General features: G+C 40.0%; 6 protein-coding genes across 11 annotated transcripts in view; 3 read left to right on the forward strand and 3 right to left on the reverse strand.

Moving 5' to 3' along the window:
* Positions 1–6341: 6341 nt before the first annotated feature.
* Positions 6342–52802, reverse strand: LOC137255788 (E3 ubiquitin-protein ligase UBR3-like). The gene is made up of 37 exons (XM_067793321.1): positions 52396–52802; positions 49336–49549; positions 46469–46605; positions 45534–45680; positions 44191–44289; positions 42740–42873; positions 41615–41843; positions 40540–40725; positions 39176–39309; positions 38050–38142; positions 36809–36964; positions 35189–35317; positions 29205–29257; positions 28731–28870; positions 28354–28502; positions 28060–28129; positions 27663–27759; positions 26977–27124; positions 26197–26298; positions 25544–25760; positions 23942–24395; positions 23291–23388; positions 22906–23040; positions 22267–22397; positions 21600–21710; positions 20782–20982; positions 18900–19033; positions 18480–18565; positions 18109–18223; positions 17888–17985; positions 16365–16483; positions 15546–15644; positions 14331–14456; positions 13805–13993; positions 12749–12958; positions 10778–10917; positions 6342–10076 (listed from the first exon to the last, which is right to left on the reverse strand). Exons 1-37 carry the CDS (start codon positions 52622–52624, stop codon positions 9959–9961), a joined length of 5427 nt encoding a protein of 1808 aa, XP_067649422.1. The 5' UTR covers positions 52625–52802; the 3' UTR covers positions 6342–9958.
* Positions 52803–53671: 869 nt separating this feature from the next.
* Positions 53672–95202, forward strand: LOC137256045 (transmembrane ascorbate-dependent reductase CYB561-like). Of its 3 annotated transcripts, XM_067793716.1 has the most exons (6): positions 77651–78005; positions 79216–79283; positions 85491–85723; positions 86226–86434; positions 87517–87671; positions 88545–95202. In XM_067793716.1, exons 2-6 carry the CDS (start codon positions 79225–79227, stop codon positions 88699–88701), a joined length of 813 nt encoding a protein of 270 aa, XP_067649817.1. In that variant the 5' UTR covers positions 77651–78005; positions 79216–79224; the 3' UTR covers positions 88702–95202. The 3 variants fall into 3 exon arrangements, with proteins under 3 accessions (XP_067649819.1, XP_067649818.1, XP_067649817.1); XM_067793718.1 differs by lacking the exons at positions 77651–78005; positions 79216–79283 and adding an exon at positions 53672–53743; XM_067793717.1 differs by lacking the exons at positions 77651–78005; positions 79216–79283 and adding an exon at positions 71907–72476.
* Positions 95203–97914: 2712 nt separating this feature from the next.
* On the forward strand, positions 97915–114486 carry LOC137256040 (uncharacterized). Its single transcript, XM_067793702.1, has 9 exons — positions 97915–98105; positions 98792–98916; positions 99434–99736; positions 100689–100711; positions 101912–102016; positions 103260–103351; positions 105537–105675; positions 112654–112887; positions 114220–114486. The coding sequence occupies exons 1-9, from the start codon at positions 97915–97917 to the stop codon at positions 114322–114324; spliced, it is 1317 nt and encodes a 438-aa protein (XP_067649803.1). The 3' UTR covers positions 114325–114486.
* A 3275-nt stretch (positions 114487–117761) lies between these two features.
* Positions 117762–122544, reverse strand: LOC137255855 (uncharacterized). Of its 4 annotated transcripts, none has more exons than XM_067793432.1 (4): positions 122460–122544; positions 121140–121459; positions 119752–119871; positions 117762–118832 (listed from the first exon to the last, which is right to left on the reverse strand). In XM_067793432.1, exons 2-4 carry the CDS (start codon positions 121457–121459, stop codon positions 118691–118693), a joined length of 582 nt encoding a protein of 193 aa, XP_067649533.1. In that variant the 5' UTR covers positions 122460–122544; the 3' UTR covers positions 117762–118690. The 4 variants fall into 4 exon arrangements, with proteins under 4 accessions (XP_067649533.1, XP_067649532.1, XP_067649530.1 ...); XM_067793431.1 differs by having other exon boundaries at positions 122345–122531; XM_067793429.1 differs by having other exon boundaries at positions 122341–122530.
* A 4862-nt stretch (positions 122545–127406) lies between these two features.
* Positions 127407–129488, reverse strand: LOC137255464 (filaggrin-2-like). The gene has a single exon (XM_067792899.1). It carries the CDS (start codon positions 129486–129488, stop codon positions 127407–127409), a length of 2082 nt encoding a protein of 693 aa, XP_067649000.1.
* A 2170-nt stretch (positions 129489–131658) lies between these two features.
* The window catches only part of LOC137255465 (uncharacterized), a 15098-nt gene continuing 2577 nt past the window's right edge, over positions 131659–144179 (forward strand). Inside the window, exons 1-2 of the mRNA XM_067792900.1 lie at positions 131659–131962; positions 140176–140367. Coding sequence (XP_067649001.1) covers positions 131659–131962; positions 140176–140367 — 496 coding nt within the window. The remainder of the gene's footprint in view (positions 131963–140175; positions 140368–144179) is intronic.

Raw genomic sequence — 144179 nt, forward strand, 5'->3', positions numbered from 1 at the left:
AATGCAAAACGCAAAATACAGAGAGTACCATATTCGTTCATTTTGATTTTGATTTAGTTACCCGCCACTGTTACCTCTTGAAGAAACTTGACTGGGTTTCAAATGTCTTGTCAGTTATTAAAACAGACTGAAACTACTTCATCTTGTTTTATTACATGTAAACTATACATTCATCGGGGAAATGACTTAAACCGAGACAATTTGAGAGAGAGAGAGAGAGAGAGAGAGATGATGTCCTGACCGTGTCGTTGTTGGAATATTGCTAAAAGCGGCGTAAAACTAAACTCGCTCACCCACTGAAACTTTCAGGTGTAGGGTGAGTGAGGTGACGCAGCTTTCAACAGTATTTCAGTTATATCTTGGAGAAACACCCCAGCAAGAACTGTGCGAGATAGGTACCCCGGGAATATCCGGGTAGAATAGGTCTTCAGCAACTCATGAGGTGACTACATTGAACGGGTGATCACGATGACTTGGTTGAGACATGTCATCGTATCCCAGATGTATTGAGCGATGCTCATGATGTTGATCACTGGAATGTGGGTAAGTATTTTACATTTTTATTTTCCATATCCATACCACCTGCTCAAAGGCGCTTTGTTTTCCCTCGATAATCGGATGTCAGTCTCAAACGACACCTTTATAATCTCAGCTCCCTGGGGATCATGCACGGCTCTCCCCTCTTCCAGCAATGTCCAATCAGAACAGCTTCAGACCTTGCTGGGAATCAAAACCGCTAGTCGCCTCTTTCGACAAGCATTGGTTGTTGAAGATCAGTTCTAACACAGGTCTTCGCGAGTACTTGGACAGTAAAAGGGACTCTTGGATGTACTTTATGGTCACTGTGTGGCGTTGAACAGTTACCACACTTTTGCTTTTAAGTCTATTTTCATTTTTATTTATTTTTTTTCATGGTTACACAAACCCCGGCCTGGGGGTCCAAGAGATGATACCGGCTTGCATCTCGCGCCTTGACTGACAACCTGGATGTTCGAAGCGATAGAACGTATAAGGTTTCCTCGACAAGAATGATTGACAGGTATCTGCTTCATCTCGTTCACGGTAGGTTTTGAGACATGGCTTTACGAGGTCTCGGAGGAAGGGTGGAAATTGGTCTCGACAAGAGGTTATTGTTGTAAGATACCACTAACTATCATTAAAATTAAAAAGAATAAGTAACTAATTATTAGTTCAAATAATAATTTCTAGATAATGAGAAGTTTTCCCTAGAATAGAATGGTATCCCCAAAGCGCCGGCTTATCCAGTCTTGCCTGCAGAAGAATAGCGTTACCGTAAACCGTTAGTTCTGCAACGATTCGCTTCGATTCATCGAAAATTGAATCTGACACATAGTTTCGATTGTCACTATTTCGATTCGATATTTGAATAACTATTTTAATACATTATTTCCACATAGCCAGAACGTTATTTTGATGTCAACTCGAGCAGTTTCGAGCGCTCAAGTAAGGTGAAACGTGATTGGTTGACGCCGGGCGAATTAGAATCGTTGAATTTAGTAGCCATCGCCAAGTTGACGATGGATTTCTCGCTAAAAACAGCAAAATCTGATGTTTATGCCAGTATGAAGAATCGATTCGTACTTATTATTGAGCAAACCCTTGGTGCTAACAATCCTACTCACTGCTGTAACATCGAGGAGTATCCGACTGTAGTCAAACGTCGTGAATATTGTCATACCGGACTGCAGATCAAGCTCACGACGTCAGTCACGGATGGTCTGGCCCAGACTCGATTATTTACAGACCACCGTCATGTAACGCTGGAATTATTGAGAGTAACTTTAAAACCAAACACACTGACAGAAAGCTACTCCAGCCAGTAAGTATACTGAGTCAAAAAGGAAACTTCACATTCTTTCTTTAGGGCAATGTAATAGAACAAGAGATGGTAAGATGGTTAAATTGTAATTATTGCATTGCTGAGATCTGTGTGATGTACTCGATACACTGACAGTGGCACAATCAGTTCCATTAGGCTGCACCAACATTCCAAAACATGGGTACACAGACGTTCAAGTCACAAGAATAAAAATTCGAATGGAGATTGGCAGTCCGCAACCGATTTCGAATGGTCTGTGAGGACAGTCGACCTCTAAGTATCTCAGCCGTGAGCCGGCAGAAATCTGCCATGTAGGTGACGTAAACGAGTTGATGGTCTTCTGCACGTGGACGACACAGAAGTGGTGCCAGTTTGTTGTAGACGAACTCGCAAGTCATACACAGTACGACGGCTGCATCCGCATTGTCAATAACTGATCTTCCCGTTTGCAACATGCCAACGTCACCTTCACGTTGCACATTTGACAATCGTAGCATTTAAAGTACCGTTAGAACTGTGGTTTAAAGTGTGTTTTTTTAACAATTTTTGAGATCAATGCAAACAAGTGCAAATGAAGAAAACGTCGATGCGAAGATTACGTGATCGACTGCAGGTGCAAAACCTGAGGTATTGCTAACATTTTCCTGGAGTCGGAATATAGGGATCCCATTTCGGATACATAGATGTATCATCAGTGAAAAGTTAATTTTTAAAAATTACATTTTTGAAGTTTCATATTTGACTCAGTATATTATCTTATTCGCGATCAAATAAAATAACATTAAAATGGTTTGAATAAAGCTGAAATAGTTAATGAGTTTTAATTGCAGTCCTATTTAAATATGTAAACAACCATAAGCCGGACATTGGGGGTTAGTGGCTAAGCGTTTGCTCGTCACGCCGAAGAACCGAGTTTGATTCCTTACAAGGCTACAAGGTGTGAAGTCCATTTCTGGTGTTTCTGCCATGGTGTTGATGGAATATTGATTAAAGGGACATAAAACTAAACTCACTCACTCACTTTACAGCAGAAACAGGTATTGTATTTACAATTTTGATAGAAATCTCTTGTGGGGATCATCGCATTGTTTCGTTTTACTCAAATGTGAACTGCCTCCGTGGTGTTAGTATCGACCTGGAGAGCAAAGGTCGCGGGTTCAATCCCCGGTCGCTTCACCCCCAAAAGACGTTAAAATATAGTACTTGTTGTTCCCTGCCTGGCTCTCGGGATTAAGTGTACAACAAGGACTGGTCGGTTTGGAGTCAGTGTGTGTCTGAATGGAGTATTCATGCTTAACTGCCGCATGGTATCTCAATGAGCTAGCACTATAAAACCGGCTTAACTCTGTGTACAAGCAGCCACACGCACACACACATGCAACTTGTCATATCAGCGAAATATTCTAAAGGACGACTTTAAACCCCATATGACCTCATCTCACCTCACTTGAATGTGAGCATATGTAATAGCCATGCCTTAAAAGTAAATGATTAGTCTCAAACTAATTGCATTCGACCACTGAGTATCGAGATAACATTTGCTTTGTTTGGAACGCGATTTTCGGTCCGTGAAAATAACCTTTCAGATGTATGTATCCTTGGTGATGCAAAGGACATACAGGGAAAATAAAAAACAAAAAATAAACAAAAAAGCATATACCTCTACCAAAGATGATTAAAACAGCGTGATGCGTCTCTTTTGGAATAGTGAATGAATTTAGTTTAACACCGCACTCAGCAATATTCCAGCAATATATATGGCGGCATTCTGTAAATAATCGTGTATGGACCAGACAATCCTGTGATTAACAGCATGAGCTCGTCACCCAGAAGACCTAAGTCGTGCACAGTTTGAGAAGCCTATTACTGGCGTCCCCCGCCGTGACGTTGCCATGATATTGCTAAAAGCAGCGTAAAATCATGGTCAGTCTGTAAAACAGACTGACAGACACCCTATTACATAACCAATATTTAACCATAACCAATAACCATAATTTTTACATACTTATCCATTCTGAGTAATGAACTTGTATGGCGTAAGTTCCAGATCCATTGACTAGAAGTGCTCTGGATTCATCATCCCTCGTGAGAAGTTACTGTTTTGGGGCAAACCCATTTTCTTGAGAGTTTTGTAACCAGTATCACCACTATCTGCCACAGACTAAACAACAGTCAAAGCAGTGGAAATTTCTGACATCTTCTCCACCGAGGAAGGAATGGTCTGTTACAACACATGGCAAGACGAAGGCTTCATTTTTCCAGCATCACCCCCCATCCCCTTCTGCCAAAAATACCCCCAAAAACATACTGGTTCACAGCCGTCTACGACACCAGACCAGTTTGGTCATACTCTGTGCTTGTTGTCTGTCGATCTGATTCTGCAGCTACATAAGAATAGCATGGCTAACTCACTAAAGGTGACCCGCATTTGAATTAGTCTTCAAAACCCATGCTTGTCCGAACAGGCAACTAACTGGAATGGGTGGTCAGGCTCCGATTGACGAATTGGTTGACACGTCATCAAATCCTGATTGCCTAAATTAATGCCCTTACTGTTGATCACTGGATTGTCTTGTCCAGACTGGATTATTTACTGACTGCCGCCATACAGCTGGATCATTGCTGAGTGCTGTGTTAAATAACAACCCACACCAAGCCACTAAAAGGTGTTGACATTGTTATCATGGCTAATGGGTGACTCTTTCTGAGAACCAATTCTATTTCACCATATTTGGCACACTTTATTAGAAGAGTGATGTCAGAGATGTTTGAAAATAACCAGCCACCATCATCAGTTCATCATGGCTTGAGGCAGAATGGTTCTGCCATGCCTCAGATTTCATGAAAACACTTGAAGTGTTGACGATCCTTCATGTTTAAGGTTTTGGTGAAATCCACCAACCTGTGTTTTTCCAACAAACCAAGTCAAGGCAAAATGGGATTCGTACCCATCCACTTGAACATCAAAGGACAAGACACCTTCCTGGGTAGCCACTGAGTAGCTGAGACCATGAAGATCTTTTGTTTGTTGTGAAACTGCACTCAATAATATTCCAGCTATATGGCAGCAGACCAGACAATCCAATGATTGGCAGAATGAGCACTGTGAGGATCTAGACTAGTGTACAGAATCACTTCAGAGGAGGCATTGGGATTATGGTATAATGGCAAAAAGTGTTCTGGCTCTCAGAAATGTGGCAGTATCTCTAATATATCCATGCTTATGATCATATGACTACATGAATGCTCATAGGGTGGTCTTCAAGACCTGTGCTTGTTGTAAGAGGCAACTAATTAGTCCCAGGTCAAATGCTCCGAAAGTCCCTATCTCTTAGGATCTCTCAGCAGCACTAAGTGTGTTATCCAGTAATTAGTATGATACCTCCCATCCTCCAAAAATTCTAGTCGATATGGAACTATAGCCACAGGATGTATCATGTTACTAAAAACTAACAAGGGTTACCCACTACTGAAACATTATCTACATGTTCACAGACCAACTGTATGTGTATTGATCGCATGGTCTAATGGACGGTGACAAACTCTGGTGTTCAACATTGTCAGGATATGCAGTATGGGTGATAAGGCTGGGTGTATCATATTACCTGGTTTCGATGCTATTAATTTGGCCTAGGAGTATAACAGGATTGGGAGGTCAGGTTCACCGACTTGATTGTAGTGTTGGGAATCCGAAGTCAAATCCACTATCGATTCTCAGAGGACTTGTGGTGAACGATTACTGATTATAATCGCAACATATACAGTTTTAATGTAATCCTCAATTTTAATATTTTTTTCTTATTAATGTTAACATAATGATTGTGTTTATATATTCAGGAAATATTTATCAGTATAACCCATTACGTTCACAATGGATGTAAAATTTGTTCATAGACTTTTTACAGTAATATGATGAATATGAAATTTTGAATACAAAGCACATAGCTTTAGGCTGTGGAGTGTCATTTTGTTCCTGAATATTCCTCAATTGGTTTACTTCACTCAAGTGTGCTACTCTAAAACAATACTACAACTAATCAGAAATATCAAACTAAAAGTGCTTTATGGTTCAACTTCTTTATTCTACAAGGTCACAACGTTTCAAGACAGATTCTAGTCTCTTCTTCAGGTGAAGTGAAAAGTGAAGTGAAGAAGAGACTAGAATCTGTCTCGAAACGTTGTGACCTTGTAGAATAAAGAAGTTGAACCATAAAGCACTTTTAGTTTGATTCCTCCAACTTCTAAATGCCTTTGAAACAACTAATCAGAAATATGTGTATTTACAATCGATAATTATATTTAATCCTTCTTTTGATCGATGTTTGATCATCAAACCACTGATTGGTTGATACATGTCATCATATCACTGCTTATACTGCTGATCACTGGATTGTCTGGTTGAGACTTGGTTATTTTCAGAATGATGCTGGAAGATATTGAGCTGTGTTGAAACTCTTACAAAAACAATGCCCCAAAACAAACTAGTGAAACACTGTAGAAACATGTACCCATATATTTATTCATTTAAAGCTGCTTTAGCAACATTTAGTACAATACACAATTTACAGATTGAAAATTCAGATAAATTCAGAACAAGCCATATTTACACTATCTACAAGTTCAGTCAAAGCAAGTGCAACTCATACTGCTTGTCTTGCAAACTTAAACAGTCATACTATTGTTTTCATACATGAAAATCCAGCTGCTATGCAAGACAAACAAATATAACATCATAAAAACTCACCAAGAATTAAAGGCAACATTTGCCATTTGGTGTGAGTTTGGTTTAATGTCATTTTAAACAGTATGTCAATCATATCACAGTCAGTTGAAATCATACATGATAACAGTCACTACTGGGGAAACCTGTGATGCCAGCAAATGCTCATCATTTCAGTCCAGATTTGTTCACTTGACAGCAGATCCTGAGATCTAAGGGAGGGAACTATGCACAAAGTCCTCTATATACCAGTGGGAAACACTGTGGAACAGTTTTTTCATGTACAAAAATGAGATGGGACAAATTTGAGGCATCAACTTCAGTGGTGAGGCTTGGAGCAGTAAAACCAACAGCCCCTTAACCTGTTCGTGCAAGTCATACAATGGCAAACTGTCAGGAAATTCTCTTTTCATTTTCTGCTCGAACCAGTACCAGTGAGGTAACTGTGGTAAAACACAATTCTATGAAAAACACTTCAAACATTTAAGTTACTTTGGGGAAAAGAACATACAAAATCCCAACTAGTATGAGAAAAACTGTAATATACTAAAACATTTATCTACTTGTCCTGTGGAGGCATGTTTTTGAAACTCTGTCAGGAAATAAATACCAGTGTGTATATTATGCATATCAAGAAAGAATTATGAGCTGCAAATAAACATTTACACCGCAGCTACATAGGTCAGTAACCATATGAAATGGGTGATATCATGAACACTCACTTTCACATAAATAACATTGTATACATTTGAGTGACTGATAAAAAATATGGAAAACTTTTCCTTGTTCATATCAAAGATAACTAAAGTAGAAAACACACACATAGTGAGATGTAGGGAGTCAAAATCATGCAGTGCAGCTATTCAAGGGAGATAACTCCCATGCACCATGCCCTTGAAAGAATGAACAATGAGATGCATCGTTTGATCACAAGTGTTTTATCCATTTAAATCAGCAACAAGTTATTATGTAACATATGTAATATAACCAATGTACTATGCATATTGTAATATAACCATCATTCCTAAGAAGGGATGGGTCACTGACCCCTGGAAAAGCTGAAGGAAGAAAGGGGAGAGAGGTGTGGTGTAATACAGTCAGTTTGGTTCAAAAGTGATGAATTGCAATATACGGCAATTCAAAAACTAATGAAAATATTATTCTCAATGAAAAGCTGATCATAATCAAAACATCAGACAAAGTTTGTGATTTTTTTTCAAATTTTATGTCCTTATGTTAAAAAAGTTGTTGTGAAAATATTGACACAGTTCACTATTAGTTATGAGGAAGGAGTGCAAAGGGTGCAACAGAAGGCATATGAGAAGCATGAACACAAATGCCAACAAATTTATTGATTCATTAACCTCTGTTGTGCCATCTTCATCCTTTCTCGCTAATGTTCTCTTTGCACTCATCCCTCATAACAAATATGGAATTGTGTCAATATTTAAAGGATAGTTAATTAAAGAACTTTCTTATTTTAAAGCAATCATGGCATTGGTGGGGCATTAGTGCACAGGAGGTGGTACACTTGTAAACTCACACAAAGAAAGACAAGACAAAGACAAAGAACCCCAGACTTTCACAGACTGAATTCTAAAAACTGAAGGTGGATCACCCTGATGTGGAAGGAACATGGATGAAGTTCATAGATGTTTACAACTGTGTAAAACCTACAAATATATTACGTTATGGGATCATAGCACACCAAAGGGATGTAACTCCAAGACACCTTCACTGTCCAAAATAATATCTGTAGAGAAAGTGAGTGAGTCAGTACTGTACTAGACACATTAGCAATATTCCACCAATGTGATGGTGGTGGGGGTGGGGAGAAAGGGAGGGAGAAAACACCAGAAATTGTTCCCATGTAAGGAATCGACCCTGGGTCATCAGCAAGCCGAGCCAACACTTTAACCATTAGGCTACCACACCACCCCTGGTAGTTCAACTTTAAGGACACCATACACATCTACATATCATATTTAGCATTGCTGATCGCAAAAAAATGTATTAGTTGTTATCCACTTAGGCCAATCAAACAGATAATCTGAAAAAGTGGCTGTGTGACATGAGTGATCATGCACTCCTCAGAAACAAACAGGAATATAGTCAACACATGCTGGTTTGTCTATTATGGCTAAAATAACAACAGCATAAAATACCACTGGTGATATCAGTTTCTCTTTATGTTAAGTAGACAAATCATTTCTGAAAGTCATTTCCAATGCTTCAAAGACACAAGTAAACAAGCCTGTGATTTTCCGGCAAATGAATATGTTAAACAGAACTTAAGTAGACTAAGTAGAACTTCAGCTTCTTGCTCTGTGAAGTCTGATTCAGAATAATAAATAAATCTGAAAACCAAAACAAATGAGAGCATAACTCACAACAAAAACAGAACTGGGCATGAAAACATCCAATGTCAATCCATGGATAATTTGTCAGATGAAACTGTATCCAAATTTGGACAACGAAATAATTCTTAGCACTTACTTATCAGTAAAGAAAGAATAAAAAAGCACCACACAGAAACCTCTTCATCTCAAAAAATCCCAGGAAGATTAACAAACTTCTCTATCAGAAAAACAAAACACAAAACTTAAAAAGGGAGATAATGCACAAATAAGAAAGAAAACATTCCAGAAACAGAAATTCTCCCTTCAGCAAAATAAAAACAATCATCAACAGAGTGAATGTGTGGGTAATGTTATTCGTCGCTTTTAGAAACATTCCAGCAATATCATGGTGGGGGACACCAGAAATGGGCATCACAGTTGCACCCATGTGGGGAACTAAACCCGGCTCTTTGATCTGAGAGGCAAACACTTTAACCATAGTGCAGAAAAGTCAAAATGATATCAGATCTTTGCTATTCACCACTTTGTGAAACCCACAACATGGTAATGTGACCAACTAAGATTATAATCACGGTGAATCTGGAATCCACCATGATCTTAGATTCCTTGCACAAACAATCACCACTATTTTTATGACACCTTACTGTATTCATTTCAGACATTTTTTCCGACAGCAGTTATCAGAAAATGAATACGAAATTATGGTTTCCAAATTGTACCCTGTCAGATACGAAACTAAAATGTTCACTCCTGCTTTTGTCTTTCCTACTGATTCAGCCATTGTTGAATTAGCATACAAACAAAGGAAAGAATATTCCAACATTGTGTAAAATAATTCAGATTTTAAAAGAAAGTAGAGGATCTTGTGGAATACAGTAGCATGTAGGCAATGATATTACCATCAACAAATAAAGGAAAGCATTAAGTATTAGTTCCCAGAAAGGGTGAGTTGCCCTCTGTGTGGATGCAGGTTGAATGTATGGAACTCTCGAGACAGATGAATGGACATGACAAAAAGGTGTAGAGACTGGAATCTGATTAGAGTCTGTCTCGATGCCAGATCCACTTCTTGCACACTCGATCAAAGCTGTGAGACAGCCACTGTTCCTGGAGCAGTTCATATCTTTCCTTGCTGAGGTACAGCGGTTTGCCTCGTCTGAAACAGACATAACTGATTGAATGTGCATCCTCCCAAGGCAAGGGAGATAAATGACAAAGTCCACTCCAATCTTTGGACTTCGCTGGATCTTCAGTTTTGGATGGATTAATGTGCTAATGTACAAAAACATATAACATAGATCATGTTGGATTCTGAAACACGTGGTCAAAGCAGGGACATTGGGAAAAAATAGTATTTTGTGAAAGATTGGAAAATTTAGACAATTTTGTCACTGCATGCAAAACACTACTTGAAAAATATGCCTCCACCATCCTATTATCAGTGACAATTAACCTTCTTACTGTAATAAAATCAGTTTAAATGTCACAAGATATTTGCTGTAAACATCAGGCTGAATACTGGTCTCAAATGTCCAAAGTGTGGATGAGATTTATCTCAATTAGAGCCAAAGAACATAGCCATGGTGATGGGAAAATGATTATCTGGATGATATCTTGGTTAGAACCTATGACCAGCAAATCCTGGTTTATCTAAGGGTGTTAACTCTTCCAAAGGACTTAGGCTATGGAGTCAGCTGTGAGCCAGGACCAGTTCCTTAAAGCAATTTAATGTATTGACAGTCGCAAGTGTACGTTAAAGTATGGGGGTTACGGTCATCTTAGTGTTACGATCACTTTGAGGAATGGGGCCCTGGAATAAAGCAACAAGATAAACAACTGGAATGTAGATCCACTTACTTGAGATCCCTGTCCTCTTCCCCGTGCTCGTCCAGGAACACAGACCCCCACAACGTAGCACGTGGACCTCGGATGACGATGATGACGCTGGAGTTGATCAACAGGAAGATGCCGATTCCCCCTCCACAAGTAATGGAATGCTGTAGAGATAAGAAGCATAGAGATAATGTGACTGTGAGGGAGGGGTGTCATGAGAGAGGAGAGTCAACAGAGAAGGATGCCATGAGGGACAGGTGTCTTGAGGGAAGGGTGTTTTGAGACAGGTGTCATAAGGGAGTGGTGTTGAGAGGTGTCATGAGAGAGGGTGTCATGAAAGTGATGTCATGAGGAGGCGTGTCTTGAGAAGGTTGTCATAAGGTGTCATGAGAGAGGGTGTCATGAGGGAGGGTGTCTTGGCACTACAAAAATAAGCTGGTTTCTGGAACACTGAAACTGAGAAGAAACGTCACAGAAACCAACATTTCCAGTTGGTATCCAGGGAGTTTCCTATAGTTTCATTGTGGTTTCCAAGACACTGAAACCGCACCATTTCAGGATGGTTTCCAGTTCATTCAATTACCCGCTCCTCCAAGTGGGATCCAGTTGGTTTCCATGTTTTAACTTACTGTAGGTTTCCATGACAACTGAAACTGCAGTCTAAGTAAACTTAGTCTCAGTGTATTTCATTACACTCCACCACCGAGTCTAACAAAACCTAGTAGAAGGTCGCGTCAGGTAACCTTTCAGCGACCAATGACCATCCAATCAAACGTGATACGGTTAAACAGACTTAACCAATCAGACAACGGCTACTATTTAGGGATCGGAGAGACTTTCAAATAATCAGGTCACTGACACAGATCTCTCCACACACTCCACAATCTGCATATAACAATTATTTGACCTGCAGTATATACGCTTAGGGGTTTCTGTTGACATGGTTACCATCAGCTAATATTTCCGCAAGATGACATCCTTGAATATTGCCAAAAACACCATTTTCAGCGACTGTTTACTCATCGTTGTCATGGTTGTACGTAAGCCGTGTGCATCACCCGAAAGCGAATGTAAGCTAAGTAGCATTCGGAATTGTTCGGCTACGAACCTTTTCAACATAAGAAGTTCAAAAGGTATGTGCGAATGTCCACTTTCGCGATTTGGTAAGCTGTGTTTTGATTGGTTAATCTCAAACTTTACCTGACGCAACCTCCCATAAGGTTTTGTTAGACTCAGTGGTGGAGTGTAACGAAAAGTACTTAGACTAAGTTTACTTAGACTGACTGAAACTGAATTTTACACCATTGAGAGGTGTTATGAGGGAGATGTGTCTTCATGGAGAAGGATGTCTTGAAGGAGAAGGGTGTCTTAAGAGATGGAATGTCTTGAAAGGGGTGTCATGAGGGAGGACCTGGTGATTCTTCAGGGTGGTATGTGATGAGGGAGGGCATCATAAGAAGGGGGATGTTGGTGAGTGTGGTGGTATCAGGCATGTCATGAGGGAGGGGTGTCTTGAAAGAGGTGCCTTCATTGAGAGATGTCATGAGAGAGGGGTGCCTTGCGGAAGGGATATCATGAGGGAGAGATGTCTGGAGAGGGGAGTAGTGAGGAAGTGATGTCTTGAAAGGGGTGTCTTCAGGGAGGTGTATTGAGAGGGGTGTTATGAGGGTAGGATGTCATGAAATCAGCATGTCTTGAGAGGGTTGTTTTCAGGAATGGATGTCTTGAGACAGATGTCTTCAGGGAGGGATGTCTTGAAAGGGGTGTCTTGGGGAGGAATGTCCTTAAAGAGGATGGATTCCATGAGCGGGCTGACTTGAGAGAAGGGTGTCTTAAGATGGGTGTTGTCATAAGGAAGTGTTGGCTTGACAGAGAGGACCATAATAGAAACTTATCACACAATGCACGTCTTCATGAAACCATGGCATCACAGAAGGATGTCATGTAAAGGGCATGATGAGTGACAGAGGGATGACAATAGGAAGTTTAACCAACCTGAACACATTCATACACCATGCCTTCTTTACAGCATTTGTCACGGAAACAAAGGAAGTGTCCACACATGAGGCAGATGGTAGGGTCGCTGGGCACCTTGTTGCACACCGCACACTGTTTGTTGCGATATGTCTGGAATATCTTGTAGTACTGGCCTGGTAGCTCCACCAGACGTGGTGTGAACCATGTCGGCTGCATCACCAGGAAGAACTGGACACAAAAATCACAAACAGCCATATTAGCACACATTCCATACACATCATATATTGGTTACATAGTGTAAAGTATTTACGCCACATATTCAGTCTTAGTTATCACTCAGTGATTCCTAACTCAACACCAGAACAAGTTGAATGCAGCTGCCATATTTTAATAGTATAAAAGTCAGTGAGTTTAGTTCTATGCTATTTTTTTAGCAATATTCCAGCAACATCACGGCAGGGGACACCTAAAATGGGTTTCACATTTTGTACCAATGTGGGGAATCGCCCCCATGTTTTTGGTGTGAAAAGTGAACACATTACCCACTAGGCTACCTGAATGCCCTTTACACTGTAGGAATGGTGCTGACAAATCTCAAAACATAACTAGAGCAAACCAGGATTCACTCCCACCTTCAGATTGGTTATTGGCCCTCTAAGGGACACAACTCTGTCAATCAAATCAAAAGAAGGCACCTAACAACTTGGCCACTTCAATTCCACTCTTTAACTCCTGAGGCTCCTTCATCTTCTAGGATGTCAAACCCAAGTGAAAATTTGAAACATTCTTATCATACTGACCACTGAAGCCGTACAACAAATTTTGCCTGTCTGAACATACCCTTAAATATAAAGTCAATTATGAACATGCAATAACTCCCATGTTTACGTATATGTGATATTTAATCCACATCGCATCTGCACTACCCTCCTGGGCTTTTAATTAACATACTTTTTTCTAATAGTCAGTAAAGCAGTCACTTGTTAATTTACACTTTCACCGAACTCATCGTCAGTGACAGATACAAGCAGTGCATGATGTTCACTTGGACCAGTGAACGTAAATGTCACTCGCCTTTCCTTCCACAGGTCTCATGCCGATGAAGTTGAGGAGGTCAGTGCACCAGGCTCTGGTCAGTTTCAGGGGCTCACTGACCGCCCAACTCACACAGGCTGTTGTGTCCACCTCCCTGGCTCCTGCTGCCTTGCCTGGGTTCTTGTATAGGCCAAGGTAGGAACTCAAGAACTGGAACTCCCACTGGTCCTGGGGTAAATAGATAATGTCAGTCAGTAGGGAAATAGTAGGTGTTAGACTAGTCAGTTGGAAAATAGTAGATGTCACTGTAGTCAGTAGGGAAACTGTAGCTGTTGGACTATTCAGTAGGAAAAAGTAGATGTTTGACTGGTAAATAGGAACAGTAGATATTAGACCAGTCAGTAGGAAAACAGTATCCATAGACGTTCCAGTCGTGAACAGTACATCCACATTACAATCAAAAGCCATAGGTATCAATACTAATTATAGATGTATTGCAAATATATTAAAATTAAAGAACTTAGATACACTATTTAATGATTACAATTTAATAAATCACACATACCTGTGTTGAGTTGATCTCCAGATCAAACAGATTGTGTTTGAGGAGAGCAGCCATCCTGAGGAAGGGGAGACAGAACTCCTGTAGTGAGTCCTCCACGCTGTGAGGTGACCACACACTCTGACAGATCTGTAACACATTGTTTCCACACTCAACAGAGACACAGTGAATTTAGTTTTATGCAATGGCAGGGGACAGAAATGGGCTTCACACATTATACCTGTGAGGGGAATTGAACCCGAGCTTCACCCACTAGGCTACCCTCTGCCTTCCACACTGAATGACTACCCTCCTTCTGTGGAATCAAAGTAAAGTTATTCTGAAACCTCACTAGCAACAGTTTAGAGGTTACAGAGTTCCCTCATTCAGTTTTGTTTTACGTTGCTTTTTGCAATATTTCACCAATATCATGGTGGAAACATCAGAAATATCAATCACACATTGTACCCATGTAGGGAATCAAATCCAGGTGGAAACACTGGTATCTCTCCCAACCAAACCCTTGTGTGACACGTAAGTGCTTGGACAGCCTCCATCAAATCTCTTGCCCATACTGCAGCCTCCATCAAATCCCCTTGCCTATACTACAGCCTCCATCAAATCCCCTTGCCTATACTACAGTCTCCATCAAATCCCCTTGCCTATACTACAGCCTCCATCAAATTCCCTTGCCCATACTGCAGCCTCCATCAAATCCCCTTGCCCATACTGCAGCCTCCATCAAATCCCCTTGCCCATCCTACAATCTCCATCAAATCTCTTGCCCATACTGCAGCCTCCATCAAATCCCCTTGCCTATACTATAGTCTCCATCAAATCCCCTTGCCTATACTACAGTCTCCATCAAATTCCCTTGCCCATACTGCAGCCTCCATCAAATCCCCTTGCCCATACTGCAGCCTCCATCAAATCCCCTTGCCTATACTACAGTCTCCATCAAATCCCCTTGCCTATACTACAGTCTCCATCAAATTCCCTTGCCCATACAGCAGCCTCCATCAAATCCCCTTGCCCATACTGCAGCCTCCATCAAATCCCCTTGCCCATCCTACAATCTCCATCAAATCTCTTGCCCATACTGCAGCCTCCATCAAATCCCATTGCCTATACTGCAGCCTCCATCAAATCCCCTTGACTACACAACTGCTGGTACACATTTCACAGTGTGAAATATACCAGCATATTTCAGCCTCCAGTAACACCCCTGTCTCTACTTACCGCTGGTATTCTCTGTTTGTCATCATCCTCGAACAGTCTACTGAGACTCAGCCTGGTTACGATATGACTCAGCATGCCCTCCATAGTTTCAACAGGCAACTGCAACACATGTGAATCGGGATTTACATAATGTTAATTTACTCTGAACTGGAATGCAAATCTGATCATGATTTCCCCTATTTTTGTCTCTTCAGAAACTTATATCCAAGTACCACTTTGATACTGATTGAGGGGTCAGCTTATCTATTGGACAGTCTAATCTACAGTGCTATATGGTTTGAAACATATTTCTTTGAATATCAAAACAATTGTCACAATTTGATATTGTGATGTCAGTTTCATGTTAGTTCATGATGATAAAAATAATAAAATGTCTCTCTCCCTCCTTCTCTCTCTCTTGTCTCCCTCTCGTCACTCTGCCTCTCTCTCGTCTCTCTCTTCCTCCTCTCTCTCGTCTCCCTCTCTCCCTCCTTCTCTCTCTCTTGTCTCCCTCTCGTCGCTCTGCCTCTCTCTCGTCTCGCTCTCCCTCCTCTCTCTTGTCTCCCTCTCGTCGCTCTGCCTCTCTCTCGTCTCTCTCTCTCCCTCCTTCTCTCTCTCGTCTCCCTCTCGTCGCTCTGCCTCTCTCGTCTCTCTCCCTCCTTCTCTCTCTCTCGTCTCCCTCTCGTCGCTCTGCCTCTCTCTCGTCTCTCTCTCTCTCCCTCCCTCTCTCATCTCTCTCTCACCCTCTCTGGCTGTGTGTGTGGTTTTAGCTGTATGTATGTGTATGTGTTCATTTGTGTGTGACTGTGCATGAAATGTGCATCACTGATGACAACTCACATGCTGCCCCTTTTTACGCCACGCCTCCCTCTCCTCAGGGGTAAACTTACAGCTGATCACAGACATAGCTTGGATATATACAACATTGTACAACATTTGCACTAGGAAGTCAAAGTGGTCTGTAATGGAAAACAATATAACAATCACAAAAAAACATCTCTTGAGCAAAGGTTACCACAATTCTCATTGTTCAACATCACGGCCCTGATTCACAGCTCTTGTGTGCCTAAGATGTCATAACTTTTCTCGTAGCAATCGTACCTCCTACACAGTAACAGAGATATACGACAGTCGTAGAGCTACAAAACCTTTGTGAAATGAGGCACAGGCAGACAAAGGCTTAGAAATGATAGTGTTCTTCCTAAATAAAACCTAGTGGGCTCATCATATCTTGGGCAGCAGTTTCAGTTCTGTGTGGTATTATAAATTATCTGAATCATGTTTGATTTACATTTTTGTTTCTTTGTTGTTTACCATTTCATTCAGGAACATTCCACCTATATATCAGTATAAAATCAAGTCTTTAACAGACAATCCAGAGATTGATAACATGAGCAGCAATGTCTGTTATGACATGTATCAACCAAATCAACAAGCCATAATATAGAATTACTGATTTCAGTCTCTTGCAATGTGACGAGGTTGACATCGCTTAGCGTCAAAGCTGTCATATGACCAAGTGGGCCAATCAGAATTGCGGAAATTTACCCATCAAATAACAATGACTAGTGGTATGACGATGCATGGGCAGCCGATACCATGTTTGACATTGTTGCATATCCCAATATGCTACTTCAAATAGTCCATGATACAGTGATGTTTAGCTTCGAATATTGACGAAGCACGATATCTGTCAAGAAGAATGACTTGTTGTATCACAATGATAAAGACATGCTTACTTATTTTCTCTTCATAAGTACGTGTATACCTTTTCTCGGAAATTCTTGTGTCAGGAATGGTATCTGACATAGCCCTCACATTAACATTCACAAAGTCTGTGTTTAAACTTAATTATCTTGTTTCTAAATGAACACTGAACAATGATTGATGAAATACTTTAGAACTGGTTTTATTAAGATTGCAGCTTTATGGATAACAAGTTCTTATGAATTGCAGAAAGCAATGTCATTACTCCAAGTAAGGATATTGTCCGCCCCAAAATATTTCTCTATGCAACGAGTTTCATCTATAAGACTGCAGTCTTAATCATTGCAACTTGACTTCAAATTCAACTAACAGCAACTTTGAGAATCTTATTGCATCCACCTACAGTGTTCAGAATACCTGCCTGATATGACAGGTTATTTTCAACACAGACTGCCAGATTCAGGTTAAGATTTAGACATATATATGAAAATATTTGTGGGCAGGTAAGTTTTCTTCAGGGCCGGCAAGTTTTACTTCTGACCAGTTTAATACTCTGCCATAAGATGAATATTGTTTACATATATACATATCAACCCAGAACAAACGTTACCATCATGACATTTCTCCATGCAAGACCTCCCACATCTGATGCATACCTTCTTTGATTGTTGCAGGTAGTGTGAGAATTAACTGAATAAGTAGAGACGTCGCATCCTTCAGCAGGAGTGGTACCTCTTTGTGGAACACAGATATACTGGAAAACACAGCAGTCACGACTTTGAGTCAAGAATTAAAACAATGTGCCAGAAATAACTTGAACCAAAAGTAACAAGCCTGTCTATAAGTGTCTACTGACGTGTAACATAAACATGATTACCTTGTAGATTCTTCAGACAACGTGACCCCGGTGATGTGAGCCCAGAGGTCGGTATAGGGGGTGGGGCGCATGGTGAGAATCTTACTGTGTAGACTCAGAACGTGCATCATGGGTACTGGAAGTAGCAAACACAGACGTAAAGTACACAAGCTTCCATGAACTGACTGTTTTTTCATGACACAAACATGTTCATGGATGGCACTTACGACAATCTTAGCGCTAAGAGAGCAAAGAACATTTGGCCCCAGTAGTGTATGAGTTGAAGTTTGATAGCTTGTTTAATGTCACATGATATTGCTGGAATATTGCTAAAAGCAGCATGAAACTATTTCACTATTTTCTACTGACAAGGAAAATGTGTAGATACTCACAGAAACAGTTCTTTTTGGTATAACCCTTGCCCTGCTGATTTTCCAAGGATCCACCTCGTTGAAGGAGCTCAATTTCCAAATTGGTTCTGAAAACAAGAGGGGTTATAATGTAAACCAACATGGCAGGTAAGAATTCTACAAGCACATCCTCACTAACCTTGTGGCAAAATCTTAGCGCTAAGGTGACTCCATACCATAACATAGACTTATGATCAGTAAAGCACTGAGGCTGTTTTGTATAACGGCATCCTGGTGACAGAGAACATAAAATTCTTCATACTGACCTGGTGCCGTTCAACATAGCGATCTTAGCGTAAAGGTAACTCCCATACCTTAATATAGAAATGAATCACGAAGCACTAATGTTGCTTTGTATGACGGCACCCGGGTTATAGAGCACACTGAATTCCTCTGACTTACCTGGCAACAGAGCAGACAAACAGCAGAACACTCTCTGATGTCTGCGAGTGTGAGAAGACCTTGAATACTGAGTGTGTGGCATTAGTCAAGTCCTCCATCACATTGCCCATTACCCGCGTCAAGTTGGCGGAGCCCTGAAACAACACTTTACAACTGAACACTTGGCTGCACCTGGGTATAAGGATGATTGTGATGTTCATTGAAAGTATCACTGCCACTTGTTTTGTCTGTTGTTGAATGCTGCAGTCAGCAATATTTGTACAAACCTGTAGAGGTTATGAATTCTTTGAAGAAAGTCCTCCTTGGGGTACATATAAGCATTTTTATGCCCATTAAAAATTTCTGGGACAGTTGTAACTATATTTTGGAACAAAATATTTACAAAACGAAAACTCCTTATAACAGGCACAGCACTTTTCATGATGAACGTATCAGACAGAATGAGGGGAGGAGGGTGGCCATACCCCAAGGAGCACTTTCTTCAAAGAATTCATAACCTCTACAGGTTTGTATAATTCTTTTTCACAAAAAGTCCTCCTTGGGGTACATATAAGCATTAAACAGACTCTCAAAGACAAAACGATTAGGGAGTGGCATTTTGTCTGAAAACGTGGTCCATTCTGTACAGAAATAGAAATAGAAAAAGACACCTACCTTGGCACCTCACCGCTGATGGAGGCATGGGGCGTAACTAAGGCACCTACCTTGGCACCTCACCGCTGATGGAGGCATGGGGCGTAACTAAGGCGAGGACCCAGCTGTCATAACTTATAAGCCCACTGGCTGAATTGAGGACATATCCCAAATAAAACCTGCTCTCCCAACCCAAGGTTTGGAGGTGTGGACATACAGGGAACTCACCAAAACAAACCTTAACCATAGGGCATTAGTGAGCTAGGCGGGGAAAATGGAAAGGAAAGTAACACACTGAGAGCCAAGGGAAAGTGGGACTAAAAACCACCAGCAAATACCACCACTGATAAAAGGGGCAATTGATAGATACCCGACACCAAGTGTGAACAGAAGTAGTCATCTGGAAAACTCAATCAGCTTGAGCAGCACTACTCTGTCAACTGTGGAGAACTGATTAACCAAACCAAGCATGCTAATGTATATGTTTGTTAAGTGGGTAATGACAGATGAATGTGCGCGGTAGGTTCCAAATAGCCGCTGAGCAGATCTCCTCAATGGGCAGAGCAGTAGCACTTCGAAGTGGCTACTGCTTGCACCAAATGAACTTTCAACCCCTTAGGTGGTAATAAGCCTTTATGTATGTAAGACATACAGATTGCCAATGCAATCCTCTACAATACAGTTTGCGTTTCCCAAGTACCCGTCCTTGCCGCCATTGTTTAACAACATAATATCTATTAGACAATGTCTTTTCAATGTATGCTATAATTTTTTTCCTAAGGTCTAACACATGAGCCTTATGGCATGCATTACCAAACGACGCAGGAGGCTTTAAAGCAGGGAGTGGATAGGTACCATAATATGGAATGTGTGACCGATCTTAGGGCGATAGGAATCCGGTATGCTTATATGTACCCCAAAGAGGACTTCTTCTGAAAAAGAATCCATCTTGGGATGCAACGATTTGCCCTGACCTCGATTTAATTTGATTTTCATTATTGAGCCTACGGTTTGATTATTTTCAATTTGATTCTTCATACAAGTAAAAAAAAAAAAGATTTCACTTAACTCCCTGAGTTGGCAATTTTAGCATAGAATCCATCATTAAGTTAGCAGTGTCTACTAACAAGTCTCATTGAATAATTAGCCCAGAGTCAACCAATCACATTTCACCCTCTAAACTGTCAGATTCGAACCAAATCGTTGCAACTCTAATTCCAACTATATCAAAATGTCTCAAATGACTTACTGGAGTTATGGGCCTTGTAACCATCATGTCTGCCAAGTCTCTGACCATGACCTCTGGATCATGTGACACAGGTTTGACCAATGCCAGTTGGTTCTCATCTGGCACTATGGGTACAACAGAGTTCGACAGCTGGCGACACAGGGGGCACCAGTACTCCCCCTTGCTGACCGCTAGGGGCTCAGGATGGCTCATGCTTTGTGACTACAGGAAAAAAGACAAATTTTTATGTGAGAGAAGCAGGGTGGTTTAATTCTGTTTATAACATCATACCAGTTGTTGGTTCAAAACCAGCACTGTAGGTGTTTGGCTTTCCAAAGGGAGGTCACCCTGAACATTAAATTGTTATGTCTTAGATCAGTGGGTTCCCATCAAGTTTCAGGTCCATTTCTTAAAATGGTTCAGGGAAGAAATTAAACGTTACCAGACAATGCTGAACAAAATTTATAGATTATGACTTCTTTTATTCATGAAGCTGTTTTCCATAAATTTTGTTCAATCTTGCAATTCCATGCTTCCTCAATGCCATTCAAAGCAGATAAACATTAGCAGATAACAAGGGATATACAATGCACTTGTGCCACTCTGTCAGCTCATGTTCCTTACGTAGGAATTGTGATGCCACAGATGAATAGGCCAACAGGATAAAGTTGAGTTTCTGGTTCATTTCTTCTGATTGTTGAACTATAGAATAATGTAGTTATGAGGTATGCATTGCATAATTTCAATGAAAACAAGTGTAGGTATCCAGAATCATTGTCATCGCCTTATAGAAGTCTTAAGAATATATGAAGGGAGTAAGTATGGTGTTGTGTACGTACGTGAAGAGATTGTATGTAGGAGCTGTGGCAATCAAGGTGGAGGTAGTGACCACATGTTTGTACACATACACCTCCCTCCCAACCAATGTTCACCGACATCTGACACGACGTCTGAAAGACATTGTCAAGAAATCATCAATACATTATCCTCAAGACTTCATTATCATCATTACCATCATTATCATCAATATCATCATTATCATTATCACGACTATAATCCTAACAACCATATTGTCTTTAACACCTTCACAACTACATCATTGTCATAACTATATCATCACAACAACCATTTCTTCTTCTTCATCTTCCTTCTCCTCCTCATCATCACGACTATAATCCTAAACCATATCGTCATCAACATCAATAAAACTACATCATTATCATCGCCATCATCATTTTCATCATCACCACCACCACCACCACAACGACAGTTGACACAACCATATTATCACCATCATCATCATCATCATCATCATCATCATCATGAGCATATGATGATGGCCTTGGCCTGTAAACAATCAAGTCAGATCAGACAATCTGGTGATGGATGTAATGCACAACAATACATGTAAGGGTAGAACAATACACAATCATCCAACCCACTCAACTTTCCCACTAATCTATTAAGTCACCATCTGTGTACAGCACAGAGGACCAGTCAACTTACCTCCTCAAAGTACTTCATGAGTGTCTCAAGACGCTTCTTCTGGAAGTTGGCACAGCTAGAAAAGTGAGGGCTGTACGAAGCATCAACAGACAGTACGTGAGGGTGGTCCACCTGCCTCCTGTGGCCCAACACTGCAACAAACACCAGAAGAGGCATTAACGTGTGCCACTGATTAGTAGTGAGCTTCATAACATATGTACGGAGTACCATGGTTTCCTCTTCTGAGAGCAGTTCAAAGACACTGATGTGCATGTTCAAATGTCAATATTATTTTTCAGCTGGAGAGACACAGGGGGCCTAGGTGATGTGCTCACAGTGGTTAGGTCCCTTTCTTGAAGCATACAACATGTGTGTTTCACTAAAGTGTTCTTTGTTTGAGATGTGAATCATCTATGGCTTTGTTCTCACATTCAGCAGACACAAACTGGGAAGACTACCAGCCCTTCGGGTCCCTCTTCTGCAGAAATGGTCACCCAGCCCTACACTGGCAGCCCTTGAGGTCCATCTTCTGCAGAAATGGTTATCCAGCCCCACACTACCAGACCTTGGTCTGTCTCCTGCAGAAATGGTCACCCAGCCCTATACTACCAGCCTTTGGGGTCTGTCTTCTGCAGACAGGGTCACCCAGCCTACACTTACCACTAGATGCTTGAAGGAACACCACCAGTCCTATGGGTCTGTCTCCCGTTGACGGTGTCAACTGACCACATATCACACAGTCATACGTCGTCTCTTTAGGTTTCATCACATCTTCATCTTCCTCTGGCTCATCGTCTATGGGGACAAAGAAACATTTACTAACAACAACAGCATTGCAAAGGCAGACAGTAAGTGACATCTTTGTATTCCCTCTGTTTCAATTGTTAGGACACCCAATGATCTAGTCTGGGAAAGGCAAATTTGCAACTTAAAACAAGAGCAATGACTGACAGAAAGTTAATTTTTTTTACTTTCAACCTTTTCAGAAATTCCTGATTTATTTTTCATTCTATTTCAATAGAAATTCTTCATCTCCATTTCTTACCATTTATATCGTCCTCCATTGTCTGTTCGATGAAGGCCCTCTGCTTAGAGGCAAACTCTGCCATCAATTTCTGTTGTCTCTGCCAGGCTTTTTTACGTCTGAAACACAACCATCATCATCAAATCTTATCCATTCACACAAAATGTGACTGTTGTCAGATCTTGTCTGTCAGAAACAAAATGGACACCACTTTTGTTTTTGAAAATCATGAATAGTCACTCAGCAATATTTCAGATAAATGACAACAGTCTGTAAATAATCGAGTCTGAACCAGTCAATCCAGTGATTGTCATCAAGGACATTAATCTGTGCAGCATGGAAGTGATAACAATCATCAACCAAACAATGACGCCTGATCACCTCATCCAATTAGTTAAACCTAGATTTTGGCACATACGGTATGCAACTCTGCAAAGTGAATCACAGCAGGACCACATGTGACCTCCTGCAACACAGTATCTACCTGGAGTGTGGCCTAAACAGAGCTATACGATTGAATGAGTGAGCGAGCGACCATACCCATGTGGTGAATTGAACCCAAATTTTCTGCAAGACGAGGGAACACTTTAACCACCAGCCAACCCCACTGCCTCGAGAGCTACAAGACCTGTCAGTACTTCACCAAAGCATGAAGTCACTCTGAACACTCACTTGGTTTCTTTGTCCACGTTTTGTCCCTGTGTCTTCTTGTCTGTCTCATCAGGCCACAGAGCTCTGTAGGTGTCATGTACAATTCTACCACACTCTGTACTCATCTCACATAGTCTATCCAACAGTTTCCCCACAAACACTGGTCCGTCCCCAATCAGGGTCTTCACAGGCTCCCTCTTCTTTACTGACATCGGCACATACGACCCTGACTTTCCTGACAGTTTGCAGTGCAGCTTCAGCAACAGTGACAGAAGACTTTCGTTGATGCTGACACGTGACAGGTGTACTTGTTCCGTTGACATCCCTCGGCTTTCATATTTGGGTTTTACTTTTAGGGCTGTGCTGGTGCCTGTTGCCTTGGTGATGGTGCATGCTGCCGTCCCTGATGAAGGTCCAGGAATTGAGATCATGGAGGGGAGGTTGATCTGAGCTGCCGTGATAGGACCTCCCATAGCTGTGGAAATGAATTAACAACATCTCCGATCAATAGGATCTCCGTATGATTGGAGGAACATGACGCATGCTTGAGTGAGCGAGTGATTAAGTGAGTAAGTGAGTTTAGTTTTACGCCACTTCAAGCAATATTTCAGCAATATCACAGGGCGACCACAGAAATGGGCTTCACACATTGTACCCATGTGGGGAATCTAACCCAGGTCTTAATCAAGTCTTGATGAGTCATGCTTTAATTGCCGTCCCTGTGAGTTTTAGAGCTTCACTTCTTTGATCATGATGACAAAACACACTAGTGTTAGAATAATTTCAAATACAGTTGCATGAACATCGTCCCCTTTCAAGTTCCTTGTTAAGTGTGTGACAGAAATACAGCTTCAGATCTGTATGACATAGATGGAGCACCATCAACCTTCATGAAGCTGCACACATTTACTTGAGTGAGTGAGTGAGTGAGCAAGCTTGTTTTTATGCCGCACTCAGCAATATTCCAGCTATATGGCGGTGGTCTGTAAATAATCGTGTGTGGACCAGACAATGCAGTGATCAGCAACATGAGCATCTATCTGCGCAATTGGGAACCGATGACATGTGCCAACCAAGCCTGACCACCTGATCCCATTAGTCACCTCTTACAATAAGCATAGTTGTCTTTTATGGCAAGCATGAGTTGCTGAAGGCCTATTCTACCCCGGGACCTTCATGGATATTTACACAAAGTCCTACTGACTTACGAGTTGAGACTTATGAAACTCCATCAATTTGCATGAAACTCCACCCATTTACATGAAACACAGCGAACTTGCAAGAAACCACCCACTTGCATGAAACTCCTCCCACTTACATGAAACTTAAGGCACTTACATGAAGCTCCACCTACTTACATGAAATTCTCCTCACTTATATGAAGATATATCTGCCTACATAAAGCTAAGCTCCTCCCATTTGCGTGACACTTCATCCATTTACATGCTGCTGCATAAAGATAAGTCAGCCAATAGGAAACTCTGCCTTACTTACAAGAAGGTTCACTCTACATACAGAAACAGTTTTCCCAACCTACGGGATCCCACTTATATGAAACTAACTAAATAAACCTCAGTCCTCTTACATGAACCTCCTTACATTTAACCCCTACTACAAACTTACATGAAGCTGCACTTGGTGCCAGTTGGAACATCTCCTCCAGAGTGCTGGTGTCGTTGTCCATGCTGATGGTGCACATGTCGCCGCTGTCCGACTCCGGCATCATTTCAGTTTGGAAGCTCACCTCACTGATAACCTCACATGCATTCTGCTTGATATCCGACGTGGAGAACCAGCGGTGGTACTTGCCGTCCATGACGGTGCTGGCTGGGCTACAGCCCTGCAGGAGATTCAGATTCTCTCATGTGATTCATATTGAATTTTGTGCCTTTATACATGACATACTAGGTTCATAATCAGGTACTGGTCCCAGTTTGTGAAGAAGTTACAGTATTACAGCAACTATATCTCCCATACTTTAATATGGACTTACAATTGTTGTGATGCAATAGCTTTATGAAATGGGTCTTATTACTCAAATTGACTGACCTACACTGTTAATGGTACAACTACAATAGGCTGATGAAACTGTACACTCCCTAGGGAATTGAGAAAACAATAATAACACAAAAGGTCTCACAAGCCAAAGATCTCATAATGATCATCATGAGCATAGAAAGCCCATTTCTGGTGTCCCCTGCTGTGATATTGCTGGAATACTGCTAAAAGCGGTGTAAAACTAACTCCCTCACTCACTCATGAGTATAGGTGTTTACCTTGCGTGATGTCTGAGGAGGGCTGAAGGTGATGCACAGGTCAAGTAGGTGAACACAGTAGTAAAGAACACTCTCTGGAACGCAGGAATCCTTTGCCAAGGCCTGTACGCACAGATAATGGGTGAGAATACTGGTTTAAAACAATATTCTATTGATATCATGCTGAGGACACTTAAAACATTTTCAGTTATTTGTTCTCTTTTCTGACATTTCCTCACTGTCTCTAACACAAATCCAAGCTCCTGCTGTCTTATCACATGGATGAGAAGATATTCACTCGCTTATTTCAGGACCAGAGTACAAATGCAACAAATGTGATATTTAGGATTACATTTATACACTGTAGTACAAATTCCAGTACTTTTTGGGATTGAGTCCCATTCAATTTTCAAATACACACTCTCAAAGTAAGCCACAATATTGTCAGCACACAAAGTCACTTTGCCAGTGAAGTTTTGTGCACTTAGTGTACCCCAGTGACAAGTCTTTTGAGTCCAGTGGCTGAAGACTTTGAGTATTTATAATATGCAAATGATCACAAGGTTTAACGCTACTGTTGTACACAAACTACTTGACGATGGAGGGGAGGGTCCATCACCAAAAGATTCAAAATAAATAGCAAAGGACCCATACATTTACATCAGAGATACCAGTCTGTTTGGTTAATGCCACACTCAACAATATTCCAGCTGTATGGTGGAAGCCTATAAATAATTTGGACCTGTCAATCCAGTGATCAACAGCATGAGCATTGGTTTCTGTAAAGGGAGGTGTGTGTACCTTATGCAGGACAGTGAAGAGGAAGGCATGCATGGTTCGACAGTTGAGGATCCTGTACAGTCCCTTGTACTGCTGGTTCACAGGGCTGGGGCTGCGGAAAGGGGGCCACGGCGGAGTCTTGCTGGTGTACTTCCCACTCTGTCGAACTCTGAAACAGTACCATCATTGTGATGATGCTCAGAGAGTAATTAAAAATATACTTCATGGCCATTTGACTAAAATTTCATCAGTTCTGAATAATTGACAATGATCTCCTTACTCTCATCTGACTATCAGCTTTCGTTTTGTCATTTGTTTGTTGTTCAACACTGCACTCAGCAATCAATATGGTGGCGGTCTGTAAATAAGCAAGTCTGGACCAGACAATCCAGTGACCAACAGCATGCGCTACTGATCCAGGCACTTAGGATGCACTGACACGCGTCATCCAAGTCAGAGAGCCTTACCAGCAATCCCATCAGTCGTGTTTTATGACAAGCATGCATTGCTGAAGACCAATTCTAACCCCGAACTTCTTGGGTGTTCCCAGTATCTGTGATATGTTTCATATTTGCCTTAGTCTGAATTCATTGCATCTCTAATAAAGACCCAGATTCCCTGGACAGCAAGCTTAGTAACTGAGATCATTACAGTTGTGATTATTGCCCAGAGTTTCATCTCATCATTCCCTGATGAGGTCAACTCACTGTTCTGTGTATCTGTCTAGAGATGACTGCAGATCTTTCCGATAGATGGCACGGAGAGCAACGTGGACTGGGTCATAATCTTTCTCCCATACCTCAGCTGTACATAAACACAAGATGCGTATCCTTAAATATATACAGGGCATATCACAAGGAGCACACATATAGGGCATGGAGCATTTGGACCCACATAGGTATGGAACATTTGGACACATATCGGCATGGAGCATTTGGACAATACAGGGCATCTAACATCTGGACACATACGGAGCATAGGCATGGAGCATTTAAACACATACAGGGGGCATGGTGCATTTAGACAGATATAGCACATAGTGCATCTGTTCATATATGATGGAGCATCTGTACATGTACATCCAGGACGTGGAGCTCTGCTTACCTTTAGGTACATATGTACCTTGCTGCATCTTCCCTCCCATGGCAAACACTGGGGCTTTGTAGTCAGCAATCTGGATAAAATATCATATTACATTCATAGTCCATGAACAATCACCCAGGAACTATTTACACATACATGCCATTTGACATCTGTCCTCCTACATGCCGTTGGTACATCAGTGTTGTGGACATAACTGTTTTCATTCTTGGGAATTCAAAGCATGGTGGTCTCTAAGAAATGGTTACTGCTTTCTCTACTGGAAGTATCATAAAAGACAAGAAACAACTGTCAGACCTTTTTGAGAGTTGGCTCAAACAGCTCCTTGCCATGACCTGGCACCCCAGACTTCTCCGGCATCAGATCCATCAGCTGACTGTGTTGTCTGTCACTCATACACAACAGCGACGCCATCTCCAGTCTCACCAAGTCCTTCTCTCCTACACCTGGAAAAATAAACACACATTACATCATAGTGTCACTCCTAACAGCACAAACACCATCAACATTTTCCACAAAAATTGTAACAAAATTAACACCAGTCTGCTTTGAAACATCTAACCCTTAGACTGCATGTCCAGAGATTGTTTGACAAAAAATGGGAAAAAACTCCAAATTTATTAAGAGCAATACACGTGTTCTTGTATGTAACAATTTGTTACTATGCAGCTTACCTAAATATGTGCGGACCCCAAGCAGTGTGGCAAACAATGACAGAGCACCTTCAACCATGGCCATTTTATGTTCCAAACGACTGTCTTCACCTCGAGGGTTGGAATCAGGAGAGAAAGACAGCCAGTCTAGGATGTTGAACCTGTGCAAGTACAGACAAATGATGCAAGGAATATATCTGCTGCCGGTTCATATAACATGCAGGACGAACTAGGAATCAAATCTGCCGAAATGTTACACTGATTCGTGGTAAACCAAGTCTCATACTCTTTGGAAGAATAAAACAAATGGTGCCAGAAAACAAGTGCTGACCCCCTCCAAAAACAATCATGATGGCAATTAAGGTTCTCTCAGAGCAAATATTAGTTTTATTATTAACGTTAGCATCAGTCATATTAAAATAAACATAAACGTTAATTGTGATACAGAACAATTCTATGGTATCCATGGTAACAGTAACATAAGAATACACTTACCTCTGTAGTACAGTATTAACAAAGTAGTCTGGATCCAACTGTGAAGCACAAACCTTTAAAGAACACAAACAGCTGGCATGAGAAAGTTTCTTATAAAATACACAGAAAATTAGCAGGCATTTAAGGGGACAAACATATAACCATTAAAACCAAACATAGGGGATATTGGAGTCACAAAATTGATAAAATGCAAATTATGAAGTCAAGGAGGAAACAGATGATAAAGAGAAATTACAGTAAAATGTGACAATGTTTTCCAGTCCTTGAGGAATGTTTCATCTGTATGGATATATTACGTCTTCTCATATACAGTGGCACTGGCTAATGGTAAGCTTGCAAAATGAAATATCATCTACCTTTTTTAAACTTATATTTTTGTATAGTCCAATGGCATGGATCCGAAAAGCTCATGTAAAGAAATCTATCAATTTTATGAAAATGTAATTTTGTGAATGAAATTGATATCATGCTGTTTATGCTTATCGCCTCCCTCTATGCGAAGATAGTGGAACATTTGAAATCCCTTGAAGTTCCCTTGCATTTGAAGTGGATGTACAATACACTCACCCATTGGGAGCCTCCCTTTCCCGCCAATACGGTACATGACCAGCCATGCGTACCATTCCCTACAAATCTCATATGCCCGACACGAGAATTACTGTGAATTCAGCGTGCCTGAGAGGGACGGTTGGGAGGGCTTGATGAGTCAGGATAAGTATAAAATATCAATTGAATTCAGAAAATTACATATTTATCCTTATTCTGACTCATGCTTGAAATGCTTACAGAATGGTGGGTCATGCCATGCTGGATTCTGCTTACTACCATATAAGTACGTCTAGTATTTACCCTCTTCCAGGAAATATAATGGCGATGGTTCTGTTCTGTTATTCCTTATTCATCTGTGTGATGGGGGGGATCACATCCAGTCAAACTTGTCTTTTCTTGAAGTATTTGTTGACTGGCACATGATGATATACAGATCAGCAAGTGTCCTGCAACTGTGTGTGAAGATCGTCGTCGCGGTCCTTCTTTATGTATAAGTATCTTCATTACCAGTACAGTACACAATTATTAACGAGCAGTTTCCGTGTAGAGCGAGTGTTGACATCAAGGCTCTCACTTTGTGTGGCCTGGAGGCTCGCGGAGGCTTGCGTCAGGCTGCTTGGTAGACCCTCAGTATAATGGCTCTCATCCACACTGAGATAGTGTTGTGGGATACTTCCGTATGTGTCTAAGGAGCTTAGAAACTTGTCTCCTTGTCTTAGTACGAGGGGATGTCAATAAGTTTTGAGCCTTGCATAGAAAAACACAAAATATTGGTATGAACCACATTTATTTTTCAGCATAGTCCCCTTGTGAGTCAAGACACTTGTTCCATCTTTTCTGCCAGTCGTTGATGCCATCTCTGTAGAAGGCGCCATTTTGGTCCTCAAACCAAGCCTCAGTAGTAGCAATAAGCTCATTATCATCCTGAAATCTACGACCACGCAAGTGTTTCTTGAGATTTGGGAACAGATGGTAATCACTTGGTGCCAGGTCTGGAGAGTAGTGGGGATGCGGCTAGATTTCGTACCTGCATTCCTGGACAGCAGCGGCTGCAACGCGAGAGGTGTGTACTGGAGCATTGTCTTGATGTAGAAGAATACCACGTCTGATCTTGCCCCGGCGCTTCTCCTTGATTGACTGTCGTACTTGCCTCAACAAGTTAGCGTAATATTCCCCATTTATTGTTTTTCCTTTTGGTAAGTAATCTATGTGGATGACGCCTTTGCTATCCCAGAAGACTGTGGCCATTACCTTCTGCACTGATCTGGAGGCTTTGAACTTTTTGGTCTTGGGAGAAGTGACATGTTTCCATTCCATGTATTCTTGTTTGCTCTCAGGATCTTAGTGGTGGCTTATGGTGACCCTTGTTTGCTTCATTTCATCTGTAAGCATTCTTGGCACCCATCATGCGCACACCTTAGACATGACGAGATGTTCATGAAGAACTGACTCGATGGATCCGTGTGAAATGCCTGTGGTCTCCTCGTGGAGTGTGATTCAACGATTTTCAAGCACAAGTCTATGTACTCTGTCAATGTTTTCCTGACTAGTGCTTGTTGTTGGGCGACCTGGACGGGGGTCATCTTCAAGACTCTCTCTACCATGCTTAAATTCATTGACCCATCGTTTGATGGTAGCAGATGAATGGGAAGACTTCCCATAAACTGATGAAAGCCTTTCTTCAATGTTCTTCGCCGAGTTTCCTTCAAGAGCTAAAAACTTAATTACTGCTCTATACTCAATTTTATTCATTTTCACTGCTGTGAGGGGGGTCTCTTTCTGTCAATGTGAGCTGTTCAATAACTTCTGAGAGCAGGATACCAAAACTTATATATCACATCAGCTACACCCCAAGGTTCAATGTCGTACCATAGGCTGTGACACCTGGGTATGAAAAATGCTCATGGCTCAAAACTTATTGGCATCCCCTCGTACATTGGAGATATATTTTCAAAGCTCTGTGCATAATGATAAATTCTGTGCATCACTTGGCCCAAGGACTGCAGATAATGTTGGGCGAGGGCCAGTAGGAACAGTGTTTGCTGTTTTAATAATTCAAGAGATGTCAGGTCTTGTGGCTTGTAGACATCACCCATAAGGTGTTGTAGTACAACATTCAAGTCTCAAGCTGGAGTCTTAAATCTGCACTGCTGGTCTTCCAGCTTGAACGAGCGTAGTAAGGTGAATTGTTCAGGTACTTTAGTCAGAATGATCCCCATTTTCATGGTGATAACAGCTGACTGCTGCCAAGTATGTTGAGAGTGTAGAGCCTTTGAGTCGTCTGGTATGTCGTAGATGACATAAGTAGTCCACTATTTGAGGATGTGTGGACTTCATTGCAGTGAAGCCATTCTTTCTGGCGTATGTTTCAGACCGCATCCATGTACAGTTGCATAAACTGTGGGTAAACCTATGTAGAACTAGGGTGACTGTCTTCAGCGGTCTAGTAGAATATCTTCAATGTTTCAAGCAGGATTTGATACCATCCATTAATGAAGTTAGGAACAATGTTGGATTGCCATGTGCATGTTTGTTGTGTGGTTGAACGAGTAGGTTCTTCCACTCTGGTAGTTGAAGTGTTGGTTATTCCTCGATGAGTACTGGAAACCAATCTCTCACTGGCCAGTACCGCATGACCAAAATCAGTTATATCAACATTGTCTGTTCTATCTTCCTGATGACTTTTGGTAGTACGACTGGAGGGGGAAAGTGTAAGCCTTCAGTCCTTCCCACGAAATGCAGAGAGCGTCTGTTGCCCCTGCTAACAGATCTGGTACTGGCGATAATAATATTGGTATCTGCTTACTGAACCTTGCAGCAAATAGATCTATTTGCGGGGATCTGAATGTCTGACTAATGATTCAAAATGCCTTTCAATGTAGTATCCATTCCGTTGGAAATGGTTGTAGAGGGCGTGACAGCGTGTCGGCCATGACACTGTGTGCACCCAGGATGTGACAAGCCTTTATGTGGAGGTTCAAGTCATTGATGTCGAAGAGTTGAAAGGTCAGCTGCGGCAGTGTGTGAGATCATGTTGATCCTTGCTTGTTTATATAGAATGCACAGCAGAGTTGACTAGAAAGACTAGAGCCTGTTCTATCATGACTTGAATTTTGACCCACCCATCCTCTGGGACAACGATGCAGTTGAACGGAGTGATGAATGGAATCCTGAGGAACTGAAGATCTTGCTGTGGCTCTAATTCCAATTTCAGTAGATTCACAAGCCATTCAAGCTGGGTTAGCAGCCTGATGGTGAAGTCTCACTGTAGTTGACTTGTTTCGGGATGGGTTTGAACATCATTGTAAAGGTAAAAGGCACTACAAAGTCCCTGCTGATGTTGGTAGGGAACTATTGGCTTGGTGATCCGAATAAATAGCCTAAGGGCCGAAGATATTTCAAACGGTTGAACCATCTGGAGTCCAGATGTATTGGACTGAGCCGGTAGGCATCTTGTAGATCGATGCTGGCTAGATAATCTGCTAAACGGATGAGAATGCAGTTGTGGTTGATGGATCATTTTGAACTATTCTGGCTTCAGTGAGTGAGTTCAGTTTTACACTGCACTCGGCAACATTCCAGCTATATGGCAGATCAGACAATCCAGTGATCAACAACATAAGCATCAATCTGCGCAATAGGGATCCAATGATATGTGTCAACGAAGTCAGCGAGCCTGACCACCCAATCGCGTTAGTCGTTTCTTATGACAAGCATAGTCGCCTTGTATGGCAAGCATGGGTTGCTGAAGGCCTATTCCACCCCGGGACCTTCACGGGTCTCTGGCTTCAGTAGATAATCCTTGTTGAACTTCTTCATGTTGCATATAAGTTTAAACTTTTCCTTGGTGTTTTTCTTGGGTACCAGAAAAATTTGAGGAGTAGAATCCTGGTGTTAGTTGATACAGGTGTAGTTTTTTGACTGCTCCTTTCTCTAGAAGAGATGATATGGCATTGGCTAGTTTGTCTTGTTGATGCCTGACTTACACAAAGAGTGCTCGGTCTCGTGTGAGCGGTGTTGTTGCTTGTAGTGGATTCTTGTAGCCATCTCTTAGGATGCTCATGACAAAATCACTGTTGGGAAGTCCCCTCTTTCTCCAGTAGCGCTGCAGACGTCCACCCCTTTGTACAGGAACGGCTGGGGGTGGAAGGCTTCAGTCATTTCGAACCTAATCTTCAGCGCGTTCCTCCATAAGCGTTCCTGGATGGGTGTCCTGTTCCATGGGAGCGTGTTTCCTCTGGTTGACAAGATGAGCCCTTGTCATCGCAAGTGTTATACTTCTTGTCTTGTTGTAATGATGAGAAGTCTACCTGAGAGCAGTAGTCTAAGTGTCATCATTACTTGATGGAGTCCTGAGTAACGGATTTAGTGATGTCCTCAATTCTGTTGCAGAATACCATGACTGCTGACCATGGAGCTCTAAACATGGGTGCAGTAAAGCTGTCACTGAAAGATGATGTTGATAGTAGACATTGTCAGCTTCAAAAATTCAATCGTCGAAGCAGGATGTTCCAAATGAATTGCTGATCCTTCTTCTGGGTGATAAGTGCAGAAGGGATCATCCTTTCTTTTTCATTCTGTGTGTTGATGAACTTGGAGATGAAAGCCTCATTGATAGCTCTGGAAGGGCCAAGTGCGCAGAAGGTACACCAAGTGGTTGTATCCAGCTGAGGTAGTTGCTTATCCTCCACTAGGATCCATTGCAAGTCTCACAATGAGCTTGTATGATTTGTCTACTTTGGGTGCTTTCATAAAGGGCTCCATATGATGAAGTGGGAATCAACGAGTGCTGAAGGTCGGGATGTGTTGCTGCTGATACTTGGTCGCGGTTTGAAAGGCTGTAGACAGTTTCCGAGATGGTGGATATCGGCGCAATCGGCCAAGTCTAAGTTGATGAAAAAACATGGCCAAAACAAAGGAGAATTCATAACTGTTTCACAAAGACAATAGTAATTACAATCCAAAAACCAATTATGACATAATTTAGATTGGAGGACAAACTTATCAATGTATTGGGACCCAAAGTGCCTCCAACCGTTCTCATCGGGCGATGAAGGCCAGAGTGGTAAGCATGGGTGGTCACGTGACCGTTTTGGCGGGAAAGGGAGGCTCCCCATGGGCGAGTGGATTGTACGTCTGCTTCAGTCAGAAGAGAACTTCAAGTGTTCCTCTGTCTTCGCATAGGAGGATAAAGCATAATGAGCATAATAAGCATGAGTCTAGATAAGCAAAAATAATAATTATGAATGGAAATCAACACATACATATGTACATGAGATATATCAAACAAATGTACTTATAGTTTTATTTGACAAGGATCCCACTCAAGGAAAATGATCTCGAAAAGTACCTTTTACTTCAATTCACACTGACAAATTCATACAAATTCTTCTCAAAAAGCCGGATGACTTCTCACGGGAGAAGTGAATACTGACCTGAAGGAGGTAGATGTCTGCGTCTGCCATGGAGTAGCAGAAGTGACACTGTATATAGGTCATTGCCTGACCTTTGATCTGTATTCCATTCCGCACCCACATGTTGGCGAATATCTGAGCCAGGCACACCTGTAATCCAGAGTAGTCAGCAGGATACAGTGAGGGAGTAAAGTTTAGGCACTTTTACCAATATTCACCCAACTTCATGACAGGGGCACACCAGAAATGGGCTCCACACAAAGTACCTGTGTGGGGAATAGAACCCAGGTCTCTAGGATGATGAGCAAACACTTTAACCACCTGGCTACCCCATTGCCCCTCACATAACACATACCAAAGATAGACACTGTCCTGATTTAGACTCTACAGTTCCCTGAGGAACTGATCACATACTCAAATATTTGGAGACTAATATATGACATTGATGAATGTCCTCGAAAGACATAGATGGCAAGATTTCCTCAACTCCCCATATGCTGGTACAGAAGATATAAACCGCATAATTAGTTTCTTTTCCTTAAAGTTTAGATGCAATATAATTCCACATGTTTTTGAAAACATAGAAATTGTTAGAAGATGTTCACAACTGATGCATATACAGCAGTCATTAACATTATCTAAATTTGTTACATGTATGCAAACAAATGATTTTCAATCTCCATTCACAAAACTTGTTGAGTTACCTCCCTTTATCCACACAGGGCGTCAATATTTTCATTCCTATGGAGATGTTCCCTGCAAGTATCTGGAGCTATGTGTGTACATGTAAACTTCACTGTGAACTGTTGGTGTTCCAACTAATTGAAATAATCAAAGATTGTACACTGTGACCAAATGACAATGACGGTGATCATATTTTCTCAAAATCAAATGATTTTGGAACAAGTGCTTTAGTGTTCGGAACACTTTACAATGGAACCTATCTTAGATGTTGTCAGAGCTTGAAAATGTGCCTAATTCTTAGAAAACTTCAGTTTAATTACTGTAAGGATATGACTAAATATTTCTTCAGGACTCCAGGAAGTTCATATTCATGACATACTAGTCATCTCTTTACGGTAGCAAGTTGTATTATTTTACGTTGGATACGAAGTTTGAACAAACTACTTTTTTGGTACTAGAATTTGTACTTTACTAAGAAAGTGAAATCCCAAATATGACATGTTGCGTTGAAACAAACTACACCAACAGAAAACCATGTTATACTATCTGCAACAACAACCCAAATAGGAAAATCTGAAAAATGACGCTAACCAATTTGTTTTTGGATTACTGATTTAATTTCCATTATGAACCAATCATCTTTTGCGAGATTCCAACCAATACCCAACACTACTGATCTAAAGCCTGTTTTCACAGTCTTGCAATTTCTAGTTGAAATGTCTTAGATTTAATCACTAGTTTTAAATTGATATCTGTGATATGCTAGTGGTTTTACTATTCCTCGCCAACAGGGTCTTAATTTCTAATTTTATTGATTTATGACATTATTATTCATTGAGGTTATTATATTTTTTATTATTATTATTCAAAGTTCTCGTGACGATATGGCTTAAATATTGCCAATGTGACGATACACATTCATTCACCCTCCCACCCACTCATTCACTGTGTACTGACCTGAATCTGTAGAACATGGGTGACTATTTTCTTGATAAGGGCATCCTCCGGCAGGATATCAGTGAGGACCACGCCCTGATGGAGAACAGCCTGCATCATGAACACTGCCAGGTATCGATGGAGAGGTAGGTGGAATGTCAGGTGATATGGATTGGGCTGAAAGTTGAAATACGTCATTTTACAGACCAGTAAATTTTAAGAAATTCAGTGACGAAAATCAAGATTAATCTGGTACTGAGACTTGAGGTTCTAAAATGTCTGTTTCAGAAATATAGTCTGAAACATATTCTGCTGAGATGGTCCTTTGTATACTGAACACCAAAAGAAACACAACTCTGCTTTTTTGGTAAAGTTTTTAAACAGAAGACATAAACAAGAATGCTTACATTTATGAGATTTCATTTTTTCAAAACTTGTGTTTCTTTTGCTGTCAGTATAGCTTGCTAGGGTGCTAGTAGAGACCTTGGAATGATAGTAAAGCCATTAAATCACATAACAAGTGATTAAACAAGTGAAGAAGTGAGCACAGCTCACATACCCCCACTTCCCACTTTGGGACTTGGAAATGACTGATATTGATAAATAATGTGACAAGGACTACCAGCTCACAAAGTTTATATACATGTTATATAATAGTTTTGCCATGTATGAAATGAAGAAATGAACTATTTAGAATCAATAAAAACTATATTTGTACCTATGACATGAACTGAACAATCGATGTAGATACAGAAAATAAATCACATATTGATAACATCAAGGACATAAACTCATCTAGATACAGGGACTAAACCACATATCGGTACATATGACACAAAGAAAGACCATGAAAACTTAAAAGTTAACATTAGACTTTGAATAATCACATTTTGCAAATAAATAGCACATGGCATATCTGTGGGTCACGATTAACCTGTGTATTAAGTTCTGAAAAAACTTCAAAACAGCAAAAGACACATTAATGGGTAATGATTAATATGTGAGTGAAGTTTGGGGAACCTAACACGTAAAACTTTAAGAGATATGATCCGGACAAAGTTTTAAGATGGAGGTTGGATGGAGGGATGGATGGAAGGACAGATGGACGGGAAGCTACACCCCCCGTGACTTTGTAGCGAGGATATAAGTATACAAAATAAGTAAGGGACATTGCTAAATAGACCACTATTCATAATTTCAAAATTTATATACAAATTTTTGTCCAGTATATATCAACAACAGAACTAGTCAAGGGCGAATACCTTCATGTTCTCATGGCAGTTGATGGCCAGGAACCAGTCCTGGAGTGCCACTTGGGCTGCTGCGATCATTCTGAGTGAGAAGGAGGCTGTACTCTGCAACACAATAAACGACACAATGACACCTCTTTGTGCTACATACAAAATAAGTCCTACCACCAAACTGTGCACAACCGTCAATAAAGAAACAACAGATAATACTATGAACAGCAATGAAACACTTTGGGGGAAACTGGTTTGGTGTGTGCTCAGTGGTGAGAATAGTTTAAAGCTGCACTCAGCAACATTCCAGCCATATGGCCACAGTCTTTAAATAACAGGATCTGGACCAAACAATCCAATGATCAACAGCATGAGCATTGATCTATGCAATTGGGATACAATGTGTCAATCAAGTCAGCGAGTCTGATCACCTGATCCTGATCTTACGACAAGCATGGGTTACTGAAGACCAGTTCTAACCTTGATCTTCACCAGTGTGTACTGAACATAAGTGTTACTTATTAATGCAATACAGTCTGTGCACTACTAAGGTCTGGTGTGTAACTGAATACCAATGTCCTCTTATTTCTGGCTTACTTGTACAACACTAAATGCCAAGAGACAAGAATCTGTTTCCATATCTCAGAATACAGCATACTGTATTTGCGCTATAAAGAACATGATGTCAAATTTCTGACATGCAACTTTCTTAAGCATCCTGTGTTAGGCCTGAAAGTTTCTTGGTCCCATATTTTCTAGTGTTTGTTACTCATTTTTACAGGATATACACATGTGTAAGAAGGGAGTTCATATTACCAAGTCATATATGCAAGACTTGACCCTATTTCCTGAAGTGAAAACATTACCAACAGACACAAAACATCAATTTGTGAGTGCTTTAAAAGGGATTTTTACATCAACCATATGGTTGAAATTCTCTATCAGAGAAATATACAGGAGAAAGACAGAAAAGTAATTCAAGGAGATACGAATATCCGTCATATGTTTTTGTCAAATTGTGTCAGATCTTTGTTGCAATTTCTCACAAAATACAAAACAGTCACACATCTTATACTTTGAAAAAACTTTTTGTAATAACCAACAAAGTCATGTGTATTGTTGAAGACACTTTTCTCAAGTGACATACCCGTGTTTTGCAGTGAGCTGCAAGGGACCACATGAGAGAGGCTGCGATCTCGACCTCAGCGGAGAAAGCTGCGTAGTATGAGTCCGCCTCAAACTGGACGTGCTGCTGCAACTCACGCTGGTTCAAGTTCATACCTAATAACAATGAAAAAATTGTTATATGGTCTTTGTATGTTTTGTTTGTTGCTTGTTGCTTCTCTCAGCAATGTCTGCAAATAATCAAATCTGTACCAGACAATCTTGTGATCAACAGCATAGGATTCAATCTACATAATTCAGATAAGACCATGTGTATCATGCAAGTCAGCAAGCATGACCACGTGGTCCCTTCTTATGACAAACATGAGTGGCTGAAGACCAATTTTATGTCGTTATAATATGGACTACAGGAGGAAGAGTGTCACATTTCACAGTCCATGCTGTTATAGTTAATATCTAACACAATGGCATTGAGAGGTAACTTGCATTTCAATAACCATTGGACCAATCTCATAGCAGACTTTAATGCTTGGTTCTACATAACTGCATCATACCCTGTGCGGTAAAACTGGTCTTAGAGAAAGCAAACTGTAATCAGCGACTACCATAAAAAAGTTACCAGAACCAGCATATGAACAGATCTGCTGCTGTGTTCAATAGGGCTGCAATGTTTCATCCAGATCTCAGTCGGAATCGATTTTCAATACTGGGACCTGGATTCGATCATTTTCGATTTGATTCTTCATGCAAGTAAAAACATCAGATTTAGTTTAACATGCAGAGTCAGTGTTTTTAGTGAAATCCATCGTTAACTTGGTGATGTCGATAAAAACAATTCTCATTGGATAATTAGCCTGGTGTAAACCAATCACATTCTTGCCTTATTCTACTGCTCAAAACTGCTCCAGTTCAATTTGAAATTATGTTCTGACTGCATGGAAATAATTTAGATAGGTATTCAAATATCGAATTGAAATTATTATTGAAAATGGAAACCATGGAGATGTGAATTTTGTTGAATTGAACCAAATCACAGGAGCTCTTGTGCTCCAGTTAACTGTGTTGTTGGAAGCAAAACTAGCATAATTCAATACAGGTGGTAATAGAAAGGGTACAAAGTACATCCTCATATTATGGGCTTTCTCTAAATTCTGTCTACATTTGTGGAAACAAGAGCTGACGTTAAAATATCATTTTTCTATTACGCCCGATGGACTTTCTCTAAATTCCGTCCACATTGGTGGAAACAAGAGCTGTGACGTTAAAATATCATTTTTCCATTATGCCCGAAAGGGCATCTGCATTTTGAACCTGCATTCAGAGCCCCCTGAATATATATGACTCTTTGTCACAGTATATGTCAGTGTAGGAGGCTTCTAGTCTGACCTTGCAGGTAGGACAGGAGCTCCATCCACATGGTGACCAGCTCCTCGTCCTGAAGGAACTTGGAGGCCACAGACGAGTGGGTGAGGAGGTTGGTCAGGTCGCTGATGATGGGCCAGTAGCAGTGAGACTTCATCACCTCATTGCTGCAGTCCACTACATTGTGGAAGTTGTTGGCTGGATCGGGGTCTACAACATCAGGAGCGAGTTAGGAAGCAGTTTTACACTGATTTGAGTGAGTGAGTGAGTGAGTGAGCAAGCAGCTTTACACTGCTTTGAGTGAGTGAGATAGTGGTTTCACTGATTTCAGTGAGTGGTTTGCACTGATGTGAGCGAGTGGATTTATGCTGATATGAGTGAGTGAGTGAGTGAGCAAGCAAGCAAACTGGTTTTCACTGATTTGAATGAGTGAGATAGTGGTTTCACTGATTTGAGTGAGTGGTTTCACATTGATGTGAGTGAGTGGATTTATGCTGACTTTAGAGAGTGACTGAGTAAGCAAGCAGTTTTACACTGATTGGAGCAAGTGAATCATTTTACACTGATGTATTTTTACACTGATTTGCATGAGTTGTTTTACACTCATTTGAGTGAGTGAGTGGTTTTACTCTGATTTCAGTGAATAATATAGAGATTTGCACTGATGTGAGTCAGTGAATGAGAGAGTGATTTCACACTGATCTCTGCCATATTCCATCACAGCTGATGACACCATAAATGGATTTTATGCATTGTATCCATGTGGAGATTTGAATTTTGGACTTTGGCGTCACAAGCAAACGCTTTAACCACTTGGTTGTCCACCACACCTGAACCAATCAAACAAGTGGCTGACAGCATTGTGCAGTCATCAAGATACAGTGAGCTTAGTTTATGAGGCTTTTAGCAAATATTCCAGTAATATCATAAAATGGGTTTCACACATTGTACCTATGTGGGGAATCAAACCCAGGTTCTCAACATGCTGAACAAACATTTAACCACTAGGCTACTGCACCGCCCATATCAGCATACAATCATATACAATTATATGACTAAAAATTATGATTCTAAGGGTGAAAATATTACAGCTCCTTACCTTCCAGTGTGCTCTCTGTGCGTATGTCTTCGATTATGTGCGTGAGACTAAGGACAAGGACATACAGCAGGTTGCACTCTCTCATCATCTTGGATGCCAGGGACTCGTTGCTGAACAGCTGGACGCTGATATGGACCACTCTGTTAGCCACATTCAAACGGTTCAGCGCCTGCACCAACACCAGGGATATCCGGCTGTAGTGGTGCACAAATGCACGTGTGAAAGCTTCCTGGAAGGATATAGTGACAGTGAGAGATATAAATGCATAATGTAATTTTTATGATAAAATTACCCTGACTCATGTTTATTGCTTATATATCCCTTCTCTTTTCCCTGAAGCAATCGTAATATGGCGCACCCATGGGTAGCCTCTCTTCTCCCGCCAAAACAGTCCTACATTTGTGAGTGAGTGAGTTTAGTTTTATGCCGTATTCAGCAATATTTCAGCTATAGGGCAGAGGTATGTAACTTAGTGAGACTGGACCAGGCAATCCAGTAGTCAACAGCATGAGCACTGATATGTGTAATCTGAGTTTAACTCATCATTTTGTCCTTCACTGCCCACTTTCCATACCTTTCAGTGTGAAAATCAGTGTGAAAATCACAAAACACACTGAAGACACTGGTCATGGAACAGAGCATGACATTATTTAGTAGGTCAAGGGGGCAGCCTTGTAGTTAAAGCGTCCACCTGTACGAGGGTTTGACTCCCAACACGAGTACAATGCTTGAAGAACTCACTCACTCACCCCACCTCCTTCCTTCACGCACTCACTCACACCAGTAGCTCAATATATGTGCTGAGAGTACAAAGACAAAAAACATCCGTTTAACCTTTTTAAAACTCAAGGTAAGAGGAAAAGTGTTCAAATGTGGAAATTCAGAATTTAGGGAACAATTACAGTATATACCCATGGAAAAAAATAAGTGAAAACATGATGAAAATACAAGTGTTCCTTTATTTATTTCCAGAATTTCACTCACAGTGCAATACAATAAAGGAACACTTGTACATTTAGGTGTTCCCTCATTTGTTTCCATGAGTATATATTCAGATTTGACACCCCTGGATGTAAGCATTGTGGTAATCAATTGCTGACCTGGGTACACTGATCACACACACACCTTGTATGAGTCCACAGGCAGCATACTGAGAAGCAGGGTGACAATCCTCTCGGGGAACTCATACTTGACCATCCAGAACACAAGCTCATCCAGCAGGGTCACGTGGTGCAGCTTCTGACTCAGTCCTCGCTTGTCTGCAACACATGATAGCAAGAGTTTTGTTTGTTTGCTTGTTTAAGGTCAGCACTCAGCAATTTTTCCGTTTTAGGGCGGAGCAGGTATCAAAATAGTCTGGATCAGACAACTTACAGCTTGTTTAGCTTGACCTGAGCTACTCTACATATACATGACCTGGTAGGTCAGCTGGCACAAACAGCAGATTGAGTTGCTCGTCACACCAAAGACCCAGGTTCAATTCAACACATGGGTACAATTTGTCAAACCGATTCATGTTTTCCCCTGCCATGATATTGCTGAAACACTGCTGAAAGCTGCGTAAAGCTGAACTCAATCTTATGACAAGCATGGGTTGTTGAAGACAAATTTTAACCCGCATCTCCATGGGTTGATTGCAAAGGAGGAAATCCTCAAACAATCATATATCTCATGCACTGTTGTACCCAATGTCTTCAGTTATGTCAACAGCCTGCATTAGGTGATTACACAGACAACCAGTCATTTCAGGGTGACCTTGACCTTATTTTCAAGGTGACATGACCCTATTCACATTCACACACAATAATTAATCATGTATGTGACAAAGATAAAAACTTGTAAATGTGGTACATATTTCATTCATCTTTAGCAGAAGGGGACATTGCCATGTCAGTGGCAAACACTTGTTTGGTTTGAATTTGCTGTGTTTACCGTAGGTCATATCCTCGTATATAAGTGATGTTGATGTTATTAGGGATGATGTTGTTCTGATGCGAACATAGCGTTAATAAGAGTTTGAAATTACTGACAATTGAAACTAAGATCAAGGTCAGCCGAATCCACTGATGCGTGTCTAATCCCCAAATGTAACCTGTCTACATAATTGAAGACATTGGGTACAACAGTGCATGAGACATACAGTCTTAACAGGATATTGACAAATGGTCCAAGTGTTGTGGTGACCTTGAAAATATGGCCAAAGTCACCCAAATCAAGTGATATCTGTGTAATCCCCAAGACTAACCCATCACTAAATTTGAAGACATTGGGCCAAGAGTTAATGAGATATCATGTTAATAAGAATCAGGACGAATGTATGTACATGAGCAGATACTGACGCTGCTCATCACATGCCCCCCCCTTGACTACCTCACCCAGTCTACCAGGGCCTGGATTTATGGAGGTCTTTTAGTGCCAAGATAGTTGAAAGTGCCATATATGTTTACATTAACAATCTTTGTGCTAAGAAAACTTTGAAAATCTTGCCCTGGTTCTTAAGACCACCTATAAAGGGTTGATGAGGTCCTAAGCATGCTCTGGAAATACTTTGACAGAAGAATGAGCAGATTCCTTACTCTGGTACTTCTCGAAAGTGGCAGGGTACGGCATGATCTCCCTTGCTTGTACGTAGTTCTTCTGGCTATCAACACAGTAGGGGTTGTGCGCTATTTTCTCTGAAACAAACATCAGAAGATCCATTAAACCATAGCTATAGTACAACAATTACTCTGGGATGCATACTAAGTTCCTTGATAAACCTGAAGTGACATCATCTGATTGTCACTGATCATTAGGGCTGCAACGATTCACCTAGATATCGATTCAGTCTCATTTTCGACAATGGACCCTTGATTTGATCACTTTCAATTCGATTCTTCCTACAAGTAGAAACATCTGATTTCATTTACCACTCAAAGTTGTCATTTTTAGCATGAAATCAACTGTCAACTTGGCGACTTCTGCTAACACTATTTTAGGAACAATTCTGATTGGACAATTAGAATACAGACAAATTAAAAGGATAGCCTGTCTCATAGTGCCTGAACCACCTTGTTCCTCCTCCTCCATGCCCTTTCTGCAAAAGCCCTACACAAAACAAATCTTGAGTTTGCCCCAATACAGGGTGCCATGGTACAGAAATAGTCTTAGCGCTAAGATTACCTAAAAGGTCACATGCAACACAAAACACAACTTGCAGATTCTAATTCCTATTGGTATGGACTTACAGTAACAAATTATTAAAAAAAATGCAAATCTTTAAAGTTGAAATACAGTCATCCATCGCCATAATGCAGGTCTTGGGGTCCACGGATGACCCCCCCCCACCCCACCCCCCCACCCCGAGTTATTAAACATCAGCGTTACAGTACCTATTACCTATTACCTAATGTGGAACTATTAAGGTCTAGGTCACCTTAGTGCTAATATTGCTCTGGACTTTTGCATGTATTTGGATTATTTGCGTTTACATGGTGTTATTTGTTTCTATTGAAATTATACTGACCTGAAAGAGAAACACAAATTTTGAAAAAACTGAAATCTCATTAAAGAAAGTATTCATTTTAATGTGTTCTATTTAAAAACTTAACAAACAAAAGACGGTTGCATTTTGGCTGTTCAGCATACATATATTCAAGATTGAGAGAGTTTAGTTTAATTCCGTACTCAGCAATATTCAAGTTATACGGCGGCGGTCTGTAAACAATCGCGTCTGAACCAGACAATCCAGTGATCAACAGCATGAGCACTGACCTGCACAAATTGGGAACTGACAATGTGTGTTAACCAAGTCAGCGAGCCTGCCAACCCAGTCTCGTTAGCTGCCTCTTACAACACACATGGGATACCGAAGATCAATATTCTAACCCTGATCTTTACTGGTCACATATATTCCAAGGATTTATTACAACAAATGTACCTGTAGTAAGACGTCGGTATTCTTGTTCACTGGTCAGAGTTTTGGCCATGACCAGTCTCATGGCTGCTCCCATATCAGTGAGGCTCTGCAGGAAGGACAGGAACTGTTCTGCATCATCCATTGTTACACAGTAGGAACTCTTCACATCTACAAGAGACAACTCAACTCAATAGCAATTCATTGGGCATTACAACACATACCTGAAATATTTTCCTAACCACTTGCAGGTCAATTTTTTATGGATTTCTGGACTATACTGACCCACTTAGATTTTAATGTGGCAGAGGAACAAAGTGTAATATGACACAAGAGAGTGGATAGCTAAATATGACATGGAATAACCTGATGGAGAGCTCAATGAGGACATCTACCTAATGATCCACTGATAATGCACAGCTCCAGATAAGATTCAGCTCATGTAGGTACTCTACCCACTGTATTTTTTGGAGTGGGTATTATGAATGTTGAGTGGGTATTTCATTTTCAATTACCCACTGCTTTCAAATATGTGGTTATTTCAATGATTTCAATGATTTCACTAACCTAACTACATGTCCTGGGGTTTGTATACTAAATAGGTATGTACTGCCTAATGTCATACCCAATCAAAACCAACTTAAACATAATGGAAATCATTTTATCAAAAAAAAATCATACATCCTGTACTGACAGTGCAACACTAGCCCTGTACTAACAGTCCAACTTGATAGCTAGCAATTAATGTCTTTTTCATTATGCAAGTGATAAGTATAAATACATTCTGTACGAATGTTTTTCAAACTGTTAGCGTATCAAACATAACACAAACCACAATTGGTATGCAACTTTTTCAAAGCAAAATTGTAAATGTTCTATGCATATTTTGCCCAGATACTCATCTTATCTGGATCTCTGACTGATAACAATTCAAATACAATTTACACTTTTGAACTGACCTGGTTTACAGTTGTCCCGGAGATAGTGGACGAGTCGGAGGAAGACCTGGGGCATCATTGCTTCTGCATTGACCATCATGTCTCCGGGCATGTGCACTGCATGTTTCTGTCGGTCAGGGCCATGGCGGGGGCAGAACCTAAACCATGACATTATTCATTTTAGGACGGACTCTAGTTTTAATTAGGTTTCTATTTGCATAACTTAGATGACAAAATTTGGAAATTTTAACCATAACAAGGTGTAGAGACAAGAAAGAGAATGAATCTTAGTATGCTGCACAATTATCATGATTATAGAGGTGACTGACAGGTGGTGATGTCAGGGTGGGGGCAGAGGTCGGGTCGTCAGAGGACAGCAAGATTTGATTCAACTTAGCTCATAGCACACGTTTCCACAGATGGTCATAGAGGAAGAGGAGAGCTGCATAATGTGAGATCAGATAAGTTTAAAAATATATAAGGATCAGGGATGCAATTATTCAGACTTAGTGGCAGTGGGGTAAAAGTTAGTATTTTCTGAAAGCTCACTCATCGTAGATTGAAAATATATATGTATTTACATGCTGTCATCCTGCCATGATATTGCTGGCATATTGCTGAAAGTGGCGTAAAACCAAACTCAATCTTCACAGTGAGGCAGTTCCTAAGAAACCACCGACAATGAAACTCCAAATACACAAATATGTGAAGACAATGAACAGGATCAAGGAGATGTCAATCTTCTCACAGTGACAGCATGTCCAGAGAGCTATGTCTCATCCACCAGTCACAGCTCACAGATGTGAATTGTCTCTTAGTCATTTTACGGAATGTCTGAATTCAAAATCTGACTGTAAAATATAGATATATAGATATATATACACACACACACACAACACACACAATGCAAGGTTCACACATGCACACTTGCAAGTTTGCACGCACATACACACAATGTAAGGTTAGTCGTTTTTCCATTTACAGTCATCCCTCGCAATAACACCAGTGAAATCCCGTGCGGATGGCAACTGACAGTGTTTATCATGCATATCCATTGTTTTTCAGATGCTTAAAACAAGCAGGGTTTTCTAAAAAATAATCATACCGCCAGTGAAATACAGTACTAACTTATTAAAGACAAGACATGCCATCAGCCCAGTACTTACAATGTTTGCTGTGTGCAACACACCATGCTATAGCACAGGTAAACAGAGTCATCTGAGAATGTAGGGTGTCAGAAAACATGTTTTATTTAATTAAATTCGATCATATTTTTATTCATTAAAACTGATGACAGAAACAAGGGAGACACCATGAAAGAATGGCATTACCTCATTCCATACGCATATAACTTCCGCTTGCCACATTGCTGAGGGTCCGTTTTTCGCGCTTACCGCGATAGCACCAATGGCCTCACACTCTTAGCAATCACGAACAGATTACAGCGTCGTAATCCACGAACTCAGAGACTCGTGTTACTGACTCATTGAAGTAATATTTAACAATTAAATGGCCAACATTTTGTTTTTTACAATCAAAGTTGCAAGTACCGTGGGAGGTCAGCGGTGACTTTTCAGACTGTCTCCTACGTAAAATGGAAAATGTACAGGTAACAGCCGGCGTCCATTATTATGTTAAATATGCATTATATACTAACCAGACAGCAATATATAATATATCTGTTACAATACCATGGAAAGTACGATTTTACTTGGCCTTTGTTCCACATTGTGTAATAGGTACTAGAATGTGCATGTCTAAAAAACCAGGGGGGTCATCCGTGGACCCCAAGACCCGCGTTATGGCGAGGAATGACTGTATCTTGAATTAATCTAAACAAGAGTCATCAGAAGATGACATATCCCCCCGGCCCCCAAAATGTTTGAAAGGACAAATAATCTGAGAGTTACTCATTGTTCTTTTTTGACTAAGTTTGAATTGTTTCCATGGAATTCATGAAAATTATAAATGCCATATATATGTAACCAGCAAAGGCACAATTTCATATATCTGTCAAGATCTGTTGAAAGATATGAAATGGTTTTCGAGTTGTGCTCTGGGAACGAAGCCCACCCCTCCATTTTGAGACTGAGTCCGAAACATTTCCATGGAAACCAAGAAAATATTACATCACAAAAACCTTAAAAAAACAAAAGGCACCACTTTGGGGTCTGCCACACATATCTAGAAAGTTTTACTAACAGATATTAAGAATTTTTTTAGTTCTGCTCTGGAAATGAAACACACCTCTCACTTTTCAGACTAGGTCCAAAACGTTTCCATGGAAACCAAGAAAATAAAACATCACAAAAACCTGTACATAGCACAAGGCACCACTTCAGCTTCTGACTGGTATATGTACCAAGTTTTGCAGAAAAATATTGAACGGTTTTTGAGTTCTGCTCCGGAAACGAAACACACCTCTCACATTTGAGACTATGTCTGAAACATTTCCATGGAAACCAAGAAAATAATAAATCACAAAAAACCTGTCAATACCAAAAGGCACCACTATAGGTTCAGATTGATATATCTACCAAGTTTTGCAGCAAAATATTGAATGGTTTTTGAGTTATGCTCCGGAAACGAAGCCTGCCCCACCACTAGACTAACACCAAAATGTTCCAAGGAAAAACAAAAAAATAAAAAAACTCAAAACTCTGTAAATAGCAAAAGCCACAACTATAGGTTGAGATGATTATATCTATCAAGTTTGGTCTAAAAATATTTAACAGCTTCTGAGTTATGCTCCGGAAACAAAATGATTACAAAAAAAATTCATGAGGGAAATAAGTATACGCATACTCATAGCATTGATCATTCATACCAAGGATAAAACTCAGACGACACAGACGTGACAGATGAAATGGGACATAATTGCAGCTCACCCTGAAGGATTCATGACACTAGTATCCCCACAGTCACAGGCGCCCCCTGCCTGGCTGCGGAACATGTTGTAGTCATGGCCCTCATGGTTGCCGGCCTGGAAACAGTCAGAGCATAGTGACATGCACGGAGAGATGCCGCATGTCCGACATCGGTACGCCACGAAGTGGGCTGTCCATACCAGGCCACATGTAACAGCGTTGTCATACTTTCGTACTGAAATGAGACACTATCATTAACAGCTTGCATTTGTTCGAGACTTCTCAAATCAACGGATTTTGAAAGTCAGAGTTCAGTCATCTTCTTTATTCTCCTATCATGTCCATACCACATTAGACTGGACAACATCAGCATGACTAGGATGATCAACATGTTGTGTCTTGTATTTTCCAACTTTTAAATTGCTATTGCTACAGGTTACCAATTTGCTGATCTATAACAGAGCTGAGTAATCGCTCAATAATCAATCGTAAATATAAACCACACCACAAAAAACACAAAAACTATTATTTTATCATGACAAATATATTCTATAGTTTGACCTGAAATGCATGCATTGTTTCGTCTGACAAAACATCCACTTGCAAAATTTGAGATAGATTGGATCATAAGATGAAAGAGCTATTTACAAAATATCTGAGATACAATGCCTTCAAATTTGTTGTAATTCCTTCAATTACTTAGGGGGGCCTGATATTGGCAGATACTTTTATGTGTGGAAAAATCTGACCTATCAGCTGATGTGGTTTCATAACCACAAAAAACAGCCTGTTGACATGTGACCGTCCAGTTACAACAAATATGATTTTTAGCTTAGGATGAAGCATTCATCAAATTACATTTAAGGAGTTTGATGGATCCAAACCTTTCTTCAGGTTGACAATAAATTCCACCTCACCTACACATCAAATTCAGTGTTCTGCGTCCCACTTGAAGAAACATGTTTATCTACATCAGTACAGCATGATACACATGATTTGCTTTTCGGTAGCTTTCATTTTGTCTGTCATATTAACACGATTAAATGGACTTACTTTCTCAAAAACAATTAGATCGGCTATTTGACGGGCATTTTTACAGAACTGACATGCGTAATTGCCATTTTGATTAGGTAGATGTGCCATTAAACTGTACCACTTGCACTTTCATCAGTATTTAGGGGAAAAAGATGAGTTCAGGCTAAAATGACATCACAGCAAAATGGCACCTGATGAAAAATGCTATAAAAGTCATGGCGAAAATGGCACTAAGTAATATTTTGATATTATAATATATTAAATTGACAGTCACAGTAATGTAGTAGATTGTTAATTGAGTAGTGTATTAATCGGTCTGCGTAAATGTTATGTTTTCTGCAGGTGAAGAAGGAAGCTGTTAGTATTATATATAAGTCTGGCGCCTGCATCATAGAGGAAGCTCAACAGAATCCTGGATTTTGAGCAGGCAGTATGGAGAGCTCTTAGGAAGACTTTGCCCATTATCCGCATCCATGGATGCTTGTTGCACTTGACACTGGCAGTTTGGTGAAAATGTCAAGAACTGGGAATACTGGTAATGTCAATAATTTGTATCACTCAATCATTGCTATATTATATAATAATAGTGATATGATTGAAATCTTTACAATTTCATATATTCATATGTGCATGTACCATTTCAGGTAGCTTCCATGGATGAAGTCAACATTCACAAGTCTGTGAGAAAGCCATTTCTTCTTGTGACTGATGTGAAAAGACTATTGGATAGGATATCTCAAAGTGTTCCAATTCACGGCAAGCTGCGACAGATATTAGACTGAAGGCGTACATACGCAAACCATAATAAGCTAAGCAGGAGGAGGTTTTCGAACTTTGGAATATGATAGGATAGCGACCTGTCCTTGTCACAACTACTATCAAAATGTGCTATTATCCATGGACCAATCATTTATTGAATTCATGCAATTCAGTAAGAGAATTATTGAAAAGAGTCTTAAAAGGATTTGTAATGTGTTATGATTATATGAATGTCTTATGTTGTCTATATTAGTTTATATTTGTTTATATTTCACAAAGCTACACAGTCTACATTATTAATGTAATGAACTGAAATAAAAAAATGAAAGTCAATGTCATATCTTGTTTTAAATATTGGTCTTGTTTTAGCCCATAAACCAGTAGCATGTTTCGACAATATGGTGCCGTTTTCGCCAAACAATTTTGGTGCTATTCTGCTGTGGTGCTGTTTTAGCTATAACCCCTAAAAAACTACAATAATACTGATCCCAATTTCTACAGTCAACTTTGCTCTGTTATGACCGGCATTTTAGAAGCTGATGGATAATAGAAAAGTATAATAGTTTATGGATGAGAACTTCTGTATTTCTATTACCGTTTTCACGCTCTTGCTTGAAAACAATATAAGAAGCTATACCGAAATGTTGCATCATAGAAATAAAGAAGTTGTCATCCAGAAAGTATTATACTATTCAATCAACTTTGCCTCACACTAATCCAACAACTGTCAAAATAATTTGCATTTACAAAAAACACAATACATGCATTTTGTTATGATTATATTTGGACGCTGAGCTTGAGAACAATGTAAGAAGCTATACTGAAAAGTTACTCTATGCAATAAACAAGATGTTGTTTTCCATAGTATGCTTTGCTACACGACACCACTCATTTACTACTGTAGGTTCAGTGTAAACAGTTATCATAATGCTAGAAAAAAAAACAGAAAAGAAATAACTGTAAATTCCTGTCAATTGCCGATATGACTGTGCATGACATAAATAGACATGGCTGACAGCCATCTAGTAAGACAAATATCTCCACAGTATATGGTACCTACCATTTTGCAAAATTTTAAATCTGATTAGCCTCGAGATACAGGGTCGTTATTTGGTTCGTATTTTTTGTTTTTGTAGTATGAGTCAGAGTTTGCCTGTGTAAGCAGCACGTACTCAACTAATTTTGTAAGTTCAATTTACGCCATTACATGGGAATGAAAACGAAATAAATTTAATCTTTAATTTGTGATTTACGCCAAAAAAAGTGATCATGTTGATCGAACCTTACCTGTCTTAGCAAATTCATCGAATGTTGAACCTCCTGCAATCAACCACCTACACCATTCCAAAGGTTCCAAATCGTCAATGGGTTTCTGGGGTGCCAGTAAATGTTCCAGAAAATCGTGGAATTTCTGCAGATTGGCCTGTCTCGCATTTTCCCCTTTGAAGTACGTTGCTACACTCCTTTTGCTGCGTTTCAACAGCGCTGATCCCGATGGCGTATCATTTCCAGCCATTACGAAGATGCCATATGGGCTGCTTGAGCAGATTTCACCTATTATATCTCCTGCAGAGTGCTACAAAGTGTTGTCAAAGTGGTGACTTAATTAGTCTGTATCAAATAAGGACAATCTGCATCTTCCCACTCAATGTCAAATGCAATAAGCCATAACAAGAACCAAAATAAACGCAACTTCCGGACGAGTGCGCGCCATCTGGGGAGTTTGCGGGGACAGACAACTCGTTTATTTATAAGATGGATTACAAAATTGGTATCAACAAGCGAAATATGATTGTTCAACTGATAAAAGGATAGAACAGTGTCCTTGTTTTCACCCATAAAGCCCAATATCTTGCTCCCAAATATGAATAAAGCATGAAGTTGGCATACCACAGTCTTTCTAAGTTTAAAACCTGGACTGAATTTCTGCTTAAGAAAATACGTTTTTCAATGTATGAATGATAATCACTACAAGCAACTTGTCTCTTTTATGTAGATGTAACCCACATGTTGTTCAGTTTAATTGTCTTGTTTGTTTGGGATGTGTGAAGTGGATAAAAACCAAAGCATGTCGATTTGGGTAATACTGAGTTAAAAGGTCATAGATAAAATTTTCATTGCGATCGAATCTACGAAATACACGGAACCAAATGACTGAAAGGATGGCGAACTTGTGATGATGTTCTGAAGATGTTTTGGATTAGTACTAACGCAGCAGTATGTAATGAATCTCTTCTGATCTTACTATTTTCTAAAGGTTTGGCCCATACACACATTCTCGCTATATGTTTAATCACAACTCGATTTTAATAACAAAATCTAACATTGTCATTATTAACACGAATCCGACATTTTTCATGTGTGATATATCATTTGTAAGTTATATCATTTTCTGTCTGTTATTATCATGCTTAAAATGCACCAGTCCGTTTCAGCCTGCACTCCAACGCCTCTCCTCACAAAACGAAGGTAAATGACAGGTGATGCGTGAACACGAAAACACTGAAATGTTTGGGACAGTGTGGTTTATTACTATTCATTAAATGTTTGGTTAAGACTTTCGAGAAAACTGAAAGCGGAAGTGAACAATTTTGGTGCTGCCAGCTTCGGAAGGTTTTCTGTCACCAGGGAAGCGGTGAGTGATTTTATAAAATGTTTTGCTACCGTTTTCGTTTACCGACGATCGGATTTACAGTGAATGTCTGCATCCATGTATTACACAATTTGACTTATCTATTACGACTTAGAACGTATGGCGATCAGCCTTGCTAAAGTCTGCATCTGTGATCATGATGTTGTTAATATGTAAACCAATATTGTTTGACAATATTGAATGCTGCATATTAATTCATGTATGCAGTGAATTCATCACATGAATTTTTAACAGAATTAGTATTATTCAAGCATAATTTAAAGCTATCTCAGCTTTGAGGTTAGAAATGATGAAGTTACAGCTGACAATATTGTGGTGTCTGATAGCTCATTATTATGCATGGATGGTCCGGGACCATCTGTCACGTCAAGAATCGGACACTATCAAAGAGATGACGTTTATTTCAGTCAGTTTTAATGAAGACACGTGTCACGAACTGAAAATAATTGTTATAAATATGAGATAAACGTCAGTATTCCCAGCCAATATCATAGATAATGACATTATTATTGTGATACTTCTGGTAATGGGATTGTCTTTGTCTAACAAATTCATAATCTGTTGTGATGTTATATATAACATGCCTACTGTATTCTGTGAACAATGGACAATGATGACAGATGAGATATACTATACTTTTCTTCCATTAGCTTGTAGAATAATTCAGAAGATTAAGTTCTTTGTCTTGGGCAAAAAACAGTTCCTATTATTTAACCAACTGATTTCACAAAATAGACCAAGCATTTAGACTAAGAAAACTAATCAACCTATGGAGATAGGACTAATATTTTCACCCTGTTTTATATTATTAAAATATAAGATTTAATTTAATTGTTATTGAAATTTTCAAATGATGAAGTCAAAGTCAGATTGTATTATCTGGAAGTGTACAGTGTAATTGCTTATATTTGTTGCTGTTTGACTGCATCTTAAATATAGCGACCACTCAGAGAGCACATGGTCAGTGGTTTAATCCTGGCCTTGTCATTACAAAGTGTATTTTGTTGTTTCCCTTACTTATCTCAGAATTATGGGGAGAATACAAGACCTCTGTTGCTGTCAGAAATGTATGCTTTGTCAAAATCAGAGTGGAGTATCCTTGAACTTGACATAAAACCCCATTTCTCAGACCATTGCTTTGTCACCATTTAATCTTTCTTATTGTTAGCTGTAAGAAAAAGAATATTTCTAGATGAAAGAGACAGATGCTTGGTGTCCAGTTTGATATGGGATATGGTTGTGAATTTTGTTTTGATTCTATGCAACACCCTTGTCAAATGGTAGACGTTCATCTTTCGTTTGGAGAGATATTACAGATTTTGCAAGTGAAAAACTGGTTGGAAGGTGTGAAATGAAAATGCATGAAGGGATATGTTGAATCCTCTAATAGTTTATTTGGAGAGGCAGAGCGCCAGATAAGGAGTGTAATTGCATATTTTACGCACTAAAAATCACATTTACTCAATTAATGACAAATCTGGGAGTAGTATGTATTATGTATTATGTTCTACATGGGCCGTTGGCCTTTATGCCAAATAAACTGAATCTGAATCTGGGAGTATGAAAAAGACACAATCACTGAAAACCGAATAGGTCTATGATACCTTGCGTACTTTACTCAGTTAACTAACTTGGCCTGCGTATGATTCGTCATTGCACCCAAACTCTACAACAGTATTAGCAAATGGTAGGCGATGCCTATAGAAATTATAAATATGCTGTTATAGCTGTAGCCACTGTCCACAGTTTACTATAATAGTCACATGACTTCCATGTTGACAGTTGAGTATTTGAAAATGACTGAAAACTATTGTGCAGTATAACAACTTTAGTCCATTGAGAAGCATGTATATTTATATATGTAGGAGAGTTATTTACCCAGTAAGGATAAGAAACTCTCTGTAAAAGTACTCAATTCTTTAACTTAGTGGGAGTTACTCCTCAAAAAATGCAATTACGCATACATAAACAGACATGGGAGTAAATACCAAGTTGCTTGAAGAATTATCTGGAGGTCTGGAAAAGTAATGTAGCATTACAGTTGTTACTGTCATAAATTCTTGGTTTTGACAAGAACATTTGTCATGATTTTGAATCTTGAATATGTAGTGTTCCTTGTCAATGCAGTTTTAGCATTCTTGTGTATCGTTTATTTTCACAGTTTGGGTGGTGTGCTTCAATCATGCATAAAACATACAAGCATCAGTGTATCACAATTCTATTATGATAAGTATCTCAAATGCATTTGTCTCAGTGGCCTCTATTGTTTGAGATCAGATTGAAAATGTTACAATAGTGAAATGGTCCATGGTATTTAGTAGCATAATATGGATTATACTGGCGTTTCCTATTCTCTGACTGAAAAAATAATACAAACTGTTCTTTACTTATGTATGCTTTTTGTTTTTAAATGAAGAGATTCCCCCTCTAACATCTGTATCTATCAATTGTTTGATCAGGTGTGTTATTGCTCTTGAGCTCGATGGAAAACAAGGTTGTCTGTCGCTGACTTTGCAAGGCGTCTCCCATTCTCACGGCATAACAAGAAAGTAACGTTATTAGGTGTAAGGAAGGGGAATCCTGTCGGAAAGGGTGGGGGAAAGTTTCAATTTTTCCAAATTGGTTAAAACTCACAAATATTCGTTACATTGCAACATTTTTATAATTCACAGACTTGGACCACTTCTTAGTTACTGGTCAGTGATGTAAACAACCACTAAGTATCACGCATCATTGATCTCAGCAGAAAATGTGTTTACCGCGAGAATAGGAAACCCTTGAGAACAGGAGATGGCACTATAAATGATAATTGTTTGTTTTGAAGGATGAAGCTAGGAGTGTGTTGCAAAAAAACCAATCACTTGCAAGCGATGTACAGTGATTTGCCTGACTGCTAACATTCAGCTGCTTGCCGTCACCAGTCGCTGAATGAGGTGAACAAGAATATTTTCACTTGATCAGCTGGGAAATTGTCAAAGGCAGCTTACATCCCAGCATCATCAGTTGGTTCTACTCGTTTCGTTTAATGTAGTCATCACCAATCATAATTCATCACTTGTTATCGAGACTCGTAACATGTTCTTCATCAGGGCCAAGCGAGCAAATGGTGATAGCTCCACCATTTTGAAAATGAAAAATGCTCAGAGATGTTGTTAGCCAGGTTAAGTTATTCATTTGCTTACTCTAAGCAATTCCCGGCTTGCAATGCATCCTAGCTGTTAAATGGTACAGGTTTTATTGAGTTGTGTGTTTATTCAAGTTGAGTGTTACTGTTAGTGAAACCACCTGTAAAATCACGTTATCTGTGTCCATGAGCGTTGTGTGTTATAGCCTGTAGTGTTGATGGAGGGGTATGATAATTTTAGGGGTGAAACAATATAGCATGGTATTAGTAGAATCGCAGTGTTTTGCCTTTGGTTCGGTATACCATTATGCAATCCAAATGTTTGTTGTTTCCGTTTTTTGTACCATCGCTTTATTATGACCTTTTAAAACCTATATAAACTTTTGCCAAGATGTCCTGTAATCAAATCATTTTGTCAAAATCTTTAGCGCTTTCTCTTGTTAGTTTTCTGCATTATAATCATATCTCACAGATATTGAGATGAGAATCAGATATTGTCACTGTCAGCGTGACATAAGTTTCATTATTAAGCTGCAAGTATGATGAACATTTGTATGGCCATATTTTCATGATTAGTGTGTTATAACTTAGCAAATTGGAGAAAATGATGTGTTTACATGATGACCCTATGAAAATTCATTAGCCAGTTGGGCCAGTGACTGTGGAGATTTACTGGCCCAACCAGATTTTAACTAGCCATGTGGTCCAGAGGCTAATTTGCACACTGATGCCAATCTAGTTTGAAATTATCCATATGTGAAGTGATACAAGAGTGAAATGTGAATTGATGAAGGATTTGATATTAATATATACATAAAACTGAGTCTGTATGGAATATCCTATTGCTTGAGAATTTTATCAGTGCATCGACAGTGGTGAACCATGGCCTTCAGGCTTGATAATGAATTCAGAGCAGTGGGGTAGCCTAGTGATTACATGGTTAAAGCTTTCGTTCATCAGACTGAAGATCCAGGTTCGATTCCCCACATGGGTACATTGTGTGAAGCCCATTTCTGGAGTCTCTGTCGTCATATTGCTTGAATATTCTATACTCACTCACTCAATCACCTACTGATAATATACTTGTCAGTAGCATAACCTTTAGTCATCATCACTGAAAAAAGTATAATAATTTAAAAGTTTAATGTTTTATGTAAAGGAAAACAGGGAAAACGTTCTTCGACTTAGTGCTATTATTTATCTTTTTCAAACTCAACAATATACAAGTCATAAGTGAAAATCATATTTCCCTAGCTAATATCATCAAGTTTCTGAAGACCCCATCAAGCATGACAAGACAATAAACTGCATTAGTGACTATGGTTTCAGCCCTTGCTTAGAGGTATGCCTTCACTATAATGCTTAGTAAGATTTAATCAGCTGCTTATAATACCACCTGCTGGGAATGACAGTGTGGCTCTCACCTAATGGTGGACAGTAACAGTATGGTTGAAAAGGAAAATTGGGAGCTGCACTAACATGACAAAGTTTTAACTTAATAACTTAGTCATTATTTCTAATTTTTGTTTTTTATCAAATGTGTTTGTTCGGAAGAAAAAATAAAAATATGAGGCTTTATAAAAATATTGTGTTCAAAATAATTTGAAAAATGTACCGGTGGAATGGGCTGTGGTATGTTTCTGAGATGACAGGTTTTGTTGAAATATGTCAACTGATATCTAGTCTCCGAAAGAAGAACAGTTTTAAAATATACTCATGGAAACAAAGGAGAGAACATTTGAAAAAAAGTATAAGTGTTCATATATTCTTTTCCAGGTGTCTTTCAGAAGGTATATATTGCATTGTGGATGAAACTTTAGAAACAAAGGAACACGTGTACTTTGTACTTTCCCTTGTTCCCTTATTTCTTAGCATGAGTATAATTACATGTATCAAATACTATAAAAGTAGACTCAGAGACATGCAGACTGGAGGTATACATTGTACAATGTAACAAAATAACATTTTAGTGGAAGTCGTGGTGGCTGAGTGGGCTAGATGGCTGATTTTGTGTGCTGGCGATTAGGTGCCTGACTCTGAGGGTGCGGGTTCGAATCCTGGATGGGAGTCAACCAAAGAGTACTAGAATTTGTACTTTACTAAGAAAGTGAAATCCCAAATGTGACATGGTGCATTTGACCTCTGTCTAAATGGTATTGTGTAATCACAACATTTTTCTGAACCATATTAGCAATCACTATGTATTAACTTTCAAGTTTCAAATCTGCGATAAATTCATCATCAATGTGTATTAACTTTCAACTGTAGCATAAATTCATCATCATTATGAAAGTAGCATGTCAAGTTTTTCTTTTCTTTTGCTTATGCTACACAGTGCACTTGTGCTGTACCCTTCCCTGTGATTGTGATGCCACATGCATTGTGACATTATGACACAGTTATGATATTGGGTCGAGTCATAGCATCAACTGTCAGTTCACCTGATGAAAGATTCTGAAATGAGCCCCATTGTGTTTCAAAGAGTTAAAAGGAAGACTTATCCATAAAGATCTTGGTCATATTTTTTCATTTTTGTTTGTTTCGGGTTATCTGGCTTTCAATACCCCTGAGAAGAATTTAAAACCAGATGTAACATTGTTTTTGATTTCATTTTTATAAATATTTATTAAGGAGATAATTTTATATCTGGAACATAATCTCTAGCTTAGGGTTGCAGAAATGTAAGTAAACTGAAGTTCTTCATGACTCATTGACATTTCTTTGTGTTATATAAACATGATAAGCAGTGATAACATCAACAGATACCTTGTCAGTTCAACAGTAGTGTTAAAACTATTCAACATATAGTTATTTGACCCAGACACAAGTGACATTGAGACGTGCACCTGTTGAAAAAAAAATCCCTTAATCATGTTAATTGTGTGGTGCAAAGAAATAAATTTTGTATAGATTGTCATGTTCATGACTGAGAAGAAATGTGTAAACAATTTGCCTGGGTCATCTCAGTTGTATCTCACAGTTGCGTGAGGAAATGTCAAGTGCTTTTCTATTTTTAGAACTGTATGTGTTGTGTGTGGATGCGACCTTGATTGTTTTGTATGTGTTGACAATGAGATGATTATTTACATCATGTTTTGTTTATAGTCTCTTTTGTTTACAAATTGTACAGATATATCCATGACAGGGGCTCTTTAAACAATGGCAGGATTGCTGAGAGCATGATGTGTTAGTTACACGAAAGGACAGTGCTTGTACAAAAGAGATTTCTTAGTTTGTGGTGTGAATTGGTTGTGTGTGATGGTCATTAATGTGTGAGAACATGTCTTTGCACGACCCATACTTGGGACAGTAGGAGAAAGTTGTTTGGATGTCACGTGCCTGGTGAATGAGATTCGGTTTAGATGGTGCTTGACATCAGGAGAGTATGATTTGACTGATTTCAGTCTGGGCCCTTCTGAGGGTTTTGCTTTTCCTTAATTCACCTATTCTTTTAAAGGTAGCTTTGTTCAGTATAATTCACCATGTGTCTGACATGAGCATATAAAAAATGGGCAGCACTAGGAACAAGCTGTCAAACATATGACACGGAGATTCAGATAGGCTCTGTAGTTGCTGAAAAATACACTAGGTACAAGCTGTCAAACATATGATACAGAGATTCAGATAGGCTCTGTAGTTGCTGAAAAATACACTAGGTACAAGCTGTCAAACACATGACACGGAGATTCAGATAGGCTCTGTAGTTGCTGAAAAATACACTAGGTACAAGCTGTCAAACACATGACACGGAGATTCAGATAGGCTCTGTAGTTGCTGAAAAATACACTAGGTACAAGCTGTCAAACACATGACACGGAGATTCAGATAGGCTCTGTAGTTGTTGAAGAGTAAATAACAGAATAAATTTTTAGTTGTTTAAGTTTTTAAACAATGAAAAATTGCAGGCTGCCATCAACTGCTTTTAGGACTTTTCCAGCAATATGACATATCATACAGGACACGAGACAGCAGAAATGGGTTCACACATTGTACCCTTGCCCACGACAGGCAAACAAGGCCACCACAAATTCTTAAAGCTGCAGGACCTGACTAAACTTATTAATACAGTGAGACCCTGGATACCCAGACACATCTGTGTTTGCGCAAATCATCCGGATAACTGAATGTCAGGATATCTGGATTTTTTTGTCTTGAAAGAGTCTTACATTGAGGACTGCTTACAGTTGGTGCTGCTGCTATGCAACATGATGGATAACATTTTGTCAAGGTTGTCACAATGGCTGATGTTTCTAATGTAGCTGAGTAGGCCTTCATAATGTTTCTTTGCATCAGCAAACATGCAGGGTAATGGAAGCATCTAGGAGTGTTCAAGAGTTATTTACGTCCTATTTAAACCATTGCCAAACATGAACTTTGTGAGACAGGTTATGTACTTTCGTAATATAACAGGTGTAACTAAAACTTATTGCACAAACTGTGAGCCTTCATCTTTGTAATCAGTGATTTCAAGCTTTGACAGACACCTGAAATCAAGAAACTATGGTGTATCTCTGTACGATGACGCTGCATTTTCTAAGCTGGCTGGCCTTGTGAAAAGAAAACAGAAGGTTCTCATTTGTGAGGGAAAAGGTAACTTTTGTAAGTGTTCAGAAGCCCTGTTGGATGAAGATGTGGACAAACTTTGGCAAACTGGATATCTTGAAGTGAGCAATCCAGAAGCCTTTTTGAATTCACTTTGTTGTTTCAATACTAAGACTCTTTGGAGTCTGTAGTGTGAAGCTGCACATTGACGTGTGGAGTGGTGATGTCTCCTTGAAGACTGACCATGATGAAACTGAATTTCTTGAATTTCAGGAAAGACAGTCCAAAACTTACCACTGCAGTGTAAGTCCTGAAGCTTTGGCTACTGACGATGAACGTTGTCTGGTTGCACTGTTCAGACGATATATAGTGAACTCCGACCAGCTGGATATTCACTCCCTGACTCGCGATTCTATCTTGCCACCAACACCAAACAAGTGTCTGTCATACAGTGATCGAAATAATGGCCTGCCCGACTGCCTGTGGCCGGTAAATGAGTTTGCTGCCTGGAAATTCTCTCAACCAGCCCGATTGTCTGGCTGAAATTGTTAAGGTTGACCTACTTTCAGTTCGCTCTCAGGACGATCATTCCATTTTAAGTGTCAAGTCATATTTTCATTTAAGAAAGATGAATGAAAGCTATATTCCGTAATTATACATAGACAACTCTTCAGCCACTGAAGATAGCAATAAGATACTAAAACTAACTGGCTTAGTAATCTACGCTATGATTAGATATCTGTAGTCACATGGTTCAATAAGAACCAATCAAAGAGAGTGTTACTTACTCGTTTGTACTTGTTACAAATGGCGGCAGTTTTGTAAGTTATTGCTAAAAAGTAAGTTAAAAAGATGGGCAGGCAACTTTCAAGATGGGCAGGCAACATTTATGGGTCACAAGCCCGGCTGTCAGGTTGAGTTGAAAAATTATTTCAATCACTGTGTCATACATCCTTTCTTTAAACGACAAACAGTTGAGTTAACCAGCTCGGCTCCATCATGAGATGAATGGCCCAAAATGGCAGTTGAAAACCAGTGGTTCACTAATCACTCAGCTAGAAAGTATCTAGTTCAAAAACTCGCTGATGCTAACATACCCCCAACTAAAATTATGCAGGGCACAGGAACATCCAGAGTATCAACAATTACAGTTTGTTGTCCATGAACCTCCACAAGGACTTGAGGCACATGTTGAGCCATCAATCCACTTCTCAATGTTCTCTTGCACTTAGCGGGTCACATCAAAATGAGAGTAGTCTCCCCTCCACCACTGTTGTGAACTTGTCTACTCAGAGCAAACAGACGAGCTACAGGAGTAATGACTTAATGCAGTCCATCGACTCCGCACCTATCTACAGGGGTACCATCAATGTAAGCTTCTTTGGGCCAGAAAAGAAAATGTGACTTCATGACAATTAACTTCTTAAATCAAGGTTGATTATTGTGGATCTGAGTCGGTGTTATTTTGTTCACAGCAAGTTGTTCTGGTTTAGTGGTGTTTGACTGAGAGAGCTCAGTGTCCAGTGACTGAGAAATGTAAATTCGTTGGGATCTATTTTGTACACCAATCTGTTTGAAAATACAAATTTAAATTATGCTCATTATGGACTTTTCTATTGCTTTCGCAAGTAGACATTCTGATTCATGAGACAAATGGGACAAAGTACGCCTCTGCTTTCTTGTATTATTACGCTATGCCTGGTATCATTGCGCTGCCATGTCACTCAACGTTTTTTGTTGGGTTCTTTGAATACACTGTTTTCCCACCCTGCATGTAATAAATAGATCACAAAACTCGTGGGTATTGAATATTGGAAATATTCCAACTCATTATTTTTAAACATTTTGATTTATTCACTTGTTTCCGCTTGTGAATAAATCAGAATGTTTAAAATTATTTCCTTGTAATATTTTCAATATTTAACACCCACTTGTTTCATAATCTCTGTGTATACCCAGGAGATTATTGGGGATGGCTTGCAGAGTGCCTCTGAAGACCAAAGTCTCCAGGACTAGCTGTCATTATAGATCATTGAGACTTATATTTGTTAGCTAAATAATAGGTGTATGTATTGATTGATTCTTGACAAATATTTGACAGTAAACTGGAGGTAAAATGAGGAAAATTAACATGTTTCCTGTTACCATACCTACTTGGAAGTGGTGTGAATATATGTGAATACATGTAACAACAAAAGTGGTGTTTTAGATATTAATTAGATGTGAGTGAGTGAAGTTTTATGCTGCTTTTAGCTATAATCCAGCAATATCACTCCGGGGACACCAGAAAAGGGCTTCACGCAATTTACTCATATGGGGAATCGAACTTGGGTCTCTAGTGTGATGTAACACTCCACTACCCTGAATATAAATTGGAAGAGTCACGTGAGTTTAGATGTCACTTTGTGTATTGTGTGTGTACTTTTTGTCTTTATTTCATCTTAGTAGTTCACACAACTCACACAAGTACTTGCATATCAATAACTGTTAACAATGCTTGCCATCAGTGTTTTTTCCAGTTATTGATCTTTTTAGAGTCACATGACTTTAGTTTATGCATAAGGGTGTATGTTAAAGGGGTATTTTGATGAACAAAATTGATGAACAGATGATGAAAGCACTGTTTCACAAAATATCAATTTTGAATGGAAATACTATTTTGTTCAAATATCATAAAAGATGCCATTTAAGAAAATGTCAACAAAGTGAACATGCATGCGATGTAAATGGTTTCACTAAATTATCTCTAATTAATGCTCTGTTATGCTCGCAAAGAATTCCTTACAGGTCAAAGAACAGAAATACAAAAATTTTGCTGTAATTGGAATTCTATTTTAGCTGACGATGCTCATTAAGCCAATAATACTCACAGTGTAAATTGGGATAATTAAGTGTTAGAAAATAGTTTACATGGTGATATATTTCATATTGTGGTAATACCATTAACTGTATCTTTTGTATAAAAATAAAATAATCTGATTAGAGGTGGGGTAGCCTTGTGGTTATACTTGACACATTTCCTTGTCATGCCAAAACCCAGGTTCACTTCACCTGGGTACACCCTTGTGAAGCCAATTTCCGATGTGCCTCACTGTAATATTGCTGGAATATTGCTAAAAGCAGCGTAAATCCATGCAAACTAATTTGATGTTCAGAATGATATCATTACACTAAAAAAATCTCATTGCCTTTGGATGAGGGAAGATTTTTCTATAATAAGGCCAGACCAATTTTATTTCTTGTTTTTAGGATCTGCCTGCCGTATTTTTTCAAGAATGAGAAAAAAAATAAAAATTAATTTCCCCCGCGCAAAAAATAAAATCCCAATGTTTTTAAACTCACAAGAAAATACTTTTTGGGTTGTATTTTTTAACCATATTCATTTCATAAATTGCCAAAAGTAAAATATTTTGAGTATTTATATGGAATATTACTTTGAATGGAAATTTTCTTTTTATTTTTTTTTTTGGCCTGCCTTTAGAATTTCAGAGGACAAAAGTCCGTAAAACAAGAAATAGAATTGGTCTGGCCAAAGTAAAAATTGTTGGTCGATATCCATGAAGAAATCAAAACTATCAAGTCAAATGCTGTGATGCAAAGTTGATATAATTTCAAATAATACGTTTAATGTTTCTGACTTCCTAATATGTTAGCTTGATGTTACCAGTGAATTCCAGGAAACAAAGTATACGTTGAGGCTGGCTTGACATTATACATAATGTGTAAAATGTCACTGATGAGTGATTACTGAATTTAGGTAATTGTGTAGACATACTTTGGCACTTGGATCTATTACCATAGTATGGCCTTGAGCAAATTGCCTGCTCTTTATTGCCTTTCTCTGCACATGCTGTTAACATGGCTAATTGATCAGTAATTAAACTTGATCATCATTATGGAGATTGTAACATGTCATATCTGGGATTACGCTTTCTTAGTAAAGTACAAATTCTAGTACGTCTTTGGTTAAGTGCTGTCTGGTATTCAAACCCACACCCTAATCGCCAGCATGCAAAGTCAGCTACCTAGCCCGCTCAGCAAACGTGACTTCCTCAAAAATTGTGTACTTTATGTACCCGTCTGATTTTGGAGATTAGAGATCTGTAAGTGACCAGTTTGCACGTCACTGGTGAGCGGTGCCAATGGCGACCCATTGCTGATGCATGCAGCAATTGTAGGGATATAAAAAGGAAAACAAACACAGGTTTCCACAATATACTGGTAATCTTTATTATGTATGGCAATGCTTTCACTACTTACGTTTTATGTCCAAGATTTCGCAGCTCTGGTCTCTGTTGATGCAAGCAGTGATCGTAGGGATTGTTGACATATGAAGAAAAACAAACACAGGTTTTCAATTTTTATTCCTCACCAAACATACTTACCGGGTACGTCCAAGATGTCTCTTGTCTGGTCTCTGGCCACGACCCATAGTGAGGGGTCGATTTATCTATGAGAGATACGATATGGGCACTGATTTTGAGGGTGGAGTTGGGGGGTCGGCTTATCTACGGGGTTTATACACAGTAATATACGGTACTGGCAAATGCAGCACCATAAGTCAGCCCATGAATCGAGATCTAGCTCTGTGTATTGTCTGAATAAATTAAACTATTTTATATTCAATTGATTTGAAGTACATTCTCTACATATTAGAGAACCTTATTGTTATTAACAATTGAATATTCTATGAGGATTTATTGTATTTAATCCTACTGTATTCAATATACAGGCTGAATGAATGTTTGTACTGTGTAATATGGCAATTTTCTGCGCATTTTCACACGGTCCATAACACCCATACCTCATTTTCATCTTTTTTTCACTCACATTCATTCTTATCCTTGGTAATATGAGAACTGATGCATCTCATTGAATATTTTAATGAAAATATATATTGTTCTTGATTAGTACGATATTTCCGTACAGAAGTTTCCCAGTGCAGTATGTCACACGTGTTTGACATGAAAACTAACGAACATGTGTTTCTGCCATTATTATTAACACAGTTGCAGGTTATACCATCATTGTCAGAATGGTAGTACATGTATAGCATCCACAGATTAGGTTACTTTCACAAAGCAACCTTTACTAAGGCTAATCTTAAGTCCCATTCTTGAAAATTACACTAAGGTTACATTGGTGACTTACAGCTGCCTTGGTGCTTCATGAAAGGTGGCTTAGCTGTCCAGATAATCATTTTGTTTGAGGGGTATTTACAGACACACACACAGACACACACAGACACACACACACACACACACACACACACAGACAGAGACACACACACAGACACAGACACACACACAGACACACACACAGACACACACACACACACACACTTTTTATATTTTCAATCTCAACTCCCTGGGGAGTTCACTCTTCAAAATTAAAATTGAGGAGTAAGACACTAAATGGAAATAAAAGCTGACACATAAGTCTGGGTAGCTTCTTTTAGCTTTATTGGTCAGTATTGACATATAACTGCAGGCAACATCAGGAAATTTGACTTTTATTTTGTCAGTACTGTTTACTTTGTGTTTATTCTTAGTACAAATTTTAGCTATATTGTCAGTTAAATCATTGATAATATCAGACACAAACCTTTCCTTGCTAACTGAAACAATTAATTAATAAATATTTATACCTGTCTATGAAGTGATCAACAGCACCCCATGGTTGTCTCCAATGTCTAATAAAACATAACTTAGTAATAAATTGAACATCCTAAACAAGCGATAAAGCTTTCTGCACCCACAAACCTAATTTAACTAAATACCTGTGAAGATCATGGTTAGAACTGATCTTCAGAAACCCATGCTTGTCGTAAAAGGCAGCTAACGGGAGCAGGTGGTCAAACTCGCTGACTTGGTTCACACGTCACTGGTTCCCAGTTGCGCAAATTGATGCTCATGCTCTTGATTCCTGGATTGTTCAGATTCAAGACAGACTGTCTTGAATATTGCTCAGCGCAGTGTAAAACTAAACGCACAAACTCCTTTCACTACTATACTGTAGTTCAGGGCAAAACTGTATTCAGGTACACATGGGAGAAAGTAAACTATATTGCTAAACTAAGAATCTGAACTGATATTGTATAACAGTCAGACATGGCAGTTTTAATATCAGGCCTTGATTTCTCGGAACATTTTAACTTCAGTGTTTACTTCAATCTCAAACTGAGTTTCACAATTTGAAAAAGCTGAATTATTAACTCAACTGCATTTTTTAAATATGAAAGCCCAAACAACTTATGTAGTCTATCCATCAAACTCAAATTGTCTCCTATAGTTTGAGTTTTATGCGAGTTTAGTCAAAATTCAGACTAAAGGTTTTTTTGAGAAATCGGGGCCTGATGTGTCTCAAAGTGAATCTTTGTCCCTGCATATTACTTATTTTGCCTTCATGTTGTGTTTGCAGTTGAACCTCAGATCAGATAACTCCAAAGATACCTTCAAGTTTCCTTGGACCAGTGTTCGCAGTAGGTTTTTTATGAGTACATGCAGAAAAAGAATTATAAATATGTAGTCCAAATCTTCTGTGCGTGAAATGTTCATTACAGTCCTGAATGATTTCAAAATGTTTTTCTTTTTATATGTTTTGTTGTTTTAAGGTACTTTTTAAAAATAAGTAGATCAGAATCTATCTGTTTACATGTTTTTTGCGTGAAAAACTCAGGTTTCTGCATTAGTGCGAACACTGTCGTTAAATTGTAACCTAATAATATCAGTGCTGTATTCAAACTATCAATATCAGTGCTGTATTCAAACTATCAATATCAGTGCTGTATTCAAACTATCAATATCAGTGCTGTATTCAAACTATCAATATCAGTGCTGTATTCAAACTATCAATATCAGTGCTGTATTCAAACTGTCAATATCAGTGCTGTATTCAAACTGTCAATATCAGTGCTGTATTCAAACTATCAATATCAGTGCTGTATTCAAACTATCAATATCAGTGCTGTATTCAAACTGTCAATATCAGTGCTGTATTCAAACTATCAATATCAGTGCTGTATTCAAACTATCAATATCAGTGCTGTATTCAAACTATCAATATCAGTGCTGTATTCAAACTGTCAATATCAGTGCTGTATTCAAACTATCAATATCAGTGCTGTATTCAAACTATCAGAAACGATTTGAGAGTGTTGAGAAGAAAGATGTGGGAAGCAAATGATCAATGTTCTTCTTAATCCTGTATGATGTCTGCTAGATCATGTAGATGTTTGTCTGTGTCATGGATAATTTACTAGTATGTGGGTCTCCACCTTGAGTTTCTCAACCAAGGTTAGTGTCCAATAAAACTGTCTTAAGTTGTCAGAAATGATTGGAAATGATTCCGATAATCAAGGTTATCTGGGTCTTTGGTTTCTCATGAATTTGGCTTTTGGTTGAATTTAATGCTGCTCTCAGCAATATTCCAGCTGTATGGCGTCATTCTGTATGTGGTTGAGTCTGGACCATGCAGACGATCCAGTGATCAACATCATGAACATCAATCTGCAGAACTGGGATACGATAAGTTGTCAATCAAGTCAGTGAGCCTGACCACCCATTTCCGTCAGTCATCTCTTGTGACAAACATGGGTTGTCAAAGACCAGGTTGTCATTATCTCAAGTCTGACGCTACTTAAGATTTTCTCAGATAATGACTGGCGTGATAAAAATCAAAATGATATAAACCATAAATGACTCATAAACTAAGATGCAGTGAAACTGATGGGAGTGTGCTGCAATCTCATTAGTACAAAATCTTGACTGAAAGGTAAGAAATCCTTTGGCGTGTTTCCTGTGAAATCTAAGAAACGCTTTCTCTTCTTTATTGCACATAGATGCAAAACCAAGGAAAGTTTCTGACTAAAAACCACACACTGTTCTTTGATGTTATGATTGACAGTAGACATGCAGATGGCAAAATATTCATTAGATACCGGTACTAACTTCAGTTTTACTTTTAAGTTAACTTTCTGGGCATTTAGCCTAACATTTGATATGATATATGATATATGATATATGATATATGATATATGATATATGATATATGATATTTACATAGCGCACATATCCACGCACTAGTGCATGTTTAAGGTGCTGGATGTCAATATCAACAGCACAATGTATTTCAGTGTCATCTCCTTGGGGAGTATACAACTCTTGCTGCCACTTGGCGCCCTGAGTTTATTGAGGCTCTCTCATCCTAACATGGTACTCATTGACAGTTGGGTGGACTGGGACGCATAGTCACAGTGCTTGTCCAAGTTCACTGCAGGTTGCTGTACCCGCAACTAGGTGTTTGCATGTATTCATGTGGCCACCATCTGGTCATATACCAACGGATTCTTGGATTCTTTTAAGTGCACTGGGTTGTGTACTGTACACTAGGGGTTGTGACAACACTGAAAGAGTCCGCACACAAAGTTGACTCCAAGGTTTTTACACCTGGTCCCAGGTGGGCTCGATCACTAGCCTGGCGCTTTAGCCAGCTCGCCCACCACTCCCCCCAGCTCGCCCACCATGCTCCCATTATTTATTATTTTCTCAAGCTGGAAGGGGAAATTTTAAAAGTAGAAGACAGAAAAATTGCTTTCTAGGAACTTGTCTGGTAATTTTCATTATATTTAATAGTTTCACAATGATGACAAAGTTTCACTTTGCTTTAGATTACTTAATTAAATTTGGGGGATTTCCCATCGCTTACAGTGTGACATAGTTGTCAGGAGTCATTTACTTCCTTATGATATATATATCAACATATTTCATCCTGGAACTTAATGAATGGGGAAACATTAATATGATATAGGCCCTGTATCAAATATACTCCATACAGCCCATGCAAGTCTATAATAGTTGACAATAAGTGGAGATCCATGACAGACAGACTCAAGATCTTTTATGGATAAACCTTCATCAATCTTTTACACACAACATTTTGGGGTCATTTGAGATCCCTTTCAATCTTGAATGACCTCGAAATAACCAAAAGATCTTGGTCATCTATGACAACTTCTAAATACCGCTAATAGACACAAAGTCAGACAGAACCTAAATCAAATATACCTAATACAGCCCATACAAGTCTATAATAGTTGACCATTAGTGTAGATCAATATCAGACAGATCCTAAATCAAATATAACCTAATACAGCCCATACAAGTCTATAATAGTTGACCATTAGTGTAGACCAATATCAGACAGATCTTGAATCAAACCTATATACCTAATACAGCCCATACAAGTCTATAATAGTTGACCATTAGTGTAGACCAATATCAGACAGATCTTGAATCAAACCTATATACCTAATACAGCCCATACAAGTCTATAATAGTTGACCATTAGTTTAGACCAATATCAGACAGATATTGAATCAAACCTATATACCTAATACAGTCCATACAAGTCTATAATAGTTGACCATTAGTGTAGACCAATATCAGACAGATCTTGAATCAAACCTATATACCTAATACAGTCCATACAAGTCTATAATAGTTGACCATTAGTGTAGACCAATATCAGACAGATCCTGAATCAAACCTATATATAAAAATACCTAATACATTCCACACAAGTCTATAATAGGTGCAAATAAGTGTAGAGTGGCAAATGTACTAATATAGTTGGACCCAGCGTTCTGAACGTACCCAACACAGCCCATGCAAATCTACAGCTGTTGACAAATGTAGTGTCAGACTGACCATGAAACCAGGAGTAAACATGCAGTCGTTTAAGTTGAAAGAAGAAATATTGCGTAGCCTAAGGGATCACACTGTATCAAGATGATTTATAAACTCTGTGCCACCGAAACCTATTTCAATATCATAAACTAGCCGTTATCTAGATCAACGCTTAGTCTCTGAATATATATAATTTTGATTATAACAACACATTTAACTTGAAATTGAGCCCCAGGAAGACCAGACATTCAGATGTTAACAGTCTCCCTGAACCTGGGGTAATCTAGACTTGCTTCATTTAGAACCCAGTCTTGCCTAGAGGGATAAGCTGTAGGACAAATAATATGGTTCAGGGACTGTGAGACAGACTTGATGTTAGTCTACACAACTGGGAGAAGTGAAGTATTGAAAGAAAAACCTGATAAATCATCAGACACAGCAAGAACTATTTAATAGTTCAAACATTGTAAATGTCTTTGACTTTCTACTAGCCCCTTTGACTAAAAATAGTAGCTGTAATGATAATTTCATGGTTATGAAAATAAACAGAAAGAGAATTTCAAGATCATATAAGTAGGAGATAAATCCAAAGTTGTTCAAGTAAAAGACAGCATCAATTTTTACTGTCCACTTCACTTAGGGTTACTGTACATCAATGGCTATCTTCCGTCAGTATTGCTGTCAGTATATCCAGGCCATTATTTAAAAAATGTCATATAGTTTTGACTCACTTGAATCGTATGAACACCATACTTCCTGATTGTGATAAACTGTATTTGCTGTTACGCCTGCTGTTTATATTTAGCAGTTGGTCACATGAGGGGGAAAACAGCCCTCATGTGAGCTGGAACTCACAAGATTAACCATTTCCACTGTGTTTTTGCTTCAGCTGTGGTTGACCCACTTGTACTTGCAGCAGATGGTGAGAGCTGTCATATGCAAATCCAGACAAGTTGATGTTGTAGCAGGCTAGTTTCCTAGAGACTGATCCTGTCAAGGAGGTTGTTGGGATTCGTTGTTGGGACGGGACTCGTGCTGGGTGAAATTTCTCTGTTCTGTGGAAACCTGTCTGTGTGTCTAATTCTTGTTACTGTTGCAAGGGTTGATAGCTTCTGGTGTAGCAACTCAGTGTGTCGGGACTCACGTTTGTTCCCCTGAAGTCCTAATTTATCAAGTTTGTTATACCTGCAGCTGACAGTGGAGACAGTCAGAGAAATAAATCAAGGATAAACTTTTTATATCTAGGGAGAATTGAAGGCTAGTGTACTTAGTGAGGATTGAGATAAAGTTCAAACAGTGTAACATCTGTGCAACAAGTTTCCAACATGTCGTCCACCGAGCCTACAGAGAAATCTACGATACGGTAAGTGTGATGTTGATGATACCCTCTGCAGAAACGTTAATAATACTGTATGATCTATATATCTGTTACAAGTATACAAAACCCCAGTGATGTCATAAATATTGTGTTTTATGTTTTATGTTACATAATGTCTGAGAACTGAAATGGAATAATAAAAACTGAAAAAAAAAATGAAAAGGAAAAGTATGTTGTTGAGTTGTTTTGGTCGCTTTACGCACTTTAGAAATCAGTCGAGTTCTTGAAATTTTGAGAATCAACAAACCCTGTTTGGCCGCGATGATTTTAGATGATTCATGGATCAACTGATCTCCTATACTTCCGCCATGTTGACAATTCTTTTGTATGGGTTTTAAAATTGCTTAGAAAGGCACAATGTTCGGGATTTGAATCCACACATGCAATTTTGCATGATGACCCTTGATGCTTCTTGTTGAAATGTACATTTGAAATGTCCAGTGGATTCCTGTCTCAGTAACCATTGAACATCTAGGTTAGAACTGGCCGTCAGACCATGCTTAATGTAATAGTCCAGCTACATTGCTGTTGTCTGTAAATAATTGAGTCTGGGCCAGACAACCCAGTGATCAGCATTTGCTGTGATCCAGTGATCAGGATCAAGAAAGATCCTGTTAGTTACACCTTATAGCATGGGTTGCTGAAGACCAGTTATAATACAGATGTCGGCTTTACTTTTAAAAATGTGAGCATGATAGATGAAAGCTTTGAAAAGGTTGTGATACTTAGTGTTCCATATCTATATTTATCTGTGTGATATGTGTTGTTCAACACCAAAGTCAGCAATAGTTCAGCTATTCCTTGATAGCATATGGTATTGATGTGGTTGTACTAGGCCAGTCAAACAAAAGGTCGAGATCATGAACAACATTCCACAGTTTTCAAGGTTTTGCCAGTGAGTTACTGTCTAAGACAGAGCTTCAGATAATATTTCACGCAACTGGGTATTTACTGTCATGTCTGTTTATGTATGAGTAGTTGCACATTAGGAGGAGTAACTAACATTCTGAACTCCTGCTAGTTTAAGAATTGAGTACTTTTACACAGTTTCTTATTATTCTTAATCTTCTTTTTATTCAGGGGTAATTAGCTGTTTTGAGTATATAAATATAAATGCTTCTCAACAGACCCAAGCTTTTAGTGATTCTCATATTGCCAAATAGATGGCAGCCATTTTTAAACACACGACATTGAAGTCATGTGGCTAGTAAATTCCTGAGAGCAGTAATCGCACATGTATATAATAGGCATTGCATAACAGTTGCTAATGCTATTTGGCAGTTCGGGCGGGGCAATGAATTATCATAGGCAAGCCAATTTAATTTATTGTGTACAGTACAGAAGTTATTATAGATCTGTTGGGTTTTAAGTGATTCTTGTCTGTTTTGTTACTTTCAGATTTGTAATTAATCGAGTAAATGTGATTTTTATTGAGTAAAATGCATAAATACTTGCCATGTCTGAAGCTCTGGAGACAGTGTCTCCTTGTCCAAGACAAGCAAAACTGCATTCAGCAAAGTAGCACCTTGTATTATAATACAACTAGTATCAATGTAAGTATCAGTACTAACATCACCAGATTCTCTGAAAATTATGCAAAGTACCGTTTTCAGACTTGTGGTCCTAGGTATGGGCAGGAATTTATTTTCTGTATTGACCAATTTGTGGACTATGTACAAGGGGTAATGGATAAAAACATGTGTTAATGTATATGATAACAAGTCATCAGTATGTTATATTCAGTGGAACAAAAAACCGAAACAAAATAGGTTACTAAACCCGCCTGTTTGTGGGAGGAGATGTAAGCCCATCCTGCCATCTGTCCAAGATAATGGAGAAAGATTTTGTAGAAAAACTATTTTAGACATGAGAACCAAATTTGGTATGTGTAAATTTCTGGACATAAATGCCTTGATTGAGATTAAGTACAGAAACTGTGTTAGAATTGGTTATGACCCTTGCCATGTGTTTCTGGACTTAGTGCTTAGAACCGGCCTCCAGCAACCCATGCTTGCCATAAAAGGCGACCATGCTTGTCATAAGAGTCGAATAATGGGCTCGGGTGGTCAGGCTCTCTGACTTGGTTGACACTTGTCATCAGTTCCCAATTGCGTACATCGATGCTGATGTTGTTGAGCACTGGATTGTCTGGTCCAGACTCGATTATTTACAGACCGCTGCCATATTGTTGGAATATTGCTGAGTGCGGTATTAAACTTAACTCATTCACTCACTCACTCACTGGACTTAGTGCACAGTCTCCCCAAAGGGAACTGATTTTCTCATTTAACAGCTTATAGATGGCTATTTGTAGCAAGAATGGATAGTTGTCAAAATAGGAACTTTGGGCAGGGACATTGATGACCATGTCTTCTTTTTCTTTGTCATATTTAGTCCATATTGACAAAAATCACAAAATTGATAGACCACTCTAATGTCTTTGCAAATGCATGAGAATACTGATCATGTGCATAATCTATTAATATTTATCATGCTTTGATAATAATTTGATAAGTCATGAAGGTATACAGTTGGTTTCACTGAATACATGGTGAATTGTAACACCCCTTCCACTCAACATGTTCAAAATGATGAGTCAGATCTACACTGATGCATGCATTCACATCCTCAGCAGATCACATGTATCCAGTTACAGGAACTCTTCCTTTAACACAATGAAGACACCATGTGCCTGATCCTTCAGTACATGGACGTGTTCCTCAACAAATCCATTTATCTTGCATCATGATAGACCTGTCATACTCATGACTGACTGAACTGTCATTTAGTTTGTTTAGCCCCAGAAATATAACTGCCTTGTTTAAAGATTTAAACATGTTTTCATGTTCAAAAGCATATCTATATACATATGATTAATCCAAAATATTTGTAAATTAAGTCCCAAATTAGCCATGAATCATTATTGATTTTGGGGTATTCCCGCCAGTTTTGTAATTTTTTCTCTGGAGTCTGAGAGACTGGCTGTCCTGACTGATGCATGATGGGATTGCAGTGGATCAGGAAGATTGGTACACATGGATGGAAATTAACTACAACGTTTGATTTGTTTGTTGATTGCACTGCAGCAAGCCATATTCCAGCTATATGGCAGAAGAATGTATTTAATTATGTCTAGACCAGGCAATCCAGTGATCAATGCCATGAGCATCGATCACCGCAATTGGGTTACAACAGTCATCAAAGTCAGCGAACCTGACCACCCGATCCAGTTAGTCACTCTAACTAAAGCACACAAGCCCCAAATTTTGAAAGCCTACCCAATCCCTCTAACTCTACGTACTGACACCTAATACTGCAACAGTACAAAACTGGTTTTATTTCAATTCCCATTCTAGGTAGTGGGTGAGGGTCGGTTCCCGGTCATCAAGGTTCTGCTTTCATCCATGTGTTTTCAATGCAAATATGTTTACTTGTCATTGCAAATAAACCCATATATTGATGCTTGCAGTGTCAACTATCTATCTACAGGTCATTTCCTGGCCATAGCTGTAGTAATAATTCTTATTTTTTATTAGTTAGCTATACATGCTCAAGTTCATTGTGAGTGCTCGGGCAACACCATGCATTTCTTGCCATGTAGATTTGCATTCATATTGAATCTGGTAACAATGTATCACAGGTTATCAAAATGCAAATCAGTTTGTGGAACATATGGTGTTTCTATGGAAAACGGGAATGTTATGGATGAGTCATGAAAAATAAGCTATTAGCTGATAGAAGGCATCAGCTGTTTTGTAAATGTTTTAGGGACATGAAATTATGAAATAGACAAGCAGTATATAACTGACATCAGTTAACATGTCATATTTGGGGCAGTAGGGTTACCTAAGTAGTTAGTGCATTCAGCAAAGACTCTAGTTTGATTCCCTTTGTGAAGTTTGTTTGTGGTGTTCTCTGCAGTAATATTGCTGGAATATTGCTGAAGCGGCGTAAAACAATCCTCACTCACTCACTCACTCACTCACTCACTCTTCATGTTTATGTAAGACATGCTAAAACATTGGCCCCACTCTAAAATGTTAAACTGAAAGTTTAAATGACATATACTGAATAAAGTCCTCAATGCTTTACTGTATGGATGATGATGATGATGATGATGATGACGGTGGTGGTTGTACTGCTGCTGTTGATGATGATGGTGGTGGTGATGATGATGATGATGATGATGATGATGATGACGGCGACGATTATGGTGATGATGATGTGGTGGTGGTGGCGGTGGTGTTGGTTGTTCTGCTGCTATTGATGATGCTGATGGTTGTGATGATGATGATGATGATGATGATGATGATGTGGAAGACAACAATGATTATATATATAGCAACTAACAACCATCATTTTTTCGTTACTGAATGATGTTTACATATATATCTGTACAGTTTTGATAAAATGGACACATGGATACAATTGTTGTGGTTCAAAAAGTATATGACATTTTTAAGCCTAGTTTTCTGTAACACTGAGATGCTCTCGCGTGGAGCTTGACGATGCACGTTTATCAACCACCAAGGTTTGTTTTTTTGGCAAACCAAGAAAAAGTTATCGCCATATAGCACCTCAGACTGTTTACTTAGCAGAACCTATGTACCTCACAGATGCTGTTGTCATAAAGCAAGGAACAAAAATGTCAGACATGCAAAATATACACACGGAATTAGTCCTGTGTAACCATGGTAGCCCCATTACTGATCTGTCTTTTCATGTCAGTGTTGTTCCCGGCCTTTTGGATTTTGACAAAAGTGCAGATGTTAATATTTTATTTTTAAAACAATGGAATTATTGTCAATGCAGCTCAACATGTCATTGTTGGTAGTTTTTTGGCTTTTGTCACAAGTGCATATGTTAAAAACAAAGAAATTATTGTCAATTCAGCTCTGCATGTCAATGGTAGTTAAGCCTTTTGAATTTCGACAAAAGTGCAGATGTTAAAAACAATGAAACTATTGTCAATGTGGCACTGCGTGTCATTGTTGTACAGTACACACAGTGGTGACAATGAAATTATTATCAATGCAGCTCTACATGTCACTGTTGGTAGCAGTCCAAGTTTTGGCACAGCTACACACAATAAAGATAAAGGAATTGTCATCAATGAAGATGTGTAGATACAGATAAGCACTATCAGTATTTCTCGTGATGTACTTTATCCCTTTGTCATGCCTTCTGTCATTGTTGCCCATTGCCTGGGTTTGATCCTGTCACACAGAATGAACTGATCATCCTTCACAACCGTCTTTTCTCACCACTGTGACCAGTCAGCTGCTAGTTACTATTCAGAAACTGTGCAGCCTCCATCACTCTGAGAGGACATGCAACAAGACCTTTAATACTGCCTGATAAGGTCATGCATAAGCTGTAACCGACACACTTTCATCATCGAATACAGTTTCACTGCGATCACTGATCAAGATCTGAAGGATTCATACACATATAACCTTACAGGTTACAGACAGTAGGACATAGGATTGGATTTCTGTGTTGTTGGTATCCCAGGTTAGTAAATGATGATGAAGATGTTCTTTTGAATAATGACCTTGCTTGTATATAATGATCAGGTCTGCAAAACATTTTCTGTTAGTTTTGCAGAGGTGGTTTCCTGAGCCAAGCCAAAAGTTTCTGTTCAAAACCTTGATAATTTAGATTTGTCAGTGTGATGCCTATGTCACTCCCCAGTGTTCACGAATAGTGTCTGACCCTCTGACAAATCTGGCAGATTTGCCAATGGTCAGAAAGAAGTCCCCAACCTGCTGGCCCCAGTGTCTGACAGAATATATTACAGTGACTTTATCTGAAGCTGTTATTTGTGTTTATAAATTTATGTTTATAATGTTTGTCATTATATAATGTTGATAATTTCAATGCCAGTTATGAGGAATGTTAATCTGAAATGTGTGTTTAAATTTGTTCTGTGGGTCCTGTGAATTTTCAGTGGGACAGATAGACATCTGAAACTTACAGGACTCAATGTCTTGTTACTTTGAAACACCATTCGTAAACATTACTACCCCTGAATTTACTATTTGTTCAGCAGAACACAGGTGGATCCTCATACAGTGATCCAGAGTCAGTTTGACCACCAGGTCCTTTAAGTCGTTTCTTTTATCAAACATAGTTGTGTCTTATGTGAAGCAGGTTTGCTCAAGGTAATTTTTACTTGGATCTTGTCAGTCAATCTTGATCGGCTAGATCGATGCTCACTATCAATCACTAGATTACCTGGTCCAGATTCCATAATTCACAGGATGATATTTATACTACAGATGATACTTAAACCAACAACCTTAATTTCAGTTTCTTCTGATAGGATAAGGTGTCTTTGTCGTCACCTTAATGTTAAAAGTTTTGAAAAAATCATCAGAACCAGACTTTGAGACAGATCATCATATCCCACATTGATGCTCATGCTGTTGATCTTGTTAGACCTGAATATTTACAGACCACCGCCATATAGCTGGAATATTGCTGAGTGTGGTGTAAAACTCACTCACTCACTCACTCACTCACTCACTCACTCACTCACTCACTCACTCACTCACTGTTACCATTAGAACTGAAATTCAGACGTCTCTAGAGCCGAGTCACTTGCTGTTCTGGTTCTGTTCATTTATTGCTGAAAATGAACACATTTTAGCTCATTTGTTCCTGGAGTGTTGACACATTTTAAACCCCTTTGTTTTAACATACGTTTCTGCATGATATACAGCTGGACAATATGGCCGATAACGACACAACATACTACGAGAAAGATGACCCACCCCGGGTTCTTCAAAGGTAGACTTGTATGCTGTTATAACCATCACGATCACAGCCGTTATCCAAATGCACTACCCTTCTGTCCCCACGTTGCTTAGAGCCACTACCATTGAGTGCTTGTAGACTACCACATTTGACAAGGAGATTGTACTATGTAGACCAAGGAGATTGTAGAACAAGTGTTGACTTGGAGGTGACAAAGTCATAGTGCTACAATTGTATCGAAACCCAGGAAGTTACTCTTTGTTCTGTGTAACTTATTTATAATTACAAACATGCTGACTCAACAATTTGGCTTATGCACATCCTCTATTGCATTTTAATTAATCAATTTAACCTACTTTAACAGTTTGATCGATTCCCTCTTTTCTCATGATCATGATTTACATGCTCTTGATTTTCAGTTACATTTTCAGACCAATAACATGTCGACATAGCCAAAGGGAAGTAACTCAATTTATCTAGGAGCCTAGGCCACCACTAATTTTAATGGACATTAAGACATCTTTTCCGTCAAAGAGATTTTTGCGGCTTTTTATCTTCCCGGCATGTAATGCGAGGGAATACAGTCAACACCTCGTCCGTCCGTCTGTCCATCCGTAATCATTTTGTTTCCGGAACATAACTCAGAAACCGTTCAATATTTTTCGACCAAACTGGATATTTATAACAATCTCAACCTTTGGTTGTGCCCTTTGCTATTTACAGAATTTGGGTATTTTTATTTTTTTTGTTTTTCCTTGAAACATTTTGGTGTTAGTCTAATGATGGGGTGGACTTCGTTTCTGGAACAGAACTCAAAGACCATTCAATATTTCTCTGCAAAACTTGGTAGATATATCAATCAGAACCTAAAGTGGTGCCTTTTGCTATGTACAGGCTTTTGGGATTTCTTGTTTTCTTGGTTTCCATAGAAACGGTTCGAACTTAGCCTCAAAAGTGAGAGGTGTGTTTCGTTTTCGGAGCAGAATTGAAAAACTTCTTAATATCTTTCAGTAAAACTTGGTAGGTATTTATGGAAGACCCCAGAATGGTGCCTTTTGGTATTTACAGGTTTTTGTGATGTCTTATTTTCATTTCCATGGATACGTTTCAGACTTAGTCTCAAAATGGAGGGATGGGCTTCGTCTCTGGAGAAGAACTAAAAAAAACGTTCGATATTTTTCCGCAAAACAAAGAGATTAACTAACTGTCAGATGGATTTGTCCTTTCAAATATGTGGGGATCGGGGGGGATATGTCATCTTCTGATGACTCTTGTTTAATATAGGATATTTATATAGCACACACATTCACATAACCTGTGTTTGCTCAAGGTGCTGTTATTTTTTACCATGAGCCATTGTCAATCTCAACAGCACATTGTGTCATCAATCTCAACTTCCTTACAAACAATGCTCCTTATACCAGCTTACCACCTATGATGTCAATTTGATGTTTGTTGATACCAGACATGTATTTATCTTGCATCGTTGTGTTGTAAGTGATATACTGTTCAAAGCAGCTTTACGTCCTACTCCCTCACAAATCCACTGACTATCCCATGTACCCCAGTTTTTGCTTGGAATATAAACATCATAAAAGGTTGTCATGAATGTAAGCCCTCAGTGTTGTCATTCAACATTGAGTCGACTCAGAGTTGATGACAGCATGGAAGCCTTACATTTGTGACTTCTTTGTCAACTTGGCTTGACTGTGAGTGAGTGAGTGAGTGAGTGAGTGAGTGAGTGAGTGAGTGAGTGAGTGAGTGAGTGAGTGAGTGAGTGAGTGAGTGAGTGAGTGAGGTTTTCACAATATCCCAGCACTATCACAGAGTTGGACCCCAAGAAATGAGCCTTGTACATCGTACACATATTTAGCTAGGAATATTGTAGGAATCTTGATTTTGTAAAATGTTTTGTAATTGTGGTGAACCTTTTCAGCCATGCTTGAACCACTAATTCTCAAAACATTTGCGTATTACCTGCTACCATTATGTCTTTTGTCCTTGTGTTGGTCCAAGCATTTACAGCTTTCATTTCATAAAGCGTTGCATTTACCTTCATGATCAAAACCAACATATATCTAAATAGCTAATTTGCCTACCTTCAATAGAGGTCATACAGAACATTAGATGCATTTATTAGTAGTGCTTTTATATCAGGAAAATATACTCTTAAAAAAAAAGGAAACTGTACATGCTTTTATGGCATTACTTACTGAGTGCGTATAACTGACTGAAACATGACACCATTGCTCAATTACTGTACAACCATCACTTTACAGATTTCCAAACCGTGATAATCCGAATCTTGAATATATATTAATTGTTAGCGATTATCCTAAATTGAATAAGATTCTGAGATTTAAATGCTGCTAATTCAATTTGCATTGTTGCTAATAGTGATTCATTGGTACGTTTCTACTGCAAACAGACTGTACTCGAGTTGCATCTATGATCTGGTTTGTAGTTTTTTAGCCTGTGTGAGCGCCATCTGGCTTCTATCAGTAAGGACACTAAATTGACCGTATTGACATTCCATCAGAAACTTTTGTTGGAAGATTGATGAAATTGTTTTTATTATCCAGTATATAAAGTAGTTTCATATAGACTTTTTTGTTCTTTTGTAAGACAAAAACAGGTTGTAGCTTCTGCTCAAGAGAATATTTTATATATTTTTAGTTATCAGTGTTTGCATTTTTCATGTAAGAAACACACAAACAATATTTTGCCTGCCTGTGTTGTGCATATAGATTCTGATCTACTTTATTTTAAAAAGTACCTTAAAACAGCAACATATGAAAAAAAACAATAAATTTTGAAAATGATCCAGGATTGTATTTCACATGCAAGAGATTTGGACTACATATTTAAAATTTTATTTCTACACTCATACAAAACCTACCACAAACACTGGCAATTGTATTAATAAGATTTGATTATTTTCTAAGGGGGTTAAAAAGATGTTTCAAGTATTCACCGTTGCTCAGTTTAAGGAACATAAAACTTCTTGCACATAGTGCAACATAATATCACATATTTTTTGAAAGTTTGGTATTGGTGATTTTCTGCAAATCACAAATGGACTTATGTAGGTAAAGGGTGCAGAATGAAAATTCACTTTGTCTACAGATATCCTTAAAAACCTTAAAACTAATAATAGGACCCCTATGACCTCCATGTTTGTGAGTGGAAGTAAAAGCCTAGGTTTTGATGATTTAGACAAAAGCACATTATCTTACTTTTTATATGTCATGACATAACACTAACTGTTACCGTCGAAGCCATTTCCTCATCATTCTGTTTTTTTTCTTGAACAGCCATATAGTAACAATATTGTACTGGGTGCAATTTAGAATATTTATGAGGTTTAATGTCACAGTTTCTGGTTATGTCGGTGCAAGTTCTAAATGATTAAAAAGAGCTCCCAAGTATGATTTTGTCGGGCCTACAGTGCACACTTTTCCTCAAGAAACCTGTTGAGATGGGCAATATATCACATCGTGCCAGGTGTAATTAATGCAGTTACATAAGTGATCTCAATTGTGACCTGATGTGTAAACCTTTGGAACTCTATCTGACTCCTGTCATGAAAGACACAGTGGCGGATAAATTTGCATCTCATCTGAGTCAGACAAACACTGTAATTAACTTCATTGACTGGCATGTGGAAGTTACCGGTACATAACAATATGTGGATGAACAATTTCTTTATGCTTGGGAGGCTGTAATGAACAAGTTATTCACCCATATATTGTTTAATTCTTTGTGTTATTTTGCCTAGGTTAATGCATTTCTTGATATTACATGCGGTAGCTCCATACAGCCGTAACAACATGGTAAATCTTTTGTAACTGATCTGAAAATGATCCGTGAAGGTCCCGAGGTAGAGCAGGCCTTCAACAACCCATGCTTGCCTTAAAAGGCGACTATGCTTATTGTAAGAGGTGACTAATGGGATCAGGTGATCAGGCTTGGTTGGCACATGTCATCGGTCCCCAATTGTGAAGATCGATGCTCATGTTGTTGATCACTGGATTTTTTGGTTCAGACTCGCTTATTTACAGACTGCCGCCATATAGCTGGAATATAGCTGAGTGCGACGTAAAACTATACTCACTCACTGATCTAGAAGTACTATTTTATGACCTGTCAAGAACTATCGGGAAATATGTTCAGACTTCTCCCCATACTGTGAAAAAGCTAAACATATGATATGAAACTAACACTGACATGACAGAAACCTGAATCTACATCTTTTTATTCTGACACTAGCACGGAGATGTGAGATGTATGTGAACAGGTTGAATAAATTAAAGGTGCTCACACAGGCATTGATTGGGAAAGGCATGGGCCATTTTGCACATTAGAATAATAAATGGCCTATTAACATTTGGAAGTTTACTATTGATACAAGGGCAGTGGACCATTCAAAATTCTGGAAAAGGCTAATAATCCTGAAAATGGCCCATTGTCTTTCCCAATCCCTGCACATGTCTGTCATCTACTGTCATCTGCTGTGTTATGCAATGCCCTTTACAATGTTTCCATGACAACTAAAATGTTATTGCCAGGAACTAGTTTCTACCTGTGCAAATAAAACATAGAAAATAAAACAATTATATGCTAGATTATGAATATTTGTAGAACACCTGTGTCCATACGTGTGTGCATGGTCAAGGGGATGTCACTCCAATAAGGTGCTTGAAGGGTAGCAGTCATATGATAATCCCACTGGGTACCCATTCACAGTTGGTGGACAGAACAAACAGTTTTGAACAAACTTTGATTTATTGTGACTTGCCCAGGTGAGACCACATGTTTCACATGTGCTTTGTTGAGGGGCATGGCAGAATCCTTAGAAACTCAGGCGTCAATCTGCCTAAGACGTTCACTCATCCAAGAAAAACGGTTCCTAAGTCATATTCATGACATATTATAACAAGGTGTTCAGATATTTTCTTCACTTTCAGAAACTGTGGTAATCTAGATGTGCCACATACCAGACCCACTGGGCTGTATTGGGTGTATTTGTTTCAGGGTCTGACTTGTCAACCTCATTAGCATTTTTATCAGATCATTTTATCAAGTTAATCACATTGTTTTGTAGCACTAGTAACACAAGATGTTACATGACATATATCCCTTCATTGTCTCACACTAACCATACCCTGCCAGCTTATCAACCAAGATAAATTAGTAAGCAGTTTCTTATATCAAACAGGACAATCACATAACAGAAACTGCTTACACTGTAACAGGACAATCACATAACAGAAACTGCTTACACTGTAACAGGACAATCACATAACAGAAACTGCTTACACTGTAACAGGACAATTATATTACCAAAGAGTTTCTTATATTGTAACAGGCCAATTATATAACAGATTATTTTCTTATATTATAACAGGACAATTATGTAACAACAATATCTTATATTATGAAAGGACAATTAATGGGTAATAACAGACATTTTGCTTGTATTATAACAGAACAATTATAAAACAGCATTTCTTATATTATAACAGGACAATTATTACAGAACAATTTCTTCAGGCAACTAACTAATGTACATGTTGTTCTTAAAAAAATGTAGAAGATGAATAATGCATAAGATAATAATGCATAATAATGCATAATCATTTTGCATACACTGCTTAAAAATGGTTGCAAAAGACCAATATTATATCTTTGTATTTAGTTGATGACTTTGTGACGGTGATTCTTGAAATCTTTGTTTTCAAATTGTAAACAGATATGTAAGCATGATAGGCTTGGTTAAAATAATGTAAGTGAAAACATACATCACTTTCGTCACATTTCATGTTAGTCTACTGCCAGTAATGGTTTGTTATCATTAAGACTGACACACAGTGCTTATTCAGGACTTTACTCATAATACACTCAGATGACAATGTATATGGTGTGTGCAATTCAAGTCTCCTCGAGTTTATCTGTAACTGATTTATCTGTTTATCTGTGGTTTATCAATATCTTGCTAGTTTGTGGTGAGAACTAGTCCTATTCCCTAGTCTTGGTCTAACTGACTAGTCATGATGTCTAAGCCTGTCCTGTCTACTAGGATCTAGACTTGGCACAGTAGACAGCCCAGTCACTTGCCAGGCAGATCAGCCTGGGTTCAGTCCCCAATGCAAGTACTTTCTGAGCAGTTTATGGTTATTCCCGAGAGCAGGATATGGTAGAATAATCTTTAAACTCTTTGCTTTCTCCTTGTCTTTTCAGTCAAGACATGGAAAACTTTGATGGAGGATCGTCCAGTGCTACTTCTTTCTCGATGAAGACATTCACGTGGCTTGTGCTCCTTGTCCAGGTGTTTGGACTGGCGGCAGTTGTCATGGTAGCAGTGTGGATGGGACACTTCCGGGGTGGTTTTGCCTGGCAGAGTAACCCATCCCTAGAGTTCAACTACCATCCTTTGTTCATGATCATTGGCATGGTGTTCCTGTTTGGTGATGGTAAGTTTCAGGGATGAGAAAGTAACCTAGAGCTTTAATCATTTGCTTGTCCAGGGATGAACCTAGGTTAGTTCAGGGTTTGGAATGCCTGGTGAGACAGATTTGTTAGCCTTTTCAATCACACTTCAGGGTTTGGAATGCGTGGTGAGACAGATTTGTTAGCCTTTTCAGTCACACTTCAGGGTTTGGAATGCCTGGTTAGACAGCTAGATTTGTTAGCCTTGTCATTCAAAGTTCTTCATTTTGTTCCCACAGAATCATGTTAAGTGAACAACGTTTAGTTCCTTATAAATCATACATAGTTTTCACATTTGTAATAGTTATCACGTTTAGTTCCTTGGTCAGGCCAAAGGTAAGTGTTTCAATTTTTGTGTTTTTTTCAGTTCAGTTACCAGTAACCCAAACCATGCACATGTTAATTCCACTGCATAACAGCTTGTCCATGCTGTCTTCAATTGAAACATGTCAAATTTGCTTTACACCTTGACTGCACTCTTCTCAGCCATCCTGGCGTACCGAGTGTTCCGGAATGACAACAAGCTGATCATCAAGATCGTCCATGCCTGCATGCAGGCTGGAGCCCTCATCTTCGCTGCTGTTGGACTGAAGGCGGTGTTTGACTCCCACAACTTGCCAAAGGAACCCATCCCCAACCTGTACTCCCTCCACAGTTGGCTCGGAATCATCACCGTTGTCATGTTTGGGCTTCAGGTGAGAGCCATACCTACAGGGGGCAGAATAGGTTGACTACAGCAGGTACTTGTCTTCCCTCAAGTGACAGAATAGGTCGACTGTAGCAGGTGCTTGTCTTCCCTCAACTGGCAGAATAGGTTGACTATAGCAGGTACTTGTCTCCCCATAAATGGCAGAATAGGTCAGCTATAGCAGGTGCTTATCTCCCCACAACTGGCAAATAGGTCGATTCAGCAGGTGCTTGTCTTCTCTGAACTGACAGAATATGTTGACCATAGCAGGTGCTTTTCTTCTCTGAACTGGCAGAATAGGTTGACCATAGCAGGTGCTTGACCTCTGTCAACTGCCAGAATAGGTCAATCCAACAGGTGCTTGTCTTCCCTCAACTGGCAGAACAGGTCAACTCAGCAGGAGCTTGTCTTCCATCAACTGGCAGAATAGGTCGACTCAGCAGGTGCTTTCCTTCTCTGAACTGGAGGATTTGTTGACCATAGTAGGTGCTTGACTTCCGTCAACTGCCAGAATAGGTCAACCCAAAAGGTGCTTATCTTCCATCAACTGGCAGAATAGGTCGACTCAGCAGGTGCTTGTCTTCTCTGATGTGGCAGAATAGGTCGACTATAGCAGGTGCTTGTCTTCCCTTAACTGGCAGAATAGGTCGACTATAGCAGGCTCTTGTCTCCCCACAACTGGCACAATAGGTCCTCAATTTTCAGTTGCTTATCACACACAGAGGTTTCTTGAAATAAATAATCTGTAGTCCAATGTGTTATCACGAGACACTGATAAAACTACAACACTCTCCTCCTTGACAGCAAGGGTCCTTTGAAGTAATAATACTAGTAAAGTTGCTTATATCGCACTTAATTCCATACAAATGCATGCTCTTAGCATGACAGTTAGGGTGGAAAGTACTTGTTAGAGTACTACCGGTGGAACACAAAGTGCAAATTGAAGAAGGATGTCTTGAGCTGATGTTTAAATTGGTATCAGAGATTTACAGATCTCCTCCACTGACTGACCAAGCTCATCTGATGCCTTGATTCACCAAGCTCATCTGATTCCTTGATTCACCAAGCTCATCTGATTCCTTGTTTCAGTGGGTGTTTGGATTTGTGTGCTACCTGTTTCCCAAGGCTGGCATGGCTGCTCGGCGGATGTACATGCCGTATCACGTATTCTGGGGCATCGCCATCCTCTGCTTTGCTGTGGCAACATCACTGATGGGAATAACGGAAAAAGTCATCTTCTCAAAGTAAGCCAAGTAGTCCTGTATACAAAGCTGTCAATGGTGCAGAATTTATTACGAATTTGCTTCTAAAATATAATCCCTTCCATACTTAGTACAAAATATACGCAGGGTTGTAAAATTACAAGGATTAATTTTCAAAATATTTAAAGAGTGAGTAATTATTTAGCCTTAACAGTCAGGTACAAATGTGAGTTTGTGTTGTTGGTAGACTGGCATGAAATGTATTCATAACTTGCACCTGTCCTACCGATGCTTGGCGTAAGAGGCGACTGTTTGAATTGGGTGGTCAGGCTTGCTGACTTGGTTGATACATGTCATCATATACAAGTTGTGTAGATTGATGTTCGTTCTGTTGATCACAGGATTGTCAGATCTAGACTTATGTACTCACAGACCACCACCATATAGCTAGAATATTGCTGAGTGCGGTGTTAAACAACAAACTAACACTACACTCATTATGATTATTGGAAGTTGCTGTAGCAAAATTAAGTGATGACATTAGTAATACTGGAATCACATTTATGTGTTGCACTTTAGACGATAATCATTGTTGGTTTGCATGTTGTGACTAGAACTCAGACCAAGAAATTCCCTGGAACCTACCATACCATGAGACTAAACAAAATTCCCTTGCCGTTTCCGATTCTTTAGCAAGTCAACATCAGAGGGACTCATGTCCATTAGGAGTAGATGAGGAAAATGAAAATTAAGAAACATCCATTTCAGATAAAAATCTTTACCAAATAATTATTTTGTTACTACAAGTTTGGGCGAATAGGAAAAATGGCCAGGAAATATGTCCAGCTGAAGGAACATTTTAGATATCAATAGTTATAGTTTGTTCGGCCTGATTATGTGGGTTTTTTGTTTCAGAATAAGCTATAGCTCATTCATCCCAGAAGGAGTCCTGTTGAACTGTCTCGGCCTGACCATTGTAGCATTCGTCACTCTCGTCGTTTTCCTTCTGACACGCCCAGAGTTTAAACGCCCCCCTGGACCAGAGGAAGAACACCTACAGCTAGCTGAGTAATGACTGGTTAATCAGAATCACGGACATGTCTTGACTAGGTTAATCTTGCACTGACATATATACGGCATTATTTCATCAGTGTTATCATATGTTGAAAGAATTACCTGAAATTTGCATTTTGTCTTTTGCAAGTCATCCCCAGGTGATGAATTAATGGAATACCATCAGATGTGTTTATTACTCTTTCAGACCTTTCGACAGGAAGGAGATATTTGACAAGTGTTGTTTCTCATTCAAAAGGAAAAGAATTATGATTAAGGGAGTAATTCTAATATCACTGATAACTTTCTGAGTTGCATATGATCGGTCAGTTCATATCTTTACAAGTTCTAGCTGTGATCAGGACTATTTTCTAAAGACAAATTTAGTCAAGACATTTATTGTCAATATGTTAGCTCCCTACTGGGACACTGTTCAAAGTTGCTTAAATGGCCAGCTGAACAAGAACTTAATTCTCAGAGCACTTACAGAAGACCCATATTACATGAAAATGTGTAGGTTTGTCTAGATCATAAGTGTTATATGCTGGTTAGTTTAACTTAACAGTCATGGCTTTAGAACAGACATAAGCTGCTTGATCTTAAATATAGAGCTCATTTGTCCACCATGTCAAGATTTGGACATAAGAAGACATGAGAAGGGAAGTAACTCTTGGATGATTATTTGTTGACTAGTCTCGTGACCTCATCTGGCTGTCTGTGCAGCGGAGGAATGGAACCAGTCTCTTCAAATCCAAGTTATGTTTCAGTATTTCATACTTTAGAGCAATTATTTAAAAAAATATGTTTTCTAGTTTGTTTCATCTTCATACATGATGTCCTTCCTCAGGTCATTATCAGCCTAAAACTATATTATTTGGCAATATGTTGCAGTGATTTTGTCATATACAGCCAGACTGTCTCTGGATAACTGAGGCTTGTGTTTTTTGTGACTTCAAACACTCTAAAACTCTAGTCTTGTACAATTAAGTTTTAACTTGTCTGCTTAACAGACACTGTTTATGAAAATGACAGGTTATGATCTCCTGTGATATTTTTTTAGGCAGGGTGAGTGCATCAACTATTCCTGTGTCACAACATTTTAGTGAAATATAACCAGTAAATCAGTAGTATTGTCACATCCCTTTTTCATTGCCTTAACTTTCCTCCATAAACCAAACTTCCTGATGTTACGTTTTTCTTTTATGTTGCTGTATTGTTTACATGATTGCGCACATGACATGTTTATTTCAACTTTGAAGTCTTTTTATCACTGTTAGGACAGAAACAATTGATTGTTAAAATAATGTCAAGTATTCATTCCTATTTTCAACAGTATTATCTTGGGATGTCACGATACATGTTTCATGAATCAATACGTATCACGATACCTATTTGGGGAGCAATATTGCCAATATTTAGTTACATTTTAAACATTAACATTTCATATTTTATAACTGTCTTTGAAAAGACTGATATTTTTATTTGCAGAGATTAAAAAGTTCTAATTTACCATCTTTGTGTGTGAAAATATAATATAACTGTCATGACTCATATAACTCTCACAACAACAACAAAAATTGCAAATGTAAACGATGCACAAACATATTTAAACTGATACTTCTGAAACTAAATATTGTTACAGTTTTGAATCAATAATTATATCGTCTTGGAAAAAGTACTGCTGCAACGATGTATTGATGTATCGTGACATCGCTAGTATTATCTGTTGAGAGTGATTTTTTTTGTGTGATGCTTCTCATATGTTGGAGTATACATATGTTTTGTAATTGCACTTATCCGGAAAAGGCCAAAATCTGTTCTGGTTAATATGGAACTGTTTTAGAAATGGTTAAATATAATGTGTTGATGGTTACCATGGTTACTTGTGTAATTCTGTTTTCATTGAGTCAGAGATGTGCAATAATAGTAATTCTGTTCAAATCTGGCGCAATTTCCCCCATTATCTTTTTGTTATTTTGGGGCGTTTGGGGTGCCCAGTGGTTGACACGTTCACTCGTCATGCCGAAGACCTGGGTTCGATTCCACACACTGGTACATTGTGTGAAGCTCATTTCTAGTGTCCCCTGCCATGATGTTGCTGGAATAATGCTAAAAGCGCCGGAAAACCCAACTCACTCTTTGCTATTTCATGAACCATTAATGTAAACCATATGTAAAGAGAAACCCACGATCATCTATTAATGCTGAACAGATGAGAAGACTTGATGGCGTACCAATCTGAAAATTTTTTCTTTTTGAACATTTCTAGATATTGAAATACAGAATGAGAATAATCGGTCTCTTACAGGAGGAAACAGATTCAGTTTTGCATTAAAGAGAAAATAATAGTGAATATGATATGATTTGATTTTTGAAATTCAGTGTGGACACCAGGTGTTTCTGAAAAAGGTAATCAGATTCAGTTGCGTATTCAAGCCAAAATAACAGTGCATTTGATATGGCTAGATCACTGAAAATAAATGTTGTCACCAGGTGTTCTTGAGAAGATAAATTTAGTGAAACCCTGGATACTTGGACCCAAATATCCAGAAACCTCGCCTAAAAAGAACCAATCTTTTACGCTTTAAATGTGATGTCCATTATGGGTATTTGTTTTCCATTTCCAGGCGGTAAAGTTTACAAACAAACCCGTGTATCGACACAAAATTGACATGCCTATCTGCATGAAGCTTTGATCTACCGCTGACCGTGTGAAGTGAAACATTAGTGTCCATGTGTTTTGACGTGTGACAAAGCCTGCTAATCCAGATTAATGATCAATCAGCAGGGTATTGGTGGTGATAACTACCTGTCTGACATTGAGTGAATGGTAATTGTCAAATCAAAATGGCCGTACTGTTCTGAAAGTGATTTTAACCAAGAAGTGTAGGCTTGCTACCATTTCAGCAACAAAGCCTGGATGACAGAAATCCAGATATTCAGTTATCTGGATGATTTACACAAAAAGGAATGTGTCTGGATAACCGGGGTTTCACTGTATGTCCTGAACTACACACTTAATTCAACACACAAGTAAAGTATTAAGATTGAACCTGTACATGCAAACAGATTGTTGTCAGACTCTCACTGTTATATTGGGGCATTGTTAATGCCTGCATAAATCGGAACTGGTAATTCCTGCAAGAATCTGATTTGGCCAGTCTGGTGCTGGAGATATTTCATGTGATGATATTTCAAAGACTATTTTTATTACATACACAGGTGCTGCTGATACTGTTCCCATGGTTACAGTGGGAAAAACACATTGAACATCCAGAACCTACTGAAATGTTAAATTCCTAATTAATTTTCAAACCTTGTTTACCATTAGTGGTAACAGATGTTTTTTTAATTGAATAGGGAAATTTCATGCTTGTTCATTGATAGATAACTTTATGATGCACTGAAAAATTCTTCATTTTGACATTCCATTTATACTGTTATTAATTGATATTTGTATATGATAATTTTCAAAGCTGAAACTCACAATTCTCTTTCATGGCAGATTTACCTGTGGACTTAACAAACTTGTAAGCTGAGGTCTCACAGAAACTCAGTTGTTTTAGGTGTCAAAGTTATCTGTGCAGAGTTATGCCCCTTGGACACACTAGGAACTTATGATTGTGGATTCGATTCCTGGTGGGCCCTGATTCTGTAATGCTCATGCTGTTGATCAGTGGATTGTCTGGATGAAACATTACAGACCATTGGGCATTGCTGGAACATTGCAAAATGTGGCATAAAACTGAACTCATCCACTGACATAATTATGGTTCCGGACTTGCCTGCAGCATACAAATGTGCTCAGGTTTCACCTTGGACTTTCCTCCTAATATTACTGGGAGTGGTTGAGTAGCCTAGTGGTTAAAGTTTTAACTCGCCACACCAAAGACTAGGTTCGATTCCCAAGTACAATGAGTGAAGCCCATTTCTAGCGTCTCCTGCTGTGATGTTGCTGGAATATTGCTAACAGCAATGTAGAACTAAACTCACTCACTTGACTTCAGAGCAGAAGGTCCCAGCTCGAATCACAGCTTGGACATTTTATGGCTGCTACAAATAAGTCAACAATCAGTCAATACTCACTCGCTCCTTATCTTTTTGTGATATGACTGGATTGTTCAAATCAACATGAAATCCTACTCACTCTGTTACTGAAGCCAGGTAATATTGTCCAATACTGCATTGTGGGCCTTCTTCATGTGATCTAAGTGTTGTCATGGTAGCATCTTGTGGAATATATCTTAACTATGTGTTTTAAGATGTTGTAATAGAGTTTAAGACTGTATTTTATGTTTGTAATACACTTAAAAATTTTTGGACAGAATTCTGAATTTATGTGGGAAGTACAGTCGTGAAGTTTCAAGAACACAAAATACCTAACTGATTTTTCTTTATGGTACATGAGAACATATTTTAACACATGATCGTTTAGAATAAAAACACGCCTTGCAAGGTTAAAAATAAACCCTTTTTTTTCAGACCTGTGGCGTCTCTTTGCACTGGGTTAGACATGTTTTATTCTAGTTTGTTTTACCTTTACTGAAACTGTCAAAATTTGTAGTGAGTAAACTTGTAGGTACAATAAATCAGTTATCAGTTATGACTAAAGAATGTGCAATATCTGTTGTGTATACTGTTACCATAGTGACCATCCTGTGAGAAATTGATGTATGTTTGTTACTTTGTGGGAGAAGTCAAGTTTCGTCTTTGTAAATGTTGTGAAAAGAAAACAAAGTATTTTCAAATCTGTTGATTATTTTGTGACCCATCCAAACCAATCCTAGACTTTTCTCCACAGCCATATTGCTTACACGATGCCATTTAGAAAGTAGTCAAATGCAATATGTCATATTTGGGATTTCACTTTCTAGTACTTTACTAGCCCGCACAGCCACCACGACTTCACCTAATTGCCAGCACACAAAGTGACTTCCAAGAAGTCATGGTGGCTGAGCGAGCTAGGCAGCTGACTTTGTGTGCTGGTGATTACGTGCCTTACTCTGAAGGTGCGGGTTCGAATCTAGATTTGTACTTTACTAAAAAAGTGAAATCCCAAATGTGACACATGTAACAGCCATATTGTTAATGACATAACATGCCAGGGATGTTAACCAAATCACACTTTTCTTTTATGTTTGAAACAAGCATTATACATCACTCGTCCTTACCTGCACTTTGCAAACCAACCAGGTACACCTGGGTGCCATTGTACAAAATAACATTAGTGCTAAGGCCAAATTAAGTCTCTATTATGGTATTGGCATTGCAGTCACCTTAGTGCAAAGTTTGCTTTCTACAACGTCACCATGAATGTCTTGCAGAATGAGTGCTTCCTGCCTCAATGAGTGTCACTCCAGAACACATTGTTTCAAATCCATTTCTAAACTTTTTGCTTTTATTAATTATATCAAAGCTTTTTAGTAAATGCATTTTGAAATTGAATCTATAGGAGACATTTGGATGGGTTATTTCCAGCTGAGTATGAGAAATGATTATGTGGTATTTCATTGAAGTCAAATGCAGGGGCAAGTTGTGACCTCCATCATAGTAACAGCTGTTCAGCCCATTTTTCTTTCCTGCAGTGGGTATGTCCCGACAAGTTGTCCCATCCAATATCAGTGGTACATCATTTTCTGGGAGCAGCTACGTAAAGTCACCGATACAATTTAATTATTGTATGGCCCATAAATATTATAGTTATTTGTAAGTGGATGCAATAAGGTGTAGTTGCATTTACTGACCCTCAGACAAAAACATGCAGACATTTAGTTGTCGCAACGGCCTGTGTAGAGTTGCCTTCCATGTGCAGAGTTGCCTTCCATGGGCAGAGTTGCCATGGCAGAAACCTATAATCAGTAATCTGAATCCTGGTTTAGCTGAAAGGTAGGAACACAAGAGAACCTGTCATCTATGTTTTATCGAAACAGTAAATGTCTGAGAGTGCATTTTTCATGAATTCATCCCACCTCAAGCTGACACAGTGTTAGACCAAACTCACACTCAGCCAAAAGCATCTATAATCAAAACAAGCAGGCAGTGTACAGACAGCATAAATTTCTTACTGTCTGCATAAGCTCATAACTTCAAATCTGATTTGATACCTCCATTCATCATGTTCAGAGGTATCAATTCAGTTTAAACGATCCAATGAGCATGAATGTTCTTAAGGCACTTGATATTAAATACAAAGATGAATATATATTCAGATTGTCGTGTATATTGTATATATTCCAAAGGGTATATTGATAATGTGTGTTCATGGCAACCACAGGGCAGTTTTGAGGTTTTCCCTAGATATAATCATGACTAAATTGTAAGCCGTTGCATGATGCTAACATATGAACTGAATTGGGAGACATTGCGTTACTGATGATAGTCTTGATGCTGTTTTTATTTGTGATGCATCTGCAGATGTTGTTCATGGTTGTTTTCTGTTGTTCTGCTCCATGTACATCGCTGTATATTAGACTATGAAGTATTTTATGTAAATTATGACAATAAATTTATTGATGTTGCAGTCGTTTCTTGTTGGTTTTTTTTGTTATTGTTATTATGTTTTGCTGATAATAATGACACATTTTAGAAATGAGAAGATAAGCATTTTAATGAGAGGTATAATTATTATGATTTGATACCTGTGAAAGAATGCTCAATATGTCCAAAGGTGATTACAAGACTTCGTCATTAACACCATACCACACCAAATATACAGACCAACACATTTAAACAATGTTTATGTAATGTTTAGTTGCAATGGTTTAGCCTAATGGTTAAAGCCTTTGCTAATTACGCCAAAAAACAGGGTTCGTTTCCCCTCATTGGAACAATGTTTGAAGCCCAATTTGGGTGTGATATTTCTTAATAGTGACTGCTTAGAGTTGTTAAGGTCCTTGGTTCGATCCTCTGGCCCAATCAGACCAAGAGATGTTTAGAGATACTACTTTCTCTCAGATTAGTCATGCTTAGTATAATGTGAATCTGTTGGATATATACATTAAGGCATATGTTGCATCTTGAGAGCTAGTTCTATAATTACCTGTATACATGTACCTGTTTTTCATAAAGATCTGTCTTTACCAGAACTCAAAATTCGCGGATAATTACGGACTTTGTAGAGTTCTGTTTCATGACTCTCCCGAAACATATATATTATCTTTAATAAGCGTCCCCCAAACCAGTACCCCTCCGATTTCGGTGTGGTGGGGTAGCTGAATGGTTTAAGGGTTCGGCTAAGACCCTATTTCCCACATGGGTACAATGTGTGAAGCCCATATCTGATGTCCCCGCCGTGATATTGCTGGAATATTGCTGAAGGCGGCGTATAACCACGCTCTCTCCCTTCTGATTTCCTTATCTCAAAATTGATATCAACATGGGCCATGATTGACAAATGACTTAAAGGACTCCATTTTGATCGCCTACAACAGGAACTGTCACCCACACCAGGAGCTACTGTTTTGAACATCGCTATAATTATAACCTCTAAAGTGAGGCTATTTGTATTTCATTATTATGGAACAGGTGAATCTCATTAAAGCACAACATGTTATTTGTTCTTGGATAAAATACATGTATATAAATGTAGTATTTATAAGCTCATATTATAAGCTTATATTATTTGACATGTGCATTAATGTTTATATTACGATGCACATTTTGATAATTTTGTGGGAAGCATTGAATCAAACTAGTGGTTTCCAGCTGTGCATGTTATCACTGTATACATTAAAGACTTAGCATATTTGTTCACAAAGGCCGTACTACTCAGGTATGAAATGCGTGTGAATTAGTAATCCTCAGAAGGTCGGTGCAGTTGCCCTGTGACAGCGACCGAAATGTATTTTATTAATCAAAATTTGTATTTAGCAGACTTTGTTACATAGGAAGAATCTCCACATAAGACAGGCTTCCATTCACTGCGACACTATTATGTAGGTGTATGTTGTTATTTATGATGGACAGTTGGACAGACAAGTTAAAGTGATGAAAAAGGTTTCTTTGGGGGGGGGGGGGGGGGGGGGTTTAACGCACACACGAAGAACAAAACCATCCAATGACATATTACATACCATACAGAATTGACAGATCGGACAAATATATTAGAGTAAGCTCACTCAGACAGAAAGTATAGTTATATGAATCAGTTGGATTAAATGTTAGCATGTGTTGGTTCTAACAAACACTGCGGCGTTCAGAGTTTGGCACCGTATCCAAGATAAAGCATCATGTCACGCTGGGCCTAAATTTTCGAAGCTCTCTTAGCGCTAGGATACTCGTAAGTGCCATACATTACTATTAACTTACGACTATCTTAGCACTAAGAGGGTTTCGAAAATCTAGGCCCTGGAGTGTATGAACCCTTGCACCGAAGACGTCTGGAAGACAAACGTAAGTGAAAGTTACAAGTAATCGGATGGTATTTTACGAATGCCTCTTAGCCTGCATGGGCGTCTTTAGCCGGCACCATCGGACCCTAGGAAGCCTTAACTGCATTCGTGTTATTCCAACTCGTGTAATTCCGGGAGAATATCCTTGGAGCTTTTGGAAAAGCGCAAGTGGTGACTTAGCTTGTCGCGCATTTAGTAGACAGTTACACAGTCCCTGCAAAAAGTCCAGAGTTATGTGCTCTTAGGTCAAGGAGCGTAAAATGGCCGTTTCGGAGTATCGACGTTTGGTGAGTGTTCAGCGGTTTGAAAGCTATAGGCATATATTTCCTTTGTTTTTACAAAAAAGAACTTGAATCTCTCTTAATTTGCAATAAGGTGCTTTGCAAACATCAAAGTGTCATTTCTAGAATACAGAAGTTGTAACAAGATGATTCATTCGTTTAATGACGATTCGCTAGTTAGGATCATTCCAAATTAACCTAATTAAATAGTAAATTCACGACGTGCACAGGGTACAAAAACTATATATAGCGAACTAAGCAATGTCAGTATTTTATCAGTTAGTGGCTCTCGATGAGGTTTCTGTGTATTGTAGTTCTGTTCATTGAAAGAATTCAAGTTCATTAGGATTCCGTAAAACAAACGGAAATCTGAACAGTATGAGACCTCGTTTTGTACCCAGGGTAAACCGACGGAAAGTGACCATTTGGAAATTGTCAAACTCATGAATGCTCCTCTAACTATCTTCGTTGGGTACCTTTGTGACAGGAGCGTTATATGAGTGTCATAATTATGTTCTTAAACTATTCGTTCCTGTTAAGATCATGACATGATCGGAGCTGATGAATGCCGTTTTTGTCGCCACCCTTCACGTCATCCTGGTGTTGATGGTGTCACGTGATGTCCATCCAGCCACGCCCTGTCCCCGTTCCTGCATGGTAGATGTCCAGGTGCTCTCCTGTCGCCGAGTGACCACCTTGGACCTTCCAGTGTTGGGGTCCTGTGTGCAGGATTTGCCATTAATAGCAGTTGTGTAAGTATGGACTGGAATTATGGAGTCAGGACCAGACTATCGGAGACTAGACGTTATGAGCAACACCAATGCTGCCTATGCAGTGAAAAAGCCAGACCTGATGCAGTTTGTTGTCTCTTTTTGCCTAGCCTCAGGATAAGCATTCTCAGAGGTTTATTGTTCCTAGGAATATGTGACAAGTATGATAATGCACATTAGGTGCCATGGACCATTTCTAACCTGAATGTCCAGTGAGAAGATGCATTTGTAATAACCAAGTGTAGCTGTTATTCAAGACAGTGGACAGTGTTACAAATTATACAGTGTGAACAATGGAAACAGATAACAATCATTCAAAAACTCCTACTATCTTCACTGGTCCCTTCAGGCAGGATACACTTTTGGCCAGAAATATGTTGATTGTAGTTACTGTTCTTGTGTGGATAATGGAATCCAGTTCTTGGTAAGCTGCCTGTCTAAAACGAAAACTTAACCATCACCCCTGCCTTATCCATGCCCTTGATGCGTAAAAAGGATAAATTCCTGAAAAGGTTTTGTTCCAATGGACTGACAGATAACTACTGACTCATTTTATTTCCCACATTTAGACATGGAGTTCCTCTTAACCTTCTCCATAAAGTTCAGAAAATGACTCATTTCATGGTTGTAATTTGTGGTTTTTGACAAAGTTTCGTTTATTCTTTCAGAGACCTGAAATACAACAAAATCACATGTTCTTGTGAATTCCTGAAACTATCCAAGAAATTGCTACAGTCAAAGATTATCTTGTTCGATTCCACCAAATGTTCTTCAGAAATAATCCAAAGCTGTTGTAAGTATTCTCTATAAAGTGCATGTCCTGGACAATTTAGAAAAGGATGGACGGGATCTAGGTTATATGTCTGAGGCAGATGAGTCTTGAGTCTTGATGAATAATTTCCGAGCCAGGAAAAAGAGTCATTATAATTAACTGACTAGGTGAAGATTTTTAACAGTACCTTGTCAGTTCAAGGAAAAATAAGCTTCATAAAAACCAACCCTTCATTGAAGGCAGCCAATTGGGCACACTTTTTCTGTAGTTTCTGTAGCAATATTCCAGCTGTGGGAGTCTGGATCCAACAATCCAGCAATCAACATCATGAGAATCGATGTAAGATATTGGGATTCCAGTCTGATCACTCAGCTCCTTATCACAAGCATGTGTGGCTGGATCCTCTCCTGTACATCACATTTCTAACCCTTTCTATTCATGAGTAAGCACTCCTGTTGGTTACCCTATACTCAAGACACATATCCTATTCACTGGACAGAGTACTGGTTGCAGTCTTAAACATTGCCCATGTTTTCAGACACCCTTCAGCAGGATAACAGCACACGTGATTTCAGTAAGGACATAAACTACTTCCATGTGGCAGGGGCATTGTTCGACATTCGGTCATCGAAATGGCGTGGCAGATTTGACCATCACTACAAAAGACTGTGGAATATTGTAACCAGACTTGAAGACTCCGCTACTCGCCATTTCTACCTGGTTAGGCTCATGGGGATTGTACGTAAAATGGAATGGAGAATGGACAAAGAAGCATCCAAAGAGGAGACACCTTATAATGGAAGTGATAACTCCAAATGGATGAATAGCTCCTCTAAAATGGGTCGGTAGTCATTATTTTCAGATTTTGTTTTCGCTGCAGGAGCTTTTGTTTTATTCTTTAGCATGACTTCCTGTGTTTTGTCACCTCAAATGGTGTCAACGAGAATACCATATAATACCATTCAAAAGAGGAAGCTCTTTGCTAGCATACCACAAGACCGTGGCAATGCATGTTAGAAAAAGTAAATTAAATATAAATCCATGCAGATGAAACATTTCCAGGTAAATGGAATAAATTGTCACAATTTATCTTAGGTTCTCTTCATCATCTACATGCTCCTTCATCATCTACTTGCTCCTTCATCATTTGCATTTCATTAATCTCGAAAATCCAGTATCCCCTACTTAATTTAAATGGTATATGATGGAGAACAAAATCAAAATTGCTGTAAAGGGAAAGGTTAAAGGTCTGGGTGTTTTATACACATGTTTTAGAGATAGAGACAGATACTGATCATTTCCTTTCAAATTACATACATGTGTATTGATAACCAGGTTCCTGTTAAATGTATTTAAGACCTTCATAGCCAACTTACGCTACAGCAGTTTACCATCTTTAGGACGATAAATATTCTGTAAATATTCACGTGTAGACCGGACAATTCCATGATTGACATCAAGGAAGTGTGGTGTTGGGATATGATTGCATGTACCAACCAAATCACCTTGCCCGACCACCGGATAACATTCGTGGTCTTGTACGACAAACATGAGTTGCGGGAGGCCAGTTTTAACCCATGTCATTTTAAAAGGCTAAGGGGCATTGTTTGAACTACATAATTGTGACAGGGTTGGTCGGATCAGGCCTGAATCTGTATAACAAAACTACAGGACATGATGTAGGCTACACAGATCACTGAATATGGAAATCGCTGACGGACAACAGTCTTGATAAGGCGTTACAAGAGTTGTCTTAGGCCACATTATATTTTCGTATTTATTTTTTTCTGCAGGGGAAAGCAAGTTTGTCTTTCAGGTGAGTACCATTGCATGGTATGCTCCAGTACTTTTACATTTTAAGGAGTGAATGAGTTTAGTTTTATGCTGCACTCAGCAATATTCCAGCTATATGGCGGCGGTCTGTAAATAATTGACTTTATTACTCGCCTGTAGAAGATACTTAGGAGATAAACATCATGTGTTGGCCAATTTCCGGGTGTTATTGAGATTACAGAACACAGTAACTTTTGGTTTACAATGCATTGTAAACCAAAAGTCACTGTTCTGTAATCTGATTGGTTGAAAAACATGATCAAATGGTATTAGATTCCCGGAAACTGCAAGACTATTCACCGCGTATTGACACGTAAACAATTGTTTTGTTGTGTCATCAACAGTTGTGACGTCATTCAAATCATATTGTGACGTAAAGTTAGAATGACGTCACAAATGAGCAACTCCAGATGAGAACCCACTGAAACGGCCAGCTGATGACACTTCTGCTGTGTCCGTATTCGATGTAAACGAGTGCAGACACTAAAGCCCCTTTGGTTTACTTTTGTGTTTACAATGTCGATAAACATCATGTGTTGGCCAATTTCCAGGTGTTATTGAGTATTTGAAGCACGGGAATATTTCATTTGAAACCACCGGCTGACGCCGTCGGTTCCAAATGCATTCCCGTGCTTCAAATACTCAATAACACCCGGAAATTGGCCAACACATGATGTTTATCTAATATTTTCACTTCAGTATTACACTAGTGTAATACCGCTTGACGTATGACGTCAAAATGGTTCAAAGTTGTGACCTCACAATGCTAATGTTGATGTCGCGATTTTACTAGATCTTTGCTTGACATGAAAGCTGAGTGTCCTCACACTATAGGCAATTCCACCGCAGTTTCTGTCAATTTATGTTGGCGAGTAATAAACAGAATACTAAACTCTCTTCCTTGAAATACTATAATTGACTCAGGACCAGACAATGCAGTGATCAACAACAAGGCTACCTCACCGCCCCCCCCCACCATGCACGTAGAACATTGTTGCACAATGAATCACACTGCCACATAAGACACCAATGGTCTCCAACGTCCTAAAGAACTAGTTTTGGCAGGTGGTGGATTATTGCTATTATGTCTTATTTGTTTGAAATCATCGTGAAACATTGTGTCTCGGGAATGATGATTATTGAAGTAATGTTAAATCAAATGGCCTTTTATCTACTTCGACAGAACCAGGTGCAAAAGGAGGAAGACTCTCAAAAGGCCAAGGTTGTGATCTTCAGCAGCATCATCGGAGCCGCTGTTCTCATCGCCCTCGTCGTTCTCATCTGCAAGGTAGGTTTGTCAAACACACTGATTGGAGGGACTCGGACCGAAGTACCATACCATATTTCCTTGTGCATCCTTCAGGGCTTCAAAAGTCCCATCGCTGGGCCCCGGGACAAGTCAGTTTTCATTAACGACAATTAAATAATGGTATCTTACAACTAGATAATTTCTGCTTAGGGTTACAAATAGCAAATAAACTTTGATTTCATTTCATATCTGCTCAAAATGTACCTATTAAATTTCACAAAGCTAATAAAGTAGAGTTGTCTTTCTTTGCTATTTATCACTCAAAAAATATTCCACTAAACATGAACATCAAGTACCATGTTGATTTATTCTTTCATAATTACATCGTCATAATTATGTCATGGAAATCAGGGCAAGTGGAAAATTAGTCGGGACAAGTTACTTTCTTAAAGGCTCTTGCCCTGTGGCATGTGGCCTTAAGAAAAACAAATAATGAACCGCTGACCCTGAATATCCTGGTCGGAATTTGTCTTCAGCAACCCATGCTTAAGAGGAAACTAACCAGAGGTTAGATAACAATACATGGATGAACAATTTCTTTATGCTTGTGAGACTGTAATGAACAAGTTATTCATCCATATATTGTTTAATTCCTTGTGTTATTTTGCCTAGGTTTATGAATTTCTTGATATTACATGCGGTAGCTCTATAAAGCCATAACAAGGTGGTAAATCTTTTGAAACTGATCTAAAAGTGACCCGTGAAGGTCCTGGGGTAGAGCAGGCCTTCCGCAACCCATGCTTGCCATAAATTGCAACTATGCTTGTCGTAAGAGGGATGGGGTGGTCAGGCTCTCTGACTTGGTTGACACATGTCATCGTGTATCTATTGCATAGATCGATGCTCATGCTGTCAGTGACTGGATTGTGTGGTCCAAGCTCAACTATTTTCAGACAGCCGCCATGTAGCTAAACTATTGCAGAGGGCTGCTTTAGACAAGGAACAAACACATATATAGTTTAACATGGCCATTGAGGCGGTTTTTGTGAGATCTGTGCGACGGCCCTGTTCATAGGAAGCGACTGAATGGAGTGGAGGTCAAAGCCCTCGCTTTGTTGATTGAGTGTTGTTTTCAGACAATAGGACCGATGCTCATGACATCAACCACTGTTAGTTTTCACAAGTCGCTTTAAAATAGCCGGATTACTGACTACATGTGTAGTATTATTCACGTTAATTATTTCTGAAGGTGTTTGTTTGATAACCTGACCGTTGTTTCCAGCTTGAGTCTGACAGACGCATAATGCTGAAAGCTCATCCTATGGGTGACCTGTACGTTGACCCCAAGCTGCAGACACGGATATGGAGCTGGCAGTGAGTTGTTCATATTGTATTGGTTTACTAAGTTTGTGTTCTAGTTTTGTTTTTTTTTTTGTTTGTTTGTTTTTTTTTTGTCGTATTGTTCCCGATAAACGATAGGCATGTGTTGTTGTTGTCGGGATACACTGTACATTGAGTCCATCAATCGTGTCCATCCATCCTCTTGCTATGACATTGATCTGATGATGGTCGAGACGTCCGACCTGATGGATAGGACGTCCAATCTCAGGGTCGGGATATCTGTATCTGATGGCCAATCTCAGGATCGGGATATCTGTATCTGATGGCCAATCTCAGGGTCGGGATATCTGTATCTGATGGCCAATCTCAGGATCGGGATATCTGTATCTGATGGCCAATCTCAGGGTCGGGATATCTGTATCTGATGGCCAATCTCAGGATCGGGATATCTGTATCTGATGGCCAATCTCAGGGTCGGGATATCTGTATCTGATGGTCGAGATTTCTGCATGCGATGGTCGAGGTGTTTATTTCTTACGGTAGAGATTTCTGTATCTGATGGTCGGAAGGTCCGACCTCTTCACTATAGATCGGTAAGGGCACATGCCATTAAGCAGACGCATGTTGTTTTTTTTCATTAACGAAATAACTTCAGACACCTTTACTAAACTGTCAACAGTTCATTTTACTCACACAGGACTTGTCTCAAACAAGGGTTCTGTGTGGGATAAAGCACGACTCACTCCGAGGATACGGTTGGGAAAGTAAGCGATCTCGATCTTACTGCTTTCCACCCGATTGTCGAGGGTTTACTTTCCCAACCATAACCAAGAAGGACTGCCCTGTTATACAGATAAACCGTGAATGATAGATAATTAGATGGTCACGAAGCTGCATAACAGTAACGGAAGCACTAGTAAAATCAATGACTGCAGTACTGTAGGCCCACTACTACAAATGGGTAATTTTACACCAGCTTCTAGATTTTCGAAGCTCTCTAAGCGCTAAGGTAGTCGTAAGTTACGTTAATGTATGACACTTACAACTATCTTATCGCTAAGACGGCTTCGGAAATCTAGGCCCAGCATCTTTGACGCAGGGTGGCCGTGAGGTAGGGCGTCAGTTTATGAACCAGACGGATGGTTCAATTCGTGATGGGGAAAACATATGCACTTCGAACTTAATCTTTGGCGATATTTTTCAACTGATTTCAAACACTCACAGATCACCTGAATTTGAACGTTCATGTTGATGTAGAGTAAGGAAAAGGTAGGTCTTCCTTACAAAAAGGAAACAACAGGAGCAAACAACAGCAAAAGAAGCCATATCAAGTATATGTATATAGTGAGAAGCATCCTTGGGGTTAACCGTTTACTTACGGTGTTCTTGACGTTAGAATGTGTAACATGTATTGCTACTGGTTAAGGGCAATTGAATGATGAACAGTAGAAATTCCGTGTTCCGCAATGCAGGTCGGAAATTGGGTATTGATTGATACATACCTGCCAACTCCCATGCCCTTGGCTTCAGATTCATCCTTTCGATAACTAATGTCACGCCCTTACGACAAAACCGATAAATCTCACGCCAAACTGGGTTCATTTAGGAAAGTGTTTATGCTGTGAATACTTTACTGAAGAAAATGAAATCATTTCAAGGTAGGTATTATACACATTTTGACCACTTAAAATAACACACATAGGTCTGAATACATCGTTTTAGTGATGTACCGTTTGATGTTTATGTTCCCCTCGCCCTTCGGGCTCATCCATCAGATCAGATATCCCGATTATCAGATCAGGATAAGTGAACACCTCAATGTTAATTTTGAATTGTTTGAAGCACCCGTGCAAAACTTTTTGTAGCTAGATTTTGCAGATGGCAAGGAACACAGATTTACAGTTATCTCCCTTCTATTGATTTGTATTCGCAAAACATTGGTACGTTCCGTGTATCATACGCGATTCAGTTTTATTCGAGATAAAGAATCACTACCACGAAGTACCAAATGAGTTCGGCATTTCCAGCCGGTACACAGAAATGTTACTCGGTTGGAAGCAGTGTACACTGAAAACAATGGAAGTGGTCAGCCAATCAGAAAGCGACATTTACGTGTGAGGGAAGATAAACAATAAAGTTCTCATCCATAAATAAGCGCCTTTCACTTAAATACCAACTTCTAAATGCCTCGCCAAAAGTTTACTTTCATTTTTTGCAGGAATTTTCTCACAAAACTACAGTGTTACAAGCGTGACAAGGCGGAGCAAGCATCCTGCCTGAACGGAAAATATCAGTCAACAGGACGCGTATTTGTCCAGCAGTCCAGGGTCGAACCCAGAGGACAGATCCTTGTGCAGGTATGTTAAACGAGAACACTATACCCATTTTGACATTAAATATGGTAAATTCGGCTGTATATTGTAATGTGTGAGTGGGTGAGTTTAGTTTTCCACTGCATTTGGCAGCATTCCGGTATTATCACGCCCAGGACGCCCGAAACCGACAGTATATTGTAAACAGGTGAGTTTTCCACTGCATTTGGCAGCATTCAGGCATTATCACGGCTCGGGACGCCCGAAACCGACAGTATATTGTAAACAGGTGAGTTTTCCACTGCATTTGGCAGCATTCAGGCATTATCACGGCTCGGGACGCCCGAAACCGACAGTATATTGTAAACAGGTGAGTTTTCCACTGCATTTGGCAGCATTCAGGCATTATCACGGCTCGGGACGCCCGAAACCGACAGTATATTGTAAACAGGTGAGTTTTCCACTGCATTTGGCAGCATTCCGGTATTATCACGCCCAGGACGCCCGAAACCGACAGTATATTGTAAACAGGTGAGTTTTCCACTGCATTTGGCAGCATTCCGGTATTATCACGCCCAGGACGCCCGAAACCGACAGTATATTGTAAACAGGTGAGTTTTCCACTGCATTTGGCAGCATTCCGGTATTATCACGCCCAGGACGCCCGAAACCGACAGTATATTGTAAACAGGTGAGTTTTCCACTGCATTTGGCAGCATTCAGGCATTATCACGGCTCGGGACGCCAGAAACCGACAGTATATTGTAAACAGGTGAGTTTTCCACTGCATTTGGCAGCATTCAGGCATTATCACGGCTCGGGACGCCCGAAACCGACAGTATATTGTAAACAGGTGAGTTTTCCACTGCATTTGGCAGCATTCCGGTATTATCACGCCCAGGACGCCCGAAACCGACAGTATATTGTAAACAGGTGAGTTTTCCACTGCATTTGGCAGCATTCCGGTATTATCACGCCCAGGACGCCCGAAACCGACAGTATATTGTAAACAGGTGAGTTTTCCACTGCATTTGGCAGCATTCAGGCATTATCACGGCTCGGGACGCCAGAAACCGACAGTATATTGTAAACAGGTGAGTTTTCCACCGCATTTGGCAGCATTCCGGTATTATCACGCCCAGGACGCCAGAAACCGACAGTATATTGTAAACAGGTGAGTTTTCCACTGCATTTGGCAGCATTCCGGTATTATCACGCCCAGGACGCCCGAAACCGACAGTATATTGTAAACAGGTGAGTTTTCCACTGCATTTGGCAGCATTCCGGTATTATCACGCCCAGGACGCCCGAAACCGACAGTATATTGTAAACAGGTGAGTTTTCCACTGCATTTGGCAGCATTCAGGCATTATCACGGCTCGGGACGCCCGAAACCGACAGTATATTGTAAACAGGTGAGTTTTCCACTGCATTTGGCAGCATTCCGGTATTATCACGCCCAGGACGCCCGAAACCGACAGTATATTGTAAACAGGTGAGTTTTCCACTGCATTTGGCAGCATTCAGGCATTATCACGGCTCGGGACGCCCGAAACCGACAGTATATTGTAAACAGGTGAGTTTTCCACTGCATTTGGCAGCATTCCGGTATTATCACGCCCAGGACGCCCGAAACCGACAGTATATTGTAAACAGGTGAGTTTTCCACTGCATTTGGCAGCATTCCGGTATTATCACGCCCAGGACGCCCGAAACCGACAGTATATTGTAAACAGGTGAGTTTTCCACTGCATTTGGCAGCATTCCGGTATTATCACGCCCAGGACGCCCGAAACCGACAGTATATTGTAAACAGGTGAGTTTTCCACTGCATTTGGCAGCATTCAGGCATTATCACGGCTCGGGACGCCCGAAACCGACAGTATATTGTAAACAGGTGAGTTTTCCACTGCATTTGGCAGCATTCAGGCATTATCACGGCTCGGGACGCCAGAAACCGACAGTATATTGTAAACAGGTGAGTTTTCCACTGCATTTGGCAGCATTCAGGCATTATCACGGCTCGGGACGCCAGAAACCGACAGTATATTGTAAACAGGTGAGTTTTCCACCGCATTTGGCAGCATTCAGGCATTATCACGGCTCGGGACGCCAGAAACCGACAGTATATTGTAAACAGGTGAGTTTTCCACCGCATTTGGCAGCATTCAGGCATTATCACGGCTCGGGACGCCCGAAACCGACAGTATATTGTAAACAGGTGAGTTTTCCACTGCATTTGGCAGCATTCAGGCATTATCACGGCTCGGGACGCCCGAAACCGACAGTATATTGTAAACAGGTGAGTTTTCCACTGCATTTGGCAGCATTCCGGTATTATCACGCCCAGGACGCCCGAAACTGACAGTATATTGTAAACAGGTGAGTTTTCCACTGCATTTGGCAGCATTCAGGCATTATCACGGCTCGGGACGCCAGAAACCGACAGTATATTGTAAACAGGTGAGTTTTCCACTGCATTTGGCAGCATTCAGGCATTATCAGGGCTCGGGACGCCAGAAACCGACAGTATATTGTAAACAGGTGAGTTTTCCACTGCATTTGGCAGCATTCAGGCATTATCACGGCTCGGGACGCCCGAAACCGACAGTATATTGTAAACAGGTGAGTTTTCCACTGCATTTGGCAGCATTCAGGCATTATCAGGGCTCGGGACGCCAGAAACCGACAGTATATTGTAAACAGGTGAGTTTTCCACTGCATTTGGCAGCATTCAGGCATTATCACGGCTCGGGACGCCTGAAATGAGCTTCACATAGTGTATCGATGCGGAGTTTTCAGAGCAAGGCTTTAGCCACTAGGTACCTCCACAGCCCTTCCATTGTGTATACCTATATGAAATGAAAATGTAACTGGTGCACGCAAAATCATAATGTACGTGAAATTGTTGTTCTTTTTTATTTCCCTTTTTATTTCAGCAAGGGGTAAACGCTTCTCCTAATTCTACACTACAAATCCAAATGACCATGTTGTGCAGTTACTGCTCAGTTTCACATCACTGTGTGCAGTGAGATAACTAAAATACTATCTGAAAAAGAAAAAAAACCCAACCCTGTTTTTCGGCTGTTACTCTGTGTCCGTCAAATTTACACTACTGCAAAAAGGATATAAGTTGTTCACTGGTCAGGAGGAGGGCATGGGTTGAGGTGCACTTGATGATGTATCTGATGGTTGAAATGTTTGTATCTGATGGTTGAGATGTCTGTGTCTGATGGTAGAGATGTCCGACCTGATGGTCGAGATGTCTGTATCTGATGGTTTAGATGTCTGATGTGATGGTCGAGATGTCTGTATCTGATGGTCGAGATGTCATTTGAATATTATGTCTAAATTCATTTATTGGAAAGACAGCCAAATGTTTTCGTAGCCATTGCTAGATTTTGTGGACGAAACAAGAAAAACAGACTTAAAACTATCTCCTTTCCATCGAAAATTCCTGTGTATCATGCATCATTTCTGTTAATGGAGTAAAATGTAACTACCACGAAGTACCGAATGAGTTGCTATTGGCAGCGAGGTATATTGCAATGAGTCTCGCTTGTACATGGGGTACATTGAAAATGATAGAACAGAGCTCAACCAATCTCACAGCGACATATATGTGTGAGGTAAGATACATCGAAATAACTCACTTTGGCCTAACTGGGTGTTCAGCGAGATGCAAAAGAGGATATCCAGAAAAGCATGTTTAAAATCGGACAAAACTTAGAAAAGATACAAATAACTGCTTAAAACAACAGAACATACTATAGATGGCAATTAGGTCGCTCAGCCAGGTGTGACGACAAAAAGTCGACTCACTTGGCATGAAATGCATGTACTGCCGACTGGTGCAAGGGGTCATCTCAAAGATACTTTGTGCCATGTGTTTTGAATATATCTCATCTATTGATTAACACGTTACATGTCGTTCTCTCATGAAATTTACGTTAGGATATGTAAAAGAGGATGATACTTGACACCCATAGAAAAACATAGAATCAAATATCTCAAAATATACAGGTGGCATGACCACCTCGATCACTGGCTTGTCTGGTTACTTACAGCAAGCACTCATTCAGTCTAAATGACTGACAATCTCATATTGCAATCAAATAAGTACACCCACGGCCAGTGATTATTGCAGTGAGATAATAGGGAGTGAATTGTTTTTTTACAATATTCAAGCGGGTACATCAGAAATGAACTTCTCACATTGTACCCGTAAGGGGAATCGAACCTGGTTCATCGGTGCGTCGAGCACTTTAACCGCTGTGCTACACCACCGCCATGGCAGTGAAGAAGTGTTGCTGTTGTTGTTTTTGGTTGAACGCATTCAGCAATATTTAGTTCGATGGAGGTGGTCGGTAAATAATCGTGTCAAGACCAGACAATCCAGTGCTCAACGTCATGACCATCCACCTCGCTACTAGGCGACGGTGACATGCCAACCAAGTCAATTGTTAATTCTAACAAGGGTCTTCACCATTCAGGGGCGGTTGGGTAGCCTAGTGGTTGAAGCGTTCGCTCGTCACGCCGAAGACCCGGGTTCGATTCCCCACATGGGTACCTATACAATGTGTGAGGCCCATTTCCTGGTGTCCCCCGCCGTGATATCGCTGGAATATTGTTAAAAGCGGCGTAAAACCAAACTCACTCACTCACTCTTCACCATTCTGCAGATTGGATAACCATGCAGGTACACGTATGCCCCATATGTGCACTGTCGTGAGTAAATAATTCAGTCCAGACCCAACAATCCATGAGCACCCGTTGGGATACGATGATAGGTATCAGAAACCTCATCGTCAGCGCATGAACACTTCATACAACACTTCATACTACACTTCATACAACACTTCATACAACACTTCATACAACACTTCATACAACACTTCATACAACACTTCATACAACACTTCATGGGCCACTAGACATTATGCTAATGCAAATCTTCACGGTTTGTGCTGATGAGGTAGATGCAGTGTTGATTCACAACCGACACATTATTATTCATGAGATTTTCATGATTAGTTAAGAAATGGAAGCACATTTGCTCTTGCATGTTGAACGTTGCAATAAACATAGATCTCTCATTTTTTGTTGAAAGTATGAGAACGGTGTTATGAAGACATGAATATCTGACAACGAGTAATTGGTCTCAGTGCAACTGTATTGGATAAAAATGCAAAACAATCCAGGTGGAATTGATTAAGTACGGGGTCTTTGACTGAACTCACTGGCCCGGTACAGATAGATATTCTGTAATGGATGTTTGTGAAACACTCTTTTCACGCCGTAATAGCATATCGTTTCTGTTTTGTTTAACGACACAGTCATCAATATTTAAAATTACAACCAAAAAATGAATTCAGTTCTGTATCTTTGAACACTATCATCCGAATCCTCCATGATAATAGACACGCAGTAACCATGCAAAATAGACTCAGCTGCAGTGCCATCATAAAATCTCATGAATTAATTATTCACAGATTCGGACGTTTTCCAATTGAAACCGATGAACAGGCTCTGTCTAGCATCCACTTGACTTGGTATCCTGTTGGCTTAGATCGATGCTCATGATGTCAATCAATGGATTGTCTGGTGACAACATTACGTACGGGCCATGGCCATATTGTTGAATGCAGTGATTAAGCACAGGGGCCTTGACACAGCTCACTGACTTTGGAGGAAAGGAGGAAAATGTGCTATAATGAATGTTTGCGAAACTCTTTTCACACCATATATGAGTTGAGTGAGTTTAGCTTTCCGCCTCACTCAGCATTGACAGCGATCTGTAAATAATCAAGTCTGGACCAGACAATCCAGTGATCAACAGCAGGAGCATCGATCTGCGCAATTGGGAACCGATGACATGTGTCAGTCACGTCAGAGAGCCAGGCTACCCGATCCCGTTAGTCGCCTCTTACAACAAGCATAGTCGCCTTTTATGACAAGCATGGGTTGCTGAAGGCCTGTTCTACCCCGGACCTTCAGGGGTCCCATATATGATAACATTTCGTTTCTGTTTTGTTCAAATATTCAAATATGAGGTGATCAAAACGAATCACCGTCGCATTCTTTAAACAGCAAACACAATCATATGCTTGTTATTTACACGACCCCAGTCATCGAAACTGACGCTAGTCTCGCTCGGGACTCCATTAGTCTAAGGACAAGTGACAGGCTGATAATTTAATTTTTGCATGCGGCCAAAGAAAACGGACGATTGTTCAGTGCTCCAGTTTACTACGATTGAGATTGGTAGAAATTGTACTGATGGTGCCATTTTTGTCTCGTTAACGAGATACAGCCTTCGAAGACTAGTGAAATAGACTACACTAGTCCTCCAGGCTGGTCTTGACGAGTTCTACGGCTGTGTGATGCTATTCTATATATGCTTGGTTCTGATGACTGGTCCAGCTGATCTTGAGATGTGGGGAAACGCGTTTGTTGTTACTTGGTCTATAAGTTATGTGTCTTTGGAGACACCGGCAAGAAAAACGCTGAATACAAAGTGATCGTAATCCTGAGATGATTGTAACTCTCACTTTCATACGATGGCATTGTATAACGAGGTCCAGGTCACGAAGCTGCGGTCACAGATGGATGCCACTTTGACCTTGACAGAAGGGATGGCCGTTGGCGGGTTTATCAACATCAGATGAAACGTTACTCCTTATCATGTTGTTTGGTCTTATCGTAAATATCGTGAAACAGTGTTGTTTGGCCTCAACGTAACGTCGTTTGTACTTATCGTAACGCCATGTTGTTTGGACGTATCCTAATGCCGTATTGTCTGGACTTAAGGGGACGTCGTGTTGTTTGGACTTAAGGTAAAGCCGTGTTTTTACTTAATGTAATGCCGCTTCGTTTGATCCTCACATAACACCGTGTCCATGTTGTTTAGACCTAACGTAACGCCATGTTGTTTTGGCGTTAACGTAATGGTGTGTTGTTTGGACTTAACGTAACGCCATGTTGTTGGATCTCACCTTGATCTCTTTACCATATGTTATTCAGGAAAACGGCCCGGCAGCAGCAGTGAACTCCCTTTCCAAGATGATTCCACAACAACCCTTTCAGTCCTACAGTCTCACACACCAAGGCGGGTCGTCACGTTCTTCGGATCATGAAAGTGGCACCAGTTTTGTTTCGTCCAGGTTTGAACCAATAGGACTAAGCTCCCAAGAACCAAGTTCGGATGCACTGTGCGGGGAGTCTACCCACTCGAAACAGTCATTAAGTGCAACAGAGGTAATTCTATTTACTTTACCATATCACGATACATTTCCAGGAGGAGAGTTTTGTTTCACAAAGCGTTTAGCGGTATTCGAGCAGCAGGCTGGGGACACCAAAAACAGGCTTCACACATTGTAGCCGTGTGTGGAATCGAACCCAGGACATAAGGGGAACGAGCCAACGCTTCAACCACTAGGCTACACCGCGTCATATACAATGGGCGATCTTTTTGTTGCGAGGGGCGATAACTCTCCTTTTGAAATGATTTAAGCGACAGTCCAACTTCTCGCTTCCGGTCTGGTTCCCTACTCAACGTGCGCTGCGACAACTTGCTACATGTAAAGACAGAATCCAGCAAACGCGTTGGCGTGGTCACCTTCATTGAAAAAACGATCGTTTACAACGAAAAGCCATTAACGACATGCGCAGTCAGTTTAAGGTCGGACCGTCCGGATCAGCGCACCTAACTGATTAGTAACGGGAAGATAAATTCAAAAAGATCGCCCATTCCAGTACAGCATCAAAATTCAGTCTCACTTTACCACTTAAGTGTATAGAGATGAGATATCATATGACCTATTGTTGTCCCGTTGATGATGGCTCTCAGTTGGTTAGTGAGTTTAGTTTTCGCCGCACTCAGCAATATTCCAGCTATATTACAGCGATCTGTAATTAATCAAGGCTAGACATAATCCAGTGATCAACAGCATGAGCATCGGTGTACGCAGCTAGGAACCGACACGTGTCAGCGAGCCTGACCGGCCCCCTCAGTCACAACTTACAGGTATGGGGTACTTAGGATCAATTCTAACCCGGATCTTCACGAGTCCTCAATATCCAGCCAGGTTTTCAGATCTCAGTTATTTACATGCTGACATTTAGCGGCAATAAACGTTCACATGCAGTAAATCACGCACACGCTCACATCAATATCCAACAACTCCACACATCAGCCGCTCTGAGGGTGTAGGTGCTGGCGAGATTTTCTGTGCAGAGTTGCTTCCCATGGACACACCAGACTCCTGTGATTGTTGGTTGAAATCTCGCCCTGGTGATGTTCCTAGGTTTTTCTGCCACATGCACGTATCACCAAATACAATGTTGTTTCACTTGTCAAGGTGTCCCAATTTCGTAGACCGATGCTCGTGACGTCAAACACTCGACTTTCTATTTACAGACCGCCCTCATAAAGCATGAATACTGCTGAGTGCGGTGTTATGAAACAAACTCACAAACATTCAATGAATGAATTGCAGTTTGTGGGTGAAGTAAGAAAATTGTTGAGGACAGCTTTAAACAACAAACAAATTACAAACAAAACCAAGTTTCAGAAATTTTGTGTTTCAGGAACTTGAAGCTCCACTGATTGCCCAGAGGATTCGGTCAACCGGAGGGGGATACAGCGATGAGGATATTCACGCCTCGGTTAAGGACAACATTGATATCGACTAATGTCTGAGACATCGCCCTATCAAGCAGACTTCCATGTACAGCGCAGTCGCTGATGAGCATCTGCACCGGACATCCGTGGTGACCCAGACCGGGAATCGTATTTTGTGATTTTGTAGAAATGTAATATATTGATAATGAAATAAATTACGGATATAAACTGGGGGTAGAAGGTGTACAGAGTTTGATTTTTTATCTGATTGAAAGTGTGAGTTTATTTTCACGCAGCTTTCAGCGACAATTCTAAGCAACAATGACACGGCGGGGGACACCAGAAATGGGTTTCACACAATGTACTGGGCGGGGAATCGAATCCGGGTCCATGGCGTCTACGTCACACTATTGGTGGAATAAAAGGACGTAAAACTAAGCTCACTCACAATACAGTACAAATATTGAAAAGTTACCTGAAGAAGTTTTGTTTTGCGATTAGATCTTCAACTTTTAACTGTGAAAAAAAAACCCAACAAGTATTCTTTGACTGCTAACAACGTCACAGTCCTGGTCAGCTTTGTACAGTGGGTTTGAGATTTGACCTGACTATAAGTTGGGCCATTTCATCACATGCTTCCAGGGAGAGTTGACCAACACCTTGGACAAACATGACATCACGCGCTCCAGTCCACTCAAACCAACCCATTTTCCAGCAGTCACAACCGGAACTTACTCACAATGGATATTTTGTGTATTTTGAACATCATGACAACGCTGACGTTGTGAACGTCCGTATTACAGATCAGTGAAACCCGTTCATCCACTACAGTAATTGTCACCGAACGAGGCCGAAGTCACGATAAAACAAGTATTAGAGACGAAGATGACACTGTGAGGGAGTGGTTCAGTTGGTTTTACTCCATATTTAGCTACATCCACCAATATCACGACTAAGGACACCAGAAACAGGCCTCACGCGTCGTGCCCATGTGAGGAATCGAACGCGGGTCTTCCACGTGAGAAGTGAGTGCCTTAACCACTTGGCCACCTCGTCGCCACCTGACACTGTGTAGTAACGTTCGAAGTAGTGATCCTTAAAGAGAAGCGGTCTCTGTAAAGGCAGGCTGTTGTACCTCACTACTTGGCTAGAGAGGCCTATATGTATTTACCCTACACATTGTTACTGTTGTTCATGAAACCGGTTGTTTCCGTCAGAGACGCCGCAATGTCGTTTTAACTGTTTACACCCATCTCCAATCTCCAATCCTTAAAGGGTGGAGTGGAGTTTCCTACTGCGTCCCTGCTGGTGTAGAAAGATCTATACAACCCATAAATCGTGACTGCTGTGATTGAAACTCACTTCATTCATCAAAGTGAGTTAGCTGTTACGCTGCTTTTAGCAATATTCACGGCGGGGAACATCAGAAATGGGCTCCATACATTGTACCCATTTAGGGAATCGAACCCGGGTCTCCGGCGTGACGAGCGAACGCGTTACCCACTAGGCTACCCCACCGCCTCTATTCGTTTAAGATGTTTAGTTGCGGCCCCTGCGTGTGTCCGGAACCTTTGGTCGATGGTTTGTTTTAACTGAGGCTCGACCTGGTAATTTGTCTGGGTTTGTTAGTATCATAGCCATGATCGCAGGAAAACTGATACTGGTAACACAACACATCATTACCCCGTGCCTAGGCTAGGTCGTGGTCACGTGACTGTGATGACATATCACACCTGGTAGTACTCGATAAACATCGGTGACCTTCGGGTTTTTCTCCCTCTTCACGCAGACACGCCTTGATTAAACCAATGAGCTAAATGCGTCGTTCAGCCGTGCTCACTCAGGTATTCACATAAAATCTGTCGAAAGGTAACTTGTTTGGTAAGACATTTCTTCTGTCATATCAAAGCGTTTGTAAATGTATACTTTTATCTGTTATCAGCGTTACATGCTTCGCGGTTTGTAGCACGATTTACAATAAAACTCAACATGCTCCTTGGAGTGAAAAGTCTTAATCTCATTTTCTGTTCAGTGAAACATTAAAGTTTCATTCAACGTTCGATTACAGTTTTTAACAATCTGTCTTGTTAAATCTGTATAATTGGATGTTTCAATTTATTGATTAGTCTCAGCTCAAATGAACTGGGACTCCAAATGGTGATATTTTAATTCACAAGATTGGCTGACGAACACGATTATCCACTGATATTAAATCATGATACATACTTGGGACTTCGCTGAAGAGTGAGTGAATTTAGTTTTACGCCGCTTTTAGAAACAACCCAGCAGTTTCATCGGAAATGGTCTTCACGCATTGTACCCATGTGGGGATTACAACCTGTTTCTTCGATGTCTTGAACGAACCACTTGGTTACCAAACAGCTACTGGTCACTAAGTGAGTGAGTGAGTTTAGTTTTACGCCATACTCAGCAAAATTCTAGCTATATAGCGGCGGTCTGTAAATAATCGAGGCTGGACCAGACAATCCAGTGATCAACAACAAGAGCATCGGGAACCGATGACATGTGTCAACCAAGTCAGCGAGCCTGACCACTCGATCCTGTTAGTCGCCTCTTTCGACAAGCACAGTTGCCTTTTATGGCGAGCATGGGTTGCTGAAGGCCTATTCTACCCCGGACCTTAAAGCGTTTGCTAGATACGTCGACGACCCAGGTTCGATTTCCCACATGGGTACATGATGTGTGTCCATTTCTGGTGTCCCTTTTTCAAAGTTGCGAAAAGAGGCGTGCAACCATACTCACTCACTCACTCACTCACTCACTCACTCACTCACTCACACACTTTTTGAGTCACACTAGACCCTTTGGACTCAAAGCGTGTAGAACCACATCAGTGCAGAGGGCAAATTATTCTTCGATTCAGATGGTACAGAGGTCACTGGGTACAGTACTTTTAAACCAGACAGGCACTGACAGGTACACCAGTAATATCCGGGATGTGTCTACCCGAGCGTAGGACGCAAACGGTCTCGCTGAACCAGATTTCACTGCTCGTTATCTCATCAAGGAGATCCTAGGGCCAGTGTGAGAAACAGTTTACAAGTTTTGATAGTCAGTCGGCAATAATTCTCTGGTCTGAAATTTGAATGTAGACAAGGGTTTCATAATTATGCCATAATGTTGCATGATTTAAAAGTGTATTATAATTTAACAAGTCGATGATGCATGTACAGTATGACTCCATGAAAGTTTAGTAGCCTGTCGGGCCAGTGACTGTGGAAATTTACTGGCACGACTGGGTTTTTACTAGCCACACTGACGACACCCAGTTAGACGTGGTTGCATCGTGATCTTAACCAATCAGAGTCACGCACGTCACACTAGCATCACGCCGCCACATAGCGACGAGAACAACTCTACACATTAACACAAATCCATTTAAACAGGGAAACTACATAGATGTTGTAGGTTATCCTTGATTTAAAGCACAAAGTTTGACCATTTAAGCCGTTCAGATAATTTCTGGCAAAAAGACAACGAGAATTCATGATTGTAAATGACGCTTTTTAATGTTCAACTTAATAAAATATATAAAGGAGTGACAAATAATGTTTTGATTTCATCTCAGCCTGTGTGTCTCTCATCTCAGCCTGTGTGTCTTTCATCTCAGTCTGTGTGTGTCTCTCTCTGAAGATTTAGATTCGCGCCACGAGTACATAGAAACATTCTGTATGGATAATGTTTTTTATTGCAGTAAATGCGACGTTTCAAGTGAAATTCAATCTTCCATTTTGTTTAGCCGTAGTATTTCATTTTAATTTGTGGCTAATCTTGCATACCATCACCAGCAGCTGAGCGGATGGTGTAAATCCAGCTAGGGACCATGCAGGTAGCAGAAGTACTGTAAGTCCCCATGGCCTCTAGTATGGTGATCTACCTTTAGATGTTGGTGATCTATAGCCTGATTTTATATTGCATTGTCTGAATAGTTTTAGTTTTAACTTTTCACTTTAGTTTTATTTCTCATTGTGATATTCTAGTTGTTTTACTATCCTTTGTCGACAGTTTTTTTACAATATACAAACATTCTTTTTTCAAGAACGTTCTCGTCACGATATGGCTTCGATACTGCCAATGTGACGTTAAATATTAACTCACTCACAACGTTATGAAGAGAATAACACGTCTATTGCAAAACAAAGTTGTGTATTCATAAACAGGGTCCCTCTTCACCACAAAAAGGGTTCCTCTTTGCCATAAAAATGGGTTCTCCTTTGCCATAAAAAAAGTCCTCTTTGTCATAAAAGGGTTCCTCTTCACCATAAAAAGGGCGTCTCTTCGTCATACCAGCTTCTAAAGGACACTTAAAGAAGACACAGAAGAAGGTGTGAAATCCTTTGTTGTGTTCCCTGTCGTGGCATTGCCGGAATATTTCTAAAAGTGGCGTAAAACCCACTCACTCACTGTGTCACTCTCTCAGTTACTCTTGCACGAGCAATATCCAGGGACATAAAACCAGTCAAATTCCGGTGGAAACAGGGGCCCGCTGAGTGGGTACACCAGGAGACAGATGGAGATGGTCTCAAGTCGGCAATTCCCGAAACAGCTCCCAGAGTGTCTGTGGCAGAAAGACAAACTAAACAAATGATGTATCACTACTTCATACTCGTAATGAATGAGTGAGTTTAGTTTTACGCCGCTTTTAGAAACATTCCAGCAATATCACAGCCTGGTACACGAGCAATAGGCTTTACACCACACTGTTGATGGGGAGGAGCGTAGCCTGGTGGTTTAGCGTTCGCTGGTCACTGACTCACACCGACGACACGGCTGCCATGCGTAAAAGCTATCCCTCTTCCTGATATTTATGGAAGATTCTTACAGTTGAGTAAGTCAAACTGCACGAGTTTGATTGTACATGGATGAAAACATTTTGACTGGTTGTTGATGTATTATATGTAGCGGCAATGAAATGTCCGAGCTGGGATTCGAATCACAGACCTTCTGATCCTAAGTCGAACGCCGCGTCAAAGAGGTAAGCAATCTAACAAGGTAAGGATGTCATCTAAGGGATGACTCCACGCCCTTCTACCTATATACAAATATACAAAGATTGTGATTTGGGGTTCGATACCCGACATGGGTACAACGTGTGAAACACGTGTCTGCTGTGCTCTGTCTTCATATTGCAGGAATATTTCTAAAAGCTGCGTAAAAGTGTATTCGCTCGCTTGTACAATTAGCATCGGTAATGTAGAGGGACACAGTGTCATCTTTCATGTAAAGTACCAAAATGCAACATAACGCCTTTTATTTTTATCCCTCTTTGACAATTTCGCATATGCTGACTTTTTCGTATTTTCACATATCTGTTTCACATATGGTCATATTAATAATTACTATGTTAGTATACCTGGTGTCCCCTCCGTGATATTGCTGGGATATTGCAAGAAGCGTGGTAAAACTAAACTCACTCAGTGCTGAACATGTACGTGGGTGTTAACGGCAAGTGAGCGTCCGCCCATATGCATACTTACCCACAATGAGCCTGGGGGTACCATTGATACCTTGGGGGGACGGCAAGTGGCAGATGCATTATCGTCCTTGTCTGTCCCATCGTATTCTTCAGCGTGGGCTTATTATCGTGATACTTCACACTAAAATAAAGGATGAGTGAGTGAGTGAGCGGGTTCGATGCTGATATTGGAATTATACATCTCACACAATGTTCTGTTTGTTTGTTTTTTGACGCCGCAATCAGCAATATTTCAGCCACGTGGCGAAGGTTTTAAACTTATATTCAATTCAGGATCAGAGAGTCCAGTGATTAACATCATCAGCGATCTACACTCACATCATGTACATTTTAAGGAAAAGGAATCGGAACTTCAGACTCCTACGTAACAATTAACTATACATCCACGACAATGAACGGGAGACATACGCGTAACAAACTGATGGCCATTGGTAATATATAAAAGTCACTAACTTAGTGACATTTAGCGTTATCTTAGCTCTCACATAAGTGTCGCTTTCTGACTGCTGAGCGCTCTTTTATCATTATCAATATATCCCGCTTACAAGCGAGTAACAATTCTGTGTGTCCCGCTGGGAATGCCAAACTCAATTCATACTCCGTGGTAGTAATCTCGAATAACTTTGAATCAAGTATGATGTACGGAAATTAACGACATTCTGTTTTTCCTGTTTACAAAATCTAGCGATAGCTCCGAAAGGTTTGTACTGGTACTTCAAATGCTTCTAAATTAATTTTGAGGTGTGAGGTAAGATAAATACGTCGCTTACTGGTCCCTGGGGATCCATGGGTTGTTGTACTTCGGACTCGTAAACATCGGAACATAAACCAACATCGAGGGTACATTGACCCATGTTCCCCGAGTGACCAGTGAACAACTAACATTATCTTACCTCACACATGAATGTCGCTTTCTGACTGGCTAAGCGCTATTCTATTATTTTCAATGTACCCCGCTTACAGGCGATGTATTATTTTCAATGTACACCTCTGGGAATTCCGAACTCTTCTGGTGCTTCATGGTAGTACTTTTTTACCTCGAATAACATTGAATCACGCATCAAGCACGGAATTACCGATGTTTTGCGATTGAAAATCGATGGAAGGGAGATAATTCCAAATCTGTTTACCCAGTGTCGTCTGCTCACCATGTGAGCTCGGTGAACATAAACAAACCTCGAGGGTACATGAGCTCATGGCCCCCTCGTGACCAGTGAACAACTTGTGACATTATTGAGGGAAGTCGTTTATGTCACTTGTAATATTATGACGTCACTGGGGGTAAGTCACCAGCGTAACATAGTAACGTTCCTTATCAATACAAAGAACTACTCAACCCAGTGACATTTAGCCTTATCAAAGAATAGACACATATGTTGGAAAACGTACGTTGGACAACATTGATCATAGTCATGGCCCAAACTGGCCCATTTTCCAGACCACGACAGCCGCTCTCTCCGTATTTGACCCCATTTTGATTTGTGGTCTTCTCGCCATTCCTGTTCCTGTTTCTTAATCTGGTCCTCTGTGTGGAACAATCCCCCGTAGAACTTACTGACCAGCTTGTAGAAATCTGCAGAGGAGTTCCAAGAGGCACAAGACGCTTCAAGATTAACGTCTCTTCCGTCAATAGTAGAAGCATTCTGGGAGTGGATACATGTTGCTATGACAACGAGGAGGACGTTTGCGCACGTACCCAATGTCATCATCTGGAAAACAATGCACTTAAGTACAAGAGCCACTTGAGGAGGAAACTGATTTGGTCAACGAAGATGCTTTGACGGACTGAACAAGAATTTCCAATCAAATGCCAGTACCTGCAGACCGAGGCTTTCTCCTTATAATCAACAACATTACAATATAACACATTACAGTATAGACGCGTTTTACCCTACGTGTAAATATAGATGATATGCTGTTGTACATTAGACAATCTTACCCGGTGCAGGGATCTTGAACAGTGACAATACACGCGTGGTCAGTAAACAAAATAATTCGAGAAGCTTTGTTATACCGACGTGTATTGCACACTCTGGATACGGCTTGTGAGGCCAACCCATTCACGCTAAAGTACACATATAGACCAGGGGATGTAGGGGGTGAAGGTGAAGGAGAGGTCTCACTTGAAATGTTCTCCAAGTCAGACAAGAGATTGACAGCAGGATTAGCCGTAGGCAAATATTTATTTGAAGTAAACAGCCCTCTGTTATTCAGAAAATGCCAAAATGTTGAGTGCGTTCATGCATAGCTTGATACGAATATTTGTACATAAATCTACAAATGACAATCTCCTCCCCCCCCCCCCACTCTCTCTCTCTCCTATCCCTCTTCCTGTCTATCTCTCGCTCTCTATCTATCTCTTGCTCCCGCTGTCTTCTTTCTCTAGCTGTCTTCTCTCACTTCCTCTATCGCTCTTTATCGCCTCTATCTTCCGCTCACTTTATCCCTCTGTCTCTGTCTCTCTTCCTCTCTATCTCCTCACTCTATCTCTCTCTCTCCCTCTCTCTTTCTGTATCTATCCCCCTTGTTCTCTTTCGCTCGTCATCATATAGCTGGAATATTGCTGAAAGCGGCGTAAAACTAAACTCACCCACTTTCACTCTACTCTTTCGCTAGTTAGGTCTTCGCCATCCCTCCATCTCTTCCAATCTCAGCCTTTCCCTCGCTCCGTGAGAAATCTTCCACATCAGATGTTGTTGACAAACTTACCTTTCCCGATCAACCTGTCTGACGACTGAATGAATCAGTTATGCAGACGTTTATATAACACAACATATCAACCATAACGTCTAACAACATATCAGCTTCTAAGAACATGTAACACTGTATGTAACAGTATTGCCGCAATGACGTAACAAAGTCTGACTGTGTCCCCACTGTGCGTCATGGCATGTACGACCAATGACTTCACGGGGGCGTGTCAACAGGACATGTGTTAGTTTACTCAACCCTGATTTCCGTCCGGACTGAGCCAAGTCATTATTGCTCAACATCCAACCACACCCATCCACTCACCCACGCATTCACTCACTCACGCACGCACGCACGAACGCAGGCACACACCGACGCTGACCGTTTTTGTTTCTTTATTGTTTCACGGCGGTCTGTATATAACTAGTCTGGACCAATCCAGTGATCAACATCATAAAACTATATCTACGTAACAGGCATCTGGTGACAAGTATCAACCAAGTCCGCAGGGCTGATCGACCATGTGATGATATTCGTCGCCTCTTACAGCAAGCATGGGATAATGAAGACCAATTTTTACCCGGAGCTTCACAGGTTATTATTTACAGGCTGACATGAAACTGGGGTGATGTTGCTGAATTAGGACGTAAGAATCTAGTAAGCTTGGGCATGCTTACAATACGATGTGGGTGCGGTGGGCGAGCTGGCTAAAGCGCCAGGCTGATGATCAAGCGAGGTGAAGTTGTCGGGATTAAGCCCACCTGTGACCGAATGTAAAAACCTTTGGAGTCAACTTAGTGTGCAGATTTTGTCCGTGTTGTCACAGTACACAACCATGTGCATTTAAAAGAATCCACGAATCCGGCAGTATTTGACCAGATGGTGGCCACATGAACACATGCATATACCTACTTGCAAGTACAGCAACGTGCAGTAAACGTGACTGTAGGTACTGTGACTATGTGTTCCAGTCCACCCAGCTGTGAATGGATGAATGAGAGAGCCACAATAAAACTCGGTTCGCCTTGTGGCCGCAAGAGTTGTATACTCCCCATGGAGTTGAGATTCATCATACGATGTGACTCTGACATTGACATCTAATGATAGAGGGAAACAGATACCAGGGCCTTGAGCAAGCACTACTTGAATGGATAAATACCCAACCACCATATGTCTTTTTGTTGTAAAGTCTTTCAACAAACACCGACATATCAAACAGGTTGATGATGAAGGAGACAAACAATGAGATTATAACTTCTAAAAAGGAGCAGAAGTTGGCGTCGTTGACTTCAGACTTCTTGCTCCGGTCTACTTCCTTAGACTGAAATATAAACAGACATGATAGCAGTGGCAGTCAAGTTGTTCCTTGGATGCCCTTGAATGCTGAGGTCACAGGACGTTTTCAGGATCCTAACGAAGTGAACATGAAAAACAAACAAACTGGGAACACTGTATGACTCATTATCTTACCTCACACATAAATGTCGATTTCTGAATAGTTAAGAGCTTTTATATTATTTTCAATGTACCCCGCTTACAAACATTTCAATGTACCCCACTTACAAGCAGGATACATTTCAATGTACCCCACTTACAAGCAAGATGCATTTCAATGTACCCCACTTACAAGCAAGATACATTTCAATGCACCCCACTTACAAGCAAGATACATTTCAGTGCACCACACTTACAAGCAAGATACATTTCAATGTACACTGCTTACAAGCAAGATGCATTTCAATGTACCCCGTTAAGAAACAAGGTACATTTCAATGTACCACACTTACAAGCAAGGTACATTTCAATGTACCCCACTTACAAGCAAAGTACATTTCAATGTACCCCACTTACAAGCAAGATACATTTCAATGTACCCCGCTAATAAACAGGATACATTTCAATGTACCCCGCTAACAAACAAGGTACATTTCAATGTACCCACACTTACAAGCAAGGTACATTTCAGTGTACCCCACTTACAAACATTTGGATTCAATAGTTTCCTGATGATGCAGAATGGATGAAACAAAAGGCAAAGAATAGTCTTATTGATTTGTTTATACAGAAGTGGTTCCCTGATTTAGAGTATCATTTAAATGGTAAATTCTTTCAAATGCAGGTGAATTCTACCTGCAATATTTACCTGGTAAACATACAATTGCTTTACCATTGTTTAGATTACCATGGCTACCCACTGAGACCATTAGATGGTGTAAAACTGACATTATTGATAGAAAATGTGTTTCAAATGATATTGGAGATGAATACCACTACTTGTCTAATTGTAATTATTTTAACGAACCGAGAAAGAAACTACTTCCAACATTGTACAGCAAGAGACCACCTGTATTGTAATATTTAGTTTATTTCAATGTAATAATGTCTCGGATTTGATTAAACTGTTAACATTTTGTCGCTCTACACTATGAAGTTTTTTTAAAAAAAGACCTTATGTCGCCATTACGTAATTGATGGATTAACATTTCAAAACCTTTGTTATGCAATATCTTTCCATTATGACTACTCCCATTATGACTACTCTCAGTTTGACTACTCATGAACATGGACATAAACATATAATGGAGCACTTAATAATGCACCGTACCTTTATAGCTGATTACTCTCAGTTTGTCTACTCTTTGAAATAAACCTGTAAGGGAGACTCCCAGGGTCTGAGAGAAATAAAGTTCAGTTCAGGGACTCACTGACTTCAGTATTCTTGCTCCGGTCGACTTACTCTCGTGCTACACATATGATAATAGAGGACATTTGAAATATAACTTCAGTAAAAGTGTCTTTCTAATGTTTAAAAAATATACGCAAACCTGCTCGTAAAAGTATATAGTGGTGCATATGTATATACTTCCTAAAACGCGGTCAGTGCGACTTTTGATGGATGGTTTGCAGCATATCCAATATAGAACATTAGAACATGTCCATACAATATGTGAAAATCTCATAATGTTAGTCAGTACGAGTATCGTCTATATTTTGACTGGCTAAATCTTGCGCGTGTAAGGGAAGGAGTTTAAGCGCCATGTGAATTATATTCATGGTGTAAACTGTCATCGAAGAAATGCTTGAAATTATCCATCGTTATTTCAGTGAAAAGATTCAAGGGCTGTTCAGACGCATTTATCCGTAGTTAATGGAGATTGCCTTGGCGTAATGGCTCTACACTCACCAATACGCTCTCACAAGCCACTGAAGACAATGTCAGAATGACATTAACCTTTTCAGAGAATACTACAGTACAGATTTGTCCAGGACCAACTACGTCAAAGAGAGAGATAAATGTTAAACGGTATTCTTTCAACACATGTTATCACTCGTATATATACGAGATTTGTCCAGGACCAACTACGTCAAAGAAAGAGATAAATGTTAAACGGTATTCTTTCAACACATGTTATCACCCGTATATATACGAGATTTGTCCAGGACCAACTACGTCAAAGAAAGAGATAAATGTTAAACGGTATTCTTTCAACACATGTTATCACTCGTATATATACGAGTGAAGATCCGGGTTTGAATTCATCTTCACCAGCACATGCTTGGCGTAGAAGGCGGTCATCGGGTGGTCATCGGGTAGTCAGGCTTGCTAATACTTGCCATCGTGTCCTATTTGCGTGGATCGATGATCATACTCTTGATCACAGGATTGTCTGGTCCTTACTCGGCCATTTACAGACCGATGCCATGTGGCTGAAATATTCTTGAAGGCGTTCAACAACAAACAAGGAACACACGGTACAGGATGAACGTACCAGTAAGGGTCCTGGGTAGAATAGGCCTTCAGCAACGCATGCTTGCCATAAAAGGCGACTATGCTTGTCGTAAGAGGCGACTGGTAAGAGGCGACTGGGTGGTCAGGCTCGCTGACTTGGTTGACACATGTCATTGGTTCAGATCATTTGCGTAGATCGATGCTTCTGCTGTTGATCACTGGATTGTCTGATCCAGACTTGATTATTTAGAAACCGCCGCTATATAGCTGGAATATCGCTGAATACGGCGTAAAACTAAACTCACTCAGTCACTCTATTATTCCCAACAGACATACTGGTGGATCGGATAAAGAGTAAATCAGTGTAACTGGTCGTTATGTAATTCTCACACGGCGTCTTTATAGAAGAAAATCTACGCTTTTATGATCACCTCCGGGACCCAAGCTATAATTACTTACACCTGTAAAACCGGATCACCTCAATGACTCAGCTTATGCATTATGTTTTAGCGCTTACAGTATACAATATGAGCTTGGATCATGTGGCACATTGGTGCATAACTTAACAAGCATAGCGGTGTAAAAACATTTATCAACAAGAAGGTCATCAAAGTCTCTCTTGGATTTATTATACAGAGCAACATTCTTTCTCCATCATCTGGAACCATGATGATGTCATGGGTGGTTTACGTCGGTGCTATGGATATTTAACGTATTTTCTGGGTTAATTTTATGCTTCTTGCATGCAAAACAGTAGAAATATGAAGATCTTTACCAGCTTTCCATGTCGGCTTTGTGAGATTGCTTTTACATGTAGTAAATGCACTGTTATATAGCGTCTGTAAAGCCTCGCAGTGTTATTATCCATATATAGCTTCAACATCTGGGTCGGTGGGATGGTCTATCGGTTAAGCGATCGTTCTCAAAGCCGAAAACCCGGGTTTGCCCCATGTTGGTTAATAATTTGTGTCTTTCTTGGCTCCTTGTTGGTTCGTGGTTTGTGTCCTTCGTGGCCCTTGTTGGTTGATTGTTTGTGTCTTTCATGGCCCCTTCTTGGTTGACGGTTTGTGTCCATCGTGGCCTCTTGTTGGTTGATGGTTTGTGTCAATCGTGGCCCCTTGTTGGTTGATGGTTGATGGTTTGTGTCTTTCATGGCCTCTTGTTGGTTGATAGTTTGTGTCTTTCATAGTCCCTTGTTGGTTTATGGTTTGTGTCTTTCATGGGCCCTTGTTGGTTTATGGTTTGTGTCTTTCATGGCCCCTTGTTGGTTGATGGTTTGTGTCTTTCATGGTCCCTTGTTGGTTGATGGTTTGTGTCCATCGTGGCTCCTTGTTGGTTGATGGTTTGTGTCCTTTGTGGCTCCTTGTTGGTTGATGGTTTGTGTCCTTTGTGGCCCCCTGTTGGTTGATGGTTTGTGTCCTTTGTGGCCCCCTGTTGGTTGATGGTTTGTGTACTTTGTGGCCCCCTGTTGGTTGATGGTTTGTGTCCTTTGTGGCCCCCTGTTGGTTGATGGTTTGTGTCCTTTGTGGCCCCCTGTTGGTTGATGGTTTGTGTCCTTTGTGGCCCCCTGTTGGTTGATGGTTTGTGTCCTTTGTGGCCCCCTGTTGGTTGATGGTTTGTGTCCTTTGTGGCCCCCTGTTGGTTGATGGTTTGTGTCCTTTGTGGCCCCCTGTTGGTTGATGGTTTGTGTCCTTTGTGGCCCCCTGTTGGTTGATGGTTTGTGTCCTTTGTGGCCCCCTGTTGGTTGATGGTAGGTGTCCTTTGTGGCCCCCTGTTGGTTGATGGTTTGTGTCCTTTGTGGCCCCCTGTTGGTTGATGGTTTGTGTCCTTTGTGGCCCCCTGTTGGTTGATGGTTTGTGTCCTTTGTGGCCCCCTGTTGGTTGATGGTAGGTGTCCTTTGTGGCCCCCTGTTGGTTGATGGTTTGTGTCCTTTGTGGCCCCCTGTTGGTTGATGGTTTGTGTCCTTTGTGGCCCCCTGTTGGTTGATGGTAGGTGTCCTTTGTGGCCCCCTGTTGGTTGATGGTTTGTGTCCTTTGTGGCCCCCTGTTGGTTGATGGTAGGTGTCCTTTGTGGCCCCCTGTTGGTTGATGGTAGGTGTCCTTTGTGGCCCCCTGTTGGTTGATGGTTTGTGTCCTTTGTGGCCCCCTGTTGGTTGATGGTTTGTGTCCTTTGTGGCCCCCTGTTGGTTGATGGTTTGTGTCCTTTGTGGCCCCCTGTTGGTTGATGGTTTGTGTCCTTTGTGGCCCCCTGTTGGTTGATGGTTTGTGTCCTTTGTGGCCCCCTGTTGGTTGATGGTTTGTGTCCTTTGTGGCCCCCTGTTGGTTGATGGTTTGTGTCCTTTGTGGCCCCCTGTTGGTTGATGGTTTGTGTCCTTTGTGGCCCCTGTTGGTTGATGGTTTGTGTCCTTTGTGGCCCCCTGTTGGTTGATGGTTTGTGTCCTTTGTGGCTCCTTGTTGGTTGATGGTTTGTGTCCTTTGTGGCCCCCTGTTGGTTGATGGTTTGTGTCCTTTGTGGCCCCTTGTTGGTTGATGGTTTGTGTCCTTTGTGGCCCCCTGTTGGTTGATGGTTTGTGTCCTTTGTGGCCCCCTGTTGGTTGATGGTTTGTGTCCTTTGTGGCCCCCTGTTGGTTGATGGTTTGTGTCCTTTGTGGCCCCCTGTTGGTTGATGGTTTGTGTCCTTTGTGGCCCCTGTTGGTTGATGGTTTGTGTCCTTTGTGGCCCCTGTTGGTTGATGGTTTGTGTCCTTTGTGGCCCCTGTTGGTTGATGGTTTGTGTCCTTTGTGGCCCCCTGTTGGTTGATGGTTTGTGTCCTTTGTGGCCCCCTGTTGGTTGATGGTTTGTGTCCTTTGTGGCCCCCTGTTGGTTGATGGTTTGTGTCCTTTGTGGCCCCTGTTGGTTGATGGTTTGTGTCCTTTGTGGCCCCTGTTGGTTGATGGTTGGTGTCCTTTGTGGCCCCCTGTTGGTTGATGGTTTGTGTCCTTTGTGGCCCCCTGTTGGTTGATGGTTTGTGTCCTTTGTGGCCCCCTGTTGGTTGATGGTTTGTGTCCTTTGTGGCCCCCTGTTGGTTGATGGTTTGTGTCCTTTGTGCCCCCTGTTGGTTGATGGTTTGTGTCCTTTGTGGCCCCCTGTTGGTTGATGGTTTGTGTCCTTTGTGGCCCCCTGTTGGTTGATGGTTTGTGTCCTTTGTGGCCCCCTGTTGGTTGATGGTTTGTGTCCTTTGTGCCCCCTGTTGGTTGATGGTTTGTGTCCTTTGTGGCCCCCTGTTGGTTGATGGTTTGTGTCCTTTGTGCCCCCTGTTGGTTGAGGTGTGATGCCCATCATGTCCTCCTCTTGACTGATGGGTTACATCCTTCTGGTTGATGGTTTACCGTCTTAGTTGCATCCTTGGTCAGAGATAGTTTTACCATTGATCTCCGTCCAGACACAGTAATCCTATTACCTACTGTTTTACTGTCTGCAAGACACAGCGTGATATGGTGCATAAGGACCGACCACTGGCCTACGGTCTAAAAGGCACTGTATGATCTGGAATGTACAGATTGATAATTGATTTTCTTTCAAAAGATTGCGTGATGTGTGCGAATGGATGAATGGTTGTCCGACTGTGTACAAGGTTATGTGTGATATTCACCGTAGAGGTGCATCATAGATCTACTGTCTACATGACACTGCGTGATGCAGCAATGTTCATGTCTAACATACTGTCTACGTTAAGTACAAATCACAACAAGTGATAAAGCCGGTCGCCATCATGGTCTCTTGTCCGCCAAATTTGAAATGCCCTTCACGTATCAGACGTATGTTGGAACAGCGTCACAAAACATGAAGTGCTGTAGAGCTGCTTAAACAACTTGTGAAATCACCATAGGAAGGACGTTCTGGGACTTTTGGTATCTCTTCAACAACCAAATTGCTGTCACATATCTGAAAAGTATGATGCAGACAGAATGACTGTGGAATGTTTTTGTTAGTAACAGTTAAGTGCCTCTTCTTGCATACGGACTTAATGGCGTTGTCCTGTACCTGTGCGCTAGCATTGGGTCGTCTAACTCCTCAACCTCATCGTTCTGGTTCACCGTTATTTATGGCCAAGTAAACGTAGGTTCAATAGATTCGAATGTTTTAACATTTGGGGTATCACACAAAAGATAAAAACTATGTTTTTCTTCTATTTATATACTTTTTGTGGCTACATCCATCGTATTTCACTACTTGTACATAAATTTACTGCCTGTATCATCATTTTGCTGTTTAAATTACTAATTACCACACATTTCTCCATATGTATAATGCTTAATGTGTTTAATTCCAGTGTGTGTGGCCCGGAGGCCTCTTGTACAATAAACATCCTTTATCTTTGACTTTAAAATAAAATAAAATAAAATAAATATAAAATATAAATAAAATAAAATATGGCGGTTTCAAGACGCTGCGATGAAGGTTGAGGGTTACGGTTTTAACATTTTAAGGTTTTATAATTTCTGTTCCGTGATGTGTGACAATAGTGCTAAAGTAAAACCAGCCTCACCAAACTCAGTGGTCAAGGTGTTCTTTGCAAATGTTACTGGTTAGACTAAACAAACGGTATGTTACCTGATTTCAAATATTCTATCGCGTGTATGGCACGTATGGAAATGATACAAGTTTCAGTCACCCAATGAAGAACTCACATAGTCGCCCATTGACTCACACATTTGTACCCTCACTCACTCACACATTTTAAGGTGAGGTGAAATGGGCTTTAACGTCGTATTTAGGATTTTTCCCATCATATGGTCTCGTGCATGCATTGCTGCTTGTACATGCCCAGACTGGTTTTATAGCCCTTGGTCACTGAGGTACCATAAGGTAATTAAGCATGAATACCCCACCCAGACACACTGTACTGACTTGTACCCTCTTGTTGTACCCATTAATTCCGAGTGCCAGGCAGGGACCAACAAGTACCATATTTTAACGTTTTTGGGTATGCCGGGAATCGAACCACTGACTTGAGCGGCAACAGAACGTTCTAACTACACCACGGAGGGGGTAGCACATTTTAAGAGAGTGGTGACATGAGTGAGTGCGTGAGTGAGTGAGTGAGTGAATGAGTGAATGAATGAAATTATACAAATTATACAATAAATCAATAATGAAATGGGTGAGTAAATAAATAAACTTTCACTCTCTAACCCGCTGCCATAATGACTCCTAAAACCTTGCAACATGTTACCTTCCATAAATTATTTTAGTACATAAACAAATCTATATTTCCAATATTTCTAACATTTCTACCTCATCACAAAAGTAAATGCCTCGTTGCTTATCGATCAGAAAATCACTTGTTTTCTCATGGCATAATCGATTTCACCACCAGCTCAGGTATAGATATACGCGCGCGGTTCAGTTGCGCGCAGACACTCTCAACACGCGCAGCACGAGACTTCCCCGTGACGCCCGTGCAAGTGCCGTGAGACTTAATCAAAGTTTGCTCAACAGTAAAATCATGATCAATTTCATTTGGCATCTACTGTTTATTCTACTGGGACAATATGTACATGGCGAAACCACACGTGTTGCATACAGAAAACGTGAGGACTTGGCAAATAGAGTGTTTTCTGATGCACATATACATTTCACTCAAACTACAACAGCTCTGAAGTGTGTTGAAAACTGTTTTTATGTCAACAACTGTGTGGTCGTGATGGCTGCAGAAGATGGCGGTGGTGTGGATTGTTTTTTATACGACAAGTTGGCTGTTGACATGACCAGTCAGGTTTCAACCAATACTACACACATCTACGAAAGAGGTAATAAACTTTATTAATGATTTACAAATGAATAATTATGCATTAAACATATTTCCAGTTAGACATGTTTTTATTGAAAAGGATTAGTTTTTATTTTTTAAATATAAATTGGTAATTTCGACTATAACAATTTTAAGTAGTATTTTATATCTAACGATGATGTGTAGGTATCCTGAACACAATTCCATTTTTCTGTAATCCAACTGAAAACATTGTAGGACTACAATTGTAGGTATATCTTTTAATGTTTCTTTTAGATTTTTAACCAAGTTTTTATGGATGTAAAAGAATTATTAATAGCTACAATTATATTTAAAGAAACCAAATTGTGTTTAATCAAGGGAAAGGAGTTGAGGATCATGTGTACATGAAAATTAATTTAACTATTAATTAATTAACCGTGAGCCACTTGTCTCTCTCTTGCCACCCACAGCAAAGAAACATTGGGAAAATTAGCGCATGACAAAGGATACTACGAAAACACTGACAGTTTCAATAATGTTTTCAAGGATGGATTATTGCAACAGCCTCTTGTCAGTTCTCCACAAAATGTCATCAGAAGACTGCAATAAATCCAAAACACTGCACCCAGACTTGTTTCACTCTCCCCAAAATCAGACCATATCACTCCAATCCTCAAAGAACGTCCTTTCACTTCCTGTACAACAGAGGATCAATGTTAGTCTTCTCTGACTAATTTATCCACGCCATTCTCATATTACCCCAGGTAATCTCTGTGACCTCCTCCAGCCCTACATCCCACCCAGATCGCTCCGCTCAGAATCTCAACAGCTACTCATTGTGCCTGAAGTCAAACTGTGTAGGTATGGACAACGGGACTTTTCTCATGCAGCAGCCCATCAGTGGAACTGTACCTCTCAAAAAACTTTTCCTACCTACTCTTCTATATGGACATCGCTTAAGCCTCGCGTCTTCCTCCAAGCATTTGACCGAAAAGTCCCTTTCCTTCTTAGGGTTTTGAGCGAGCTATTCATCCTGTAACGACGCTATGTAATATTATGATATTAACGGTCTTTGCGTATTATACGAGCCCTTATCATGGAAGTTTTGTTTAACCTATAAAATGATAGAGAATAATAAGAATGTCGACGCTAAAGGAATTACGGAAATGTCAACAAAATAAAAAAATAATAAAAGGAAAAAAATAAAGTAAAAAAAGAGAAGAAAATCAAGAACGACGATTGATATTGACTAGTATTTTGACTGAGATAAACCTCCTTAACTTGAAGGCTAAAGGACCGCTCAGCATGAAGTGGTGCTTCTGGGTAAAGTCAGAGTGATAAATTGATACGGGACTGTGGACAGACTGAAGATGACATCACTAAAACCACCGAAGCAGATGTAATCGTTAAAAGCTGTCAGTTGCCATTAAAGCAATGTTGGAAACTGGGACATTGATTTCGGTATCGACCTGTCGATTCATCTAAATATACAACGGAAAGTAATGCTCCATTCTCGTGATATACTTACTGTTATAACAGGGAAAAGGCAATCCCACCTAACCTTATCACCTAGACTGGCTCTTAGATAGAACGAAAGAAAAAAATGAGTGAGTCTCAGTGTCAAGTGAGGTTCTGTTGATCTGAGCATCCAATGTCTGCCTTAAATGCTCGTGTGGCAGAGTTACAGATTTGCTTCATTTAGCATTGCGCTTCAGGGACATGAGTTAGTGATTATGGTTTCATGATCCCTTGCCCAACATTCGAGCACTATCACGCAATGGGCTTCACAGATTCCCATGTGGGGAATCGAACCCGGGTTTTCTGCATGACGAGCGAACGTTTTAACCATTAGACTACCCCACCGCCCCTCAGACACAGCGGGACCTACTACCTAGCACCTCACGGAAGAGTTCGTTTAGTGTCAGGGTGAGGTTCTGTTGATGATATCAATATATATTGGATCTACAAGCGTATTACTAACAATTTCACAAGTAAACACAGTAATTACCCCCTAGAAAGTGATCAAACGTTATTTTTATTAAATTTATGAAAATCATGAAATAATTAATTCCTGTTTTGTCTGCAGATAATCTGAACTCTTATTGGCGTTGACCACATGATTTTACAAGTGAGTGAGTGAGACTAATTTTACACCGCTTTTTAAAAGATTCTAGCACTATAACGGCGCGGGACACCAGAAATGGGCTTCACACACTGAACACATGTGGGCAATCGAACCCGGATCCTCGTTGTGACGAGTGAACGCTTTAAACACTAGGCTACCTCAGTAACCCTTATATGATATGTAAATGATTTCACCCTTGTCAAAGTCAATCGATCATAAGATAAAATCTCACATGGGATCACATAATAATCGATATCAATTTTATTCGACTAGCTAAATTTTTTGTGTTCTTTGGTGGGAATTAAAGGGTGTAAACATAACATATGTTGAAGTAGTCCTGAGTTCAAATATATCAAACTGTCACACGAGGATCTTGTTCACCGTTGTCTTCTACAAAACAGACCCATGAAGGTCCCGGGGTAGTACAGATCTTCAGCAACCCATTCTTGCCATAAAAGGCGACAATGCTTGTCGTAAGAGGCGACTAACGGGATCGGGTGGTCAGGCTCGCTGACTTGGTTGACACATGTCATCGGTTCCCAATTGCGCACATCGATGCTTCTGCTGTTGATCACTTGATTGTCTGATCCAGCCTCGATTATTTACAGACCGCCGCCATATAGCCAGTCTATTGCTGAGTGCGCCGCCGTGATATTGCTGGAATATTGCTAAAAGTGGCCGAAAGTTAGTCTCTCACTCACTCAAATTTTTATGTCGGCTACAAAATTCAAGTAAGAGAATGACTATTATTTTACGCCGCTTTTAGAAACATTTCTGCTGTATCAGGACGGGGGACACCGGAAATGGTCCTCACGCGTTGTACCCGTGGATTCGAACCAGAGTCTTAGACAGAGACTAGACACAGAACATACAAATCTAAATAGTTCCCTATTGTTCATGCTGGTGATCACTGGATTGTCTCATCCAAATTCCATTATATGCAGACCCCCACCATGTAACTGGGATATTGCCGAGTGTGGTGTTAAACAACAAACAAACCAATGTGTGAATTTTCGTTTATTTTCGCAAGCTCCTCCATTCACCATCTGATCTGTGGAACCTCGACATGTAGAATTCCAAGTGTCAAGAGGCGTCGAAATTGATCAGATTTCTTTAATGACTGAAACATTTCAAATAATTTCTACACACCCTGAACTTTGAACAAGACTCGCGGGTGACTGACTGACTATAACTGGAACTTTTACACCAAATGATTGATACCTCGGGACAATAATAACTGTAACAATGTCGAGCATTAATTTTATAACGCTCTTTTCCAAACTTCGTATCCAACTCAGAGCACACAAATACAATATTGTTATTAGTACCACGCAATAGAAGGTTAGCATGCCTTATCCTACCGGGTATCCACTTTCTGGTGGGTGACAAATATGGCATATTATCAAGCCATGTTCACAAGCACTCCGGGGAGCGGACCCCTAATCGACTTAAAAATTCAGTTTGCTTGGGGCCCTGATAACTCATTTTCCAAAAAGTTGGACACAGCGAAGAAGTTTGTATCACTTTTCAAGCATTCCCGTGGCATCAGAGTCTTGGCCTTACTGTGGTGGATGAAGGAAACCAGTGACACGCAGGACGAATCTGAGATGCAAACCCGAGGACACAGGATCGTGACATGGCCAAGGGGTGTAACTCTAAAAAACGCAATCTCCGAGAACATATGTGTTTCTTCTATACCTGTGTAATGAACTTAAACTCAGCTTCTATCACACATTTGGGGCGTTGAGGTAGCTGAGTAGTTAAAGCGTTCGCTCGCCACGTCGAAGACACCGTTCGATTCTCCCATAGGTACGATAGGTACTTCTGATGTCCCCCGTCGTGATAATGTTAGAATATTGCTGAAAGAGGCGTAAAACTAAATCAACTCATTAAAACACTTGGGCCTATTTATAGTATTACATTACTTACCGCAATATAATCAAGAGATAAAACGGTGTCACTTCAAACATCTGTACGCATGAGGAAGAAGAGGTGATTGTTGGTAGCAGATTTCATGTCTTGAGTTAATCTAAAATCAATTCTAGTCCCACGTACTCAGCCCAAGCAAACGGAAGTCGAATACCGGAAGTATGGATCGTTATTCTTTTCGCATCATTTAAATTCTTAATGTAAGCTGTTTAATTATAAGCCGTAGCAGTATCGATCCGGTATTTAGACCTTGAGCTGAAGTATTGAATATTTACTATACTAGAACGCTATATTTCTAAGAATATCTGAAGGGTTGCATGAGAAAACAACCAAACAGTCATTTTTGCAGCTTTACAGGAGAGACGAAAAACGGTATTTTCGTTTTTACCAGAAATAATAAGGCATAAATCGACACAAATCATAACATGAAACGTACAATGAAGGATTAGGAGTCGTTACACGATTTTTCAGTAAAATTTCATTTAATATGTTTCATTTCAATGTAACATTTGTTGCGAAAAATATTCGTGCCTTCTTCATTAACTGCCAAAACGACCTAAGTCGGCACAAGTTTCCATGCCAAAACAAAGTAAGTCACAAAGTTTTACTGCTAAAATAAACAAAGTCACTAAAATACCTATTTTGATTATTTCAGTGTAAATTACCCTGATTCACATTTATTTATTATTTCATTACAATACTGAATGATAACAATGGCAATATAACAGCTCCTGATATCAGCATGTGAGCCAGATGGAATCGCAGTTCCTGATTCAATAATCATGGCCACTTCAACAGATGATGTTGTGATAGAAAGAGCCTCAAACAGTGACAAGCAAGGGACTGCATATGGAGTATGGAACAAAAAATATGATGGTGCTGAACATGATAACCCGAATCTTATAGTTGGTGGTATTTCGCTTTTTGTTTTATACACCGTCAGCAACTGTCATCGATTTGTCTATTGAAGTATTATGTCGTCAACGATATAGAACTTCTGCATGCGCTTAAAATGTTGAATAAAATATACTTCACACGAGAACATATTAAATATGGGCACAACCCAGTTAGGAAATGGGAGTGTACTTTTGATGGTGGCAATATTATATTTTGACATGAAAAATATATTTCGATAATACTCTCTGTTTTTTGGTCTATGTACAGTGATACTTTGAATGTGGTGTCTTTTATGCCTCATGAGGTCCGTTATATACACTCTTAAAAAAGTAGAGGATCTTCATTTTTGTATTTACGATTAACAATATGTAGGCGATTTATCGGAGTCAATCAATGTTGATATGATATTATTGAATGTTTTGAGAGTGCATCACCATTTGCACTTCCTTAAAACCATAGTTATCTGGAATGCAGTCGCTTTTGAAAGATGATTGGTGTATGGCATGCAATTTGCATGTAATTTGCATGTAATTTGCATGTGCACGATATTAACAAACACTAACAACTGTGCGATGCAAGATGAGTGTCAAAATTAATGTTCTCCCTGATTTCTAGACCTTCTTGAAAAAACGTCAAAATCATGAATAGGACCCCATGCATGTCTATTGGGCTACTGTGTTGTGCACGTGCTTATCATGCGTTGTGTTTAGGGGCGGTAATAGAGGGAAATGGTGGTGCGTTCATAAGATGTCTGTCCTTGAAACGTTGGTTAACGTTTACAATTCCTATCCAAATTGAAAGTTCATTATCCCTCCTTTTTTGAAGAGTATATATATTACCGTTGTATATATTCTGAAACAGTAATAAAGTATTGTGTTATTATTATTTTACATATACAAATGTAAATGAAGCAGAAAGGTGCTGCTGGCACTATCAGGCTGGTAAGGCTTATCATCAGTTCAGGGGCCAGACAGCGAATGGGACTTCTCCCAGGAAACGCTGCCTATTCGAACCCACCAAGAAGTGAGAATGTGTAGACTCCCCAACACTGCAGCCTTCTGCAATACCCAGAGAGCCAGAAGGGCGGTGCTGTCGGTGGAGAACCCGGGCTCTCTCCTGATCTGCCCCAAGAGATCAGAAGCTACCACCCCAAGGGCACCCAAAACAATGGTGAGCCGGATGACAGTGCACTTGGAAGGCAAGCGAGACATTTCAAAGGCGAGATCGGCATACTTAGCATGCTTAATGACATTGGTGTCAAAAGGAGAATTCAGTGATATAAATATAACCATTGGCTTTATATAAACAAACAAGATCGGATTTATTGGCTGGAATACTTCTAAGGCTGTATGTAGGCCTATTCCATAGACGTTTAACAGCATCATTTCCCATGACACCCTGGACATGTTCTTGGTCGTACCATAGATGGATCTCTGCGTCAAAGCCACACGCATGGCGGAGACGATAGTAGAAACAAGCAGCCATGAAATCATGTCGTTCAAGATATGCTGTTTGTGCCAAAGAAGGGCATCATTGACGAGGTCTTGGACATTTTCTATAAATTCATTTCACAATCGACATTTCAGGCAATTATTTTCATTTAGAGTCACATTTAGGCGAGTGGGAAGGGGCTGGTCTTGGGCATAAAAAAAGAAAGTCCGTGGTTTCACATTTAATCCAGGCGAAGGAGTCGGTTGAGCTGTTATTCTGTTCCACACACTGCATGTACACACGATGCAGTGACTTCTCATAAACTTTCTCCACAAATGACCGACACTGAGCAGACATGGTGATAGCTTCACCTAGTTTACTCCCATCGCTGTACCGTCCAGCAGTTCATCAACATCAAATTTCTGATCCTGTCCACCAGCCATTAGTGTACATGACATTTATAGAGTGAATTGATCTACCCCTTGGTCGTGTCTGCCACCACATCAACAGGTTCAAGGAGTTGCTGTAATTTCTCTGCCTGTCCGTCGCTGCTTCTTCGTCTGTCCATTGTCAAAAACTATGTATGCTCAAGCAGTTCGGATTTTCGACCATCGTGTTGGAACGACCGCGAGCAGGATTAGGAAACGTCATGGGACTGGGCACACACTCCGCTCTCCTCATAAATGTATACTTTTTTATCATGTGCAGTATAGTCAACTAAAGAAGTACGAGTCTATCCTTCGTCTTTGTCAATGTTTTTTTTTGTCTGTATCATGAGCTAATTCGACCACAAACAGGTGTTGACAGTATTAATATTTTGGACAGTCATGTGTGTAATTATTTTGTCAATTTTTCGAGTGTATGCTTAACCGTGTGTGTATGCTTTCCTTGGCCCGATACTTCCAGGAAGTAGCGTTATTCAAAGACCTCCGTTGACGTTTCTGTGACATCATAGCAAAAGAGCCTTATCATAACGAAACGAAAACCAGATGTGGACAATCATCCTATTAATAATAAAATATAAGGAAATATACGCATGCTTGTTTATTTATCAATTATTAATTTACAATGTTTCTATTCAGAAAACTACTATCAACTGTTATGGTTGTGAATTCTTGATACCTGTCGGACGTAAAAATTCTGTTTATCATGGAGATGTTGTTTCAATCAATAGTTTGACAAACCGCAGCAGTTTTAACTTAGCGATTTCAATCCATTTACAATGTTTAAAAAAGTAGGGGAACTTTCAGTTTGGATCGGAAATATATGTCTTCACAAACTTTAAAAGACAGACATCTCATGAATGCAGCGCCATTTTTCTTTATCGCCATTCTTCAACACAAGGCTTGAGGAAATACACGAGCACAACGCAGTAGCCCCATACACGTGCATGAGGTGTCGTTCTATGTTTTGACGGTTTTCAAGAAAGTTGATAAATCACTGTAAATCATTAATTGTGACAATCACTTTGCATGCACAGTTGTGAGTGTTTGCTTCTAACCGGTGTTTCTTGTTTGAAAATGAAAATAGTACACATGCAGATGTCACATCATACACCTATTTTCTTTCAGGAGCGATTACTCTACAAACAGCTATGGTCAAAGTGGTGAAATGCAAGTGGTGATGCACTCTCAAAACATTTATTATTATCATATCAACAATGATTAACTCCAATATATCTCCTATTTTTTAATCGTAAATAAAACATATTCCCCTACTTCTTTTTATGAGTATATATAGACAAGGGTGGTTTGTTTAGCCCTAAAACCAAGACACAACTAAAGCAGTGCTACCAAAATAGGAAACGGACTTATCTCCAAGCAAACATGAAGAAAGGGATATAATTGTACATTTTGGTTTCATTTCAGTCTCGTCAAGCAATAGTAGCTGCCCCGCTTCGACAACGACCGCTACGACAACCCCTGTGCCTACACAATTGCAGTTTGAGGCGACGGGTCAGGCTTGGGAGGCGGCGAGAGGGGTGTGTCAGAGTCGGGGTGGGGACCTGGCGATGCTGGACACCCCCGAGAAAATACAGAACGTGGTCGACAACATGTCAGGTGATCAAACTACTCGGACACTTTGTTTGTTTGTTTGTATGTTTGTTTGTTGTTGAGTTCCGCAATCAGCAATATTCCTAATGTTTAAAGCGTTCGCTCGTCACGCTGAAAAACCTAGTTCGATTCCTACATGGGTAAAATGTGTGAGACCCACTTCTGGTGCTCCCTCCGTGATATTGCTGGAATATTGCTGAAGGCGGTATAAAACTATACTCACTCACTCGAACATTTTGGTGATACTTTACTAGTGCAGCCAGTGACACATATTGCGCACGACGGACGATGACAGTCTGGTTTGTTTCTCAGGCCCTGAACTGCAATATTTCCCGTTCCGTCAAGCCCCTTCTGCAATGCTTAAGCCATAAATAAAGCAAGTCCAGATTTTGTAAGATTCAGGGCCTAGACTTTCGAGGGCGCTCTCTTAGCGCTGAGATAGTCGTAAGTGACATACATCAACATTAAAATAGGACAATCTTAACGCCAAATGAGGTTCGAAACTCAAGGCCCTGGAATCTGAAATCCATTGTGGCTTGTTTTCAGTTATTTGTTTCCACCAAAAGTATATACGTTATTATAGACTAAGTGTCGGGCTCACAAAGCTTTCAGGTTTGTGAGGTTAGTTTTAAGCCGCTTTTAGCAATATACCAGCAATAAAACGGCTGGGAACACTAGAAGTGGGCTTCACAAATTGTACCATGCACGTGGGGAATCGAACCCGTGTCTCCGACGTGACGTGCGGATGCTTTAACCGCTAGGTTACCCCACTGCCCTGTCAATAAAACATTGTATTAAAGAACAGAATCCAAGCTATGAAGTAAGAACAAACTAATATCAGAGAACCAGCTGTGTTTCTTCTGAATGTCGTCAAGACGTCTTAATAAATCATGGCATTGCAGAGTCTTTGACGTGACAAGCGAACGGATTAGTCACTAGGCTACCCCTTCGCCCCCAGACCTTTACAGAAAAAATACCCCCGGCTGTATAATATCCCCATTAACCTTACCCAAAGACTACTTAATTTGTCAACAAATACCCCAGTGAGAATGGAACAATGCTTTCCTGCCAATACACCTGAATGATTTAATATATTTACAAGCTAATTCTCGCTGTGTTTGATCATAGACTTGTGGTTAGCCTGAAGTTGAATGCTCGGGATACTGGGCACGTCTCTCGTCCTGGATCATAAACAAGAATGTTGTTTTTCTGTGTCAGGATTACAGGAAGCCGCCCACACCGTGGAAGGCAATAGCGTGAGCATTCACGCAAAACTTTGTCTAGCGGAGCTATAGATAGATGAGAAATCAGTACTTGATACAAAGAAGACACGGAGATGTTGTGCCGAACCTTTGTGGGTGTGGCTGGGTTAAAACGGATAGCAGGAACTCCGGGTTCGATGTAGTGCTTTGTTGCTTGCCCTGGTGCAGCTCAGTACTACTATATGCAACCTAGGACCCCGTTCGCTAACCTGCACCAGGGTGCATGTCACATGTTGGTGGGTAAACTTCTGAATAGAACACCTAAATAACTTAGAAGCATATTTCTTTCATTACACATTGCAATACAATAAGTTCATCTGGAGTTCGTCTGGTGCAACTGGGTTTTTATTTCAGGTTGCACCTGCTGCAAGAAGGTCAAAATCTCTTAAATCGTCAAATCCAACAACGCAACAAAATACGAATATATTTCGGTCCACACGGTCCATTGTCTGGAAGCTCGGTTTTGCATACACCTTTGGAGCTCACATTGCCAAGTTGCGATTTTTTGAACATGTCAATATTTTTGGAATAGTTTCAAGTCTATAACTGAGATATAAGGACTTGTGTCAAGCGAGTTAGCGAGTCTGACCACCCGACCCCGTTCGCTGCCTCTTACGACAAGCACCAGCTACTGAAGACCATTTCTAACCTAGGTATGATTCCATGGTCAAACAATAACATGACACCACTTTCGTTCAGGATGCGTGAGTCGTGTGTAACGCCCGGTCACTTCACGACTATGTCCGAGATTCTGTCGTCGGAATCAAAAACCATTTGGACATTCAACGACTGGAAGTTCTTCCTGTTAACATATTCATCCTCATGCTCAGTTGGTGAAATTATCCTGACATGGGTGCCATCTATAACTCCAACAACTCCCGGGAATCCTGAAACTGGCGTTGATGGTGCTGTATTTCTTGCCTGTTTATGGGCATTCTAATGAATCGGCCAATAAGTTGAGGTGTACATAAAGCATTTAAGGTATCTGCAATGACATTGCTAACGGTGGGTTGGCTTACTCCAAAACCACCCCCGTTGCAAAGTTGCATTTTTCCGGTGGCTAGGTACCGAAGGGTAATTGCAGCTTTGCTGTCAGCGTCTATGGCCATGTTCCGCTTGATTGGAGACGTTAGTTCATTTCTTACCAAATCAGTGACAAACTTCATGCCACCACTGTCCAGGCGGTACCGAGATATCAATTCAGTGTCATTATACACCGTAAATATGTCTTTTCGTGGTCGGAAAACTCTCAGGTGGTGACGCTTGGCAGCTATCTTTTCTCAGGTAAGAAAATTCTTAACTTGCTAGGAGTGCATGCTAGGACTCCTAACTTTTTGTAAAGTTAAGAGTTCTTCTAAGAGTAAAATCACTTTATTAATTTGTCTTAAGAAAATACTTAAATTTAAGACTAAAAAATGAATTTTTCTAAGAATTACCCTGAGTTAAGAATTATTTTGAACTCTTAGAATCTTTATTAATACGGCTCCAGTTCTCGCGGGTTTAGCCATCTCGAGACAAGCACAAATTATACATAAATGATACATTTTACGCCTATACGTATATTGAACAGCAAAAGAAACACAACTCTGGCTTTTATGTTTTTAAATAGAAGACAAAAACATGAAAGCTTATTTTTATGAGATTTTGTTTCGTTCTTTTCTTTTTTTTTTTTGAAAATAGCGCTTCTTTTGCTGTTCAGTATACGTCAACCAAGGACTCTGAAGCTTTTAAAACTAGTATCCATTTATTAGGTTATCACTATAAATACAATATCAATTAAAAATGTGTAACAGATCACCAGTAGCTAAAGCTATAAAAACAGACCAGCATACTAGGGACTCTGGAGTTTTACGGTACTTTTCATTTACTTACAGGTGGGGGTAGCCTAATGGTTAAAGCCCTCGCCGGTAACGCCGTTGGCTTGAGTTAAGTTCTCCACATGGGTACACTGTGTGAAGACCATTTAATACTGCTGAAATGTCGCTAAAAACTCAACTCTGCTATCACTCTGCTATCTGCTTGGTGCTTAGCTAGTAATTAAGAAAAACTGACCATTTATGAGAGTCCCCAATTCCTGAACGTCCAGAACGTTTGTTCATGTTTCCTATCGTTATTCACTGAGAGTCTGGTTCCCATGACAACCTGGTTACATTGACTGATATGGATTCGGATGTTGCAAATCCATATTTCGTAATTAAACAATCAGTTAAATATAAATCATGTTCATATTAAACAAAATGGAATAAATTGATACGATGTCGTGTCGCTTGGTTCCTTTGGTCAGTCGATCGCCTTACATCTGTGTCTATCACCCGTCGTTGTCGTGTGACTCTCCCGCCGTGATATTGCTGGAATATTGCTAAAAGCGCTGTAAAACCCAACTCACTCACTCACTCGCGGTGCGACAGACGCCCTTCCGTGTGGCGTTGGGGAAGAAACAAACACTATTTGCAGATAACTGGTGGCGTGGTGGATGCTGAAGGACATCCTTATCATATCACCCAGCAGCAAATGGGTACCCGGTGGGAGAAGTCTAGCTCTAGCGGCTCCAACATA

This window comes from Haliotis asinina, chromosome 11 (assembly GCF_037392515.1).
Source record: "Haliotis asinina isolate JCU_RB_2024 chromosome 11, JCU_Hal_asi_v2, whole genome shotgun sequence".
In the NCBI taxonomy this organism is placed as follows: domain Eukaryota; kingdom Metazoa; phylum Mollusca; class Gastropoda; order Lepetellida; family Haliotidae; genus Haliotis; species Haliotis asinina.

Bases quoted from the DNA above. Each gene is read 5' to 3' on its own strand.
- LOC137255788 (XM_067793321.1), bottom strand. From the start codon at position 52,624: ATGGCTGGAAATGATACGCCATCGGGATCAGCGCTGTTGAAACGCAGC. The intron at 49,550-52,395 runs GTAAGGTTCGAT...GTCTCATTTCAG, and splicing joins CGATGAATTTGCTAAGACAG to TACGAAAGTATGACAACGCT. The intron at 27,760-28,059 runs GTAAGCAGAGCT...GTTTATGTACAG, and splicing joins AGGTACATATGTACCTAAAG to CTGAGGTATGGGAGAAAGAT.
- LOC137256045 (XM_067793716.1), top strand. From the start codon at position 79,225: ATGGCCGATAACGACACAACATACTACGAGAAAGATGACCCACCCCGG. The intron at 79,284-85,490 runs GTAGACTTGTAT...TTGTCTTTTCAG, and splicing joins CCACCCCGGGTTCTTCAAAG to TCAAGACATGGAAAACTTTG. The intron at 86,435-87,516 runs GTGAGAGCCATA...TCCTTGTTTCAG, and splicing joins TTGTCATGTTTGGGCTTCAG to TGGGTGTTTGGATTTGTGTG.
- LOC137256040 (XM_067793702.1), top strand. From the start codon at position 97,915: ATGAATGCCGTTTTTGTCGCCACCCTTCACGTCATCCTGGTGTTGATG. The intron at 98,106-98,791 runs GTAAGTATGGAC...TTATTCTTTCAG, and splicing joins TTGCCATTAATAGCAGTTGT to AGACCTGAAATACAACAAAA. The intron at 98,917-99,433 runs GTAAGTATTCTC...CCATGTTTTCAG, and splicing joins AGAAATAATCCAAAGCTGTT to ACACCCTTCAGCAGGATAAC.
- LOC137255855 (XM_067793432.1), bottom strand. From the start codon at position 121,459: ATGATGACATTGGGTACGTGCGCAAACGTCCTCCTCGTTGTCATAGCA. The intron at 119,872-121,139 runs GTACGTTTTCCA...CCTTTATTTTAG, and splicing joins TATGATCAATGTTGTCCAAC to TGTGAAGTATCACGATAATA. The intron at 118,833-119,751 runs GTAAGTATGCAT...TTTCTGCCACAG, and splicing joins TACCCCCAGGCTCATTGTGG to ACACTCTGGGAGCTGTTTCG.
- LOC137255464 (XM_067792899.1), bottom strand. From the start codon at position 129,488: ATGGGCATCACACCTCAACCAACAGGGGGCACAAAGGACACAAACCAT.